The 144,179-nt window shown below is 34.7% G+C and overlaps 1 protein-coding gene and 1 long non-coding RNA gene across 3 annotated transcripts; one reads left to right on the top strand and one right to left on the bottom strand.

The window, feature by feature from the left end:
- The first annotated feature begins 33,077 nt into the window (after positions 1–33,077).
- LOC149579468 (uncharacterized) lies at positions 33,078–140,183 on the top strand. Of its 2 annotated transcripts, XR_016358452.1 has the most exons (3): positions 33,078–33,389; positions 33,584–33,692; positions 140,152–140,183. It is a non-coding gene; the product is annotated as an uncharacterized LOC149579468 (long non-coding RNA). The 2 variants fall into 2 exon arrangements; XR_016358461.1 differs by lacking the exon at positions 140,152–140,183 and having other exon boundaries at positions 33,584–33,804.
- Positions 35,043–36,884, bottom strand: LOC149579469 (putative amino acid permease 7). The gene is made up of 5 exons (XM_089815513.1): positions 36,847–36,884; positions 36,362–36,580; positions 36,095–36,242; positions 35,606–35,824; positions 35,043–35,441 (listed from the first exon to the last, which is right to left on the bottom strand). Exons 1-5 carry the CDS (start codon positions 36,882–36,884, stop codon positions 35,043–35,045), a joined length of 1,023 nt encoding a protein of 340 aa, XP_089671639.1.
- Positions 140,184–144,179: the final 3,996 nt, after the last annotated feature.

Below are 144,179 nucleotides of genomic sequence, written 5' to 3'. Positions count from 1 at the left end.
TCCTTGAGAGGGGTATTGTCCATGCGGGCTAACTTGTAGGCTCCATACCTATAATCAAAAGGTGAAAACATATGGCCCCAGCCAGTTGGGCTGAATTTCCTTCTTTGACTAGGTGACACATTTACATTCATTTGGATTTACAAAGAATGAGATTACCTACCTTAAAGTAATGAGAGTGCTTTCTAATAAGCTCAAAGGCATAGAGTATGTTCATCCAACATTTTTAACTCATGCAAATAATTCAAACTATTAGTGTCATCACCGATCACTCCTTTAAGGGAGACACATAATGATGGTATCTCTAGTTTAGGGGCATAATAGCATTGGCTCTATATACTAGTCTATAAGGAGTAGATCATGTATCTATAGAGACACTAGTACAATAAGCCCAAAAAGCATAGGTTAATTGGGTATGCCAATCTCTCCCATTCTTAGTTACAAATGTTTGCAATATTTTCTCAATGGTCTAGTGAGAGGCTTCTACCTAACTGTTGGATTGAAAATAATAAGGTATAGAGAAGTGATGTAGGACACAAAATATTTCTGTAACTATTTTACCTCATTTAAAAAATATGTCCCATTATTTGAGACAATAGTGGAAGATAAACCAAAATGAAATTAGATATTGTCTAGTATGAATTGATAGATAATTTCAGTGATGGTAGACCTTAATGGGCCACCTTTCACCCACTTACTAAAATACTATGAGGTCGTGATGATAAAAATATGGCCTTTAAATAGTGGCAGAGATATTTTTCCAATTATACCTAAACCCCATGTCTAGAAGGGCCATGGAGAGTTTTGAGCTTAGTGAGTCTATCCAAGAGCTTAAATCAAATTTCTATGTTGTTGGCATTGTGAGTACTCTTGATAAATGAAAAGGAGTCTTTCTCCATCATTTTCTAATAGCATTGAACATGAATTACTTTTGAACGAGGGCCTTACCACCTGAATGAGCCTCTCAAAAAATGAGTGGTATCTCACCCTTGGTTAAGTATCATTAGAGGAGAACATTATAGGATCTCTGATACAAGACATTTGACAAGACAAGATAGCAACCAAAGAGTTTTCTTATCCTAATATAAGCATTTTCATCAACTCTATCAGGGAATTTTTTTCTCTTCAAATACCCATAGATGCCAACAAACCATTATTCTAAGTCTACATGTATGCAAATGGGATTACCAAGGCTTGGTAATTTTGATACTACATGAGATCTCAACACTTGTAGCACAAATTGATATGCATTGGTGATGATTTTAGGTCAGACCAAAGAGGCTACACTAGCCTTTGCATCCGCATCCCAATTTTCTCTCTTTGAAATACTATCTATGGTGTAGTAATAGAATTGATTAAGATCGATGGTAATTCTATATGCTAAGACAACCTAGATTGGTTCCCCTTAAGTTGTTATTGGATTCAATATCAACATATAGTTTCTATGTATATGAAGGCTTTTAATCTCTATAAGAATCATGACATGTACCCACATGATTAGTGCTTTGTACTCAATGATATAATTTGTCTAGTGGAATTCTAGGTAAAAGGAACGAGGAATTAATTTTCCTTCAAGGGATATCAAAATATCAAAATAATTGGATTAAAACAAGTTTATTCATTAAAAAATCATATGATTTTTCTATTAGATCATATTTTTGTTCTGGATTGAGCTATTATCTCTATAAAAAGAATCTCAGACCTATTTGAAATTGACAAGCAATTTTTGCTACATTTTGAATGATCAAATATGAATAGTGTAAAACTTTTAAGTTTTTTTTTTTAGTTCATCTACCACACACAAGAGATGGTTGATGTCAATCAATGGATAATGTTGTAGTAACTTCAGATTTGATGTAAAATCACTAGCCAACAAGCGGCTTCTTATGCACATTAGCATAGCACAACATATGCAGAGTAATATGTCCTGCAGTAATAGAGTAGGCAATGCCCAATCACCAGATAGCCTAAATTTTTTTGCAAAAATGTGATACACCTCAGAAGCATCGACTCAAGCTCTCCAATATGCCAGTATCTTTTATTTCATTATCAAGAAAATTAATAGAGCACATATATTTACTTTATTTAGTTTTTGGGGTATTTGACAGCTTATAACTTTTGTAAAACTCTGATTGAAACTTTGTGTAAATGATTAATAGAAGATTCTTTCTTTTAGATGGAAGACAGAAAAATACCATAGGCCCATAGGGATTGCTTAGAAGTGAGTCCCAAATCCTTAGAATATTAGGGAATCTAAACTCTTGTGTGAAAAGAAGAGTAATCCACCTGAATGCATAAAACTGAGGGTTAACCTACACAATACAAGCAAGAGGAAGCATGCTCCATTAAATCTTTTCCATAAAGTAGTATTTGATAAATGTCTAATGATTTCTCATCTAAAGGATATCTTAACATAGATGAAAGGTTAGGTTTCTACTGTGGGATAAAAGATCACTCTCTTCAAGACACCACCTTTAGCCTCTCTCATATGACTAGTTGGAAATGAAGAATGCAGATCTGTACAAGTCCTAGTCTATGGTGATTTGGGACAATTATGGATAGTCTCTAGAAACATAATTTAAAGAAAAAATATAATGAAAACAACACAAAAATGTAATGTGTATCAAAATAAGATTCATTTTCCTATGACAAAACATTATTGTGTTGTAATGGTAAAAATCAAGCAGAAGATCTTCTCCTTCATGTTCAAAGTTTATGCTCATCTATATTTTAGTCTTGAGGGACCCTTAACTAATGAATCTTGGATAATCATTATTTGATTGTAGGAACATGTATTCATTTTCTTATATGTTTCATCTTAACTTACTTAATGTTCTTAGGATTATTTTGTGTTAAATCTTATTGATACACAATCATTTGGATTGGAATGCTTAGGACTCTGGATGCAATTCTAAAGAGGATTTATTGGAGCTTGCTTTCCTACCTTGAAATCATTCCACATTTAGCTCTTGACATCTTTAAAGTACAAGACAACACCACTTGTCAAACATTTGGGTTTCATATTTCATCTAAAATCCAAATGCTAAGAAGAAAAATCTAATTAAGACATCCTACTTAGATGATTTCTATGAGTATAATATCTATTCTTTAAATACAATTTGTGTTTTGTGGTTTCTAGACAAAATGAGAATTTCAATTAGAACACTTAATCACAAAATTCATTCAGTCTATTTTCTCCTTAAAGAAGATATCTAACAGCTCCTTTCTCATTTCCCACAAAATATTTATCAACACTTACCTTGTTTCTTGTAACAAAATTTTGCATTTCTAAACTCAGATCTACAAGCATTTGAACCCTCCAAATATAATATTCCTTTATAAACTCTAAGTTTAACACTAAATCCATTTGAGTTTAGATATCTTGATCTCTAATTTCTTTTCCAAAATCATCCTCCAAGGTGAAATTCACCAATCTACTCTTCTTATATGCTTATGGAATTGTTTTGGATGTTCCAAAGAATTTCAACATCCAACCTTTATAGATGTTTGAGTCCTAAATTGACGTCCCTTGATGTTAGGCCCAAATGGTCTAAGGATTAAGTTTTTTTTAATTATACAACAACCATGAGTCCAAACTTGCATAAGCTAATTGATTTGTAATTAAGTGAAATCTAAATTCTTCTTTTGACCCTTAGGCCAACCCACTCAGGCCTATTTTTCAAAAATAATCAATTGCAATTATTTCATGGCTGAAATTGTAATGATCTTAGGCTCACAAGTTTTTGAAATTTACCCATCTTTTGAGCTCACATGTTCTTGATTGAAGATTGCATTAATATGTTTTGATCTTTTAGTCATCTTCATTAGTTGATGCATTAATCACATTAGTCATTGCTATCACGATTAGTCATGGCATGCTATTGTTAGCACCTAAGTAACTTTCACCTTGTGACATCTCTTTGAGGCTTTTGGCAAATAACTAAGATACATTGTCTATAAATCCACATTTTGCAAACATCTAGGCCTTCTAGAAATTATAGGATCATTTTAGTTACATTTGAAAATATTAATCAACAATTTCCATACGTCCAGATATAAACATTAACTACAACATGTCCAATTTATTTGTAGATATATTTTCCTATGAAGAAAGACCACACCTGACAATATGAACCAAGAACAAATAATGAGACAATGGCTGCATTGTGGGCTCAGTTCCAAAGAAAACTTAATAAATGTTATTGTCCTTGCAAAAAGTGTAAGGGCTTAAAGAATCAAAGAATTCTAATCACAACAACCCAGAGTCATTGTAGGCAACATGGTCATGTTGAAGGGGTCCACAATTTTCATCCATTGCTGAATGTGGATTTCCTACTGGAGGAACATGGAGGTGTGAATATTGAAGCTGAGGATAACACTCCCATGGAAGAAGATGATAATGTGCTAGAGGACATGATTGAAGAAGATGGTATTGGGGTAGGTGATGAAGAGGCTCACAATGATGGTACTAGTGAATCTGATAATGATGATGAAGATGGTCTTGATATACCTTTACTTGAGAAGGCACACGAGACCTTATATGAAGGCTCCCAAACAACTCTACTCTCGACTATAGTGTTGTTGGTGAACTTAAAGGTTATGAATAGTATATCCAATGTAGCAATGTCACGTATGCTAAGGTATGTCATGATAGTATTAAGTACATTGTAATTATGCACTAATTATTGATATTTGTAAATATATAATCTAAGATGTTTGAAATTGTTCATAGATTGCAGGACACATCCGTGGCTACAAAAGTGAGACTAGAAAAGTTTGGCCAACAAAAACTTGGCTCTAGTGGCTATATGAATCTCTAGTCTTGACTTGTAAGTAGGAGCAATGAAATTTCTTATATATTTTTTAATATAATGTTGCAAATAGTTTTGTTTAATGAAACCATACATGGAAAACTGACGATATTAAGAAAAAAATATAGTGCACAGAATTCAATGTGGAGGTCACAGATGAAGATAGAAAAATTGCCTTGAAGGAAGGCTATAAATTTGTTGCTGCATGCCTATGCAAAGAATCTGTAAGCCTTGCCCAAGAATCTAGTGCACCAAATGATATCTCACAGGTAAATTGGTCAGATGAAAAGTAAATGAAATTGAATAGTTGAGAAGATTCTTTTGTGGTATTAATTTTTAATGTAAATTGACTACATAACAATGTGCATAACATTTTACTGCAGCCTTCATATCCTACCACAAAACTTGCTCATGAGAAAGGCCATGATGTGCATTATAGTGGGGGAGGTATTAATTTGCTATTGGAAATTAATTATGCAATTATGAATACAATTTAATATCTTCAATTGCAATTTGACATGTATCATTTTTTTCAATATTTCAAAGCATGTTGAACATCATGCTGAAGGAGTGGACCATGTTCCAAGTGTTCAACATGTTGACGTGGTGGCAGATCAAAATGTTAATGTACATGATGTAGCATTGTTAGGTAAGAAAAATGCATGTTAAGTTGCACTTGTACTTAATTATAGACTTGTAATAGTTAGAAAAAGAAAAAGAGTATGCCAATTTATCCCATTCACTTGTTCTTGCAACAGAGCCCCCTTTAGTACAGCAGCCTCCTGCTCCTCCAAAGAGAAGGAGCCATCATAATTTGACATTACACATGCCAGAAGAGGAGGAGAATGATGTAGATATGGATGCTCCTATGAGTGCTTTTCTTAAGAGAGCTCAGAAAAACAAAAAAATAAATGATGTTTTAAAAATGTTCTTTGATAAACCTTGTTGGATAATGAAAGAACTTTGTTTTAAGTAATTATGTATGAATGATGTGTATTAATACAAATTTTTATTTTATGTTCATGAATATTGTTATGTGTTAATGATATGTGTTAATGAATTCTTGATAAGTATTGTGTATTAATGAATTTTATATCATATTAATGAATGTTATGTGATTGTATTGATTGAATGTTATAGTTCATAAATGGATGAATGAATGAATGAAGTATGTAACTAGATGATAATGGGTACTTTATATTGATGTTAGGGGGAGGGGGGTGAGGCCAGATGAGCTTCCACTTTCACATGGTTGGCCTTGTTAAGTAGAGAATATTATAGTATTCTTGAAACCAAGTGAAGCTCAAACTAACATAAAATGGATACTTTGCATGTGGTAGGTCTAAAATGATCCATGGCTACTATTGCCCATAACATAGAATGCAAATGTGATATGGGATTTATCTGTGGCTACCTAAAATGTTTGATATTTGATCATTTTGTTCCCTTATATATTTACATTCTCAAGGTAGATTTGGGAAAGTCATTGTGGTCTAGAAATTTTAACTTTTGACTCCTACTAAACTTGTTATTATTGAATATGACTAATAGGTGATAGCTTCCCTAAGAGAATTTGGGCTTGAGTCGTCAAACTTAATTCTTGGAATTGACTTTACCAAGAGTAATGAGTGGACTGGTATCAAAATCCTCTCACATAGAAAGTTTCAAATTTGTTTAGTTTAACTAAACTAGGCATAGAAAGTTTCAGATTTGGTATCAAAATCCTCTCACATAGAAAGTTTCAAATTTGTTTAGTTTAATAGAGCTTCTATTGAAACCTTACATGACCAGAGACTCTTCAACTACTAATTGTCAGAATTTGAAAATAATCAATGGCTGTCCATTCATCTTTTGTCAAGAACTATTGGTTTTGACTTCAACAAAAAACACATCATGTGCTAAACACATTGTGTTTTCAACACCATTGAAAACCATCCAGTGATCCTGTCTTTCCATCATGATGTCACCATATTTCCATGAACAATATTGAAACACACTTTTCACATTGTCTCCATAGTATTATGAACGGATTTGAAACACACAAACATTGCCCAAGAGTTGTCATCCTCATGAGGTGGTATAGCTAGTGAAGGCATTTTGAACATCTCACAAACAACACTCTAAGATAGCACCTTTTGGCATCAATGAAAAACATGCCTAATCTAACAACATCAACATTATATCCAACATTGTTATTTGTTTTGATAAATTGAAAGCCATTGATGTTGCCAAGCACAACCATATTGTGCCAAGTGCCTTTTTATCAAGGACCCTTCATCTATCATATTTGTAAGCTTTTTTTATTGTCCACCAAATGATAAGAAAAGATCATTCTAATATAGATACTCTTTAGGCTACACATCAGCATGGCTTTCTATTCTTCACTCTGACCTCTAGTAGGTCATGCCTCATCTTCAAGGCATCTTCTATTAATAGATTACAAGGGGCTAGAAGCATAGGAGTATGTTGTGAAATTCCATACTCTTCCAATTGCTTGACTTGGCACAGTTAAGGTCTCATTCTCTGTTCCTTGCCTCACAACCAGCTTCTTTGCCACCTTTGCAATATTGAGTGTTAAATCTGTTGATTCAACCACAGTCATGTCTGATGATCTCCTTATTCACAATTTTCCATATAATTATTCCTGCTCTTGAATCATGGGTGGCTTTTACTCAATCAAGTAATACTCAGTGAAAACTAAGGCATCCTAAAAAATTAAGTATAATGATATCATACAATGATGATAATGGAAATTTTAAGTACATCCATCAAGGACATGCACGTTTAACCATCTAGTAATTTTATTGACAGCATTTGTTTTAGATCTGAAAATGTGGAATTTTGTGGTTATATAATCTACATGCAGAGACTCAAGAAATGCAACCAATGCTTGGGAGTTAATAAGAATGTAAACCCTCTCTTATTGTAAATGCCAATGAATTCATTATTGTTTTCTATGCATAATTTTATAGTTGAACAAAATGAAACATCTTCTTTCCTTTCAATCTGTTCACAATAGAATAATTTTGGCTCAGGTACACTGTTATTTTGTATCTTTGAGTACATAAAATCTAGGGCAAGACAATTTTTTTTTTAGCTATGACTGCTGAAAGATTCAATATGTATGAAGAGTTTTTTACTTAAAAACACAAAAGTTATTCTATTTCAATGATTCTCTATATATTACATGAAATGTTTTTGTATTTGACTATGAGCTTGTTTCATAAATAGTCAGGGTTAACTCCATTAACTACCATAATGAATTGATAGCAAAGAAGAGAATTTCTCTTAATATCTTTAAAATGGATCATCAAAATTGATTCAACATTAATTCTCCAACATGATCTTACAGAATGATGCACTGGCAAAGCACAAGATTGCAAAAAAATCTTCAGTAATGTTTTATGTTTCTGTCATTTCCTTTGACACTTGACAAATTATATATCTACAGTGCTTCTAATAATAGCAAGCAACGAATGATGATAACAATAGCAGGCAACTTTTGATGATAATGGAAATTTAAGTGCATCCATCAAGGAGATGCTCGTTTAACCATCTTAGTAAAAATTTAAGTGCATCCATGGGTATTAATTTTTTTATTAGAACTATTTAAGGAAAAATATCATTTAAGAATACTATGGGGGTTGACACATCCTATGGTTTTATATGACAAGTTGCAGATCATCATAGTTTTGACACCAAAACTTTATATCAAAATATTTGCAACTTGGTAGATGAAAAGGCTCTGGATGTAAAGACACTTAACCAATGAGTATTGACCATACCTTCTTAATTATATGTTTTAGTGCACTACATTTTTCTGGTATGATTTCTTTATTGTTAGATCTTGAAAGAGTTTCATGGGTTTAGAAGGGAACATTTATAAATATTAATGGGTGGTACAAGTGAGTGTTGAAAATTTTCAAAGGAATCACAAGGATGAATTACTAGATGTTCTAGAGATTGATATAGATCTTGTATATGAAGACTTATTTTATCTAGTTTTCATGAAAAAGTAAAAGTAGCAAGGATAGTCAGAGTTATTTTGGAGTACTACCTAAATATTTAGGAGCTTATAGTGTCTTGAATGTCTGCTTTGTTGGACCTTTTCTAAATGTTATGTAGATAGTAGATTGAAGAAAAGAAAGAACTTCTTCTAGGGCATACAACCAAGGTAGTAGTAAAGACATCATTGTGCAAGGAGAATGTAAGCATAAGGCTAAGGATAGTAACAATTTCTTGCAGTCCATAACATTTAACTAGACCTTGGTGAATCTGTGGTAGCTCAAAAAGCACCATTAGCCTTCTTTAAAAAAAATTATGCCTAACGAAGAATGGAATTCATCAAGAACAAGAAATAACTATTTTAATGCATGGTCACCAACTTTAAGCCAATGCATTCTATCTTTAACACGAGCACCTCTTCCAACAAATCTGTCCATCACAACTCAGAGCTTGGAGCCCGAGTTGCAATCTTTTCCAAAAACTATCAAATGCCTACAATGCCTCAATAGGCTCCAAACCTGTCTTCTCTTTAACTAGGTGTTTCCTCCACCTTCACACACTTCAAAAAACTTCAACTAACATGTTCCCAAGGTTCCCAAACCTTCAACTCATCATCTGATACAAAAACTCAATTCTAGCCCTTCATTAGGCCTATTTCCCAATTAGCCCTACCTATTCAGTTTTCCAAGGTTTTCTTCCACTTTTTCCCAAAAAAATTAGAAATCTAAGACCATATCTAAATACCCTTTCCCTAGTTACACAACATACTTTAAAGTTTCATACTATTCCTTTGGACCAAATGCCGAAACCATTACTGTTGCTCCACAATTAGCCCTCTATTAGCCCTCCTGTTACAAAGCAACCACTAATAGATCTCATCCCACAAACCTTCTAACTTCAAAAAAAAATTTAATACCATCCCAAACAAAGGATTTTCCCTTTCACATGAGCTTCCATCAAGTTTTTCTTGCCCAATCATCAAACCCTCCTTCCTAGGTGCCTAAGCCTAGGGTTTTGCCAAAATCACCTCTCCAATCACTTCTAGATCCTCCCAATGGATCTAACACCATCTAATGACCATATCTTAACCTTCTATACAATAAAATGTAGCCCTTATGTGGATGGAATCTCCTGACCTTGACTAGTCCAATCACCATGTAACCCCAAGACATCACTTTGTCTCAATTAGAGACCTCCTCATTCAATCTCTTGCATATCCTAAATACAACCTCATTATATAAGTGCATAGACATTATAACACCCTCTCCCATGAGTTACATATCCATCACAATAGTGGGATAGGTGAAAATCTTAAATTATTTTAGATAGTTAACTTCTCTATCACGTGACAGTGACAGTCACTTATTTGTTGTACAAAATCCTTTAACAAATGGCATGTTTCAAATGAAATGAATCTTTAAAATCTTCTAAATCATTTTCAAATTCAAGATAAAGTTTTGAAACAAAATAAATTTTGCTCCAATCCAAAAAACAATGAAAGGAATAGTCACTGTTTTACATCAGTTTGAACATAACAGTGAAACAGAGGTTGTTTTTATTGATTCTTTCAATCCTTTACATGAGATCTTCAACCATAATATCTCTTGAAAACAAAATAAATTGTATTCATTGACTTATTTTCCTCCTTTTAACTGCCCAAACCTCAAAGAACTGACCAAAAAATCCCTAACTATCTCATAACAGTTGCTTGACAATTTATCACTTTTTATTAACAACATTTTACTAATTTGCTCTTCTTTTAACATTTGATAATATGAAACTTTTTAAAACTTCCCTAAATGACTAACTATGCTAAAAAGGACCTAAGGACTTCACTTATCCTCTTGATTCCACTTGGATTGCCATATGTGGCCTATTGTTACCATTTTGACAATTTGACATATCTTGCAATTACATTAAATTGACTACATTTTATATGCACATTATAACTCTTTGACCTCATGTATGCTTCCTAGTACATGCTTGGACTCCCATCCCCTTGACATATTATAAATGACCCCTAGGTACATTCTAACCCTCACAATTCCATTAAGGCTTACATAATTGATCTTAATACAAAATGATCATAAAACATATTTGAAGGACCATTTCATGGTCTTATTACAACCAATGACCCATCATGATCATGTTGACATCTTGTTGCCTCTAGGGTTTTCTTATGCCTTCATCCTTGGCCTTCATGCTACTGCATCACCTTCCTCCAGGAGGATTCAGTTGAACTATTCATCTAGGATTCCACATTTTGCATGCATGTCTACCAGGGTAGTTGCAACTTAAACAAATATGTTCTCTCAATATATCTATTTTGTGCATATCCAGCAACCATGACTTTTGATGACCACATTACATTCAAGAATCTTGTCAAATAGTTCACATGACTTATCTATGCTTCCATTTTTCAAGCATGTTTCCCAAGGCAAATGCTACTACTTCATCTACTCTATCTGACAAAATCCTTTATGCTTTGATGGATGCCTATAGCTTATCCCAAAGCTCTCATTCAGCAGTTATCAGATGATCAATCAAGAGGAAATAGTTGAGAGCTTAGAGTGACACAATTTTCAAATGATCATATGAAATGAAATGGGCATGTGAGTAGAAAGAAACTAGAAAGAGATTGTGTATAGATGAAGGCATCATAGGTTGTTATTTGCAACATCTAGGCCTGTAACACAAGCTCTAGCTAGATCATTTGGGACATAGCCGTCAAAATCGTGCTAGTTGCAATTGAGATGTTCAATTCATTAAATGCATTGTTGAAAGATGGAGGCCTTCTTGCCATGTTGATGTACTATTTTTTTTAATAGGTGAGACATGTGATTCTACAGTCGCATATTCATCCCAAGCATGTAATGAGGAAGACACACAGGCTCCCAATGATAGAGGTACAACATCTTCCTCAAGATCTTAATATGGTAGCTTACTTTAGCTCTAACTGGTCTGTTACATAGCTTCCACCTGGTCGTAGATAGATCTGCAAAACTTTGAGGTAAACTTTCTAATTAGTTTAGATTGGAATAATATAAAATCCTTGACATTTATTTACATGGAACCTATTGGTAGAACATAAACTATTCTCTAGATTATATTTTTTCCACATAGAATAGTTAAAATAAAACTTGATGGTGCAAAGAAAAATGGGAAAAATAGTAAAGAGTTTTTCTTGCTAAACAGATGATTTTAGATGGAAGATGGCCAATTTTAACATTAATCTTATGCAATTTTAATGTGATCAGTATCCTTTTATAAGATGATTGTTGTTCTGATCACTAGCTTTGAGTGAATGTGTTGCACCATATAAAAAACTTTTGCTTGATGTTGCATATAAACTTCACCAATAAGTAAATGTGTTCAACATTTTTCAAGACTCTTGGATTGATGGATTATGATGAGAAATTAACTCATTCATTCACTGCACACCCAAAGATTGATCCAAATATAGGTAGCATAACAAGTTTTGTTTTGATAGTTAAAACTTAATGCAGTTAAGAATGTTCAAGTAAGCTATAGGCTATTTTAGAACAAAAAAGGAGAATCAAATAATTGTAACGCACAGCCAAAGTTTGATCCGATCACAATAGCAGAATACGTTCGGATTTTATAGTTAATTTAATTACTCATAAAGGATGTTTGAGAAAGCTATAGACTACTTTGAAATATAGATTTATGTTCCTGATCACTTTTTCCATTATGTACAGGAGAAATGTTTACATTTGGCTACCAACATACTCCTCCCTATGCTACTTATCGAGTTGTCACGAAGGAGGGAATAATGCTTGATCCAGTTCCCATAATGCTTTCAAAGCTTGTCATGATGCATGACTTTGCAATAACTGATAACTATGCAATTTTCATCGATCTTCCTCTCTATTTTTCCCCAAAGGTATTTTTATTTCAAAGTAGTCCTATATCATTGCCTTGCTATTTGAAGAGTATGAAGAAGTTATTGGAAACTATCTGAACTCAAATAATTCAATTGTATGAATAACGTATTTAAAGATTTAGAACTTTAGATCCTTTTTGTTCTTCATAAAGAAAATATAGGATAGAGGTTGTCTATACATCTCTCCAAAATAAATTAGATTGCTCAATTTTACTTGATGCTATCTCAGGATATGGTGAAGGATGGCAAATTCATTATTTCTTATGATACTATAGTGAAAGCATATTTTGGTATACTGCCTCAATATGCCAAAAATGATCTTTAAATGAGATGGTTTGAGCTACCAAACTGCTAAATCTTTCATAATGGTAATGTTAAGACACAAGCATAATATTTTAGTATTGTCTTGATAACTTATAGACCATTTTGCCTTAATTTTCCTTCAAGACTCATTTTTCCTCGCATAAACCTATATTTTTCTATTTTACAACTAGTAGTGGATTAGTTCATATTACTATTGTTAGTTTTATGATTATCCTACATAGGCTGGTCAATCACGCTAAAAACAAGTTCAGATATCTCTTAGGAGTCTTATATATCTCTGATTTTGTCTATATTTTTGGTCAATCTTATTGCCTTGGATACAAGGTTGATTGGAAAATATCTAATTCTACTTTATGATTGAAAATGGATGTAGAAAATAGTGTTATGTGTATGGTACTACACTAGATTTAGTAACTAAGATCAAGGGACTCGTAAAGTTTGATCTTCAACTAGAACCTGAGGCAAGAAAGTTTTAGATTGAAGTTGGAGGCAATGTTCTAGGGGTTTTTGACTTTGGACCTAGAAGATTTGGTTCTGAGGCAATATTTATACCCAGGGATTTTGGGTTGGATCTAGAGGAGTATGATGGTTACTTGATCTATTTTGTTCATGATGACAACATTGGGTATGGTTCTAGCTTACACTCAATTTTTTTGAGTCCTGAGTTGTCTTATATTTTTCTCTAGAGATGATAAGAAGAAACTTATATTTATGTGAAGACTATTGTCTCTCAAATACATGATGAATAGGTTGTCTAGTACATGCCACTATTTTGAGAGATATAGTATTTAACAAAATGGCTCAAAATAATAACAATACCATAGCCAATACTAAAACTAGGATCAGGATAAATCATAGTATTTACTATTAATCACTATATTAGCAGGTGACATGTCAGGAAAAAATTGATTATGTTAGAGAAATCAGTAGTTATGAGATGATCAATCAAGAGGAAATAGTTGAGAGGTTAGAGTGACACAATTTTTAGATGACCATATGAAATGAAATGGGCGTGCGAGTAGAAAGAAACTAGAAAGACATTGTGTACAGATGAAGGCATGAAATGAATGGTTTTGGAGCACTCAGCACAGACACTCAGCATTCGGTACGTATCATCATTCAAGATCAAATGAGTGTGTGGGATTATATGCACAATGAACAATAAAGGAGGGAATTGAACTACTCACATAGGAAGGGTTCAATTCCCTCCTTTATTGTTCACTGCATGTATAATCCCACATACCCATTTGATCTCGAATGATGATATTTACTGAACGTTGAGTGTCTATGCTGAGTGCTCCAAAACCATCCATTTCATGCCTTCATCTATACACAATGACTTTCTAGTTTCCTTCTACTCACACGCCCATTTCATTTCATATGATCATTTGAAAATTGTGTCACTCTAACCTCTTAACTGTTTCCTCTTGATTGATCATCTCATAACTGTTGATTTCTCTAACATCATCAATTTTTTTCTGACATTTCACCTACTAATATAGTGATTAATAGTAAATGCTATGATTTATCCTAATACTAGTTTCAATATTGGCTATGGTATTGTTATTATTCTGAGCCATTTTGTTAAAAACTATATCTCTCAAAATAGTGGCATGTACTAGACAACCTATTCATCATGTATTTGAGAGACAATAGCCTTCACATAAATATAATTTTCTTCTTATCATCTCTAGAGAAAAATATAAGACAACTCGGGACTCAAAAAAATTGAGTGTAAGCTAGAACCATACCCAATGTTGTCATCATGAACAAAATAGATCAAGTAACCATCGTCCTCCTCCAGATCTAACCCAGAATCCCTGGGTATAAATATTGCCTCAGAACCAATGCGTGAGGGGTTTTCTACCAAGCATTGGTCAAACTTTCGACCAATGCTCTACAAAGAATTGGTCAAAATTTTGACCAATGATGGACACAAACAGACAGGTGTTGGTTGAAATTTTGACCAACATCTGGGTGCAAATTGCACCATGGAAACACATAGTTTTCAACCAACCCATTGGTCAAAATTTTGACTAAATTTTGACCAACCGTGTTTTGGTCAAAATTTTGACGAGAAATTTTTTGACCAATGGGTTTTTCGAATTTGGTCAAAAACTAGGTCGAAAAATGAGCCCAAATGTACTAGTGGTTTAATAAAAAAAAAGTTGTTTTTTGTTTCCTATATATATATATATATATTGAATGGGGAGGTGGGCAGTCACATCCCACCCGCATGCCGCAGGCACTGTCCATGACAATGGATTGTTGGCAACCTTAAAGGCTGCGCGGCAGGCCACTACCGTGGCAAGGCTATGACCTTCCCAATGAAATGGATGGCGTCTGTACCATACAACACCAAATTTAATATGTTTTTTTTTTTAAATCACAGGCACAAAATGTGATAAGGAATTTTATTAAAGGTTGTTTTTAATTTATTAAAATTTTAATTTTAATTCAAGTTTTTAATATATTTACTATGATCTATTTAAAATAGTATTTTGTTAATAAGGTTTTTAAAAGGATTTTTTTTAATTTATAAAGTTAATGAAAGACATTTAATATAGTTATTGAGTTATTTAAAATATATTTTTTAATATTAATTAAATAGGGTTAAATGACCATTAGTTTTTTTAAAATAAAATCTAATTTATTTGATGGGAGTATTAATTACCAAGACAGGGAAACTTTTAAGAGGATTAATTCAACTTTAGTAGAGCTATGATGTTAGAAAACTTGGAATAAATATATTATTTATCCTTTAGTAAATTTACAAAAACTAATTTTCAATTGTGCGGTAAATCCTTATTTTACTTAAACAAATACTTGAGTTAATTATAAGATAATGAAGGATCTATCTTACTTGATTACAACTCTAAAACGAAAACTAAAACCTCATATTTGACTTAACCATGAGATTGTATAAGCAAACCAAAACATGTATATGTATCTTGTTTTCTTTATGCTATTTATGTTGGGGTTTCTGGGGTTGACTAGATTGTTGACCAGTTATAGGACGTCTACCAGAGGCTGGGGGTTTTGTGAGTGTGGTATCATGTTGACTCAATCTCAATCATTATTTCTCAACCATGTGTGTGATGGTATGCTTATGATGAGTATTTTTTTATTGTTGGTTACTGTGTTTCAGTGTCTTTGTGGGATAGCAGGATATATGCTATGAGATACATGATTAACCATTTTGAGTCATTGATTAGTATTCTTGGATTACTTTTCGGTTGCTCGTTGAGAACCGATGGATATTGTGATTTATCTTATTGCTTTCCAGTTGCTCGTAGAGAACTGATGTGATTACTTTGATTATCTTTATGATGCTTCCCATTCACTTGTATAGGACTGAGGTGAATTTGCAATGATTCTGTGATTTGTGATTTCATGAGCTTAGGGTAGGTTATCTATATTTAGTGTCAGGAAGTGGCTTGTAATGGGGGTCGGGGACCCTAAGTGGTCTTGGGGGTAACCCATTGTAAGTTGTTTAATAAGTGATAACTTTACACTTAATACTGACTTAAATGAACCTAATAAGAGATAATTGTATGTTCTCACCCATGAATTGACTGCTAATACGGACTAGGATGGGAGTAGAGAGAACGCTTGGTTATGACCTTGCATTCTGTAGTATGCCTTGTCAATGCAAGAGGATACTAGTGGCTACAGGGATCACTAGGGACCCGAGAGTCCTAAGGGACTACTCGGGTAGCTCCAAACGTGATTTGTGTGATGATACTTTCTCGCTTACATAGTAGATACCTACATGTCTTGTGTGCCTTTGAGTCTAGATGTCAATCTATGTGTTGGAACCTTTGAGTTAGTTTACTTTTAGGATTTCTTGGACTTAGAGGGTTCTTGTGTTATGTGATTTGATATCCTATTTGGGACTTGAGACTATCTCCTCAGCGCGGTGGGAGTGGACCATTTAGGTTCCATGCGGTCGGGTGGTAGTGCTTTTTACTCTTACCATTGAGATCCGTCCGTGGTCACCATGGCTGGAGCATTCTTGTTGGCATTTACCTTCATTCTGTTCATGGATCATTATGATAGATGGTTATATTTTATGATAGATGGTTATATTTTATGATGGATGTTATATCTTTTGATGTATGGATGTATTATGTATGGTGGATGATTTCATTTATTTCATTGCACATGTATCATGGATCTGAAGAGGATGATGTATATCTATTTTTACATATGTATATTCTTTTAAGCCTTTCATACCCTATGACATGTATAGTGGATGAATGAGCATTACGAATTAATTTGCCAAGAGGCATTTGAAAATAATGTATATTAAATGGACATTGGACTTTTCAATATTCTTTCATATGGATGTAGTATTTGGTGGACTTAGTTTTGGATTAGATTTAAATGTAATTCAACATCATGGGACCTTTAAGGAATGTAACCTATTATGTATGTTATTGCTTCCGCTATTATGTATTTGATGTGAATGGTGTATCTTTCATGTTTCAAAAAAAAAATGCTATCAAACTTTGTCAAACTTTAGGTTATTTCTTTTGGATCCCTTGGTGGGGCGTTACATGTGGTATTAGAGCCCGAGTTTCTATAATGGGAGCTTTGGGTATATTGGAACGCCATTAGTAATGAACTAATTGAACTAAAATAGAGCTTAAACTATTAATTGTATATTTTTCATACTTCAACACTTAGACTTCAAACTGAAAATGACACTTTTACTATTTGCAAAACGTGTCTTTTATATAAATGCTTTACAATATTATGCTTTATGGTTGTTATAGTATTCTGTATCTTGGATATTATTGTAGGATGGCATTTGGGATGAGATCTTCTATTAGAGGTCGTGGTAGAGGCCATGGACAAGGTAGAGCTATCAGTGTTCATGAGTCTGTCCATGAGAGCCCCATTCAGGAAGAGAATAGGGAAGAGCATAATAGGGAACATTAGGAAGGGAATAGGGAAGAGTATGTTAGTGAGGATCAAGAAGAGAACCATAGAGAGGAGCATGTTGACTCTGAGGAGGTTAATCTGAGGCAAATGATGTGAACCATCATTGATCACCTACCTCCTGTTCATGATCAAGATAGAGCACATCAGGCAGGACATGAGCATAGACATAGGTCTAGGAGCCCTTAGAGGGATCAACATAGATCCATTGTATCTTCTCAGATGAAGGACCTTTAGAGGTCCAAGATTAAGCCCTTTAATAGGCAAGGTTCTGGATATGTAGCTGAGTAGTGGCTTAATGCCCTTGATAGGATTTTTGCTATGCAAGACTTTGATAGTAATGTCAAAGTGAGGTTTGCTATTACCAACCTAGAGTTATTTGGGGCCACCTGGTGGACTATTGAGGAAAAGAAGTTGTGTATAAACATGAATAGTGTCACTTGGGAGATATTCTTGGAGAGCTTCCATGAGTGATTCTTACCAGAGGAATGGAAGTAGCATAAAGCAGATGAGTTCCATAACTTGAGACAGTACACTATGACCATTGTAGAGTATGAGCACAAGTTCTATGAACTCATGCCCTTTTTGAGATTCAGTGACAACCCAGCACAGTTGGCACAACATTTCATTAGAGGCTTGAACAACCATTTAGTTGGGGATGTTAAGGTATTTTAGCCTAAAACCCTCAAGGATGCGGTACATCGAGCCATCCTTGTAGAGCAGAGTGTCAACCTTGGACATCAAGGTTTTGTGGGAGTGCCTACCACAACAAGATCTAAGGGAAATCACAACTCAGGTGGGAACAAGAATCCTCCTTTCCCTAAGGGGAATCATTCTTAGTAGCAGTCACAGTAGTAGAAGGGATCTTCGCCTCAGGCACAGAGTGGTGGTGGTGGTTCTAACAATAAGAACAATCGCAATGCTCAACATAATAAACGAAATCAGCAACCTCAGCCTACACAAAGTAGCCAATCTTTTGCTAGCAGAGATAGCCACCAATGGTTGAATGCACCACCTATAGGGAGAGGATCTAATAGAGGCACAAGATGTTATTCATGTGGATAGATTGGTCACATTGCAGGTCACTGTCCACAGTGAGCATCTCAGTATTCAAGACCTGGGCCAGCAGCATCTAAGCCTGCAGTCAGAGATGCAAGTAGAGCTCATAGAGTATTTGCGGTGGTGGATCACTGTCAGGCAAACCATCAAAGGATAGTAGTTGAGACTACAAGAGCTATTCAAGGTACAACTCTCTCTATATTGTTTGATTCAGGTGCCACAGATTCTTTTATTTCACCATCTCTAGTTGTTAAGTGTAAGCTGGAAGTGGTTAAGCAAGATCATGGTTGGCAAGTGGAACTAGCCTTAGGCGCTAAAGTTTCCATAGATTTTGTAGTTCATAAGTGTGGGCTTAGCATAGGAGGGTTTGAGACTTCAGTTCACCTTTGAGCTATTCCTCTTGGCTCCTTCAATGTGGTCTTAGATATGGATTGGCTTGGCTCTCATAGAACTAGTATAGACTGCAGAAAGAAGACCATTATGTGTCAGGATGACCAAGGGAAAGTTATAGAGATTGTGGGAATATCGAGACCTATATCTCTATGGATGATTTCTACTATGCAATTGAAGCAGAGCTTTCGTAAGGGATGTCAGGTATTTACTATTATGGTAAATGAGCTAGATGAAGAAGACTCTGCGAGGAAGACTCTAGATCACCCTATTTTATAGGAGTATGTAGATGTCTTTTTGAGTGAGATTATGGGCATGCTCTCGAAGAGAGACATTGATTTTAGCATTAAGCTCATTCCAGGAGTGGAGCCTATCTCTAGAGCTCCTTACCGTATGACCACTCAGGAGTTGAGTGAGTTGCATTTGCAGCTAGAGAAAATTTTGGCCAAGGGTAGTATCTGACCTAGTGTATCACCATGGGGAGCTCCAGTGCTCTTTGTGAAGAAGAAGGATGGTTCTTTGTGCCTTTGCATTGATTATAGATAGTTGAACAAGGTGACAATAAAGAACAAGTATCCTCTACCAAGGATTGATGATTTATTTGATCAGATCAAGGGAGCTACAGTGTTCTCCAAGATTGACCTTAAGTCAGGATACCATTAACTTCACATCAAGGAAGCTAATATTCATAAGATCGCCTTCAGAATTCGCTATGGGCATTATGAGTTCACAATGGTACCCTTTGGGCTGAAAAATGCTCCATCAATTTTCATGAGCTTGATGAATGGAGTGTTTTGTTCCTATTTTGATAGATTTGTACTTGTGTTCCTTGATGATATACTAATATATTCTAAGTCCCAGAAGGAGCATGAGGAACATTTGCATTTGGTTTTGCAGTGCTTGAGAGATAATCAACTTTATACCAATGCAACGAAGTGTGATTTCTCTCAATCAGAGATACAGTATTTAGGACATGTTATCTTAGGTGAGGGTATCTCTCTAGACCCTGCAAAGATCTAAGCAATAGTAGATTGGCCTGCACCCACTACTATGTTGGAGATTCGTAGTTTCATGGGTCTAGCTAGTTATTATCGTAGATTCGTTGAAAACTTCTCTAGAATAGCACATCCTATTACCTCCCTTCAGAGGAAAGGAAAGAAGTTTCTATGGACGAAAAAATGTGCGAAAGCATTCCAGAAGCTCAAGGAGCTTTTGACCAATGCACCAATTTTAGCAGTACCTGATCCAGTAGGTGATTTCATGGTGTGTACAAATGCTTCCCTTGAGGGGATTGGAGCAGTTCTGATGCAGAATGGATAGGTGATTGCATATGAATCATGCAAACTCAAGGATCACAAGTTGAATTATCCTACACATGATCTTGAGTTAGCAGCAGTAGTTTATGCCTTAGTGAGATGGAGACATTTCTTGTTGAGGCACAGATTTGAACTACATAGCGATCAATGTATTCTTCAATACATATTCACACAACCTAATCTGAATGCTAGGCAGCGGTGTTGGATGGAGTTTTTATGTGAGTATGACTTCGAGGTGAAGTATATCCAGGGGAAGGAGAATGTAATAGCTGATGCTTTGAGTCACAAGAAACATGTGATATCATCTATGACTCTTAGTGTTGATTTGAGGAGTCAGATACTTCAGGAACTCCCTACCGATTCTTAGTATCAAGAGGTGTTCAAAGAGATAGATTGAGGGAGACCTTTGGAGGGTAAGTTTTCAGACTATGTCGTAGAGTCAGATGGCCTTTTGAGACATTCAGGAAGGATCTATGTGCCACTATTGGATGAGCTTCGCATATTGATCCTATCAAAGGCCCATCGTGCAACTTACTTGGCACATCCAGGTGTCAAGAAGATGCATGCAAACTTGCGACGTCTATTCTATTGGTCTAGGATGAAGCTCAACATTGCTGATTTTGAGGCTAGATGTATTGAGTGTTAGAGAGTCAAGGCAGAACACCAGCATTCGACAAGACTTTTGCAGCCGAATCTCATTCCTTTATGGAAGTGGGACATCATCTCTATGGACTTCATAGTAGGATTACCTATGACTTCTCATCGTCATGATGCTATCATGGTCACCGTTGATCGATTGACTAAGGTGGCACATTTTTCACCAATCAGGTCTTCCTACATTGCACCTTTTGTAGCTAATGTCTTCATGCATGACATTGTGAGACCACATGGTATTCCCTGAAAGATCATTTTAGATAGGGATCCTATTTTCACTTCCGCATTTTGGACATCACTATAGCATGATCTTGGAGCGTAGTTGAATTTCAGTTTGACATATCACCTAGAGATAGATGGACAGATAGAGAGAGTGAATCATGTTCTGGAGGATACGCTGAGGATGTATGTGATGGATAGGTAGACTCATTGGGAGGACTATCTCTACCTAGTGGAGTTCGCTTACAACAATGGGTATCATAGTTCTATTAGCATGGCACCTTTCCAATCCTTATACAGACATCCTTGTCGTACAATTTTGAGTTGGGATAGTCTGTTGGGTCCTGATATGCTTTGTGATATGGAGCAACAAGTTGTGCATATTTGAGAACACTTGACTACAACACAGGATAGGCAGAAAAAGTATGCTAATGCACATAGGAAAGATAAGCAGTTTGTTGTGGGAGAGAAGGTTTTCTTGAGAGTGCGACTATGGAAGAGTCTAATCCATTATGAAAAGGGCTCGAAGCTAGCACCTCGCTTTGTGGAACCATTCAAGATTCTTGAGAGGATTGGTCCAGTTGCCTATCGTCTTGCTTTACCACCCAGCCTAGCTCACATTCATGATGTTTTCCATGTTTCAGTACTTAGACAATATATTCCTGATGTTGTACATATTCTTGATTGGAATGCGTTGTAGGTAGAGGATGGGTAGCTAGCTTTGGAGCCAGTTTGCATTTTGGAGTAGCAAGAGTTGACCCTCAGGGGTCGAACCATAAAGCAAGTAAAGGTCCAATGGGACCCTATTGATGACTCTTCAGCTACATGGGAGGATGCATCTAGATTACGGGATTTATATCCCTACTTGTTTATAGGCTTCTAGGAGTAAGCCTAATCCTAGGGGGGTGGATGTAGTGCCTACCCCTAGTCTACATTTTCCTAGTTTACATTTTTGCTATTATTGCCAAACACTTTTTGGCTAGTTTTATGTTTGATGATTAGTAGCATTATCTTGAGATTGTTAGATATTGTTTCAGACTCAATGGATATATATGATGAGATTACTTGGTACTCTATACTTCATGTGTACATGATAATTATTACAATGCTGTTAAATTATTGATGATGTTTAGTTAGATGGATTATCATATGTGTTATCTTATGGATACTTACTCCATACTACATGTGTATGGTGTGCGTGTTTGTTTTCTTTATGTATGGTGTTTATGATGTGGTTAAGGAAGGGAGTCATAGTTACCTGCTAGTCAAGATCTACATGATGCACCACTTCCTACCATTGCATATTTAGCTTAGTATATATTGTGTATGTACATGCGTGGATTTTATGTAGGTTGTAGGTACTGGGTATCGACTTTCCTGAATTGCCAAGATGAGCATACCCTATCGCATTATCTCAATGGTAAGAGAGGGGAGATAAATTCTTAAGTCCAAATCCTAAACCTTTGAGCCATTTGTCCTAATTGACATTTAGGATAAGTATCTGAGTCGTGTACCTTTTCAATGCGTGAGATGATGTTAATTCGTGATTTTAAACCTTTAGTTGATTTTGTATGTGTTTTACTATGATGGGTTTTTTGTATTTTACTTTATGAGTTTTTGGTAAATTTTCTATTAATTAAGTCTAATTAAAATATCTAATTAATGATTTAATTTATTGAAAAATTATATGTTATGTTAACGTTTTATTTAATTAATTGAGAAATTAATTAAATAAAAAGAATTAATTTGAGGATAAATTTATAAGTTTAATTTTGGAATATGATAATATTTAGTTAGTTTAATAATATATATATATATATATATATATATATATTTGGAGTGCATTTTTAAATAAATGCTAAATAATATTATTATTTAAACTAATAGATAGTTATCAAAATTAATGTTCAAAAATAAATTTAAAAGTGGAAAAAGAAATTAATTTATTAAAAGTTTCATGATTGCATAATACGTGCATGAGACTAAATTAAATAAATCAATTTAAAAGAGGTCAAGTAAAAAATTAAATAAAGTAATTTAATGGATTATTGTATGTGCATGGAAAAGATAAAAGAAAGAAAAATAAAAGTTAATAAAGAGTTAAAAGGTGGTGAGCAAAGAGTTCTCGGGGATGAACGCACAATTAGTGCCCCAATTTTAGCGAGAGAACTCCTTGTCACAATTTGGAGGTTCATTTCAAGGGGCTAGGAAATTTTGGAGAAGGAAGAAGTTTTCAAAGAAGGAGAAAGTTCTGAAAGGGGAATTGTTCTCCACAGATTTCTAGAGCATAGCAAATTAGCATCAGTGTCTAGGTAGATGCTTATGAAAATTTGCATAATTTAAATATGTTCTTTTAATTCTTGTCTTCTTCATGTTTGTTAGATGATTTTCTGGATAATTCTGGTGAATAATATATATCATGTTGTGGTTTCTGGATATTGGGAAATTATTCTGTACATGGAATGTTTTAATTGTTCAATATAATTTCTCTCCAGTAGATTTTAGATTGAGAAAACTTACCAAGAAGGGTTGGATTTTATTGGAAAATCTTCTTTAAATTTTTTTTTAAAAAAATATGTATATAATAATAAAGAAATCAAGAATGAGCACCTTGTATTCGTCTATCAGATTTATTTCTGAGTTTAGATAAATAAAAAAAATATACAAATAAATATATTTCCATTTAAAATAAATTTGGTTTTAAACCAAATTTCATTATTCCAAAATTATTAATGAGATGAATTTATATTTGCAAGGGAAACGTTTAATCAAAAAAAAAAGTTTTTTTGTTTTTGTTTCTTAGATATATATATATATATATATATATATATATATATATATATATATATTTGAATGGGGAGGTGGGCAGTCACATCACACCCCCCTCCCATAGGCACTGTCTACGACAGTGGACTGCTAGTAGCCTTAAAGGCTATGCGACAAACCATTGTCATGGTTGGGTCGTGGCCTTCCCTATGAAAGGGACGACGTCTGTACCATACAGCGCCAAATTTAATATGTTTTAAAAAAAAATCGCAGGCACAAAATACGATAAGGAATTTTATTAAAGGTTGTTTTTAATTTATTAAAATTTTAATTTTAATTCAAGTTTTTAATATATTTACTATGATCTATTTAAAATAGTATTTTGTTAATAAGGTTTTTAAAAGTTTTTTTTTTTTTAATTTATAAAGTTAGTGAAAGACATTTAATATAGTTATTGAGTTATTTAAAATATATTTTTAAATATTAATTAAATATGGTAAAATGACCATTAGTTTTTTTAAAATAAAATCTAATTTATTTGATGGGAGTATTAATTAGCAAGATAGGGAAACTTTTAAGAGGATTAATTAGACTTTAGTAGAGCTATGATGTTAGCAAACCTGGAATAAATATAATATATATCCTTTAGTAAATTTAGAAAAAATAATTTTCAACTGTGGGGTAAACCCTTATTTTACTTAAACAAATACTTGAGTTAATTATAAGATAATGGAGGATCTATCTTACTTGATTACAACTCTAAAACAAAAACTAAAACCTCATATTTGACTTAACCATGAGATCGTATAAGCAAACCAAAACATGTATATGTATCTTGTTTTTTTTATGCTATTTATGTTGGGGTTTTTAGGGTTGACTAGATTGTTGACTAGTTATAAGATGTCTACCAGAGGCTAGGGGGTTTTGTGAGTGTAGTATCATGTTGACTCGATCTCAATCATTATTGCTCAACCATGTATGTGATGGTATGCTTATGATGAGTATGTTTTTATTGTTGGTTACTGTGTTTTAGTATCTTTGTGAGATAGCGGGATATATGCTATGAGATACCCGATTAACCATTTTGAGTCATTGATCAGTATTGTTGGATTACTTTCCGGTTGCTCGTTGAGAACTGATGGATATTGTGATTTATCTTATTGTTTTCCAGTTGCTCGTAGAGAACTGATGTGATTACTATGATTATCTTTATGATGCTTCCCAGTCACTTGTATAGGACTGAGGTGAATTTACTATGATTCTGTGATTTGTGATTTCATGAGCTTAGGGTAGGTTATCTATATGCAGTGTCAGGAAGTGGCTTGTAATGGGGGCCGGTGACCCTAAGTGGTCCTGAGGGTAACCCATTGTAAGTTGTTTAATAAGTGATAACTTTTGTAGTGCCTACCCCTGGTTCACATTTTGTTATCGTTGCTGAACTCTTTTAGAACTAGTTTTATGTTGTTGGTTAGCAACATTCTTTTGAAATTATCAGATATTGTGCTATGGATTCAGTTTATTATGTGATGAGATTACTTAGACTCTACATTTCATTTATGTATGATGATTATTTTTAGTGTTCACAATTATTGATGATGATTATTATATTGCTTTCAATTATTAATGATGATTAGTAAGATGATTTATTATCATATGTGCTTTCTTATGGATACTTACCCCATACTTGCATGTGTATGGTGTGCGTGTTTTCCTTGCGTGTTTGCTTTTGTATGGCGTGTCTGATGTGGTTAAGGAAGGGAGTCATAGTCACCTGCTATTCGGGATCTACACGATGCACCACTTCCTACCACTGTCTGTTTAGTTTAGTATATATTGTGTTTGTACATGCATAATTTTTATGCAGGTTGTAGGTACCGAGTATCGACTTTTTTGAATTGCCAAGATGAGCGTACCCTATCACATTATCTCAATGATAAGAGAGGGGAGATAAATTCTCAAGTCCAAATCCCAACCCTTTAAGCCATTTGTCCTAATTGGAAAATTAAGACAAGTATCTGAATTGAATACCCACCGAATATATGTCGGATGACATATTTTATGATTTTTAACCCTTTAGATTTATTATGTATGATTTGTTCTATGATGGATTTTCATATTTTATCTTGGAGGTCTATGGTGAATTTTTCATTAATTAAGTCTTAATAAATAGATTTAATTAATAAATTATTTATTTGAAAAAATTAATAAAATATTATGATCTTTGACATTTTGATTGTAATTAATTAAATGTGAATTATTGGGGAAAAGGAATTAAATAAAAGAAAATTAGAAATTAAAATTAATAATAAATAAAATAATAATAATAAAAGTTATAAAATTTAAATAGAGATTATTTAAAAAGTAAATTGGAGTTATAAGCTTGCATGGGAATTAACATGTGTCAACAACACGGGGGTTAGTGCATTAATTAAGCACAAAGTGTCTACAATTCTATGACTCATCAAAAAAAGAATTGGAAAAGACCCATGCTTAGTTGGTGACACCTTTCAGCGGTTTCAAAAAGCATTCCAAAGGTTTCTTGAGAGCTCTTGATATTCAAGCATTCATAGAAGCTTAAATGAAAAGCTTAATGGAAGCTACAAGCTTAATGGAAGTCTCGAGCTACAAGCTAAAAAAAAAGAAGCTTCAAAGCTTGCATGCATGGGAGAAGATTCATATGCTCATATATTTTCTACTTGCTTCTATGCTCCTTCTAGCACTTCTAATCACTTGGAGGATTTGATCGGCTTGGATTATTGGAAGAATTGTGAATGATGGAGAAGGAAGAGATTTTCTATGGACTTCTTAGGCATGGCAAATTAGCATCAGTGTCCAAGTGCACTCGTGATATTCTCATATTCTCTTTACACTATTTCTCTTCTTGTCTTCATCATATCTGTTTTATGTGTCTGAATACTCTCTGTATTTAAAATTGAAATCTAGATATTTTATTTGGATGAGAAGAAAACAATAGAAAAATCTTAGATCCAATTAAGGAGAAATAATTAGATTTTAATCGGGTTTGTGTTCGAATTTATATTAAATTAGAAACACAAGATTTGGAATTAAAATAGAAATTTTATGGTAAAAATTCGAATGATTAGATGTAATCTTTCTATCAATTATATTTTTAGATGCATATGAACAAACCCTTTTTTGGGTAAATTTAGAGAACAATTACATTTTAGGAGGAAATTCTTAATTCATCACAGATTGTCCTGTCGCTGCCCCTTGGATAGACCCGAACTCAGTCATTCATAACTTTTTATCGGGATCGAATTTATTCGATCGCTCTGGTCAGAATTGGCGCAACTTGGCTCTCTCCAACATATTTAAATTTCAGCCCGATCCAACAGTTCATTAGAGAGATATGGCCGTCGTACTGAGACTGTTTTATTCAAAGACAAATATTTTTCCATTTTCCATAACCAAGAGTTCTTTATGCTTAAACTTCACAAAATAATATATATCAAAGCATGGAATGAATTAAGATAGTATTGAAATATTCCCTTATTAGAATCTTATTAATATGCATTAGTTTTATATGGTTTATTATCTAATCTAATTAAATCAAATTTAATTAAGATTAATTAATAGTGGAAGAAGTGTAATTAATTACTAGTCAATCTAAGTAAATGGATGAGAGAAAATTAAAAGAAAAGAGATACTAATGATTTAGTTGTTATTCATTGATTGGTTTGAATATCAATCATTATAATTGAATATTGAAATTATTAGTGAGTTATTATTTATTAATAATTGTTAAGTTTAACAAATTATTAATGAAAAATAGTATATATAAGTTTATATAATTATTAATTGATTCAATTAAGTTCAATCTAATTGAGATTAGTTAATAATTGAAGTATAGTATTAAGAATTTAGTTGAGATCAAATACAATGGAAATGAATTCATGTTATCATGAATGAAATTGTGATTAATGAAGTTGGTGATCATTATACTTAGAATCATCAAAGATTATTTTGGACAAATGATTACCTATTGATTATTGATAAATCTTATCCGGGGAACGATTCTTAAAGAAGTTATATTTAATTTACTAGTGACATCATTGTTAGCAAAAATAATAAAGAATTTGTTATCGTAGATTTATTTTAACTTGTTATTAGTTATTAAACTATTACTAATCCTAATGTTAATGAAATGGAATATAGTTGATTGATAATTAGTTGAATCAAATTAGGTTTAACTAAATGATTATCAATAATACGGGTTTGTCAAAGAAAAGTTAGTTTTCATTGATAGAATGGCGAAGGTGGTCATTATAGATTTATTAATAAGATTTCCAACATAGCTTGTTATTAACAAGTTATTGAACTATTAATATGAATATTTGGATTGTAGATGATTTTTTACGTACAAACTATTGTTATTTATTAGTCAACTAGATTTGTAATTATTAATTGAATTAATTAGAGTTAATTAGATTTAATTAATAATCAAGTTATGTAATAGAGTTTTAATTGATATGCTAATATCGATTCTTCTAGCAAAGTTGTGAAGTATTTACATCAAAGTTGATAAGTCGTACTCTCATGACTTGAATAACGACCTTAGATGTTTTAATGGTGAGATGTAGTAATACTGAATTGAAAACTATTAAATGACAAAAGTCATGGAATCATGTACCTATGTTAATTGGTAAATTAAATTGATCATTTTAATTAAGTTATAATCTTCTTAATCGAAGATTGATAATTGGTTCTTTTATGAATGAATAATGATCCTTTTATTATATTGAAATGTAGAAGTAACATTAAGAAAAGGTTAATCAATTAGAATATGGATCATGGTTAAATATAAAAGACAATTTAATTAAGGTCAATGATGATCAGTTTAGTGAATATTTATCCTTAAGTTATTCTTAGAATGTAATTCTTAATAATGGAAGGGTAATGCTATCGGGGAACAATTGAGTTGACTTGTAGGTCAAATGATGAAACTTAAAACACTTGAAGTATACTTGCAAACAGAAAACTGAAAACCCTTACACATTATTCAACTATGTGAATTTAGTAAACCAAAACATGTGTTTGCATCGTGTATTCTATATGCTTCTTGTTTTGGGTTGACTAGTGTTGATCAGTTCTAGGTTGTTACCAGAGGCTCGAGGGTTATGAGATGTGATGGCATGTTGATCTTATTTGGTCTTGATCTTTATAAGCCCAACCATGGTTATGTGATCGTATGCTCTATGAAATGTTTGTATTTGTTCTTCAACCTTCATGTGTGAACCTGAGATGTATATATATCTGAGACACTTGAGCTAATCATTTTTGAGTTATCGATCAGTTATCCTTGGATTATTTTCTAGTCGCTATGATAGGACTGAAATATGAATTTATTTCTTGATGATGTCATGTTGTGACATGTAGTGATAACATTTACACACTAAATGAGGATTAAATGAACCTAAAAAGATAATTTTTTTGATGTTCTCGCCCATGCCTTGAGTGCTTGTACAGGCTAGGATGGGAGTAGTGAGAACGCATGGTTGCGACCATGCATTCTGTAGTATGCCTTGTCAGTATGAGAGGATACTAGTGGCCGCATGAGATCAGTATGGACCCGTGGAGTTTAGCTAACTGTCAGGGTAACTTGTACGTGATAATTGCGATGACACTTTCCCACTTGCAGAGTAGGTTTCCTACATGTCATTGTGTGCCTCTGGGAATTAGATGTCGATTTTTTGTGTGTTGGAACCTTTGAGTTAGTATACTTTTAGGATTCCTAAACTTGTAGAGATTTGTGCTTCGTGAATTGATATTCTGTTTGAGATTTGAGATTATCTTCTCAGCACGGTGGGAGTGGACCACTTAGGTTTCACGCAATCGGGTGGTAGTGTATTTTCACTCTTATCATTTGAGATCCGTCCGAGACACCGTAGCTAGAGTATCCTTGGTTGGTATTTATTCTTCATTATGTTCTTGGAGCATTATGATAGATAATATACCTTATGATGGATGTATTTACTGGTATGTTTCTTATATTGATGATTTGCTTTACTTTGCATGTTAGTAGGATGTTTTAGGAGTGACATTCCTACTATGTTAATACCGATGATCTCTTCGGTGCTTTGGAATGTTACGCACGGAGGGATGGCTAGGATCCACTATGGTCTAAGGATGCTATTTACAGTTGGGAGGAACTGTGCACTTATTTATGTTTGTGATATATGGTTATCTTTTATGATGGATGTTTATATCTTTTGTGATGATGTATCATGTATGATGTGTGGTTTCATTTATGTTATTGCATCATGGATTAATATTAGATGATGATGATGTACTTTATTTACTTGGATGTTTATTCTTTTAAACTTTTCATACCTTGTGATATGTACAGTGGATGATTGAGCTAAACTAAAATATAATTACAAAAGGACACTTGTATATTGTTTAAGTACATTGGATGTATCATTGTTATTTCATAAGGATGGTATGTTAGATGAATAGTTAATTTAGATGTGATACAACGTTAAGGGATCTTTAAAGAATGTAGCCTGTTATGTATATATGTTATGTTTATTTTTATTTGAATTGTTGCTATTGCTTTCACAAATGTTATGAATGGTTTTATCTTTCATGTTTTAAAAAAAAAAAAAAAAAATTGTTTGGCAAACTTAGTAAAATTCTTTGGATCCCTTGGCGAGGCATTACAACTTTGCACTTAATACTAACTTAAATGAACCTGATAAGAGACAATTGTATGTTCTCACCCATGCCTTGACTGCTAATATAGACGAGGATGGGAGTAGAGAGAACACTTGGTTATGACCTTGCATTCTGTAGTATGCCTTGTCAGTGCGAGAGGATACTAGTGGCCGCAGGATCACTAGGGACTCGAGAGTCCTAAGGGACTGCTTGGGTAACTCCAAACGTGATTTGTGTGATGACACTTCCCCACTTACATAGTAGATACATATTTGTCTTGTGTGCCTCTGGGTCTAGATGTCGATCTATGTGTTGGAACCTTTGAGTTAGTTTACTTTTAGGATTTCCTAGACTTAGAGAGTTTTTGTGTTATGTGATTTGATATCCTGTTTGGGACTTGAGACTATCTCCTCAGCGCGGTGGGAGTGGACCATTTAGGTTCCATGCCGTCGGGTGGTAGTGCTTTTTACTCTCACCATTGAGATCCATCCCTGGTCACTATGACTGGAGCATTCTTGTTGGCATTTACCTTCATTCTGTTTATGGATCATTATGATAGATGGTTATATTTTATGATGGATGTTATATCTTTTGATGCATGGATGTATTATGTATGGTGGATGATTTCATTTATTTTATTGCACGTGTATCATGGATCCGAAGAGGATGATGTATATCTATTTTTACATATGTATTTTCTTTTAAGCCTTTCATACCCTGTGACATGTACAGTGGATGAATGAGCATACCAAATTAATTTGCCAAGAGACATTCAGAAACAATGTATATTAAATGGACATTGGACATTTCATTATTCTTTCATATGGATGTAGTATTTGGTGGACTTAGTTTTGGATTAGATTTAAATGTGATTCAACGTCATGGGATCTTTAAGAAATGTAACATGTTATGTATGTTATTGCTTCTGCTATTATGTGTTTGATGTGAATGGTGTATCTTTCATGTTTCAAAAAAAAAATGCTATCAAACTTTGTCAAACTTTAGGTTATTTCGTTTGGATCCCTTGGCGGGGCGTTACACATATCACATCTACAATCATTGCTATCACCTTCTCTATGTTTCCTTTGTGTTTTCTCATTGTGCATAACATATCATATTATTTCTTAGGACGATATTGAATGATATTTATGTTATATTGCAAGTGAAAGGATGACCTCCATCATCTTGACTGGATTTATGTTTAGTTCAACATACAATAATTAGATAGTATCTATGTCATATATGATGTTTGTGCACATCTTGAATACTCATGATGATATACGTTTGATGTGTTGAATTAAAAATAAATTATTGATGATGTTAACTGCCTTTCTACAACTAAATTGAATCAAAATGGTATTGATAAGAAAACCTATGTTTTTTCTCAAATTGGTGATCTAAATGAAATCAAATCGTAAGTGATGTAGAATGCAATATTGTATAGAAAGTTTTGATAATTGCCCATTTAACATATAAATTGATATTAATTAAAAATATATTTATTGCGTCAATTATACAATTATATTATTTGATTTAATTTGTCAACTCAATTATACTTTTGTTGAAATTTAGACTTAATTTTTCCGTTAAATTCAAAATTTATGAATAATTTAGATTTTACAATCTTAACCAATAAAAATATATATTAAATCTTCCACCCTTTCTTTCTCAAAATTTTTCCTAAATTCTTCTATTTCTAAATTATCTTACAATAAATTAATTTGATCATTTTGTATAAAATATTTAAATTGATTTCAACCTATTTTTTAAAAAAGTTTTAATATTTGAATAGATGAAAGAATAATTTAAAAATATAAATTTTAAGTTATTATTATTATTATTTTATATTTAGTGATCAAAAAAGCAATCCATATTAGTCTATTAAAAAAAGGCATTCCTATTTTCTCAAAAAAAAAAATCAGAAAAAAATATTGTACCGTTGAATTTAAAATCATGTTACCGTTGGAGACGCTCCATTTTTCAACAGTTTTACATGGGCATTGATGATTTTTAATTGTCAATTGTAATTTGTTTCTGAAGCTCTGTGGATAACAATTTCGATGTAACTTGTTGGAGATCGAAAATATGAGATTGCACGCTGGAAATCTCATGGCTGTGTTGATTGTTGGAGGACCATAACTGTAGGTGATTGATTTGGGCAGCGGCAATGGATCTGGCAGATTTGCTGAAAGTTTTAATGTTTTGATTGATTGGAGTTATGGCGAGAATGGTTAATTTCTGGAGAAGTTGCTGGTCATGGGTGGTGGTACTATTTCTCTCTACATTCCTGAGCTTCAAAAATGAGGTTTAATGGTGGATCCAGAGGTTGGGCATTTTCTGTACATTTCGATTACATTTGCTAAAAGTTTAACAATATGATTGATTGTTAATGCATGTTGAATGTGTACCATTTTAACGTGTAGTGGTAGAATTGATGTATTTTAATGGGTTGAGTAATGGAGAAGCTGTGAACAAGTGCTCTGTTTCATTCTGAATGGGTTTCAAATGTATGTTTCCAGAGGAGTGATCAAATACTACGGAAAAGGAAGAATGAAAATTGCTTTTACAGGGAAATTGGGTGAGTGGAGCAAGGAGAAGGAGGACTGAGAGATTCAATCATAGTGGCGGGTATGTATCTAATACTTATAGTAATGATTTAGTTCTGCATCTACTGTTAAATTCAAATGTACTCGATTAGAAATATGGGTTTATAAAATAAATTCGCTGCATTATGCCTTTATTCTTGAAATCGATACTTTATTTGACTCTTGAACTCCCTTTTAAGATTCTTGATATGACTTGTTAATAGCGTCATTCGAACATATTGAGTATGAATTCAGGTTAAAATCTTTAGTAAATTTGGTACGCTTGCTTGATTATTATGAAAACCGAGTTACAAATCTATGCATGTCAATAAGCAATGAAGGAGAACAGTGCTCTGAATAGGTTGCAATGACATAGGACGTGAAAAGTAGATTCATGAACCAACAAGATTCATTTATTTTTCTATGATTGCATGGACCAATTGCTGCACACTGTACAAGATATCCTCATTGCAATCCAAGCAACGACAAATACATCTGCAATCAATTACCACCCTGGTCCTCGGAAAATCATCTTGATCTCCACATTAATCCTCTTTTGGTCAATCCCCTTTTGAGAAAATGCTTAAGTGGACACTACTATTGAAATTCTGATAAGTGAAAATGGGGTAGCAAGCTAAGATGTCTTAATCGTGGAGGAAGCTCCGTGGTGAAGTATAGTTGAGTTGGGATGGGTGATCTTTTGAAAAGGTCTAATGTTTCTTTTATGGAAGCATCACCTAGATGTAGCGAGTGCTAAGTGTTCCATTTATTCTCATGAGACATGAACTCTTGTAAACCACTATTCATTATACATAGATCAATTACTTTGACCGTCAAATTAAACAGTTGAATTCTGATAACAATATTACAATTTGACTTGTATAAAATAGCTCCTATTCATCAGATGAAAATATCACTAAAGCAAAGAGATTGGATAGATGGTTCTAGATTTTAGAGACAGTTTTTCATTGGAGTGAAGTTTAGCATGCACCACCTGAAAAAACTGAAGTTGTGCTGGAGAATGAATTGAAAAAAGTACAAGAATAAGGCTGTCCACATGTAGAAAAACTTTACAAGGGTTATGAATAGCATGAACCCTTTGTATATGTTACAAGAGAGAGATGTTTTATAACACAAAACTTCAGGAAATTACTGAAGAAAAAAAAGTTTACCCGGGCGGTTGTTTATTATGCCTTATCAAAGTCACACATGCATGGATATTTCTGCATTTTCCGTGTAACCGGAGTTGCATCTGTTTGAGTTTTAAGAGAACTGACCAGATTCAATTCATTGTTAATATAATACATATTTTTTATAGTTAGAATAAATCATCTTGGAAGGAGTGTGTTATATACACGAATCTGCATTCATAATGGTGGCTGCAAACTGTCTGTCAACCTTTCACAAGGCCTTCCATGGATCCAACAGCACATGCCAGTGAGATGAGAAGACAAACAATGCTGAAAGCTTGCAAAAGAAGCCAGTCCAGTGACCACTGCTGGACTTTGTTGTGTACAATGTACATCCCTATTGGAAAGTACACCGCCAGTGGCCAAAAATTGATAGCACCCAAAAGTCCAAGAACCTGATTGAAGAATGGAAATAAAATGGCAATAACAGTAGTTGTGACCACAAATGCTGTTCTCCACAACAACCTGAGCAATTTTGCATTATACAACCCAAGCAGGGGAATGGGTATGTCCCATTCATAATGGAGGATTGCATTATTTGGCCACTTGTTCAAAAACCAATCTTCAGGGTGAAATGTTTTGATTAATAAAATGGGATAAGGCTCAAACCCATAAAATAAATAAAGAAATAACAAGATAAAAAAAGTAACATCATGTCTAAATGACAGGGGAGTATGTCAACTGATACTTTTTTTTGTTATGGATGGAACTGTGACAATTATAAGATTTGGTAACTGCGAGTTGACAAAGGAGGAAAAGTGCTTACTTGATATGCACCCATCAGATGAACCACAATACATACAATAGCAAAGTCAACAAGCCAATAAGGCTCATAGAAACCAAAACCTGTCAAGAGGTTTCCAGGCGTATCCTCCCCAAAGGCTGCATACCCAAAGAAACTACAGAGCCTGTAGAATAAAGTAGCTGCAGTTAGGGATGCTTTCTTCATAGTTTTGTTTTCTGGAGGTTTTGATTTCAAAGTGTCCTGCACAAGAAGTGTATTCATCCTCATTTACTTGGGTCAATTGAATTTCAATTAGAGCTATTAGATTTCCACAATCCATCATTCTGGGTTCAATTGTGTAAGAATTTTTATCATCAACATTTCTCTTGCATCTTGCTTGCATTCTTATGATGGATTACAGAATGTGTGATCTGAAACATTGATGATAAAAATTCTTACACAATTGAACTCAAAAAAGAAGCTAATAAATTTTAAATTTATCATATACATGAATACAACTTTTGTTAATACCTCAATTTCTATGACAAGCACAGAGTATGGATATGAAAATGCAATATCACCAATGGCTTGGAGGACTAGCCAAAATTTTCGTGATGTGGATGTTGTAGGACTTGTGCTAATTCCACCAATAATCCCCTTAAACTTTCCGGTTTCTACAGTTTAAAACAAAAGAGAGAAATCTTATTAGTTCAATGCGATTTTTTATTCGCATGGGGAAGCTCAAGGGTTACAGAGCATGACAAACATTTTGAACAATCCGATCCAAGCATATGGGATGTAACAACATAAGGACACCCAAGCGAAAAAATGTTATAAATATGAAAGAGAATAGATACAAGAGTACCAACTTCAGATAAACCCCAAACATTATGGAAGTTTGGATTTTGAGACAAGATGATTTGGGTCAATCCAAAAAGGATCATGATGGTGCTCTCTGAGAAGTGGCAGTGATAGGCATGTCCATTTTTGCGATAGTAATCTGATTGCTTGATTGTTCTGCAATATTACAATCCATCGATCCCAGGTCAGGTGTAGAGAGTGTTGGGTGTATATGTGAAGTGCAATAGTCTTTCTTTTATTATGCACATTTTATTATTATTTCTTTCTAATTGTTCGTCTTTTCATTTCCTTTGAGACTCTATAAATATGTATTGGAGGTTTATTATTTAGCATTGTATTCAAAGAGTTGAAGTTACAGCTGTGATGTAAAGTTCAGACATTTACATTAATAGAGATCTTCCTTGTAGTGTGGAGGTAGCCACAATTTGTGGTGAACCACGATAAAACCGTGTGCTTGCATTTTTTGTTTCTCTTTTCTGTTCTGTTCTTTCCAATGTGCACTTTCAGCGAACTTCACAATTGGTATCAAAGCTTGGTGTAGTAGCTAGAATCGGTTTCAGTATTTGAAAATCCAGAGTCATGGAAGATTTGCGAGTGCAGAAATTCTCAAGACAGAATTTCAGTTTCTGGAAAGTTTAGATGTGTTCGTTGCTAGTCAAGCAAGACTTGGCGGTAGCAATTGATGGAAAAGCAAAGAAACCGGCTGCAATGAAGGATGAAGATTGGGTTAAAATTGATGATAAAGCAAAGGCAACAATATTTCTTTCTTTATTACAGAATGTTTTATTCAATGTTCATAATGAATCTTCGACCAAGGAAGTTTGGGACAAACTTCAAAGTATGTATGAAACGGCCTTGGCTGCAAATAAAATATTTATTATGAAGAAGCTCAACAAGCTGAAAATGAAGGATGGGACTGCGATGTCAAATCACATAAATGATTTGAACACATTATTATGTCAAGCAACCTCAGTTGGCATGACACAAGATGATGAATCTAAAGCTATCATCTTGTTGTGTTCATTATCTAACAGCTGCGATCCCATTGTTACAGCAGTTAGTACCTCTAACTCCTAAAAGAGCAAGTTGGTCTATGATGAAGTAATGGCAACTCTACTTAGTGAGGATATGCAGAGAAGCAACAAGGAATCCTCATCTAGTGAAGCCTTGACAGTAGTCAACATCGAAAATAGAGGAAAGAACAATCATCATAGAAGATCAAAATCAGCTAAGTGCTCAAAGTCAAGGGAAAGGAAAGGAGGAGATTGCTAGTTTTGTGGCAAAAGTGGTCACGTGAAAGAGATTGTAAAGGTTATAAGAAAGCACATGAATGAGTGCAGGAAAGTCAAGCCAACACCATCTATGAAAAAGAGGATAGTGTGCTGATTTTATCTACAACCGAGACTACTTTAGCCTCATGGTTTTTGGATTTCGGTGCATCATTTCACGCCACTTCATGTACGGAATACTTCTTAAATTATCAAGAAGATAAGTTCGGTGAAGTATACTTGGGTGATAATAAGGCATGTGAAATAGTAGGAAAATGAGATATTTTATTATCTTTGAAAGGAGGCATTAAATGGCTATTAAAAAATGTGTCATGTTCCAAAATTAAAGAGAAATTTGATTTTCGTAAGTCAACTATTTGCACAAGGTTTTGTCATTTCTCTAACTGATTCATGGAAAGTCACAAAAGGATCCATATTAGTTGCAAAAGGAGACAAGATTGGGAGCTTGTATATTGTAAAAAAATATTGGTGAAGTGGGGGCTGCCATGTTAGTTGAAGATAACAATTCAGAATTATGGCATCAAAGGTTCAGTCACATGAACAAAAAGGGCCTTGTTGTTATGCATAAAAGGGAGCAATTACCAAGGCTGAAATTAGTTGACTTACAATTTTGTGAACATTGTCTCTATGGAAAATAGAAGTGGGTGAACTTCTTGAGGACTGAACATGAAAATAAAGGTACTCCTTTGGCTCTTGTTTATTCAGGTGTGTTCGGACCCACCGAGGAAAGCTCTATTGGAAGAGCAAACTTCTTTGTCACCTTCCTTGATGATTGTACAAGAAAGGTATGGATTTACATATTGCATAAGAAATCTGATGTTTTTAGCAAGTTTAAAATCTTTAAGGCTTTAGTTGAGAATCAGATTGGCCACAAAATAAAGTGCTTGCAAATGAACAATGGTGGAGAGTTTTGCTCAATTGGAGTTTGATTCATTTTGTGCGACAATGGCATGTGCAGAATTAAGATTGTTCCATTCACCCCACAAGAAAATGGAGCTTTGGAGAGGATGAATAGAACAATCCTTGAGAAATCTCTTTGTATGCGCTTTCTAATGTCGATTTAGGCAAGGAGTTTTGGTCAGAAGTATGTAATCTAGTGGTATATTTAATCAACCGAAGTCCCTCTTCTTGGTTGGACTTTGGCATACTAGAGGAAGAGTGGTTGGAAAAGAAAATCTCATATTCTCACATTTGGGTGTTTGGATGCGAAGCTTATGTACATGTTCCAAAGGAGAAAAGACAAAAGCTTCATCCAAAATCACAAAAAGACATTTTTGTGGGCTATGGTGAAGACCAGTTCAGTTTCAGAATATGGGATCTAGTTGGGAAGAAAATCATCAGAAGTAGAGATGTCATCTTCAATGAGAAGGTATTTCCAACATTACACAAGGAAGAAAATATGGTATGTGAATATGTCCCTTTCTCCATTTTTGATAATGATAATGCTGGTAGAAATCAAAATCTTGTTTCTCCAAATGAATTATCTCCTACCTCACTGTTAGCCCCTACCCCTCTTTCCTCTGTGTCTACTAGTATGTGGAATCAACATGATGAACAAAATTCAGATTATCAAAGTCAGAGTGATAACACCTCTTTCTCAAACCTAAATCAGAATAGAGAACATAAATCTCTATTTGAGTACAGAGACATTGGAAAACATATTGATCAAGTTACTCTCCCTACCGATGCTCCTAGTCATAAGCATGATAAAATAGAGCACATGTCACTCATGGGTGAGGTGGACTCCACACAGGAGCCTCACCCATGGTCTTCCCTACACCACACTAAGCATGGGGTTCAAACTGTCACAAACCATGATAGGCTGAGCTCTTGGCGTTAGGTGACTATAGAAAGCCTCGAGCATGATTCTATCTTTCAACATGTTGCACACAATATTGAAGTGTCTCCAGCTAAAACCATAGTGGATCAAGAGCATGGTTTTACCACTCTAGCCTACAGTCAGCAACTCACTCATGAACTTGGGCTGACAGCAGTAGAGAAACCATCCCGTAAGGAGTCCACCTGCCACTCATGACACTTTGAGGTGACTCGTCAGACAAGCCATGTAGGAAACGTGTAGACCGCTGCCAATCAACATTCCTGAGATGTTTTTAAACTACACCGAGCTACAGATGGAGACACACGGTATCACCATGGAAATGGACAACAATGGCTACCCAGGGAGTAATTTTGACTCCCTAGATGCCTCCATCCCACCGCCCCCCATACCATACCCCCATCATGCCATCCATCAGTGATCCAACAACTATTGGTGCGGTTCGGTTGCTGATGATGACCCAGTTAGCCTCAGTCCTTCGATTCCTCTTTCCGTGCCATTCTTTTTTTCCCACCTGCACTTATAGTTTGATTTTGTAATTCTTCCCTTCATGCCATTAGATGTTGGAGGGCACAAATATTTTAAATATTTTAGCTTTTTAAATATTTGCATGCCATAATTGTTGTTGTTTTTGTTTCTTTTATTTCTTTTAGCAAAGTGGTATTTGTATTCAATCTTTTAGCTTTTTAAATATTCGTATTACATAATTATTTTTAAGAAATCATTTAAATTAAAAAGATTTTAATCTAATAAATAAAGATCAATATTTGAATAACTATATACGATCAATAAATATATAATTATTCAAATATATATATATATATATATATATATATATATATATATATATATATATATATATATATATATATATATATAATTTAAAAATATAAATATTATTACTTTATTTAATGAATGTTCAAAAATAGTCTTACAAAATTTAAAATTGATTAATAAATTGCTTATGTAATTTTAGTTATGAATGTAACAGAAAGATTTAAAATATATATATATAATGCCTTTTAGAAAAGATTAAAACAAAATATTATTCTTAGAAATATATTTAACTACTTAATTGAAATTAGAAGGAAAACAATAAATTTATATAATATAATTTACTCTTTGATTGAAATTGAATTGAAGTTAAATAAAATAATGAAATAAAACAAATTTTAAAAATAACTTTCAACCATAACAAATTTAAGATTGACATGATAGTAAGATTTTAAAATAAACAATAAACAATCTTGTTAATTAATTAATTTAGATGTATTTTATGAAATGTTTATCTTTGTGCCCTAAATGGTGTAAATATCACATGCCAAGTAGTATCACATTTTGAGTAGTATCACTAAAATGAGTGTAGTGACTATTAAGTGTACTTCAGGTCTTGTTTGTTATTAAGGAGAATTCGTAAACCTATTCTTGATAAAAATTGAGCATTTTGACCAATGCGATTGCATGCTTCAAAAGAAAGCATTTGATAATTCATTGTATTGCAAAGTTTTGTCCTAGTAATTTCTCTAGTAAACATAGAATCCAACCCCAAATAAAATTCACTTTATAAATAATAGGGGATTGTAGGTTGATGAAAACATAGCTTATTTCAAGGTCATTCATATTAATTCAACAAAAAATTTAAAAACCTTTTACAAATGCATTTTAAATTGAGAACTTAGTGTTATAGATTCTAAAACAATTAACAAAACCCCGTTAAGTTTCATAGTATGTAACAATTCATTCTCAATGTGAACATATTTTTTATTTAGATCATTTCAAGTTCTATTTCATATTAGTCTAGATAGAACATAAATTTCTCTCTTTTGAACATGCTTTCAAAATTTTAGATGTATTGGGTGGGGTATGATCAATGCAATTATATACCAATTCACTTTTGATTCATGCCATTCAATGAACTTATAAATAATGTTTAAGAGTTTATGTAGGACCTATCTACACCATTCTTGAGAATATCCATAGATTTGGTAAAGGATTGATCTATCTAAAATTAAAAGTTTCACTTGTGAGAACATATGTTTGCTATGTGCAATCTTAGTATAAGTGGTGTCTTTGTTCAAGAGAGGATACAATATCTTTGGTGGTTTATTATGACTTGGTATGGTCATAAAACACTCATCAACATGACTTGAAATATTATTAATGTTCTCTGAAAGCAATAGTAACATGATAAGATAATATAAGAGAAGATAACTTTATTAATGTCCAATAGGAGACCGACGAGGGATCATTTGAATATCATAAAATATTAACAAAAATAGAATATCTTAAAATATTATACTCAATAAATTGATTTAAAAAAAGCTCTTGAGGGAAAGAACCAGAAAGAAAACCCTCATTCGTTACTCATAATATATAAGATGTACAAAGTGTAGTCCCTAAACTAAAATTGTTGACAAACCCAAAAGACTTGTCTTATATCCTCTAGATATTCAAACTCTAACCACATATTGGAACATTATGTGAGGCTTTATAAAATAGCCATATAAATTGCCTTTACAATTCAATTATTTAAAGTTTGATAAATTATAATGATTATCTCAAGATTTATTGGTCATAATCCTCCATATAGATATCATAATACCTACAGAACGAATGAGTTTGTTATAAAATTGGTTTAAAAACAAACTCTTAGAACATTGAATATCATTTCATTATTTTCTTACTATCTCCACATATTGTTGATTATTTTGTTGATCATTTAATACAACAAAGCACATTTAAAATATCCATTTAGATAAAATTAATTTACAAACATTACCTCCAAGAGTTTGTTGAAATGGATGGGGAGGAATTACATTGAGCATTGATAGTTGATCCCCACAAGTTGCATCTTGATTATTTGATCAAGCATAAAAGGTAGTTAGAAATGTGGACTATGTAATCAACTTACTAACAATAGTTAATGGTGAGTAAATTACCATCTAGTACTTGTGTGTCATCTATTATTATTTGGTTCAAATCAATAGAGAATGACAATCGATGACATCGAGCATTTTCTTGATCAATCAAATCTATATTGACACATGTTGAAGATATGAAATAAAATTAATAAGTAAAAAACTATATGTTAAAAATAATAAAAATAACTTTATATAAATGTACTCACCTTGTGATAGAATAACTCTTTCTCCTTGTATTGCTATGCTTGAACGATTAATAACTTTTTTTTTCTTTTTCTTTTTAGAGCATACAGATGGAAATTGAAATCTTTCATGCTCATCAACTCTTTCGCTTAAGTTTTGAGACATAACATTTTATTTTTTATGAATAGATCGATGCTTATGCATTTTGCTTGGACTAAACCATGGTGTCTTTCACCTCATAGGCATGTTCTCTAAGCCAAGAATTGATTCCAACTTAGAATTTGAAGAAATAGATGTATGTATATCATTTCTAAATCTACCAACATGCTGAATAATTTTTTTTTCTCATATTCTTCTCTAGTTGATAGATTTTGGATAAATGAATTTATATAATCAATGCAATTTTGAAGTTCATCATGAGAAGTATTAGATGATCTCACACCATCTATAATAAAAAATAAAAATTATTAAGTCAAAGTACTATTTTAAAACAATAAATAACTTTGGTATTAAAATTTACCAATTCTCTTAGCTTCACCAATGATGAGTCCAAGCACATCTCGATCTTCAACAAATATGCAACCATCTACAATGGAAAAAAAAAATAACCTTTTTATCTTTAAAATAATTTAATATTCACTTGTAACTAAATATTCTTATATAAATATTAAAATTAACTCTCAAATGAAACTTACCAGCCACTTGACCAAGTTGCGTGTTCATATTGGCTCTCTTTAGTAGATCTAAAAATTTTAGCATATGTTTGCATCTGTTTCCTCTTTTTTTCCACTCACAATCACAAACTTGCAAATTTAGTCCAAATTTTCTCACAAGATAGCACTTGGTTTAAACAGTTTGACTTCTAACTTTAAATGTATTAGAAAGGTCATATGGATAGCAATATGTATCTGCTATTCTTTTTTATCTCTCTAAAGAAGTTATGTAGTATCTCTCTTTTTTGAAGTTTGTCAAAAACTTAGATAACTGCAAAACATCTCTTATTTTTTTAGTATGGTTGTACCCTATGAAGAAGAATATGAATAAGCCAATCCATTCTCCTTATGCATTTTTTAGAACAGTCAATTAAGTAGTGACTCTTGATGTGCATGTAGCATGACCCTATAGAAGCATTAGTTTCTTGATTCACGTGAGAGAAACCTCTAAAGTTGTTGGCTCACATTTCTATGAAAAAGAAGTATGATAATGTCTTAACATGAATACACACAAACACACACCAAAAGATCTAAGAAATACAAATAAAAATTCAATGTAATTAATAATGTATATGATCTTACCAATGCATCTCATCTCATAACACTAAGTCTTTTGAAAGTAATTAATAAATTTTTTTCTTCTTTGAAATCATTCATAAATTTATTTATGAGGTGAGTAGTAACATCTCCATCTTCACTTATGGCATATATTATCTCACCTAGTCTAGTGAATATATTTGTACCAACATCTTTATTGCTTACAAACTTAGAAAATAAAACATAATATCAAGTTGTGATGTTAACAAATACAACTTTACATGTATTTTAAGTAAAAATGACTCACATGTATACATTCTTCAACCATGCCCTATGTACATGTCAAATACATAGAAGAACTTGACAATTGAATGATAATCTACAAGTTACATTACAAGCATTAATAAGTTTCATTCAAACAAAATCAATTAGTAAACTAAAATTATATATGTTTGCATTTAATGAAATGAATAGCTTTGCAACCAATATATTAAATATAATTGGAAGATAATCAAATCTGATTGCTTCAATCTCAAAACTAGCATCATCTGTCATTAATGCATTGACTTACCAATCTTCTTTGTATTGTTTTCTTTTTTTATAAACTTTTGCCAACCACCCATATATATCCTCAACTTTATTTCTTGAAGATATGGTCCATGCAATACGTACACTGGCCTCTTGATTATCAAATACAAGCAATGAATATAACTCATACTGCACATAAGAAAAAATATTATAAATTAAGAGTTTGAATATATAAAGATGAACTAGACTAAAATATATTAATATAGTTGACATTGATATACTCAGAGCATATTTATTTATTAAAAATGTGGAGTCCATTGCTATAATTGAGTTGTGTGAATATCTTACCATTATCTCTTGCATCCATGGCATTTGAATGCCTATCATAAATGGAATGTTTTCTCCACTATTGGGTGTTTTATATAGTAGAAAAAATTGTCATTCCCCTCTACATGTCATAAACTTACACTTTTGGCATCATTTTTATTTTTCTATGATCGAAGGGAACACACTCTTTTCCAAGCATTCAATACATCTTTTCTTAGCAAATATTTGTCCCTCTTATTCATCAAATTTGTAAGAGATGGATCTAGATAATGTTGTTCACATATTGTAGAAACCCCCACACCTATCAGTATCAATGACTCAATATAAGATTTATATTCATTTGACAATCTTGGTGCACATACTCCTTGGATCACCAAAAAGATCATCATTTCCATGACAAAATTCACCATTAGCATCATGATGACTAAACTCATTATAATTAATGATGGCAATATTTGATCTTCTATACATTACTCTAACACAAAAGTGAGTTCTACAATCCCTTGTCTTTGCCAACTTCGATAACCTTTGCATATCTATTTGGGGTTTCTCTCTATTATCATCAAGTCCCAAAGAAAAGGGGTTGTAGAACTCACTTTTGTGTTAGAGTAATATAAAAAAGAACAAATATTGCCATCATTAATTATAATGAGTTTAGTCATCAAGATGCTAACGTTGAATTTTGTCATGGAAATGATGATCTTTCTGATGATCCAAGGAGTATGGTTGCACCAAGATTGTCAAATGAATATAAATCTTATATTGAGTCATTGATATTGATAGGTGTAGGAGTTTTCACAATATGTGAACAACATTATCTAGATCTATCTCTTACAAATTTGATGAATAAGAGGGACAAATATTTGCTAAAAAAAGATGTATTGAATGTTTGGAAAAGAGTGTGTTCCCTTCGATCATAAAAAAATGAAAATGATGCCAAAAGTGTAAGTTTATGACATGTAGAGCGGAATGACAATTTTTTCTACTATATAAAACATCCAATACTGGAGAAAACATTTCATTTATGATAGGGATTCAAACGTCATGGATGCAAGAGATAATGGTGAGATATTCACATAACTCAATTATAGCAATGGACTCCACATTTTTAATAAATAAATATGTTGTGAGTATATCAATGTCAACTATATTAATATATTTTAGTCTAGTTCATCTTTATATATTCAAACTCTTAATTTATAATGATTTTTTTTATGTGCAGTATGAGTTATATTCATTGCTTGTATTTGATAATCAAGATTCTAGTGTACCTGTTGCATGGGCCATATCCTCAAGAAATAAAGTTAAGGATATATATGGGCGGTTGATAAAAGTTTATAAAAGAGGAAAACAATGCAAAGAAGATTGACAAGTCAATGCATTCATGACAGATGATGCTAGTGTTAAGATTGAAGCAATTAAGATTGATTACCTCCAATTATATTTAATATATTGGTTGTAAAGCTATACATTTTATTAAATGTAAACATATATAATTTTAGTTTACTAATTGATTTTGTTTGAATGAAACTTATTAATGCTTCTTATGTAACTTATAGATTATCATTCAATTACGTAGGGCATGGTTGAAGAATGTATACAGGCAAGTCATTTTTACTTAAAATATATGTAAAGTTATATTTGTTAACATCACAACTTGATATTATATTTCATTTTTTAGGTTTGTAAGCAATAAAGATGTTGGTACAAACATATTCACTAGATTAGGAGATAATGTATGCCATAAGTAAAGATGGAGATGTTACTACTCACCTCATAAATAAATTTATGGATGAATTTAAAAAAAAAAAAAGAATTTATTAATTACTTTCAAAAGACTTGGTGTCATGATGAGAGACACATTGGTAAGATCATATACATTATTAATTACATTATATTTTTATTTGTATTTATTAGATCTTTTGGTATATATATATATATACATATATACATATACATACATGCTAAGACATTATCATACTTCATTTTTATAAATATGTGGGCCAACAACTTTAGAGGTTTTTTTCACATGAATCAAAAAATTAAAACTAATGCTTCCATAGGGTCATACCACATGCACATCAAGAGTCACTACTTAGTTGACTGTTCTAAAAAATACAAAAGGAGAATGGATTGGCTTATTCATATTCTTCTTCATAGGGTAGAGCCATACTACAAAATAAGAGATGCTTGTAGTTATATAGATTTTTGACAAACTTCAAAAAAGAGAGATACTAGATAAATTCTTTAGAGAGATAAAAAAGAATAGCAGATACAAATTACTATCCATATGACTTTCCTAATACATTTAAAGTTAGAAGTCAAACTGTTTCAACCAGTGATATTTCGTGAGAAAATTTGGACCAAATTTGCAAGTTTGTGATTGTGAGTGGGCAAAAAGAGGAAACACATGCAAACATGTGCTAAAGATTTTAGATCTACAAAAGAGAGCCAATATGAACACGCAACTTGGTCAAGTGGTTGGTAAGTTTCATATGAGAGTTAATTTTAATATTTATATAAGAATATTTAGTTACAAGTGAATATTAAATTATTTTATGGATAAAAAAGTTAATTCTTTTTTTCCCTATTGTAAATGGTTGCATACCTATAGAAGATCGAGATGTGCTTGGAGTCATCATTGGTGAAGCTAAGAGAATTGATAAATTTTAATACCAACATTTTTTTTAAGAATTATTAATAGTTTTGAAATAGTACTTTGACTTAATAATTTATATTTTTTATTACAGATGATATGAGATCATCTGATACTTCTTATGATGAACTTTGAAATTGCATTGATTATGTAAATTTATTTATCCAAAATCTATTAACTAGAGAAGAATGTGAAAAAAAAAAATCATTCAGCATGTTGGTAGATTTAGAAATGATATATATGCATCTCTTTCTTCAGGTTCCAAATTAGAATCAATTCCTCGCTCAGAGAACATGCCTATGAGGCGAAAGGCACCATGGTTTAGTTTAAAAAAAATGCATAAGCATCAATCTATTCATGAAACACAAAATGTCATGTCTCAAAACTTAAGTGAAAGAGTTGATGAGCATGAAGGCTTTCAATTTCCATCTATATGCTCTAAAAAAAAAAAGGAAAAAAAAGTTATTAATTGTTCAGACATAGGAATACAAGGAGAAAGAGTTATTCTATCACAAGGTGAGTACATTTATACAAAGTTGTTTTTATTATTTTCAACATATAGTTTTTTACTTGTTAATTTTATTTGATATGTTCAACATGTGTTAATATAGATTTGGTTGATCAAGAAAATGCTCGACGTCGTCGATTGCCTTTCTCTATTGATTTGAACCAAACAATAATAGATGACACATAAGTACTAGATGGTAATTTACTCACTATTGAATATTGTTAGTAAGTTGATTACATAGTCCACATTTCTAACTACCTTTTATGCTTGATCAAATAATCACGATATAGCTTGTGGGGATCAACCATCAATGCTCAATGTAATTCCTCTCCATCCATTTCAACAAACTCTTGGAGGTAATGTTTGTAAATTAATTTTATCTAAATGGATGTTTTAAATGTGCTTTGTTGTATTAAATGATCAACAAAATAATCACCAATATGTGGAGATAGTAAAGAAATAATGAAATGATATTCAATGTTCTAAGAGTTTATTTTTAAAACCAATTTTATAACTAACTCATTTGTTCTATAGGTATTGGTGATATCTTTATGGAGGATTATGACCAATAAACCTTGAGATATTCATTATAGTTTATCAAACTTTAAATAACTGAATTGTATGGGCACTTTATATGGCTATTTTATAAAGCCTCACATAGTGTTTCAATATGTGGTTAGATTCTGAATATCTAAAGGATATAAGGCAAGCTTTTTAAGTTTTTCAACAATTTTAGTTTAGGGATTACACTTTGTACATCTTGTATATTATAGTAATGAATGAGGGTTTTCTTTCTAGTTCTTTCCCTTAAAAGCTTTTTTTGAATCAATTTATTTAGTATAATATTTTAAAATATTCTACTTTTGTTAATATTTTATGATGTTCAAATGATCCCTTGTTGGTCTCCTAGTGGACATTAATAAAGTTATGTTATCTTCTCTTATATTATTTTATCATGTTATTATCACTTTCAGAGAACATTAATAATACTTCAAGTCATGTTGTTGAGTGTATTATGACCATACCAAGTCATAATAAAGCACCAAAGATATTATATCCTCTCTTGAATAAAGACACCACTTATACTAAGATTGCACATAGCAAACATATGTTCTCACAAATGAAAGTTTTAATTTTAGATAGATCAATCATTTACCAAATCTATGGATATTCTCAAGAATGGTGTAAATAGGTCCTACATAAACTCTTAAACATTATTTATAAGTTCATTGAATGACATGAATCAAAAGTGAATTAGTATATAATTGCATTGATCATACCCCACCCAATACATCTAAAATTTTGAAAACATGCTCAAAAGAGAGAAAATTATGTTTTGTCTAGACTAATATGAAATAGAACTTGAAATGATCTAAATAAAAAATGTGTTCACATTGAGAATGAATTATTATATACTGTAAAACTTAACGGGGTTTTGTTAATTGTTTTAGAATTTATAACAATAAGTTCTTAATTTAGAATGCATTTGTAAAAAAAATTTGAATTTTTTGTTGAATTAATATGAATGACCTTGAAATAAGCTATGTTTTCATCAACCTACGATCCCCTATTATTCATAAAGTGGATTTTATTTGGGGTTGGATTTTATGCTTACTAGAGAAATTATCAGGACAAAACTTTGCCATACAATGAATTATCAAATGCTTTCTTTTGAAGCATGCAATCGCATTGGTCAAAATGCTCAATTTTCATCAAGAATAAGTTTACAAATTCTTCTTAATGACAAGCAAGACTTAAAGTACACTTAATAGTCACTACACTCATTTTAGTGATACTACTCAAAATGTGATACTACTTAGCATGTGATATTTACACCATTTAGGGCACAAACATAAACATTTCATAAAATACATCTAAATTAATTAATTAACAAGATTGTTTATTGTTTATTTTAAAAACTTATTATCATGTCAATCTTAAATTTTTTATGGTTGAAAGTTATTTTTAAAATTTATTTTATTTCAGTATTTTATTTAACTTCAATTCAATTTCAATCAAAGAGTAAATTATATTATATAAATTTATTATTTTCCTTCTAATTTCAATTAAGTGGTTAAATATATTTCTATGAATAATATTTTGTTTTAATCTTTTTAAGAGGCATTATATATTTATATTTTTAAATCTTTTTGTTATATTCATAAATAACTAAAACTATATTAGCAATTTATTAATCAATTTTAAGTTTTGTAAGACTATTTTTGAACATTCATTAAATAAAGTAATAATATTTATATTTTTAAATAATAGATATATATTTGAATAGTTATATATTTATTGATCGTATATACTTATTCAAATATTGATCTTTATTAATTAGATTAAAATCTCTTTAATTAAACAATTTCTTTAAAATAATTATGTAATTCAAATATTTAAAAAGCTAAAATATTTAAAATATTTGTGCTCTTCAATATCTAATGGCATGAAGGGAAGAATTACAAAACAAAACTATAAGTGCAGGTGGGAAAAGAAAATGGCATGAAAAGAGGAATGGAGGGTCCGACGCTGACTGGGTCGTCATTGGCAATCGAACTATACCAATAGTTATCAGATCATTGATGGATGGCATGATGAGGGTATGGTATGCGGGGTGGTGGGATGGAGGCATCTAGGGAGTCGAAATAATTCCTCGGGTAGCCATTTTTGAAATGGACAGCCTGCATACATTCACTTGCAGGTTCACTGGTCTCCTATGCACACAAAAGAAGTGCAATTCGACAAACATGAAAATGAGATTCTGCCTTGGGTCCCATCTCATGCTAAAATAGGTTGCACATATCAACATGGTCTCCACACAGAGCCTAATACTGATGCACATATTTCAAATCACATGAGAACTTCTTTTGACAAAGACAATGTCATTCCTAATGAACATGGTCACCGACAAGAACATGATGTGGCTCCAAACAATCAGATGAATTCGGGTAATAGAAACAAGGGGTTAAATTCAAAATTTATATATGATCAGAATTCACAAAACTCTCGTAAGGACAATAGGATTGAAAGTAATATTCATTTCAATCCCAATGTGGAGAAAATTCAAAATATTAGTATAAATCACACTAAAGTACAGAAGAATCATTACATGTCTTCTAAAGGCAGTGATTATGAGTCAATAGGAAAAATTTCTCGTGACATTGACAAGGGATGTGCTGATGATAGTATACAAAATAGTGATAATATTCAGGGGTTGAGAAAATCAACAAGACAAAGAAGGCTTCCTATCCGATTCTTTGATTATGAACCCTTGTACTTCAAAGAAGTAGAGCCAAAACTTTTTCTTTCAGACCAAGTTGAACCAACAAGCTTCAAAGAAGCTCACAAAGCATCAGATTCTCACAAATGGGAGGTAGCGATGCAAGAAGAGATGGATTCTCTATTGCAAAATAAAACTTTGTATTTGGTTCCTTTGCCACCAAATCATAAAGCACTTAAAAATTGATGGATTTATTGGTTGAAAGATGAAGGCAAAAATCAGAACCGGTATAAAGCCGGGCTAGTTGTTAAAGGTTTAATTAGCAAAAGGGAATAGATTTCAATGAATTCTTCTCTCTCATGGTCAAGATGACTATAATTTGGGCTATTCTTGGTTTAGTTGTTTCTCATGATCTTGAACTTGAGTGGCTGGATGTGAAAACAACATTTCTCCATGGTGATTTGAATGAAGAAATCTACATGATGTAGCCTAAGGGATTTATCAAACATGGTAAAGAAAACTTATATTGCAGATTGAGGAAGAGCTTGTATGGTCTCAAGCAAGCTTTGAGGTAGTGTACCTCAAGTTCGATCGATTCATGACTAAACATAATTTTATTTAGTGTGAATCTGATCCATGTGCCTACTACAAGTAGTTACCTAATGGTTCCTTTATTCTTTTATTGCTCTATGTTGATGACATGCTTATCACTAGCTCATCAATGAAGCTGATTTTAGAATTAAAAGAAAAGATGCCAGAAAGGTTTGCTATTAAAGACATAGGGGTAGAAAAATAGATACTTGGCATGGACATTATCCATGATAGACACAAGATGGAAATAAAGCTTTCTCAAGAACACTAAGTTCTCAAGGTACTAGAAAGATTTGGCATGGTGGATGCCAAAATGGTCAGCACACCTCTCGCTGATCATTTTAGATTATTTTTAGCCATGTGTCCCAAGACACAAGAAGAACAAGACTACATGAAGAACATCCCATGTTCTTCAGCAGTGGGTAGTCTTATGTATGCAATGTTTTGCACTCATTCAGATATTACCCAAGTAGTGGGGGTTGTCAGCAAGTTCATGAGCAATCTGAGTAAACAACATTTGGATGCAATTAAGTAGATCTTAAGATATCTTAAGGGCATTCTTGATTTTGTATTCTATTTTGGTGGCAAAGAAATTTCACTCAAAGGTTATATTGATTCTGATATAGCTAGAAATCTAGACAATAGAAGATCTACTATTGGTTATGTTTTTACATTTGCTAGAGTAGTAATCAGTTAGGCATCGAAGTTGCAACAAGTAGTCTCACTTTCTACTATTGAGGCTGAATACATTGCTCTCATTGAAGGAGCAAAAGAGTTGATTTGGTTGCAATGTCTATTTGGTAATTTTGATTGTCCTCAACAAGGATTAGCCTTGTTTTATGATAGCAAAAGTGTCATTGACTTAGCCAAAAATGTAGTGTTTCATAGTAGGACTAAGAAAATTGAGGTACGGTATCATTTCATTTGAAGTAAACTTGATGAGGGAAAACTTTGGGTCTTGAAGATTAACACCAAGGAGAATCTAGCTAATGCATTAACAAAGGTTATTCCACAAGAGAAGTTTGAGTTCTTTTGAGCTTCTCTTGGCATAGTAAAGAAATAACAATAGGGGAATTTAGGGGAGACTCGTACATTACGGTAGTTGGACTTCAAGTGGGGGTTTGTTGGGTGTATATGTGAAGCCCAACAATCTTTCTTTTATTATGCACATTTTGTTATTGTTTCCCTCCAATTATTCATCTCTTCATTTCCCTCGAGACTCTATAAATATGTATTGGAAGTTTATTATTTAGCATTGTATTTGAAGAGCTGAAGCTATAGTTGTGATGTAGAGTTCAGACATATACATTAATAGAGATCTTCCTTGCAGTGTGGACATAGCCACAATTTTTGGTGAACCATGATAAAATTGTGTGCTTTCATTTTCTATTTCTCTTTTCTATTCTATTCTTTCCAGTGTGCACTTTCAGCAAACTTCATAGAAAGCATGTAAACTTTGGTAAGATAAAATTCTTAAGTACCACTGAAGGCAAACTTAAGGTGCTAAAGTTGCAGACCTTTTCCCATTTTTTAGAATTTGTAAAAACAAAAAATGGTATGGTATTTTAACAATGAGCATCAATTAATAGTTATAATTTAGATCCATTTATTTTGGAGAAACTAGGAGGAAGCACTTAGACAAATACATGATTTCAAATGTTTTTTTTCCTTCACAATATCAAAGGATAGATGAGGTTTCAGTGTAAAATATGGTATAAGTAAAATCTTTCAAGTGAAAATAGAAGTTTTAAGAGTGATAATTGTGTTGAACCAGCCATTATTTCTAGAAAATTTCTAATTGTTTATTTTAATATACTGGATCTCCTATCTTAGTATTTAGGACATTATATCTCAATTAGTAGAGATCATATAATGACATTCAAATTAAATCTAGTTAACATGACACTAATTTTTACCAAAGTAATTTGGAGTAATATGGAGTAACATGAAAATATGATTCATTTATTAGCTTATCTTAGAACTACTAATTGAGGCCTTCAAAATGAGATTGTTGTTTGTTATGTTTTTTACATTTTTATTGATTCTTCTAGTTCAATTAGTATAGAATCTTAAATTCTCTACCAGGACCTTGTTGAACCAATGGAATGTTTGGTGGGTTAGAGAAAGGCTTGAGTGGTTGGTTATGAATTAATGGTAGCATGCTAAGTGATAGTAAAAAGGACAATAGGTTGTTTATTTATTTTTCTTTGACAAGGAAGATCTTAATTAATTAAATACTTCTAAATCTATTATGTTTCCTTCAGTTGGTTACCACTTTAATGAATGAATTTATGTTGCTACCTATACCACATGTTTAATAGTGTTTAGATTTATTTTTTCAAACCTATGATGTATATAGTGACCTTGTGTATATTAAAGCAGGCCTCAAATTGTTGATTGTATTTGATCATTGCATTTTGGATGAGGGTTCAATATAAATTACATGTCCTACTAAAATTTTAATGCAAAGATGAAAAGAAATTTCTATTATTTGGATCCATTGAAACGTTTAACCATTTTAAAATTCACTGTAATAAATGATATAGTGAAGAGTGTAGATCCCAAGAGACCTTTCACTCTGAAAATTCATGACATAAAGAACACCCACCATTAAACAACATGAAAAAAACATGGAAGGGGGTTCAAATAACCATAGAAAGAGAGGGAAAGAGAAGTAAAATGCCTTGAGTTCTAATGACTAGAAGTAGTGATGCAAGAGCACCTAGGGGTAAAGGTGAAACCCTAACTCATTTTTGGTTTGTAAATGGTCTAACCAACCATTGAGTGATTAAGGACTCAATATAAGGTTCTAAGATAGGTTTAGGAGGTGTGGTTAAGTAGGAGTTGAGTGTGAAGACCAATTGAGTCCTGGTAGGCAAAAATTGCTCAAAATTGCTCAATAAGGCAAACATGGAAAAATGCCTAAAAGGGGCAAGAAGTGTTCAAAAGAGTTCATTAGGTCTCTTAGGTTATTTTCATGAGGTTTGAAAACAAACTGGTCAAGTTTGAAGGCTTAATTTGCAAAATTGCAAAAGTTGTAAAAATTCCTCATTGACAACTTGGCAATTTTTGCGAAATTGCAATAGAAACTTTTACACAGTTTTGGAAAAGGGGCAACATGGGTAGTTATGGCTTAAACCAAAGGACAAGATGGAGGAGGGAACCTATTTAAACACCTTCCAACTCATTTCCAAGGGTTGGACATGCACCTATACGGACAACACCTGTATGTGGAGCATTTTGTGATCGAAAAATGCAATTTGAAGGATTCAGTAAAGAAGTTGGATTGAATAATTTACTATTTTGGATCATATGTTGATTATGTGCATACTTGTTTTGGTCTCAAGCATTCATTTTATAGGGTTTTAAAAATTAGTTAAGTTTTGTGTTCTTGTTGTCCAGTTTTGAACAACTAGTACTAAAATGGATATAGCTTAAACTTACACAATCAAAACACTATGGCCCTTGGAAATAAAGGAATATCCCTTATATACATTGTAAGTAAGGATTTTGGAGTTTGTGGTAGTCGAGAAGCTATTTTTACAAGCAAGCCTAGGCAAGTAAGGAAGGCTTGGCAACATGCAATGAAAGCTTGTAATTAAATTCTAATGAGAGCAGGGGATTGAAATGTGTCAATCTTGGATGGACAATGGTGGAGTAGGGTGTTAGGTGTCCTTAGGATAGAGGAGAAGGTTTGATACAAAGTTTTGAGCATTTGGTAAGAGTTTGGTTGCAATTGCCCACAAAACCCTCCAAATAGGGGCAAACTAGAATCATATAGTACAGACACCATGGGAGCCTAAGACCTAGAAAATCTTCAATTTTAGGTCACTAGGAATCAAAGTCTTGAAGACATCAACATGCCTTATTAAGATTTTTTGTGAGTAAATGAGGGTTCCTTATTTCTAGGAGGGCTAATAGTAGGGGCTCCTAGGGCTACAAGGGCAAACAGGGCAAGGTAGGCTTGTGGGTGTGTGAAACTTAATAGGATGATGCAGAATGGTATAAAATGTGTCAAGAACCTCAAAAGGGTATTCTAAACTTGGTTTTGACCTAATGGTGGCACTTGGGAAAGATTTGGCATATTGAGCCAAAAGTTGAACAGTTGGTGACTTGGAGTCAAAGGATGGAAATTTGAATTGATTGGAGAGTTTGTTGGTGAAAAGGGATTGGAAAGAAGTCCTCTAGGTTTGGTTTTGGGATAGCAACCCTAGGGAGGCTAGGAGTAGCCTTGGTAGAGCAAGAAATCTCTAGAGTGAAGAAGCTCCCCATCAAAGTGGTATCAAAGCCATAAGATTGTGGCTTATGGTGGTATTTTGTATTCCATTGAGTCAAGTAGATATTCAAGGATGGTTACCAATGCAGAGTTAGAAAAGGAGGTAGATGAGAAAAAGAAGATCATGGAAGAGAACATCAGGCTTCTTGATGAGGCCATAGAGAAAATGAAAGATAAGTTAAAAGAGATGGAAGATGCAGCCTAGGTGAAAGAAGATGAAGACTTCAGCAGTGGTAAAGAGAAGATGAGTTTGGAGGATGAAATACCTAAACCAGATCCTCCACTTGGTACAAAGAACCATTCCTCAAAGCCCTCAAAGAATTTGGAGGGAAGAATTTTGAAAATGTGTCATTATTTTATGACAAGATGGGGATGTAGAGGTGGTCCTAGAATGGATTGAGAGTATTAAAAACTACTTTGAATGTGAAGGGACAATAGAGGCTCAGAAAGTGAGATTTGCAAAGTCAAGATTGAAGGGACAAGTATTGACATGGTGGAAGTTTGTACAAGAGGAAAGAGAGAGTGAAGGGAAAAAACCAATAGCCAATTGGAAGGCTATGGTAGCAAAGATAAAGGAGACCTATTTGCCAGAGGATTATGAGATTTAGATTCACAAGTAGAGACAAAACCTCAAGTAGAAGGATCTTGATGTGGCTACCTATACTAAGGAGTTTCAAAAGTTGGCTCTAAGGTCAAGGGTACAAGAGGCAAAGAACATCAAGGTGACAAGGTACTTAAATGGCCTTAAGTGGTCTATTCAAGATGAGTTGAGCTTGTTTAGTCTCACCACATTGTAGAGCTATTTTCAAATGGCTAGGAAAGTGGAAGATAAATTGAGAATGAAAGGGAACTCAAGTTCCAAAGGTAGAGGCAAAGGTAAAGGCTTCAGGGGTGGCTCAAGAGGAGGTTCTAGTGGAAGGACCAATGAGTAGAGAGGCTATGAAGATTCCAAATGGAATGAGCATGCTAGTGAGACCAGTCAAAGGGGAGGCTCTAGTAGAGGAAGAGGATCCAATAATGGTGGCAGAGGTAGAAATGTAAATAGTAGCAAAGGCTCACACTTCAGCAATATGAAGTGTTACAACTGTGGCAAGTTAGGGCATCCTGCCTACAAATTTTTAGAGAAGGCATCATCATCTTATCGAGAGAAAAATGATCACTTATGTACAAGAGGAGGATAATAAAAAAGGAGAAGTGGACCTTGACATAGAGAAGGGTGAAAATATCATGTTAAGGAGAGTCTTGGTTAAGGAGACAATAAAGGAGGAACCCAAGTAGAGAAGAACACTATTCAGAACTACCTATAAGATACTAGGTAAGGTATGCAAGGTAATCATAGACTCAGGGTCTACTGACAATGAAGTAGTACAAAAGATTGGTTTAACAAGAATTTCCCATGCATGTCCTTGTAGGGTAACTTGGTTGAACAAGGAGCAAAATATACTAGTGAATGAACATGTATGTGTAGACATCACTATTGGTAAGTATCAAGACAAGATCCTATGCGATGTGCTTCCCATGGATGCTTGTCATCTGCTATTAGGAAGGCCTTGGCAATATGACAGGGAGGCATTACATCATGGGAAGGAGAACAAGTACTATTTCAAGAAGGATGGAGTCACCTATAGGATATAGTCCATAGTGGAAGAAGATAAGGAGGAGAAGGCTACTACTAAGACATTTTTGATGAGTGGGAAAGAGTTTCATAAGGACTTGAAGGAAGGTGAAAGAGTAGGATATGCCAACATGGTGAAGCCCAAGGAGGAAAGACATCTATACAAGCACCTATATCTACAAAGGTACAAAATTTGTTGGATCAGTTCAAAGATATAATTTGTGATGGAGCACCACCAAAATTCCCCCAAAGAGAGCCATAAGTCATTAAATTGACTTCATACTAGGAGCATCACTACCAAACAAAGTTGCATACAAGATGACTCCAAAGTAGAACAAGAAGATTGCAAGACAAGTCCAAGAGTTGCTTGATTAGGGCCTGATTAGGAAGAGTATTAGTTCATGTGTAGTACCAGTTGTCTTGATACCTAAAAAGGGAGGTAAGTGGAGAATGTGTAGAGATTTTGGGACAATTAATAGAATCACAATTAGGTATAGATTTCCTATTCCTAGGATAGAGGATCTAATGGACTATCTAGGTGGAGCTAGGTACTTTTCCAAAACTAATCTCAAGAGTGGCTATTATCAAATTAGGATGAAGGAGGGTGATGAATGTAAGTCTGCATTTAAGACTATTGAGGGTCTCTATCAGTGGTTAGTAATGTCATTTGACCTTACCAATGCACCAAGCACCTTCATGAGAGTCATGAATGAGGTCTTGAAAGACTACATAGGAGTGCTTTTTGTTGTGTATCTAGATGACATGCTCATCTTCAACAAGACAAAGGAGGAGCATATGGAGCATCTAGAAATGGTGTTGAGGATGCTTCAAGATGAAAAGTTGACTAGTAAACCTTGAGAAGAGTGAGTTCATGAAGGAGGGGCTAGTGTATTTGGGTTTTGTAGTATACTAAGGGAATCTTAAAATGGATAAGGGTAAGGTAGAAGCCATCTTAATTTGGCCTACTCCTAGATCTACTACTGAGGTGAAAAGTTTTCATGGCCTAGCACAGTTCTATAGGAAGTTTGCGAGGAGGTTTAGTGAGGTTTGTGCACCAATAAATGACACCATAAAAGGAGGCATGAAGACCAAGTTCACATGGACCAAGGAAATAGATGAAATTTTTGAGAGGTTAAAGAAGGAAGTGGCAACTCAACTAGTATTGGTTTAGCCTAGTTTTGAGAAGCCATCTATGGTGGAGTGTGATGCTAGTAACATAGCAGTTGGGGTGGTTTTAAGCCAAGAGGGTAGGCTAGTAGTATTTTTTAGTGAGAGGCTTAACGAAGCCAAGACAAGGTATTAAACATATGACTTAGAGCTCTGTGCACTTGTTCAAGCCCTCAAGAAGTGGAGACATGATCTATTGCCTAAGGAGTGTGTTGTCTTCATAGACAACCAAGCCCTAAGCTTTATCAACTCATAGGAGAAAATAAGTTTGAGGCACATCAAATGGATGGAGTTCTTGCAATCCTACACTTTCACCATCAAGCATAAGAAGGGCACCAATAAGAAGGTGGAAGATGCTCTGAGCAGGAGGTTGCTGACAGTAAAAGAGGTTAAGTTGTAGAGCATATGATTGGATGGATTCAAAGACCTATATAAGGAGAACATTGATTTTTAAGAGGCCTACAAGGTATGTACTAACTTTGAAAACCATTTCCATAGTGATTTTTCTAAATATACCTTGCCAAATGGGTTATTGTTCAAGGGGCAATAGTTGTGCATCCTAAGGGAATCTATGAGGGAAAATCACATAGATGAGAAGTAAAATGGGAGCATGAGTGGGCACTTTGGCCTTATTAAGACCTTAGATCTTGTGGAAAGGTTTTACTACTAGCCCAAGATGCAAAGGGGTGTAAGGAGGTATGTGGAATAGTGTAGCATATGTTAGAAGGTAAAGGACACTTGATCCACTGCAGGACTCTACCAACCTCTACCTATTCCTCTACCTATTCCTAATAGGCTTTGGGAATGCATCAACATGGATTTCATAGTGGGATTGCCAAGGACTAGGACAGGGTTAGATAGTGTGTTTGTGGTGGTAGATAGGTTCAACAAGATGAACCATTTCATCCCATGTAAAAAAATACATGATGCAAGCAACATAACCAATATTTTTGTTAAGGAAGTGGTCAGAATACATGGGTTGCCAAGGAGCATAGATGTTGACAAAGATGTCAAATTTATGGGGCACTTTTGGAAGACCCTATGGAAGAGGTTGGGAATGAACCTAGCTCATAGTTCTGCCTACCATTACCAAATAGATGGGCAGATAGAGGCCATCAACAGGGTCCCAGGAAACCTCTTAAGGTGTCTTACCAAGGAGTATGGACAGAGTTGGGAACAAGTCATACCTTAGGCAGAATTTGCCTACAATGGTAGTAAGAATAGGATAATAGGGTTAAGCCCTTTTCAAGTAGTGTATGGCACTCATACAAGGGGCATAATGGAGCTAAGAGACCTACCAATACATGATAACATCAGTGGGTAGGCTGATGTCTTTGTTCAGTCTATGAAGGAAGTGCATGATCAGGTTAAGAAAACCTTGATGGAAGCAAATCAGAAATTGAAGGAGAAGAAGGATGAGGGGAGAAGAAAACTACAATTTCAAGTCAAAGACTTGGTGATGGTCTATTTAAACAAAGCTAGGCTACAAAAGGGCATCCCTAGTAAGTTGCAAATGAGGAGGATTGGGCCATGCAAGGTACTTGAGAAGTATGGACCCAATGCCTACAAAATAGACTTACCCAAAGACATGGCTATCTCCCCCTTCTTTAATGTCAAAGACCTAATAGCTTACAAAGGTCCAAAGGTACATGAAGTAGAGTATCAGGAAGAGCTAAGTAAGGATATCTTAGACCTATAGGTACCTGAAAGGAAGCAACCACTGGTGGAGAGGATTTTGGATTCTAGAGTGAAAAAGAGTACAAGGAATAAGGTTTATAAAGAACACCTAGTGAAGTGGTTAAATACACCTGAAGCTGAGGCAATTTGGATTACTGAGAAAGATTTCAAGAAACATGTTGTCAGCATAGAGTTCTTTTCTCCACAAGTACCTTAGGCTTCTTCTTGTTAGGGGACAATGGTGCAAGAGCATCTATGGGGTAAAGGTGAAACCCTAACTCATTTTTGGTTTGTAAATGGTCTAACCAATAATTGAGTGAATAAGGACTCAATACAAGGTCCTGAGATAGGTTTAGGAGGTGTTGTTAAGTAGGAGTTGAGTGTGAAGACCAATTAGGTCTTGATAGGCAAAAAAATTTCAAAATTGCTTACTAAGGAAAAACATGGAAAATGCCTAAAAATGGGCAAGAAGTGTTCAAAATATGTCATTAGGTGTTTTAGTTTTTTTTTATGAGGTTTGAAAACAAATTGGTCAAGTTTGAAGACTTAACTTGCAAAATTGCAAAAGTTGTAAAAATTGCTCATCGACAACTTTGGAAATTTTCCAAAATTGCAATAGCAACTTTTGCATAGTTTTGGAAAAGGGGCAACATGGCTTGAACCAAAAACCAAGATGGAGGAGGGAACCTATTTAAACACCTTCCAACTCATTTCCAAGGGTTCGAGATGCATCTATACAAACAAGACCTATATGTGGAGCATTTTATGATCAGAAATTGTAGTTTGAAGGATTAAGTAATGAAGTTGTATTGAATAACTTACTATTTTTGTTGGAAGAGTGTCTTGGGATCATGTGTTGATTCTGTGCATACTTTTTTTGGTCTCAAACATTCATTTTATATGGTTTTAAAAATTAGTTAAGTTTTTTGTTCCTGTTGTCTAGTTTTGAACAACCAGTACGAAAATGGCTATAGCTTGAACTTCCATGGTCAAAATTCTATTTCCCTTGCAAATAAAGAAATAGCCCCTATATACTACGTAAATAAGGATTTTGGACTTTATGGTAGTCAAGAAACTATTGTTACAAGTGAGCCCTAGGTAAGCAAGGAAGGCTTGGCAAGGTGCAGTGAAAGCTTGTAATTAAATTCTAATGAGAGTAAGGGATTGACACATGCCAATCTTGGATGGATAATGGTAGAGTAGGGTGTTTGGTGTCCTTAGGCTAGAGGAGAAGGTCTAATAAATTTTTTTTGAGCATTTGGTAAGAGTTTGGTTGCCACTGTCCACAAAACCCTTCAAATAGGGGCAAATTGGAATCATATAGTACATACACCATGGGATCCTAAGACCTAGAAAATATTCAATTTTAAGTCATTAAGAATCAAAGTCCTAAAGATGTTAACATGACTTATTAAGTCTTTTTGTGAGTTAATGAGGGTTCCTTGTTTCTAGGAGGGCTAATAGGGGCTCCTAGGGCTACAAGGGAAAACATGACAAGATAGGCTTGTGTGTGTGTGAAACTTAATAGGATGATGCAAAATGGTATGAAATGTGTCAAGAACCTTATACGAGTAGTCCAAACTTGGTTTTGACCTAATGGTGGCACTTGGGGAAGATTTGACATATTGAGCCCAAAGTTGCACAGTTGGTGACTTGGAGTCAGAGGATGGAAATTTGAATTGATTGGAGAGTTTCTTGGTGAAAGGGGATTGGAAAGAAGTCCTCTAGGTTGGGGTTTTGGATAAAAATCCTAGGTAGGCTAGGATTAGCCTTAGTAGAGCAATAAATCTCTAGAGTGAAGAAGCTCCCCATCAATTAGCTTCCTTTGTCCAATGCTTTACTCACAAAATGAATCAAGGTGTGTTGGCAAATACTTATCCTTCAGCACATTTGTCAAAAAAATCACATTGCTTTAGTAATGTATTGACTAAACATTGCACACAATGTTATCAAGAAACATATGAGGATGGTGAAGTACTTTATAGAAGAGCCAATCCTGCTATGATCATTGTATATAAGGGAATCTATTGTACTAGACCCTTTTGTACTATTCACTAGCATACCATAATGAGCTCAGTGTGATGGTTATGAGTAGAGGCCATTATGTTGTTTCACAATATCTGAACAATGAGCACTCCATTCATAATTCCATCCTAAAGGTAACAAAGACCACAATGATGATTAGAGATGACATTAATTTTAATCAAGGTCAATGGGTTATCAACAGATATGACTAAAATGATTCTTGTGTAAGTTAGATTAATAAGACACTTTTCAAGACCAGAAAATAGATAACGAAGGCTTTTTTTCTAGCAAAACTCTTTGATTTTACCTTGGCCCAAGTCTAGGGTAGGTCACTGGAGGGGCCTCCTCCACAATCAACAAATTTAATTAATAAGCTACTTATTGAACTTAGAAGCCACTTATTGTAACTAATTCAACTTAGAAGCCACTTATAGCTCATATCAACTTAGAAGCTATAGTTGAAATCTAAGAGCAACCACTGTAAATTCCAACACTAGGTATTACTTTGGAAATTTGAGTATGGACCTCCATCTTTAAAAAATTCTTATACAATAGTTATATTACAAGATAGCTTTATGAGGGTAAAAGAATAGACAGGGTTGCAGGAGTATTGGAAGTTGGAAAACTAGTTGAGAAGCTTCTTGGGTGATAAGATAAGATAAGATAAAGTTATTAATATCCAATAGGAGACTAAAAAGGGTCTAAGGGACTAGAAACAATACAAAGGGAAAACAATAGTAGGGGGGAGCACCAAACAATGTCTACATAAAGAACATGAAAGCAAAACAACAAAAGAACCATGAAAAGGAATAACATAAACTAAGAACTCTTCATAGGTGAGAAGTAGTCCAAAATAGAAAGGTCACCTCTGAGGTCTACTAGAGGGATGCTACTAAGTGTGATCTTTGCGGGGTTTCATAGATTTTGTGTGAGCTAAGATAGGGTAGAGAGGCCACTTCAATCCTTGAGCAGGGACCATAGGACTGAATAAAGAGGTGATGAGTTGTGTAGGGGTTGATGTCAAGCAAAGCTAGAGCTTTATAGTTTTCTCACAAAGTCACATGGTCTCCTAAAGGTAGAGTATAGACAATACTGGTCAATAAATTTGAAAAATGAGGGAAGAGACCGACGCTCTCTAAAAAAATGATAGAATCTCCCTTAGATCTCATAGTAAATGGAACAACAAAAAATAAAGTGAGACTCGGTCTCAACCTCCATGAGGTGACAAAGTGGATAGATCTTGTCCCCCCTACCAATCTAGTGATGAATCTAAATATGTAGCTAGTGAGATCTCACTCTTAAAGATCCCAAGGAGATGTGAAGAGTGTGAGTCCAATGATGAGTGAGGTACCAATGGTGTAAGATGATCATGTCCTAGATATCAAGGGTGTGCTCAGCATAGAAGGCCATACATGAATGGAGCCCACTTGGGGGATTCCTCCAGGTCATGATAACATACTATCTATAGATGTCAAGTCTAACATGCTCATTCAACTCTCACTAAGGTGGAAGAAGATGGGATGGAGTGTCTAGAGAAAACTAAAAGGAGGGAAGATGATCCAAACTAATACCAATCGAGCCCAAGAGGGAAAAGACCTAGGTGTACTAGCAATGAGACCTATGACCAGAGTCCAAACCCACAACCTCCATAGAGGAATAGTAAGACAAGTAGGAATATTGTTGGAATTACAATAGGAAAGGTAAACTTCTGAGTAGGGGGTGAATCAATAGTTTAAACTTGGACCCATAAAACTTTCACCACACATCCATCTCATACATTCAATGTGTAAACTAAAATAACATGTATAGCACATACATCTAAAACATGTAATCAAGTAAACATTCACACACATATGACACCAGATATGATTACACAGAAACCCTCCAAGTGAGAAGGTAAAACTAGGGTGGGGATGACACCCACAAATCTTCACTACTGTAGTAATAAAGTGTATCTAATGAAGGTTACAATGTTTTGATCATGAGACATGATCTACCCTATGAAAAATTTGTCTTGATAAAGGCTTACAAAGACTGTTAGGTCTCAGCTTGTTAGAGGATTTCAACACCCTGTTAGAAGTGTGCCTTGCTAAAGGACTTTAACTCACAACTAAGTAAGCACCCTATTAAAGGATTTCAATATAGCCTATTAGGACTAGTCTGATAAGAGATTTTGACTGAAATCACCTGTTAGAATGTCTTAGCATTGATCCTTTGATTCAAACTTGATTGCTTGATAAAAAATCACCTCTAAACTGATGTCTTCTTGATCCTTCTTGATCAAATGTCTCTTTGTTGTATACTCTTCTCTTTCCTCTTTTTTTCTCTCACTAATTCTGTAATGTAGTCTCACTTCATAACTCCTTCGTCACCATGAATTCTCTATTTGCACATGCAAACTTCTCTCTTTAGTCCTTCAACATTCATAGAAAGTTTAGGGTTTTCCCTCCTTAAGAAGACTTTGGCCACTTAGGGTTAGGTATGAATCTACAACTGAGATTCATCCATTTAACCACTTAATCCTTCCCATTTTTTGATTGGCTACATGTAATTGCATTGGGAATCCAACTTAAGATTTGTCCTTATCTCCAAAGTATCGTAATTCATCCTTAAGTCAGCTAAAAAATGGTTTACATAGTTGTTTGTGCCATTACAAAAAAATATGTCAAAACTTTCTCACTCAACACCTAAAGTCTCTAATGCTTGACATATACTAATCTTTCTATTGTGACTCAGCATCTATATCATTTGGCATCCACTATTCACTTAGCTCCTAAATCACTCAACATACACTGTCTACTCGACACTTGAGTGACTCAACATGCTCTATGTTTTTCTCAGCATATGTTACTTGTTCAACATGAACTAAGTAAATAACTTAAGTGTGTTGATAGTCACTTGTGAAAACCAATCTGAGATCAACAATCTCCCCCTTTGACATGAGTGTCAAAAACACTTCAGTATGCAATAATATCCTTAATCTCATGAGCATATCTACAACTTGGCTTATATCCAAAAATTCAAAATTTCAAAATTTTGTAACAACTTGTATACCTCAAAATTTCATAACTCCCTTTGAGTTAATATGTCTATTCTATAGCCAAAATTTTGTACTCCTATTGAGTAAATATGCCTCAACTAATACTCTTTGACTTCATGCTATTTTGTGCTTGCTCCCCCTTAGCTTGATCTAATTTTTCTTTGTCTTTGTTTCTTCTTCTCCATCTTTATTTGTCACTCTCCTTATATTGCCCCAAAATTCTTATTCTTTGCCAAATTAGTTCTCCCCCATTTTCTTATTTTCCCCCTTTTTGACACTTATGTCAATGGGCTGTACACTTATAATGTGTTTGTTCAAAAAAGATTTATGGACATCCAATATCATCTTGAGAGTTGGATCCCAGTTCTCACATGCTACATCTGATGACTTGATTTGGATAGTAAGCTCGACAACAAGGTGGACTAGACCATCTAGTGTAGAAAGATTTGGGTCTTTCTTCATTAGGGTTTTAGCATAGCCTAGTTCCTTGTGCAAAATTTCCATATGAGGGGTCAGAGTAGTCTCAATTTGGCCCATATGTTGGCCTCATCTACTAACAATGCAACTAAATATCTCTGGATTTGAAGTAATGTACTAAAGTACTTCTTACTTTGAGCTGGATTCATAGGTAGTTTGGCAGTTGATGAGATGTGACTTTTAGTCTCTTGGGTGAAGAGTGATGGATTGCACAATTTAGTGTACAATGAGAATATGTTCTCAAGTACCTTCTTCACATCCTCAACCTTAGTTGACAATGCAACTTGTGTTAGTGCTATGTCACCTAATATCTTTTCATTTACTTTATTTTGGAACTTCTTTTCTAACCATTCTACCAATTTAGTATTTGTATCTAGGTTTTCATTACTAACCTTCTCTACTATGTCTATTAGCTATTCCATTAGTGGCTTGGTCTCATCTAGAGTTGGTAGACTAAATGCATCCAAAAATATGTCTTTTATGTCTTGTAGTGCCTATGCTTCTTCCTTGCTAGGGCTTGTTGGAGCATTCCCATTTGTTCCATGGTCATTGTATCATAGTCATATAGAACAATTTCTTCATCAAGGCTCACATCTCCATATTGTATGACTTCTTCCACCTTTGATGAACTTAGGCTCAACATTGAGATCTGTAGTGGTGTTGCATCTATGCTTGACTTTTGAAGAGTTTGAGTGGAAGGAGTGCTAGATACTGGTAAGGCTACTAGGGCTTGAATGGAATCTTACTCCTTCACCTTAGGTGTTATTTTTTTCTCTTCAAGCTTGCCCTTGACTTCCACAATGACTTGACTTGCACCTTGATCTTGTGATGTAGGTGCATATAACTCTATCTGACCTATTTCTTGTTGTCTTTCAGTAGTGACTTGTGTTTTGATTGTACTCTTCTCTACTATATCAAACTTAGCAATTGTATCTCTTGGTATTTAGACCAAAGGTTGTACATGAGTGACTTAAGGGATGATAGAAGGTGGTTCTTGTAGATTCATCTTTTCCTTTGTTGTTTCAGTCACTAATTTATGTAGTTCATCCACACTAACCAATATAGGATTATCACAAAGTTTTTCTTGTGATGTGGACTAATCTAGGATCTTCTTGAGATCTTCCTCTATAAGGGGATTGATGTTTTGTGCTGTTACATTAGAAATATCCTTAATAGTTACTATTTAAATATTCTCATTTTTGACATGTTGAGGACTGACACTAGGCAATTGTGTTTCTTGCACACTCTATTCTTCTGGTTGCTCTAGCTTAGCTATTGCCTTGTCATCTATATGCATTTCTAGTTCTCCCTCAATAGTACCTTCATTCTTATCATCTTCTTCATCATCCTTCACTTCAATGGGTTCTTCCTCACCTTCCTTGACTAACCCATATGTTACTTTCCACATTTGAATTGTCTTCTTAACTACATCCTCAATGTTATTTTGCAAAATGCTAAAGGCTCTATATTTAGGTACAAACCTAAATGCATATTTCTTTATAGCCTTAGCAATCTGTGTCTTTTTAAGTTCAGGCATCACTTGTGCTAGTGAGGATTCTCTTATTTATCTCTCCAAGTTTAGACAATAGTGTCATTTCTGCTCAACTCTGTCATATAAACTCTTTGGCATAGAGTTGGTAAGTTCTAGTGGGGTAGTTTTGAACTTTTCCATCACAGTGTATATGGCTTCCTCCACTTGATTCTTCTCAAGTTTACCCAAATTATCAAAATCAACATGTGTTAATCCTGATAAATCTACACTATTCTTAACATTTTCACATAATTTTTCAAGATTTGATAGAGGATTGTTACTCACCACCTTAAATTGGCTATTGTCATCTGACCCTATTTTATCCTCATCAGATTTTGCTTGTGCCACATATTTCCTTCTTGGCTTTTTCTGCACTTGACCTCCTTGTTTTGTTGGTTTGGTCTTTTCCTTAGCCTTTTGTGCTATTACAAGTGTACAATCCCTTGTAGTAGGTGTTGTTGGTTTGGGTTGACTCAACTTAGCTACCTTCTTAGGTTTAGTTACTGGTTGGGCTTTATCCTTCCTCTTCTTTGACTTGGTAGGAGTAGGTGCTTCCTCGACTTCTTCTCCCTTGACACCTTCCATAACTTTAGTTTCCTTCTCTTCTTAGTCTTCTCTCGTACCTTGAGTTAGTGCAAGAGGTGCTTGTGCCTAAGAGTCTTCTTCCTCTTCATCCTCCTCTTCTTCTTCTTACTCCTACTTGGCTCCTTCACCAAATTTGGCCTTTAGTTTCTTCACCAGCCTATCTTTCTTCTTGATAAATGAGGCAATCATTAGTTCCATGTTGATTTTGGACTTTTCCATTTCATAATTTCCAAATGCCTTAGCATTTTTATCCACCTCTTCTGCAAGTAATGAAGTTATAGCTGCAAAGGCTTCATCTACATTTATTTCATAACCTAAGGGTCTTAACCATCTTACCCTTGGTGTAGCAGCTTCTACAAAAGTATAGTCAACATCCATTAGAAAAAATACATCATCATAGTGTTTCTCTACTAGTGACACTAGTATACTCAGTCTCTTCTTCATTGGCTACTTGAAGTCTTCAAAATAACTTGTCATCAAAGATTCAAAATTCTCACCTAATTGATCAATATATTCACCAATCTATACTACCACTGACCTGTTGGTTTTCCATCCCATAGTGCTAAATGAAGGGAATGTGTTATGCACATAAAAGAATATGCATACCAAAATAGAACCAAATTTATGTTGTGTACTCTTAGTTTTCCTTTTTGCTCCAAGGTTCTCCATTAGTTGTTGTAATTATAACTCTACTAGATCATATGTGTGATCTTTCTTAACAATTTTATATCCCACATCCACAACCATATAGGGCACACTATTTAATCTACTATATTGATAGAACTTGTGTGATATAACCCTTACAACAAAGTCTATCAGAGGATCAATGATTGCGTCAATTGTCATGCCTCTCTTGTTCCATATAGCTCCAATGTTTTTCTCAATCACATCCTTTGAATCACTTCTCAGTGTCTTGGGACGATCTAGGGTTGGGTAACCAATAACCCTATGGATTATCCTTCTAGTAATTTTGATAGGTCAATTGTCTAGCATTAATGAACCATCATGAATTTGGCTAAGCACTGTCCTAATCCATTCTATCCTGAATACATTTGGGAAATCTAGGGCATGATTTAACCCTTTCCTCTCAACAATTTTGAATTCTTCTTTCAATACACCATTATCAAAGAGTTTTTTGTATGCTTCCCTGATCTCCCTATCACCAATGCAACCAATTTTATAGTTATAGAATTTTCTCACATCTTGCACCATTAAAACATTTGGTGGAATCATGGATAATGCACTAGAAGGGTCTTGCTTGTAAGAAATATCAGGAATGACTTTGAATATCTGTTGCTTAACTTCATTACTTACTAATTGGACATTCAAAAATTCCTTTCCCTCTACATTCTTTGAACTTGATGCCATAATGTAAAACTAGGGTTTACGAAAAATTAAACTGCATAGCTCGGCTCTTGATAGATACCTTATAAGATCTGATGAAATGATGTAGAATCTCTAGTAAAATCTTGTGCAACTACTTTCAATGGATTTCTACATCACCTTCTGCTCTCCTATCTCTTTCTCAAATTTGAAATGATGTGAAATGAGCTAAAATTGATCAAATACCCTTTGAAAACCCTACAATAAATGTTGAGTGCTTACACAGCTGTAAGCTTGGCATCAACCAATTTTAGGCCTACTTGGCATCCATTAACACTTCAACCACTTGGCAACCATTATGAGCTCGACATCAACTAGCTAGTCTGTTAGCTTGACATCCTCTTGCATTCCACTCAACACATATAGGAAACTTTTCATGTTTGGCAATAACATGAAAAAATTTAAAGATTTATCTTTGATTCCTAATGACATTTTGCATCTTTATTCATGCTAACTATAATCTTTTTAGTACTAAGTCCTTTTGGAACTGATGTATGATATAAATTTTAATTATCAATCCCACATACCTCTTGATTTCCTAGTTTGATGAGGTGTGATCACTTGACCTATTGGGTGAAGTGATCCCTTCTCTATTTGATGTGCTGCAATAATCTTTCTTCTTCCATGTCTTGTTCATTTCATTTCTAACATTTTCAACATCTTCCTCACCTTTGCCTTTATCAACTCACAACTTGGTGCTTTTGACCTTATTGGGCAATACCTACTGATGTGACCAGTCTTCAAACAACTAAAACATGTTATTTTGACTCAACCACCTCTTGTAGTCACCTCTGAAGTATGTCTTAATACAATTCTTAGGAACATGTCCATATTCTTGACAATAATGATAGCTATATCTTGTATTATAATCCTAGTTATAAAGTTTTCCATTGTTCCTTTCCTTTGTTTGTCTATTTGATGACCACATGGGTTTGGACATGCATTCAAAAGCTTTGTCTCCATACTTTTGATAGTTGTAGAAATATCTTTCAAATCTTTATGTGTGCATGGTCTTGGTTTTGCATTCATGTGCCTAATGACCTTGTTTATTGCACTTATGACAATGAACCATGCTCTTATGATTGACATTCTGATTTGTAGTCCTGCTTCTGCACACATTAGCAGTATGTCCTTTCTTACCACAATTATGACAAGTAGGTTTGGAGTTCTTACCTTTATTTCTCCTTTCTTCTACACTTTTGGATGATTCTCCTTCTTCAGTACTTGTGTATCCCAATCCTAATGTGTCATTATTAGATTTAGGGGATCTCAATAATTTCTTGAAGTATTTGATGGCTTCACCTAGTTTATTGAAATGTTCAGCAAATTCTTTTTCCCTTTTTAGGTCACTCTACGATTGCTCATTCTACAACTTCAATGTTGTTATCTCAATGTCCTTGACATTCAACTCATAGTTGTCATTCATCATTTGACTTAGAGTATCCAATTGCATGTTGGAAATCTTGGTTAGTTCTAATGATTTCTCTTCTAGTCTATTGGCCAAAACTCTTTTGTCTTCTTTAATCATAGCTTTGTCTTCCACATATTTCTTCTTCTATTCAGTCACTTCACATAGTAGTATGGCTTGTGATTCTTGCTCTAACTTAAGATTTATGATTTCCTCAGCTTGGATTCTATTCTTTCCATTAGATCTACAATAGTTGCATGAAATTCATTGGATTCTCCATCACCAAATAGCTTAGTAGTGTCTATATCTCTGTATTGTGTGTCATTCAGTACAATAGCAATTTCCTTCCTTCTCTTCAAGGATTTATTTAGTTCCTCTCTTGCTTCATTTAGTTGATTTAGAATGAGATGTCTTTCAATCTCTTGATTCTCAATAGTCTTTCCCTACTTGTAAACTTCCATTTCAAGATCTTTCCTCAAAGTTGTAAAGTTTCTCTTTTTTAGAACAAGGCTATGATACCAATTGTTGGAAGTACAATAGGAAGGGTAAAATTTTGAGGTGGGTGGGGTGAATCAACAGTTTAAACTTGGACCCATAAAACTTTCACCACACATCCATCTCATACATTTAATGTGTAATTGAAATAACATGTAAATAACATACATCTAAACAATGAAATCAAGTAAACATTCACACACATATGACACCAGATATGATTACCTAGAAACCCTCCAAGTGAGAAGGTAAAATTGGGGTGTGGATGACACCCACAAATCTTGATTACTACAATAATAAAGTGAATCCAATGAAGGTTACAATGTTTTGATCATGAGATGTGATCTACCCTATGAAAGGTCTGCCCTATTAAAGGCTTACAAAGACTATTAGGTCTCACCTTGTTAGAGGATTTTGACAACCTGTTAGAAGTGTGCCTTGCTAAAGGACTTTAACTCACAACTAAGTAAGCACCCTGTTAAAGGATTTCAATATAGCCTATTAGGACTATTGTGTTAAGAGATTTTGACTGAAATCACCCATTAGAATGTCTCAACATTGATCCTTCAGTTAGCACTTGATTTCTTGATAATAGATCACCTCTAAACTGATGTCTTCTTGATCCTTCTTGATTAGATGTCTCTTTGATATATACTCTTCTCTTTCCTTTGTTTTGCTCTAACTAATTCTACAATGTAGTCTCACTTCATAACCTCTTAGTCACCATGAATGTTCTATTTGCACATGTAAACTTCTCTCTTCACTCATTCAACATTCATAGAAAGTTTAGGGTTTGTCCTTCTTAAGAAGACTTTGGTGACTTACGGTTAGGTATGAATCTACACTTGAGATTCATCCATTTTTTTGCTTAATCCTTCCCACTTTTTGATTGGCTACATGTAATTGCATTGGGAATCCAACTTAAAATTTTTCCTTATCCCCAAAATATCACAATTCATCCTTAAGTCAACTTTAAAATGGTTCACACAGTTGTTTGTGCCATTACAAACAAATATGTCAAAACTGTCTCACTCGGCACTTGAAGTCTCTGATGCTCGACATACACTAATCTTTTTGTTGTGACTCCACATCTGCATCACTTGGCATCCACTATTCACTTGGCTCCTACATCACTTAGGATACATTGTGTGCTTGACACTTGAGTGACTCAACACACTCTATGTTTTTCTCAACATATGTTACTTGTTTGGCATGAACTAAAGAATAATTTAAGTTTGTTGACACTCACTTGTCAAAACTAATCTAAGATCAGTAAATATTTGTAATGATCATTAGAGGAATTAGTGAAGCTTTGGAGCTATTGAAGAAGCCAAACTAAATCAAAGATGGCCCCCAATCTGAAAGGGTGAGCACCAAACTCTACCAGAATGATGTTGCGTGGTGTGGACCAGCGACATCTGATAATGCACTAAAGGAAAAGAGTTTGGACTCTCTCAACAATGGCCCATTTAGATTCCAAAAGGGAGGAGCCCCAAATAGTAGAGTCGTAGAGGATAGTTGACTTGACTAGGGAGTCAAGAAGGGACATCTTAGTCATGGTGTCAAAAGCATTGTCGCTCAATAATAGCAAGGGATCTTAAGCCCCTTGCTGACTTTGGGCTACATGGATGGTCTCAGGCTAAACCAAGGTCCAAAAAATTTAACCCCCAAGTAAATATGTGAAGATGCAATCTTGATCTTGGTACCTTGGAAGTAAAAATGAAGGTGTGATATCCTCAAACAATTGAAGACCATAACTCAAGTCTTGCCCATATTTACAACTAGCTTACATGAGTCACAGAAAGAGGCCAAGCCATCAAGGAGCCATTGAAGACCAGCAGGGGAAGATGCTAGGAGAATCACATCATCAACAAATAGGAGAATAGAGATAAACACTTGATGTATGTAATAACCATCACTAGGGAGCAAGCAATCATGAATAAATGCTCCAAGCATGTCGATGTAGATATCAAAGAGAGTGGGGGAGAGAGGGTAGTCCTATTTCACCCTAATAGTGCTCTGGATAGGGTCAAAGAAGCCCTATGGAGTCCTGAATCTACCCATAATGCACTCATATAACCTCATAATAGTTGTAAGGAGAATATCTGAGATCTCATTGTCCCTAAGACAATTAAAGAGAGCCACCCAAGGAACATAGTTGAAGGCTTTGCAAAAGTCAACAAAATAGTAGTAAACTTTCACTGAGTAGCGGCAAGCCTCCTCAATGATGGCCCATAAGGTCAAAATATGCTCAGTGGTATGAAAATCCATGCAAAACCTAGCCTTCTCTCTAGCTTGATAATGTTGTTGTATGAAGAAATGCCCCAAGCTCGTCGATGTAGATGCCAAAGAGAGTGGGGGAGAGAGGGTAGTCCTATTTCACCCTGATAATGCTCTAGATAGGGTTAGAGAAGCCTTGTGGAAGTCTTAAATCTGCCCATAATGCACTTGTATAACCTCATAATAGCTATATGGAGAATCTCTAAGATCCCAATGTCCATAAGACGCTGAAAGAGAGCCACCTGAGGAACAGAGTTGAAGGCTTTTTGAAAGTCAACAAAACAATAGTAAAATTTCACTGAGTGGTGGTGAGCCTCCTCAACGATGGCCCATAAGGTCAAAATGTGATTAGTGGTATAAAAAATTTTGTGAAACCTAGCTTGACCTCTAGGCCAACAATGTTGCTGATCAAGCTCTCTGGACAAGATACTGTTCAACACAATTGCATAGAGTTTGGAAAAGGTATGCTCAACCATGATGGTCCTATAGTTCCTAGGGTTAGAAGCTGGCCTAGATTTATGGATCGGATAGGTAATATGTCATGACCAAGAGTCAAGAAAGATGACACAAACCACATGATTCAAGGGCATTGGAAGAAAGGGACCCAGGATAGAGATACCCTACTTGAAGAATTCAGCTTGGAATCCTTCCTCATCTAGAGTTCTTCTATTTTTCATAACTCTAACTTCCTCACTAATGTGGGAAAAGGAGAAGAGGTTGTTAGAAATAGGGATTAATAGGGGGAGTAAATTAATAATCTACAAACTCTAGTCACCAAATGGATATTATTACTTACTTTAAACCATGCATAACAAAGCAATAAAAGTAATGCTAAACAATAGTAGTAACAATGCACAAAGATAACTCATAACACCATATTTTGTTAACTAAGGAAACCCTGGCCAAGGGAAAACCTCGGTGGGGATGATACCACACTAGATAATTAAAGGATGGACCTTATTAGGAATTAATGAGAAAATTTAGTGTAACAATCCCTGTTAGGAGACTTTGAATCCTTGTGAGGAGATTCCATCCCTATTAGGAGTTTGTAGAGTAATGTATGCAAGATGAGCCCACTACCCAAACATGCAATTTCAATTAGAAGAAGAGACCACTACTCATACAAGTAATCTATCCTTATTTGCATTCCTTGTCTTATCTTTGATCTTCAGCTCAATCTCAGATCACTTTCACAAAAGTTTTCTTACTTCACAATCTTACTTGATAGCACTTCAATATAAGCACTACACTCTTCTTATCACAAGGAGTCCTTTACATAAATACCATGTCTTTACATAAAATACTATTGGGTTAGCTAAGACCACAATACCCTTTTCCAAGTTAGAGAAAACATCTAGGATGTCGGCCCTAATTGTACAAGTAATTATTTTGCAACCAAAACAATTATTTCTTTCAATTTCACTATCTTGCTTCATCAAAACATGATTAACTTAGTTTTGTACAATTCGTATAAAATTTTGAGGTTATATAAATCATCACCAACATGTATACTATCTCCATGTAACTTCACTTGCCACAATACAAAAACAAACATTACATTTATTACAACTTTACAAATTTACATATATGCTCCCCCTTACAATATACTTCATACTAAACAAGTATTTCTCCCAAAAATCTCATGTATACAATTTTCTTTGCTACTATGGTGCAGGGCAACTAAGGCTCTTAGGCATGAATTCATGGTGTTTAGTACGTTAGAGTTGTTAGGAATGAAGTTTGGTCCATATTCGTAATGAAGACTCAATTGTAAGGTACAATGGCACATTGGTGTGGTTATAAGCCAAGTGACCATTTGTAACCAAGGAGTCATTATTTATGAATTCTTGAGTATTTTACTATTTTTAGGATGTTTTAGGTGAATTTGAGTCATTAGGACACGTTTGAATTGAAGGTGTGTAAAAAAAAATGCAAAGGTGCAAAAAGTTGCAAAATGCAAAAAGTTGCTAAAGAGCAATTTTTGCAAATTTGTTGTCAAACTTAAAAAAGGAAGTTGTATGGTCTTCCAACCATCCAAATGGAAGTTATAACTGTTAGAAGACACTTATTTAAGGTCTCCACATGTGGGGAAGGCCATGGTACGGACGGGTGGACAGCATTTGGTGAATAAAACTCAGAAATTCTGCAATTTTCTCTATTTTTTCAATTCTGTACAGTCTGTACAGATTTTTAGTGGTACAAATCTTATATTTTTGGAAAGAGGACTGAGTCAGAATTCTAATGCAATTGGTTTGAAGTATTTATCTATTCTAGGTTAAAAGTTATACCTGTTTTAGTAGAGGTAGGTCTGAAATTGCTGCACATTGAGGGTTTCAACAAGATGGCCTCCTAACTTGCAAACCCACCGTGGGATTTCAATGCCACTTTGTGGAATGCAAGTTAGGAGAGGTGACTTAAATATGGAATAGTTTCAGGGCTGTAGGAGTTGGGCACCTATTTTTACCAGCAAGCCCTAGGCTGAACATAGTCTTATGTCTAGTCTAGTTTTGAAGGAAAACGAAGGATCGCGCTCCCAAGTTGATTGATTTGACCCAAGTGAAGGGTGTAGAAGGAAAAATAAAAGGTGTAGAAGAGATCCAAGGGGTTGAACCAAGTCTTTGAACCCATTTATTTATGCTTTCCTTGTAACCCAGCCTAAACTGGCCATTTAGGACTGTGACACAAAGCGGGCATAACTTGATGCTGGAGTAGAGTTGGTAATTGATCTTTTGGAATCTCATAGGAGTTGTTGAAGGGTGTTTGGTGATGTGAAAATATTGTATGGTTCTTTGTATTTTTTGGGAGTTTGACCATTGAAACTAGGAATTGTTCTAATAAAAGTGCTGGTAACAATTTGTAATTTTCAGTGTTGGGTGTTGAGAAACTTCAAAGTGGGGGTTTTTCTTGTTGTTTTGAGTTAGTAAGAACCATTTCTATCATAGGAATGGAGTTCTAACCCAATCTAAGAAATATTTTCTATTTTAAACCTATTTGGTGTTAGGGAATCCGTAATAGGTGTGATTGTCCCAAGTTGTTTGTGAACCCTAGGTTTGAGGGTTGGGCTTGTGAAGTGGAGTCCACTTTGAGGTAGAGTCTACCAATGTTAGAAGCCATTGGGTCAGTCATTAACCTTGGAAGAAGGCCTAGTTGCTGTTTGGAGGTTGGAAGCAAGTTAAGGTGCTGATCGGAGTTGGAAGAAGAGTTGGTGCTTTTGCTGCATACTCTGCATCAGAGTGGTATCAGAGCCACTAAGAGCCTGATTAGAGAGAAAAGATGTCAGATAATGAGGAAAGAGAGAGGGAGATACCTCTTAGGATCACAAATGTGGAATTGGCCAAGTTGGTCAAAGAACAAATGGCAGAAAGTAGAGCAGTAAGGGAAGAAAATAGAAGCATGAAAAGAGAATTGGAAAAATTGAAGGGCAAGATGGCTAGAGGAGTCATGGAAGACTCTGAAGGAGAAGAAGAAAGGATTGAAGTTAGAGAGCCTAGGCAGGTTAGAGATGAAATGCCTGCAGATCAAAGAGCCATGTTGGAGGCCCTCGAAAGGGTAGGAAGAAAGGATCAAAGATCAGACCTACCTATGTTCAGTAGTAAGTTGAATCCAGAAGAATGCATGGAGTGGATTGAAGCACTTGAAAATCACTTTGAATGTGATAATGTGCTGGAAAACCAAAAGATAAAGGTGGCTAAGTCTAAGATGAAAGGATCTACCCTTAGTTGGTGGAATTTTCTTCAAAATGAGAGAATAGAGGAAGAGAAGGCACCCATAGCCACGTGGAAGAGAATGAAATCAGAGATCAAGAAATAGTTTGTACCAGAGGACTATGAGGTCCTAATGCATCAAAAGTTGCAAAGTCTCAGGCAAAAGGACTTGGATGTAGGAGCATATACAAAGGAGTTTCATAAACTCACTCTAAGGGCTCAAGTTCCTGAAAGTGAAAAGCAAAAGTTGGCAAGATACTTGAATGGGCTCAAGTACTCCATCAAGGATGAACTAGTTTTGTTCAATCCTAAGACCATCCACCAATGTTATCAAATGGACCTCAAGATTGAGGAGAAACTCAAGAGGAGAAGTGATTCCCATGGAAGAGGGAGAGGAGGAAATAACAGAGGTGGAGGAAGATTTGGGGGCAGAGGTTCATCTAATAGATCTCAAGGTGAACCTAGCAGCAGTCAAGAAAAATCAGATGGAGAATCCAATCCTAGAGGAGGATTTAGAGGTAGGAGACCTAATGGGAGAGGAATATTTGGAGGAAGGACTCCAGGGGTATTCACTGGAAGGTGTTTTACCTGCAATCAAACAGGGCATAGATCCTCTAGGTGTCCAGAGAAAGGGGGCAGCAGCAGTCAAGAAGGAGATAGAAGAATCCACTTGGCTCAAGAAGAGGATGCACAAAGTGACCAAGGAGCAAGAGGGAATGCTGATCCAGAGCGAGGGGAATCTTTAATGTTCAATAGAACCCTGCTGAAGACAGTTGCAGAACAAGAACCTCCCCAAAGGAAGACCTTATTTAAGACCTTGTGCAAGGTAAAAGGTAAAGTGTGTAAGGTAATTGTTGATTCTGGTTCAACTGATAATATTGCATCAATAGAGATGGTAAATAAGCTTGGATTGAAGAGGTCACCTCATCCTAACCCTTACAAAGTTTCATGGTTAAGTAAGGAGCAGCAAGTTGTTAATGAACAAGTTAATGTTGAATTTCAAATTGGGGAGTACAAGGACAAAATTGTTTGTGATGTTGTAGATATGGATGCTTGTCATTTGTTGTTAGGTAGGCCATGGCAGTATGATGTCAATTCCAAGCATGATGGGAGGAACAATGTCTACATCATCACCAAAAATGGGAAGGAGTACACTATGACACCATTGCTAGAAGATGGAAAGGAGACCCAACATGCATCTAGTGTAATGATGGTTGGGGAGAAGAAGTTTTTGAAGACTCTCAAGGTGAAGAACACCCCATGCTTTGCCATTGTAGTAAAGCCAAGACAAGAGGATAAAAAGGAGGAAGGCAGATTAGGAATAAGGAATGTGGAACCCAAGGAAGTGAGGCAGCTTTTGGATAGATACAAGGAAGTTATTTCAGACCCTGCTACTGATACCTTGCCACCATTTAGAGAGGTAAGTCATTGTATTGACTTTATTCTAGGTTCTTCATTGCCTAATAAGCCTGCCTATAGGTTGACACCAGAACAAAACAAGGAATTAGCAAGACAAGTTGAGGAGTTGCTTGAAAAAGGGTTCATAAGAAAGAGCATCAACCCTTGTGCAGGCCCTGCTTTGTTGGCACCCAAAAAGGAGGGTACATGGAGGTTGTGTATGGACTCAAGAGCCATAAACAAGATAACCATCAGATATAGGTTCCCAATGCCTAGGATGGAGGATTTGATGGATCACCTAGGAGGGGCAAGGTACTATTCCAAGATTGATTTGAAAAGCGGTTACCACCAAATCAGAATAAGGGAAGGAGATGAATGGAAAACTGCCTTCAAAACTAATGAGGGACTTTATGAATGGATGGTGATGCCCTTTGGCCTTTCTAATGCCCCTAGTACATTCATGAGACTCATGAATGAAGTTTTGGAACCTTTCATCAATCATTTTGTTGTTGTATATCTTGATGATATATTGATTTTTATCAATCTTTGTCATTTTGACCTTAGATAATTCTTTCTTCATAATTGACTCAACCTTCTTGTGAGATGCCTCTTCCAAAGTTGCTTGATGAGCATGCTGTGTGATCTCATCAAATGTGCCAAATCTATATTCTGCCTTATCTATCTCAAAATTCAATAATAGATCAATGCAGCCAACTAAAACATCATCACTCAATTCATAGCTCAAAGGATCCAAAAATGTTTCCTAAGGTTCCACTGCTTGAATGTATGTATAGTCAGTATCAACTAGAATACATATGTCCTCTTTGAACCTATCCACAATTGTAGGTGATATCCTAAATCTCTATCTCATCTCATTTTGGAATTTTCTCATAATCAAATTTCCACTATCTAATGCCTTGTCTATAGGGTGTCTTTTGCATACCTCTAATATCTTTTTCATAGTGCATCTATCACTACTCATTATATCAGTTACTGACAAGTAGGGAAATCTCTTCAGCACATGAAAGAATATGTGGTTAATCAATGATTGGATTCTAGATACACCATTCTTAGTTCTTTTAATCTTCTCAAGGTTTTCCAAGAGTTGCATTCTTAGAATTTCACTCAAATTCACATGTTCTTTCTCAACACAAATCTTGTAAGCTACATATATAAATCCAGCTAAAATTTCATCAATCTTAGAACTTGAACACACTAAATAAGCTATTATTCTGCTAAGAAATGTCACATCATCCTACTTGATGGAGCTAATTACCATATCCTTCCCATTGTAAACTACCTTAGTATAGCTTTCTACTTTCTTCTTAACCAGTTTCTCTCCTATGGGTACACTGCCTTATTTTTTAAGGCCAATTACCTCATGTATAAGGTTAGTAGAAATATCTACTACATTATCTTGCATCAATAACTTTCCATCATGTATTCTACTTAATACAATTTATGTCCATTCATCTATATCTAATTCATGGTAAAATTGATACTTGAATAAGTCCAATTCACTTAAATGTTCAAATCTGGGCTTCACTGTCATGTCATGGTTAAAGACCAATTCCATATCCTTATTCATATATTCATTGCCAATAGACTCAAACTTGCAATTCAAATAGTTTTCTACATATTCCAAATAGAGTATGTTGTTTGAGGTGATAGACAATGCAAAATAAGGGTTTTCATCACTAATTTTTATGGAAACTACCTTAAACTTAGGTCTATCCTCATTCTCAACACTATGAACAACTTACATATCCATAACTCTTATCAACAATATCCTTTATTGAACAAATATTGCAAAAAAATGATCAAATACCTCTTTCCAAAAATAGGGCTTGCTTCAAAATTGCTAAGACAAGTTGCTTCAGAATGCATTTTTCTTTGAATGAGTTTGCAATGAAGCAAAATCAATTCTATACTCCATTTATGCATCCATTTATGCATCAACTTGAAACTGCATTACTCACATACTTCACAAACATGAAAAAGCTATCATTTTTGTTCAACAATTAGATAACTATGTAGAATCATCTATCTGATCTTCAAATATCACATGAGATTTACTATAGCCTACTTCTATCATGAAAATCATCCTCAAAACTTTGTATCACAAAATTCTCTACAAAAATGTACTTTTCATCTTTTGTTATAGAATTACTCTTTACTATAATACCCGTAACTCTAAAATTCATCATAACTTGTCTAGATGTGCTCCAAATCACAAGTGAGCTTAGCTACCATTTAAACACAACTGAATACATCTTTTTTGAACTTTGCTACCTCTAATTTGGTCTCTACCCAAAATTCTCAAATTCTGATGCTATGAACAAGCTTAATTCAACTTAATTGAATCAAACTCAACAATTGACTTCGATTTTTCTATTTCATCATCATCTAACTTTTCTTTTGAGATATCTCTACCTTTCATGAATGTTTCATTAATTTCTTCTTGAAGTTCGCTCACAATGTTTCTTTGTTCTTCATTGATAGATCCTGAGTTCCTTTTATGGTTCCTTCTATCATTCCTTTTGTTTCCAAAATTTCTTCCATTGTTCCTTCTATCTCTAAGGTTTTTGTCCATGCTACAGTACTTCATTGTGTGTTTAAAGTTATTGCATAATTGACATATAGGTGTTTTGCTTCTAGGATTCTAGTGATCATTAGGTGCATGACAATTTCAAGCAATGTGTCTTAAGTTATTACACTTATAACACACAATCTATCTTCTATCATCATAAGATCTTCTTTCTCTTGATGTCCTTTCATTAGATCTTCTTCTATCTACAAGGTTAGTGTCTCTAGACATTCTACCATTTCTTCTATCATTAACATACTTAGATTTCCTACAATTAATTGCATTATGACCCATACCATGACAATTATGACAATAAAAGTCCTTAACATGATTGAATGACTTATTAGTACAATGTCTTTTCTTATGACCTATTTCATTACATAATAAGTACTTACCTCTAAACTCATACCTGGTTTCCTAGAGAGTCTCCACTTGCTTTGGTTCATACAAGATTTCAACTTCTTTGATTTGTTCAACTTCTTTAGGTTTCTCAAAAGATTGACTGGATTCAATATTATCATCAAATTTGTCTTTTTCTTTTGGATCTAATCTAATCTTAGGTTTCTTTATAGATATGTTAATCAAATAACCAAAACTAGTCTTATCATAAGAAGGTCTCTGTATAGACATAGAATCATCAAGTTTTTCTCTACCAAAATAGAGCTTCTCAAACTATTGTTTGCATTGTGTCAATTCACCTTTAACAATAGTGTTGTACTTATGGAGTTCTTCATGATCTTCTTTCAATGTTTCAAACTCAGATGTTTTCTTTGCTAAGCTTGCTCTCAAATCTGCATTTTTAGTCTTAAAATTAGATTCAATTTTGCTAGGATCACTCCTCAAAGTCAACTTCAAATTTGTAATCTTTAATTCATGCTTCAAGATCTTGTACTTAGTGTTCAACTTTGAATAGTCATCATTAGTAGTTCCAGATTCAGTAAATTTAGGTTTTGATTTCAAATGATTAATCTTTTCCAGTGTATACTTTGGAGTCTTCATATCTATCCTTTAGCTTATCTCTTTCTTCAGTAAGGAGATCGATTTTTTCAAGAGCTTCTTCTAGGTTAAGCTATTAAGCCTTCTCAAAATAATTGTGCTTTGATGCCAATTGTTAGAAATAGGGATTACTTGGTGGGGGGAGGGGGGCGGAGGGTGAATCAATAATCTACAAAGTTTAGTCACCAACTGGATATTATTACTTACTTTAAACCATGTATAATAAAGTAATAAAGTAATGCTAAATAGTAATAGTAACAATGCACAAAGATAACTCACAACACCATCTTTTGTTAACTAGGAAAACTCTAGCTAATGGAGAACCCTAGTGGGGATGACACTCACTATATTGATATATACATTCCTTGTGAGAGGATGGACCCTATTAAGAGTTAATGAGAAAATTCAGTATAACAATCCCTATTAGGAGTTTGTAGAGAAATGTATGTAAGATGAGCCCACTGCTCAAACATGCAATTTCAATTACAAGAAGAGCTCACTATTGCTAAAAGTAATCTACTATGATTTTCCTTCCTTGTCTAATCTCTAATCTTCAACTTGATCTTGAATCACCAGATAGTTCATGCAAAACTTTGCATATATCACTTTCACAAAAGTTCACTTACTTTCCAATCTCACTTGATAGCACTTCAAAATAAGCATTACACTCTTCTTATCGCAAGAAGTCCTTTGCATAAATACCATGCCTTTACATAAAATATTGTTGGGTCATCTAAGACCACAATTCACTTTTCCAAGTTAGAGTAAACATCTAGGATGTCAACCCTGATTGGACAAGTAAATGTTTTGCAACCAAAATAACTCTTTACTTCAATTCTGCTATCCTACTTCATAAAAACATGATTAGGTTAGTTCTGTATAGTCTATACAAACTTCCAATGTTATAAACATCATCACAAACATGTATACTATCTCCATGTAACTTTTCTTGGCATAATATGATGTTTGCAACATATTATAAACAAAATAATACACTACTGTAAACCAAATTATATACTTAGACAATTTTTTGATAACCAAACACTAAGTATCTTTATCTTCAAGGTTTCCTATTAGCATGTACATCATGTGTTTCCATTAATGAAAAAAATTACATATCACAATTAGCCAATTGTCAATAGAGGTGACAACAAGCAAGGGGAGGATGAGATGGAGAGGGGGTTGGCTAGGAATATCATAGAGGGCGGGGGTGTGGGAGGCAAGGGAGTGAAGGTCTAGAGTGGGGGGGGGGGGGGGGGAGGGTGGTGAGGAAACAAGGTGTGCCAAAAGAGCTTTGGAGTCTAGAAGAACATGGCACAAAGAGATCTAGACTGTAGCAAAGTGAACTCCCATTTCTTATGGCGAAGAAAGTGGCAGTAGTTGAGCATCAATTGAGAGGAAGAGGAGGAAGAAGTGGGAGGAGTAGAGTGAAGCAAGTACTGAAAGGATTTTTATTCCTCATTGAACCACTTGTTCATGGGGCAAGACCTAGGAGTAGGGTGAGGGGTGAGTGAGGAGGTGCAGTAGGTAATTGAGAGAAGGGAATACTCCCACAAGGTGGATGCAAGTGAGTGGAACATGGAGGTGACATCCCCGGAGTTGGAGAAGGGGTCCTAGGCAAGAAGTTGTTTGAGATGATGGATGAAGAGTTTTGCATCACCATCAGTGAAGTGAAAAGAAGTACAAGCATGGGCAGGAGAAGGGTTAGGTTGCTAGAAGATGAGGTGCAAGAAGAAGCATATAATTAATGAAGAGGAGGGTGTTAGGGGTCCCCAAAGGGTGATGCTAAGGAGGGCATGGTCAGCTAGAGGAAGGTGAGAGATGGTAAAGTGGAAAATGAGAGGGATGAAGGAGGTAGTAGAGAGAATATAGTTTGCAACACTAGCACTAGCACCATGTGGCTAACAAGTGAAGAGTTCAGAGCTAGGAAAGTAAGAGAGCCCATTCAAGATCACTAAGTTAGATGATTCACAAAGTTGTAGTAAATTTTGACCATACCTAGTGAAGGGCCACTGACGATCCTTAGAGAGTCAATGTAGACACATAGAACTAGAATTAGAAGTATTTTTACACATGGGATCAGCCCTACAATCATGAAGGGGAGGTCGTAGGTCTCTAGCTTGCATGTTAAAGTCTCCCAAAATGATGACATCCCCCATGGCAGAGAATCTAGTAATGTGCTCAAGAAGGTCCTCATAGGGGTCCCCATCCTTGGTGCTATGAACTACATTATACAAAGATGTTGGTAGGAAGTAATAGATAGTGATATAGGTATCTCTATAGAGTGAGGTCCCTTGATCAATACACATGCACATGAACTTGGCATAGCTGTTAGAGTGAACCAAGTAAATAGTACTGAAAAGGTGGTCCCAAATAAAATAGGTGACCACACCAGAACCTTTGACCCCACTAGAGCACCTGACCTTGTCTCTAAAAGAGGAGATCCACTAATAGCCAAAAATATTGGGAAGAGGACACATGGGGCTCTCATGTGTCTCTGTAATAAAAAGAAGGTCAGCAAAACCAATAGCATCATTAAGTAAGCAAGCATAGACTAGAGGATACCATTACCATTCTATTAGTTGAGGAACATAGAGCCTATTGTCAACTACTATTGAGCCCATCATTTGGCCTTAGAGGCTACCCTCAAAACCTAGCCTATAGGAAAGGTGTCATGGATTATTGCTTTAAGATTTATGATGACTGCATACTTACCTTCTTGTCTGACTACCACAATGAGGGCATGAGGTTGCTTGAACTCTACCACCCGTGATTAGGTGAGGTCCTCATCTAGGTAGATCTTAGGGGAAAGAGATAATAACTTTCTCTTTGCCCTAAGAACCTACAACTTGTCGGAGAGGGAGAGGAACCAGATGAAAAGAGTGCCATTTGGGCCTAACCAACACCTATCAAGAGCAATGTCTGAAATGTCCAGTTGATCCTTGAGGAAAGAGTATCTAGCAATTGAGGGATAATCAATGGAGGAGACACCACAAACTCATAGGTTTAGTTCATGGGTCTACCTAACTTTCTCATCGTCCATCTTCCCTTGTACTAAATTCTCAATGCATGAGCCTTAGCTGTACAGCTGCATAAAGAAGTCCAAGACTTCACCTTCAATTCAGTCTTTGTTAATAGTAAAGAATGCCTATCCATGATCTCTAATTATTTTTCTTTGATAGTGTCTAACTCCTTGAGCTACAGGGTAGTAGAGTCGGGATTAGCCTTGAGGCTTTTATTTTTTGTGATTAGAGATTGCACAATATCTTGTAGAGTGTGGTTCTTGGATTCCAATAAAGCCATATGTTCTAAAAGTTTAATATAGAGTGAAGTTGACTGAGAAAAAATAGTTTGCAGGACAACATTAGTGGACTTCACTATAGTCAACCAATCAGTGAACTACTAGAGTGTAATTGGATCAGATAAGGGTGCTATGGAGGTATGCCCACAAAATGAAGGTGCCCTTGAAAACTCATGTAACACCCCGCCAAGGGATCAAAAAGAATTAACCTAAAGTTTTACTAGGTTTTCCAAACATTTTTTTTTTAAAACAAGAAAGATAAATCATTCACATCAATCACATAGTGGCGAAAGTAATAAAATACAATCAACTGTAAACATACATAATAGGTTACATTCCTTAAGGATCCCAAGATGTTGAGTCACATTTAAATTTAATTAATTCTAAGTCTAACAACTACCATTTCCACATGAAAGAATAATGAAAATTCCAACATCCATATTATACATTTGTTCCGAATGCCTCTTGGCAAATTAATTTGGAATGCTCAATCATCCACTGTACATGTCATAGGGTATGAAAGGCTAAAAGAATACACATATGAAGAAATATAAATACAATGTCCTTCTTGGATCCATGATACAAGTACAATAAAATAAATGAAACTAAACACCATACATGATACATCCATCCATCATTAAAGTTATAAACATCCAACATGAAATACAACTATCCATCATAAAACATAACTAACTAAATGCGCAGTTCCTGCCAACCATTAATAGCAGCATTAGACCATCATAGGCCCTAGCCATCCCCCATGCACAACATCCCAAGCCACCAAAGAGATCATCGATACTATCATAATAGGGATGTCACACCTAAACATGCTACAACATATGCATAAAGAAATCTAACATGCTACAACATACGCATAAAGAAATCTAACATGCAAGAATAAAGCATAAGATAATCCTACAAAGTAGATAACATCATCTGTCACATGCTAATCAATATAAAGAAATGCATTAGTAAATAACATCATCTAAACATGATAAACAAGCATACCAAGAAGTTCAAGCCACGATATCTGCGGATGGATCTCAAATGGTAAGAATGAAAAAGCACTACCGCCTGACCGCATGGAACCTAAATGGTCCACTCCCACCACACTAAGGAGATAGTCTCAAATCCCAAATAAGATATCAAATCACAACAAAAAATACTCTCTAAGTCTAAGAAATCCTAATAGTATACTAACTCAAGGTTTCCAACACATAGATCGACATCTAGACCCAGAGGCACACAAGACACGTAGGAAACCTACTATGCAAGCAGGAAAGTGTCATCACACAAATCATGTTGGAAGTTACCCAAGCAATCCCTTAGGAATCCTAGGTCTCCAGTGATCCTGCGGCTACCAGTATCCTCTCGTACTAATGAGGCATAGTATGGAATGCAAGGTCGTAACCAAGCATTCTCTCAACTCCCATCCTAGTCTATACTAACACTCGAGGCATGGGTGAGAATATACAATTAATCTTATTAGGTTCATTTAAGTCAGTATTTAGTGTAATGTTATCACTTATTTAAAAAAACAACTTACAATGAGTCATCCCCAGAGTCTCTTAGGGCCCTCATCCCCCATTGCAAGTCACTTCCCAACACTACACATAGATAATCTACCCTAGGCTCATGAAATCATAAATCGCAAAATCACCTCAGCCCTATACAAGTGACTGTGAAGCATCAAAAGATAAGCCACAATAATCACATCAGTTCTCCATGAGCAACTGAAAAGGATCAAATGATAATCATAATGATCACAACAGTTCTCTATCAGCAACTGAAGACATCCATGATAAATCACAATATCCATCGGTTCTTAACAAGCAATCGAGAAAATATCCCAAAATAAATCACAATCTTGATCGAAGACTCCAAAATGGTCAAGTCAAAACATGTCACAACATGACATCATCAAGAACAAATCACTCAAAACACCTTAGTCATCTCAAGCAACTAGAAAGAAAATCAAATATAATTGATCAATGACTCAAAAATGGTTAAGTCAGGTATCTCATAAACATACACCTCAACTTCACACAAGGAAATTGGAAAGCAATAACAACTAGTAAAAACATCCAATCATAGAGCATACTAATCACATTACCATTTCTGGGTTAAAAAGATTGAGAACAAAACATAATAACATCACAATTGCATAACCCCCGAGCCTCTGGTAACAACCTAAGACTGGTCAACACTAATCAACCCCAAAACATAAACAATATATAGAAAACACGTCACAGTCTCACAATCTAGTTTGATTTTCAAAATACACAATAGGGTTAAAAGTAAAGTTTCAGTGTATGCTTCAATGTACGTTTCAAGTGTATAGGATTCTCAGTATTACCCTTATAATTTAACCTGATCATTTATTCAATCCATAAATATAAAGTTACCCTTCATGTTAAAAGTCAAATTTCCTAACAGAATAAATGTAAGGATAATCTTTTTATTTTATTAAGTTAAAAATAACTGTTAATGATTTTAAATAAAATAATTACGATTTTATTAAAAATCAATAATTAAATCTTCAAAAATAACTTCCATTATTAATAAATATTATTTAAATCATATTCAAATAAATAAATTAATATTTTATTATATTTATTATTATTATAAAATATTAATTAAGTTTAATAATAAAATTATTAATAAATAATATCATAATTTTAATATAATTAAAGTTTAATAAAAATTAAATACAAATTTATACTATTAAAACTATACCACAAAATAAAGTTGAATCATAGTCATTTAAAAAGTGCATGTATTAGTTTAGTTTTTAAAAAGAATATAAACTAAGTGATTATTAATCGCTATCCTGTGATAAATTGCAGTGCAGGGGTTGTTGTCGCAATCATCCTATGTCAGTAGGTATGACTACATACAACAGTCGCCTGCTATTGTTATTAATACAAGGGTAGGGGGTGGTTAAGCTTCCCCTCCCCAATTTCATTTTGTATTAAAAAAAAATTATGTAAAAATATTTTACGAAATGTTCCTTTTATATAAATAGATTTATTTATTTAATAAAAAATTATAATTATATAAAATTTATTAAATAACTTATATATATATATATATATATATATATATATATATATATATATATATATATATATTTAATTTAATTTCCACATTACTCTGATAGAGGAAATACTAGTAACCATCCGAATTTTTATTCTAGAATTTTCATTTTTAAATTCAAACCCTTCCCAAATTTAATCCTACTTTCTTTAATCTAGAAAACGAGGGTTTTTTATTTATTACTTTTTTATTCCCCATGTATACAGAAGTTATTGACAAGCAATTAATAATTTACAATATTGAAATGTTTAAGCTTTCATCACAGAGAATTTAGATTTACAATCCATAGGCATGAAGAAGATAGGAAAAGATAATTGTGTAATTAATCAGTGACCAAAACATAAGACCCTACTTGAGCTTGATGCTAATACACAATCCCTAAAACATTGTGAGAGAATTTGCTCCTCTTCAAGAACCTTTCTCTAAATTTGTTTCCTAGAATTCTCCTTTTGAAATTCGCTTCCAAAATTCATCTCCAAAATCTGTGTTTTTCCAAAATGAACCTTCTAACTGTGATAAAGAGCCCTCTCCTTACATCGGGGCACTAATTGTGCATTCACCCGAGAGAACTTCTTGCTCACAACCCTTAACTCAAACTCTAAATTAATCTTTCTTTATCTTTTGTTTTATCTTTTTATGCACATTAAGTGAATTATTAAATTATTTTATTTAATCTCCACTTGACTTCTTTTTAATTAATTAATTAAATTTAATCTCATGCACGCACTATGTGATCTAAAATCTTTTTTAATAATTTAATATCTTTTCACTTTTAAATTTATTTTTGAGCGTTTAATTTGGTAAAATATTTATTAACTTAAATAACAATAATATTTAACATTTGTTTAAAAATAAACTCTGAATATATTATTATTAAATTAAATAAATATTATCACGTTCTAAATTTATACTTATAACTTTTATCTCCAAATTTAATTCTTTTTATTTAATTAATTTCTCAATTAATTAAATATAATTAACTATTAAAATGTCATAATAATTTCTATTAAATTAAATCATTAATTTAATCCTTTTAATTAGACTTAATTAATAGAAAATACACCAAAGACTCATAAAGCAACATACGAAAACCCATCGTAGCAAAACACATATTAAATCAAACAAAAGGTTATAATCATGAATTAATGTCATTCAACGCATTTGGAGGGTTCTCAATTCAGATACTTGTCTTAATTTTCAATTAGGACAAATGGCTCAAGGATTTAGGATTTGGACTTAAGAATTTATCTCCCCTCTCTTACCATTGAGATAATGTGATAGGGTACACTCATCTTGACAATTCAAAAAAGTCGATACCCAATATCTACAACCTACATAAAATCCATGCATGTACAAACACAATATTCTAAGATAACAAGCAATGGCAGGAAGTGTTGCATCATGTACATCCTGACTAGTAGGTTACTATGACTCCCTTCCTTAACCACATCAGAATTGCCATCCATAAAAAAAACAAACACGCACAGCATACACATGCAGTATGGAGTAAGTATCCATACGAAAACACATATGATAATAAACCATCTAACTAATCATCATCAATAACTAAAATCAATTGAATAATCATCATACATACACGAAATATAGAGTATCAAGTAATCTCCTCATATAATAAATTGAATTTGAAACAATATCTAATAATCTCAAAACAATGCCACTAATCATAAAACGTAAAACTAGCCTAAAGAGTTTGGCAATGATAATTGAAATGTGACTTAGGGGTAGGCATTACAACTCACAGCTTTACCATAGACTAAGCATGCTATTAAACAATTTATGGGTAGCTAACTATTCTAGTAGTTTAGTGTGTCATGTGTCATGAGTCTATAATAGATTTTTTGGATTCCACCAAATGCCTCCACACAGCAGTGAGGTCAAGTCAAGAGAATGGAAGCAAGAAAAAAATTTGATACCAGATGTGATGCACAATTTGTTGAATAGTTGGCACCCAAAAACCTATTTGAAGATGTTAGCACCAAACTAGTCTTTGGAAATTTTCCTATGGTAAAATCTATTAATAGAAGATGTGGAAGAAGTGAGAAGTGGAGTATAGCAATAGCATCAGCTCCTAAGTAGACCATAGCTAGGGCAAGCAGAGTGCAGTAGACACCAATAGTTCCTGTGTGATAGAAGTCTCGATAGAAGAAGATAGCAGTGGTAGATGGTACATGCCTATTCACAAGAAGGGAAATGGTCCATAAGTAGGTAGCAAGAGGTCATAGTGGAAAAATGCAATGATGATAGAGGTGGCTCGGCTCAGCTCATGGGCTTACAGGCTCATGGGCTCATGGGCTCTCGAAGAGGATTCTATATAGGTAAGTGAATATACTTGGAGTTTTAGAGGCTTTTAGAAATCACTACATTCCTATAGTGTTTGGTACTCCTATATAGAATCCTCTTTGAGAGCCTATGAGCCCATGAGTCAAGCCAAACTACCTCTGTTGCTACTGTATTTTGCTCTCATGAGTGGGCCCATGCAATATGCCACCACTGTCTTCTGCTGCCAAGAATTCTACTACTCAAGAATTGTTGGTGTCTGTTGTGCTCTACTCTCCCTAGTCGTGGTTTGCTTGGGAGCTGCCACTATTGCTCTGCTCCACTTCTCACTCCTTCCATGTCTTCTATTAAGAGACTTTACCACAGGAAAATTGCCAAGGACTAGTTTGGTGCAACATCTTCAAACGGGTTTTTGGGTGCCACTGTTCAACAAATTGTGCATCACATCTAGTTCTAAATTATTTTCTTGCTACTATTCTCTTACTTGACCTCACTATTGTGGTGATGCATTTGTTAGAATCCAACACATCTATTATAGACTCATGGTACATGACATGCTAAACTCTTGGAATGGTTAGCTATCTATAAATGATTTGACAAAATGCCTGGTCTATGGTAAAGCTATGAATTTTTAGGGGGACCTTCATTTTGTGGGTGTACCTCCATGGCACCCTTATCTAATCCAATTACACTCTAGCAGCTTGCTAATTGCTTGACTACAATGGAGTCTACTAATGTTGTCCTACAAAGTGTTGTTGCTTAGTCAACTTCACTCTATATTAAACTCACAAAATGGTTGGCTTTGTTGGAATCCAAGAACCACACTCTATGAGATACTATACAATCTCTAGTTGCTAAAAATATAGGCCTCGAGGCTAATCTAGACTCTACTACCTTGTAGCTTAGGGAGTTAGACACTATCAAAGAGAAACAATTAGACATCGTAGATAGGCATTCTTCACCATTAACAAAGACTGAATTAAAGGTGAAGTCTTGGGCTTCTTTATTCAGCTCTATGGATGACGATCCCCTTTCAAGCATTGAGAAGTTAGTACAAGGGAAGATGGAAATGAGTGGGTTAGGTGGACCTATGAACTAAACCTACGAGTGTCTAGTCTCTCCTCCATTGATGATCCCTTGATTGCTAGATACTCTTTCATCAAGGATCAGCTGGACATTTCACACATCACTCTTGACAGATTTTGGTTAGACCTAGATGGCACTCTCTTCATCCAATTCCTCTCCTTCTTTGTCAGGTTGTGGGTTCTCAGGGAAAATAGAAATTTATTCTCTCTTTCCCCTAAGATCTACCTAGATGAGGACCTCACCTGATCACAGGTGGCAGAACTCAAGCAAGCTTGTGCCCTCATTGTGGTAGCCATACAAGAGAGTAAATATGTAGTCATCAAAAATCTTAAAGTAGTAATCTTTGACACCTTTCCTATAGGCTAGGTTTTGAGGGCAACCTCTAAGGCCAAATGATGTGCTCAATGATAGTTGAGCATATACTCTTTGTGCCTCAACTGCTAGAATGGTAATGGTATCCTCTAGCCTATTCCTAGCCTACTTAATGATGCTATTGGTTCTATTGACCTTATTTTTATAACAAAGACACATGAGATCCCCATGCATCCTCTTCCCAGTATTTCTAGCTATCAATGGTTCTCCTCTTTTAGAGACCAAGTCAGGTGCTCTATTGGGGTCAGAGGTTCTGGTGGGGTCGCCTATCATTTTTGGGACCATTATTTTAGTAGTATTTCCTTGGTTCACTCTGATAGCTATGTTAGGTTCATGTGGATTCACATCAATCGAGGGACCTCACTCTATAAAGATACCCATATGGTTGTCTGGTACTTCCTGCCATCATCTTTGTACTATGCAATTCACAACATTGAGGGTGGAGAGCCCTATGAGGATCTTCTTGAACACGTTACCAGATTATCTTCCATGAGGGACATCATTATTTTAGGAGACTTTAATGCACAGACCAAAGACCTACAACCTCCCCTCCATGATCATAGGGCTGATCCCATGTGTAGGATTGCTTCTAATCTTGGTCCCGTGGGTCTACATCGGCTCTCCGAGGATCATCAGGGGCCCTTTACTAGGTATGGTCAAAATTTTCTATAACTTTGTAAATCATCTAACTTAATGATCTTGAATTAGCTCTCTTTCTTTCCTATCTTTGAACTCTTCACTTGTTGGCCACATGGTGGTGGTGCTAGTGTTGTGGACTATGTTCTCTCTATTGCCTCCTTCATCCCTCTCATTTACCACTTTACCATCTTTGGCCTTCCTCTGGCTGACCATTCCCTCCTTAGCATCACCCTTTAGGGACCCCTAACACCTCCTCTCCCTTTCTTATCTACTTCTTCTTGCCCCTCATCTTCTAGAAGCCTCCCCCCTCTCCCCCACCCCATGCTCACACTTCTTTTCAATTCATTGCTGGCAATGCAGAGCTCTTCATCTATCACCTCAAATGAATTCTCCCCTAGGACCCCTTCTCTAACTTTGGAGATGTCACCTCCATGTTCCACTCACTTGCATCTACCTTGTGGTAGTTTTCCCTTCCCTCTATTCCCCACTGCACCTCCTTGCTCACCCCTCACCCCACTCACAGGTCTTGCCCCATGAACTAATGGTTTGATGAGGAATGCAAATTGTTTGACCACTTGCTTCACTTTGCTCCACCCACTTGTTCCTCCTCTTCCTCTTAGTTGAGGCTTGACTACCACTACTTTCTTTACCATAACAAATAGAAGTTCACTTTTTTGCAATGTAGATCTCTTTGTACTACATTCTTCTAGTCTCCAAAGCTCTTTTGGCACACCCTATTTCCTTGCCACCCCCTCCCTCCACTCTAGACCTTCACTCCCTTGCCTCCCACACCTCCACCCTCTATGATATTCCTAGCAAGCCCCCTCTCCATCTCATCCTCCCCCCCACCCGTTGTCACCTCTTCTCCTTTTCTCACATTAGTGAGGCAGTTAGAGTTATGAACATCAACTAAACTCTAGATAAGGAAGGATTCCAAGTTGAATCCTTCAAGCTAGGTATTTTTTTCCTGGGTCCCTTTTTGATAATGCTCTTTAATCATGTGGTTTGTGTCAGCTTTTTTGACTCTTGGTCATGACATATTATCTATCCAATTGATAAATCTGGGCCAACTTCTGACCCTGGGAACTACATGACCATCATGGATGGGCATACCTTCGCCAAATTCTATGTAACTATGTTGAACAATATCCTATCCAGAGAGCTCAATTAGCAACATTGTTAGGCTAGAGGTTAGGCTACATTTCACACAAATTTTTAGACCCATGATCACATTTTGACCTTATGGACCATCATTGAGTAGGCTCACCACCGTTTGGTGACAGTTTACTATTGTTTTATTGACTTTCATAAAGCCTTTGACTCTATTCCTTGGGTGGCTCTCTTTCAGTGTCTTAGGGACATTGGGATCTCAAAGATTCTCCTTAAAACTATTATGAGGTTATATGAGTGTGTTATGGGAAAATTCAAGACTCCATATGGATTCTCTAACCCTATCTAGAGCACTATTGAGGTGAAATAGGGCTGCCCTCTCTCCCCCACTCTCTTTGGCATCTACATTGATGAGCTTGAAGCATTTTTATGTGAATGCTGACTCCTTGGTGATGGTTGTTACTTACATCAGGTGTTGATCTCTATTCTCCTATTTTCTAATGATGTGATTCTCCTAGCATCTTCCCTTGATGGTCTTCAGTGGCTCCTTGATGGCTTGGCCTCTTTTTGTGACTCGAGGGAGCTAGTTGTAAATCTAGGCAAGACTCAGGTTATGCTCTTCAATTATTTGAGGACATCACACCTCCATTTTTACTTCCAGGGTATCGAGATCGAGATTGCATCTTCATATACTTACTTGGGGGTTAAGTTTTTTGGACCTTAGTTTAGCCTTAGACCAACCACGTAGTCTAGAGTCAATAAGGGGCTCAAATCCCTTGCTATTATTGAGAGATGATGCTTTCAAAACCACTTCTAGGACAACATGACTTAGATGTCAGGTAAAAGCACAGATCTGTGTCACCATTTGTGATACAAAAACCTATTTTGGTCAAATCTCATTTCTCTATCAAAACTCATTTTTTTTCAAAAACTAAAAATACCCTTTTATAGATCTCAGATTCAATATCATCATTATATAATTTTTTGAGTGTTTTGATTAGTTATAATATGTTATAATCTCAAAATATTATAAGTCGATATTTTAAAATTTCAAGATGCTCTCTAAAAAAAATTAAAAAAATAGTAAATCATATCAAAAAAATAAAAAAAATATATTTATCACTAGAGGAGAGAATCCTCTTCATGAATATGTAATTCTTTTTCAAGAAGGTATAGATTTGATAGGGAAGTTTTGACGGGAGGAAAAATCTGTTGGATTCTGACAAGGTCAAACTTGAGTACTTATAACAAATAAAATATACATCAAAAATAATTATTTCTTTTTTTGTTCACTAGCTATACATGTCATCTATAAAATATTTTTGAATCAAAACAAAAAAGATGATTTGCACATGTTTGACGAGAGCTACATCCTATATTTTTTACAGTTAAAAAAGGGACTTCAAAATAAAATAAAATGATTAAATTCTTAGTCAAAAAAATTATAAAAATTATAGGCATAAAATTCATACAATTCTACACATTTTATCAGTTTACATCATCTTCATATTTTAAACACAAATACCATTTTTTTTGTCATTAATGTTAAACTGTCACATTCTGATATCACATTTCTTTATAAAAGGTGGCACAGGTTTGTTCTTTTACCCTGTCCCTTCTTGACTCCATGGTCAAGTCAACTGTTCTCTATGGCTCTACTATTTGTGGCCCCTCTTTTGGAATCTAAGTGGGCCTTTGTTGAGATAGTCTAAACTCTTTTCCTTTGGTGCATTATCAGATGTCATGGGTCCACACCTCAAAACATCATTTTTGTAGAGTTTGGTGCTCACCCTTTTAGATTGGCGACCATCTTTGATTTAGTTTGGCCTCTTCACTAGCTCTAGAACTTTGTTGATTCCTCTGATGGTTGTCACAGATATTCCTACTTGGTTTACTATTCCTCTATGGAGGTTGCGAGTTTAGACTCTAGTCACAGGTCTCATTGTTGGTACACCCAGGTCTATGCCCTCTTGGGCTTGATTGGTATTAGTTTGGATCATCTTCCCCCCTTTCAATTTTCTCTGGATGCTCCCACCCATCTTCTTCCACCTTAGCGAGAGTTGAGTGAGCATGTTAGACTTGACATCTACAAGCAGTATGTTATCATGACCTGGAGGAATCTCCTAGGTGGGCTCCATCCATGTATGGCCTTCTATGTTGAGCACTTGCTTGATATCTAGGATGAGATCATCTTACACCCTTGGTACCTCACTCATCATTGGATTCATGCTCTTTGTATTTCCTTGGGATCTTTTAGAGTGGGATCTCACCAGTTACATATTTAGACTGATCACCAGATTGGTAGGGAGGATAGGATCTATCAACTTTGTCACCTTAGGGAGGTTGAGACTGAGTCTCACTTTATTTTTCATTGTCCCATTTACTATGAGATCTAAGAGAGATTCTACTATTTGTTTAGAGAGTGTTAGTCTCTTCCCTCATTCTTTAGATATACTGACTAGCATTGTCTTGCACTCTACCTTTAGGAGACCATGTGGCCTCACAAGCACACTATATAGGTCCAAATTTTCTTGACATCGACCCCTATGCAGCTCATTACCTCTTTCTTTAGTCCTATTGTCCTTGCTCAAGGATTGAAGTGGTGCCTCTACCCTATCTAGGCTTGCACCAGGTCTGTGAGACCTTGCAAAGATCACACTTGGTAGCGTCCCTCTAGTAGACCTTAGAGGCAACCTTCTAGAGTACCTAAGTGCTCTAGTGCCCACCTTTCCATTTTGGACTACTTCTCTCCTATGAGGAGTTCTTAGCTATTGTTATTCCTTTTCTTGGTTCTTTTGTTGTTTTTCTTTCTTGTTCTTTATGTAGACACCATTTGGTGCTCCTCCCTGCTAGCATTTTCCCTTTGTACTATTTCTAGTCACTTAGACCCTCATTGGTCTCTTGTTGGACATTAATAAATTTATCTTATCTTATCTTATCTTATCTTTTCTCTACACTACATAGAATGTTGTTTAAGCAAGATTTTATAGGGGTTTTAGAAAAGGTGTTAGCTAACATCAGTGAAGACCACTCCATACCCCAACCTTGTTTGTAATTATGATATCAATTTGTTTGATGGTCAGATTATTCCTTTATGTCCCATTCTATTCTCTCTAAATCCTTGTAGACTTGAGAAATGGCTTCATATTATTAGAAGAGATTTGGACTATTTATTCCATTTCTTGCATGTTAGATATGCCCCTTCTATTGATTGGATCGATTGATTCATGGTAGCAGATCAGGTGGGTATCTTGGAAGATGAAGAAAACATTAGCATAGAATTGTTTGAACCCTACAATCCTTTTGATGATAATTTTGAATCTGTTGTAGCTATTTCTTCATAATGCAGTTGTCAAATTAAATCTATATTCTTGTTCCTTATGCCTTGTTTTCAAATATCATATGATATTCACATATCTATTTGGAATTCAAGTTTTAAAACTAGTTAAGCTTCTTTTAATCATTAATTGATGGTCTTATTTATTTCTCATGGGAATAAGATATACTTTAATAAACAACTTTCATATCTTCTTTCTTATGCAAATAGTTAGATTTTCTTGACATCATTAGAAACTATAAATACCATAACAATTCAAAATTATAAAAAAAATATAAAAGTTCATTTTAATTTTCTATCCATATTTAATACGATAAGTAAGTTTTAGAATTTATTGTGAACCTTCAAGGTCAATTTACTTAGCTAATAAATTCGTTATGCATATAGGTAAGAAAAATATTAAATCAAGAATTCTTTATTAACTAATGAAATGAACATAGTCTTTAATAATGGGTATGAATTTAGTGTCCACTAATTTCTCCTCCAAGAGGTTTATCATTGATTGTGCAGAAAAAGATGTGTCCGAAAATCAATAAGAATTTCCACAAATATCATTAAACATATGGAAAGAAAATAACCTCTCAATAATATATGCTCTTTTTGTAACAATCTTAAATTATGACTTAATTTTTATGGTCACACCACAGGCATTTTACTATGTTGATCCTTTGGAGAATGTTAAATGGAAGTGCATATGTATCATTTAATTTAATAGGGCTTTGACCTTTTATGGATCAAAAAATAAGATGTCTTTTCCTTTTCAATAATTAGATCTGTTGAAGGTGATTATTAAAAAGGTTATCAAAGGAAGTAGAAAAAAAGGTCTGAGAAATAGGGGCATACTATACATAACTCAAGACCTTCACATCATTAGTTTGTAGGGAGCACCCTTGACCCAAAGAAACTACCGAGATATCCTTTTGGGAGGATAGTCCTTATGAAAATTATAAGGAAATATGTTGATACCTATGGTTAGATAGTACACAAGAAGAAATACTTTTGAGATTTTCCAATCTCCATTAGATCCTACCTAGTGCAAGATATTAAAGTCTACAAGTTCATCAAGATGGAATGGGATGAGTACCCCTTGTGAGAATATGGACTCATCGGAATTTTTTCATTGGTCCATTAGGAGGTTCTTCATTTTTATTAGATGAGCATTTAATGTATGTAGAAACCCTAGTTAGATTTTTTTGAGTAAATATGGGCCATTGGTTTCAAATTAATCTAGGCCATTCATTATATTTGAGGTTGCTATATAAACCCCACTTCTCTCATTTGTAAGGGAGTTTTTGGAGAAATTTTATTGAGTTACTACTATAATTGAATCAAATCATTGAATTGAGGTGATTGGATGAAAATTGTGAAGCTTTTTTGTTGTTCTTTGATCTTACAATCAAGAATAAAAGCTAATTTTAAGTACTTAATTTTATAATTTATATTGAGTAGTTTAGTTGAATGGAAGTAATTGTGGATGCATGTTTGTTGAATCTTTCTTAGTCCATACCACAAGTTACTTGTTGATTTTAAGTTTGTCTTGGATGATCAAGTAACATATCTATGAACATTCACATAACATTCTCAAAATTCTAGTCATGGTGCATGACGAGGGAGTGGTTGTCAAAGAAAGAATTGGAGAGATAGGAAATTTGAATTCAGCCTCGAGCAGCTCTATCCAAGATGGAGCAGAGAAGGGCTTAGGAGCCTACCAGGAGGAGGAAGACCATGGGAATATTATTCCCTTAGGGCCTAGGGAAGGAGGCTTTGAAATCTAGTTAGACAATGTCGGGCCTGCACACTACTCAGAAGGTCCCTAACTTGTGTTTGAAAGGTTGATGGTCTTCTCTCTTTGTGATAATGCCTATAGGTAAGGCTTCCTTCTTGGAGATAAAAGACATCTTAGACAAAGAAAAGGGTATGTTTGCTATTGAAATCCCTGATGAGCTTGTAGCTCATAACATTGCATCTATGGCATGCTCTCTGGTTGGGAAGTTCATTATCCCTAGGCTGAATATAGACATTATGAGGACCCAAGTGAGAAACAAATGGGACCTAAAAGGGCATGTAAAGATACTGGCTATGGCAAAGGGCTTCGTCTCCTTTGAGTTCTCTTTTATGGAGGATCTCATGAGGGTTCTGTGTGCTTGACCTTGGTCCTTTCGATGTTCGATGCTAGCCTTGTAGAAATGGACTTCAAAGCTAGATCTCAATGATACTTTCTTTGTTCAAGTACCTATATGAGTCTATCTTCTTGAACTTTGAATGGAGTTTTGGTATGAGGGTTTTTTTAATGGTATAGCTAAATCATTGGGGGAGCTCTTATCCGTAGACCCTATCACAATGTCGAGGAGCTGGTTAACTTATGCTAGAATATGCATTGGAGTTAGTGAGGGAAGAGATATGCTAGAGGTGGTGTACCTTCACTCTAAGCTAGGTACCCATATTCAAAAGATGGATTTTGAAAGTGTTCCCTTTACTTGTTTTCATTGCAAGAATGTGGGCCATGTGGCTAAGCTTTGTCATAGGGTCTTGAAGGAGAAAGCCAGGAAACAAAATTAGAATAATAATAAGGCCAAGGGAATAACAAGAGACAAAATCGATAGATCCAAGGAGGGAGAGAAAGTTTGTAAACTAGAGGAAATAACTAACAAGGAATCAACTCTAGAATAGCAGTAGGAGAAAGTAAATGTTGCTCCTACTTTGGCAGTCGAGGGAGTCCTAGGGACAAAACTTGCTAGAACTAAAACTTATTGTGAGGAATCATAAAGGCATGTCGTTGAGGAGTAGAGGTTAGTGTCTGAGCTAGATGCTCTAGAAAACTTGATGCAATCATGTCTTATCGGGGAATTGATCCAAGAGGATCTTCTTGGGAAAGTGAGACCTAACCTAGAAAAATGCAATGATATATCTTATGTCCCCATGACCCATGTTTGGGGTGAGAGTGAGGAGATAGCTCTCTCAGGTGGGTCAATCCTCATGGGAGGTGGTAATCTCAATATGGGGATTGCCTCTCCTAGGAAGATCTCAATAGTGGTGGACATGGTAAGATCCTCTTCGCCAAGGCAACTTACTCAAATGGAGGCTCTATTTTTGACCTATATTGATGAATGTTAGGGGAAATGGACATCTATAACAAAGAAAAAGAAGAGCCAAGACCCTTCCCTAATCTCCCTAACTACAACAAGAAGTAACACAAAGGCTGATGTTAGAGAAAAATCTAAGACTCTTTGAAGAAATAGTCAGTTAGAATAGGAAAGAGGAGACTAGAAGGAATCTAACTGATGGGAGCCAAAGGACCATCCAAGAGGCTTGCCTATCAAATAAGAAATGAAGGTCATATCCTAGAACATTCATGGGTTAAATAGAGCCCACAAACAAGAGGTAATAAGCAATTTGATTAGGGATCATAGACTAGATTTCATCCTTATACAAGAAACCAAAATGAGAAAGGAGGTGGTGGAAAGAATTTCTTTTAGTAGAAGTTTGGAGGGCTTTGCTAAGAATTTAGATGGGGCTTCAGGAGGTTTTCTTACTCTCTATAGCTCAAATATTTTCAAGTCTCATGTTTTATTCAGTGAAGGAAATATTCTCCTCATTCAAGTTGATAATATTAAAAATAAAGAATCTTGGTTTCTTTTGAATGTGTATGCTCCCAACACTAAGAATAGCAGGAGGAACTATTGGGTAAAAATTAAGAATGTTTTATCTAGATTCCAAGTGGGAATGTGTATTATCATGGGGGACTTCAAAAAACTTTTAAGGGATGATGAAAAATAAGGAGGTCTGCCTATCAAATAAGAAATGATAGTAGGCTAGACCTTTCTGGCTTTATAAATGATTTAAGGCTTTTCTAGATGTTGACCTTTAGGGAGGTCTCTTCACTTGGTGTAATAGAAAAGTGGGTAGAGACTGCATTCAGGTTTGTTTGGAGAGGGCTCTCATATCTTTAGACTGGATGACTTCATACAATTGCAATCTTTCTTTAATGGCCAAGACTAGATCAGATCACTTGACCATTTCTCTCACTTTAGACCCCATTGATATCAAATGAGACTTCTGCTTTATATTTGAGAAAATGTGGACCTCCCACCTAGATATTTCTCTCTATATCTTGGATTGGTGGAATATCCACATAGAGGGTTCTGCTATATTGAAGGTGGCTAAGAAACTGATAAATGTTAAGTTGAATATTAGAAAGTGGAACAAGTTTGATTTTGGTAATATCTTTCACTCCAAAGCTCAGATCTTAGGGGACCTTGGCATCATTCAAGATGTTATTCAGAAGGAGGGGTATAATAAAGAGAGGTTAGAGGTGGAAAAATCTATCCTTTCTAAGCTTCACAATGTTAGTAGTCAAGAGGAGGCCTATTAGAAATAGAGATCAAGGGTTGTCTAGTTGAAAGAGGGGGACCAAAATACTAGGTTCTTCCACACCTCTACTCTAAAACACAAAGTTCATAATAGAATTAGCAACATCAAGAAGGGGGATTTTGTTCTGGAAGAAGAAAATGAAATAGTTGTTGAGGCTATTTCTTTCTCCACTAATTTTCTTTCAAAAGATCCAAATCTAGTGGATCAAGATTAGTTGGAAATCTTATCAAATATTCTAGCTCTAATCCAACCCGAGGAGAATGTGATGATTGGGGCTATTCCTTCCCCTTAGGAAGTTAAGTAGGCTATCTTTTCTCTTGCAGTTGACAAGTCTGCAGGTTCAGATGGTTTCCTGTATTTTTTCTTTCAAATGTTCTGGAATGTGGTTCAACAGGATGTCACCAAAGTGGTGCAAGAGTTCTTTGGGGCTAGAAGTCTATTCAAGGAGGTTAATGCCACTTTCCTAGTGCTTATCCCAAAAGTGGTTGGGGCAGATTCTATGGACCAATTTAGACCTATCAGCCCATGTAACTCTTTTTATAAGATTAACTCTAAAGTGTTGGCTTCAAGGATCATCAAGGTTCTCCCTTCCATTATAGTGCCTCAGCAATCTAGATTTGTCCCGAGGTGATAAATCCTGGATTCTATTTTGAATATTCACAAAGTTATCCACTCTTTGGAAGAAGCTAAGAGAGAAGGTTTCCTCCTCAAGCTTGACATGTTAAAGGCTTATGATCATGTGGATTGGGCCTTTCTTTTCAAAGTTCTTACAGTCTTTGAATTTAATTATAGGGTCATCAAACTTATTAGCAAGTTGGTGATTACTACCTCCTTGGCTATGATGGTCAATGGTTCCCCTTGACTTTTTTAAAACCTTTCAGAGGTCTAAGGCAAGGATACTCGATCTCTCCTATTCTTTTCATTATTTCAGTTGAATGTCTTGGAAGGATGGTTTCTGATAATAGAATTTTAGGAGCTCTTTTTGGAATCATACCTTCTTCTAGTCCCCTGGTTTTCTCCCACCAACAATTTTTTGATGATACTATAATGGGTGGGAAAGCCACCATTGGTGAGGCTAGGGTAGTGAAAAAGATCTTCAACTCTTACTCTAGGGGTTTGGGGCAACTTATCAACTGGAACAAGAGCTCTATTTTCTTCATAAATACTCCAATTGAGCATCAAAGGAATATTTCTACTATTCTAGGCTATGAAATGCGAAGCCTACCATCTATATATTTGGGTCTCCCCATGGGAATGAGACCCCCTAACTCCTTCTATATTAACCTAATAGACAGGTTTAATAAAAAATTGGTTGGATAAAAAGGAGTCACTCTTAGCCAAGTTGGCAAGATTCAATTGGTCAAATCTACCCTTCAAAATCTTCCAACTTATGTGATGAGTCTCTTTGGGATTCCAAGCATGTAGATATCTTGGAGAAGATCCAACAAAACTTTCTTTGGTTGAGATTAGAAGAAAACAAGCACTTTCCCTTGGTGGCATGGGATAATGTGTTCCTCCCAAAATAGAATGGAGGACTAGGGATAAGGAAACTATGACCTTTCAACAAAGCCCTCCAAGCTAAACAGATTCAAAGAATCTTTTCCAGCAAGGGGGACTAGAGGGTCATCTTGGAATAAAAATACTTTCAAAGACCTTCAATTAGAAACTTGCTCTTTGGGGAGTCCATTCCCAAAGGATCTAATATATGGGATGGTATTCTTGGCACTAGAGAGGTTGCTAATAGTAGGGGAAAATAGAGTATTGGAAATGGAGAGGACACCCTTTTCTAGTAGGACAATTGGCCAATTCAGGGGCCTCTTATCTTCATTCATGATTTTGAAAGATGGGCTTGCATTTGCATCCAGAGGTTTGGCATATTTGTTAGTGATTATAGATAAGACTAGGATTGGAGGGATCTTGCTTCAATATCTAAGCACCTAAAACATCTAATGGAAACTCTTCACTCAGTGGCTTTGAATGAGGATTAGGACCATCTTGTTTGGGAGAATACTTCAGATAGTACCTATTCGGTGGCCTCAGGATACCAGGCTATTATGAGACAATATTTGAGACTAGACTAGGAAAAAGCCTAGTTCCTAGTCTTATCCCTAAAATCAATATTTTCTTCTGTCTTTTACTCTAGAATAGGTTCCTAAAATTTGACAACTTGAGTAAAAGGGGTCTTCCTATTCCTAATAGATGTGTCCTTTGCAAAAACTAGACTAATATTGTGGATCACTTGTTTATACATTGCTCCTTCACTAGAGAGGTTTGGTCTTTTTCAGTCAAGCTTTTGGGTTGAGATGGTGTGCTCCTAACTTGACAATTGAATTCTTTAGGTAGTGGGATAACTCTTGGCAGGGATCTGGGCTTCAACCTATAAGTAAATGGGCCTTGCCTCATTTTGGATAGGATATTTGGAAGGAATGCAATAATCGTATCTTTAGGGATGCTAGCCTTCTTGTTAAAATTATGTTTGGTAAAATTCAAAATGTCTTCATTGAAAACTATATGCTTATTAAAAGATCTAACGCTTTCGCAGGTGAAACTAGAAGTAGTATTGATACTTAGACAAGAAGAAAGGAGTGTCATTGGTCTTTACCCCTAGAAGGTGGCACAAAGCCAACTTTGATGGAGCAACCAAAGGCAACTCAAGAGTGGTAAGATGTGGCGGGGTGATCAAAAACAATCATGGGTGTCAAATTGCAGTGGTTACTTCCCCATGGGACACCAAACAAATCATTATGCAGAGGCTTGTGCAGCCCCTCAAACAACTAAATTGGCTAAAGAGGTAGGGTTCAAATGCCTATGGTTGGAGGGGGATTCGAATAATATTATTGAATGCCTAAGGGGAGAACACCCTCTATCATGGAGTGTTAAGACTATGATGAAGGAAATGAAAAATATCTTACTTTCCTTTGAAAGGGTCTTTGTGTCACATGTTTATTGTAAGGGAAATGTGGTTGTTGATTGGATGAATAATCAGGTAGTAAGGAGGGACATGTCACATAGATGGCCAAATGGAGAGGGATTTTTGATGATTGCTAAAAGTTTAATTGAGTTGGAGAGAATCTAGGGGAGGACGGGCAACATAAAGTGTAATTATGGTAATTAATATTGTCAATCAAAGTTATAAAGTGATGAAATTTTGGCATGAGCCAATAAGAGGCATCACAATTGGGGGGATTTGTGGCACATTTTATGGACAATTGGTAATTACTATTACTATTGCTTTACTGAGGTTGGAGGCAAGTACAAGTTTTGTGAGAAAAACTAGTGTTCATCTCACGATGCTTGGAGAACACATAGTTTTTCTTTTTCTTTCTGCAACATTGGGAGAGGCATTATAGAGAGCCAGAGGGAGAAGTAGAGAAGTGGAAGAGGTGATTAAAGGTGTGGGATAAGTTGAGGGAAGGTGGAATCTCTTCCTTCATTGAAAAACTTTATGGTTGGGATCCAAAGATAATTGACCTTATGGTGAAGTCATCGAGAGATGGGAAGATAAAGATTAATGGGATCAACTTCCATGTCAATGAAGGGGTCATTGTCAAGGTCATTAACTCTCCCAATCAGGGCATAAAATTCTATAAGGATAAGAAAATATCCCTTAATGTGGTGAAAGACTTTGCAAAGGACACGAAGGAGATGGAGGATCTAGTGAAGACTAGTGCCTACTATGAGCCTGCATCTATTAAGAAACCATGGAGACTTTTCTTAAGGGAAATTATATTGTACATTACGCTTGACACAAGGTTTGACAGGATTCAAACCCACCATTTCTTTATCCTAAGCCATTTCAGGTATGCAACAAAAATTTTCATCCCCTTCTACCTATTTTTCTATGAAAATAAGAGTATTATGGATTTTAAGAAGGACGCATATGCTAATCTTGCCTTCCATGAGGATTTTTTATTACTCATATATGAGCATTTTAAAGCTCAAACTCATGGAAGGGCTATTGCCCATAAGGAAGATTCTTCTAAGGAGTCAGAGAGCTCTTACCTCCCTTCAAATACAGAGGATAGTGCTGGTTTGCACTCAAATGATGAAGAGGAGGTGGCTAAAATCATGAAGGATGTGGGTAGGAAGAAGAAAAAGAAGCCAGGGAAAGGAATAGAGAGAAGGATAAAGCAGGAGGAAAACTCAAAGGAGGATTATAATGATGAGGAAGAGGGGATGGACATGGATAAGGAGGGCAATGTGAGAGAGGAGGGAACCAATAAGGCTCATGTAAGCAGGAAGGATGATAACTCAGTCAAAAGAAAAAGGGGTGGAGAGAAGGATATTGAGAAGGCACTTGGTAAGGGTAAGGAGAGAACTATCAAAGCTCTAGAATAGAGAAAAGAGGAAGAGGGCTTGGCTAAAACCACTGTTACTCTTGATGCCAAGGGAAGGAAAACTGAATGGAGGAACTTTCATGCTAACACTGGGAAAATGGGTCTAGTTAGAGAACATATGCACCCAAAGGTTTTGGAGGGAAGGGATGGCAAAATTTAGTAAGAAGAGCTCATTGACCCGACTTTGGTGATTCTTAGTGACAACGTGCAAGAAATGGGGATGAACCTCCTTAACAATGCCCGCAATGGTTTGGTGGACAATTTTTGGTCCATTAAATGGATCTTCCATGAAATTGAAGAGATTACGTCCAAGATGCAGGGGTAGGAAAGACCGAAAGGCGGGGACAGGAACGTCAGAATTAGCAAGTTGGATGCAAGGGTTTTTGAGTTGAAAAAAGAGTGCAAAGGATGGAGAGCTCTCTCCATAGCTCAGCTAACCAGAGCGTCAACATAATAAAAGGCCTTAATGATAACATCATTCAACTACACACAATGATGGAGGAAAGCAAAAAGGGGAAGGAGGAAGAGGACAAAGAGGAAACTAGGGTAGCTAATGAGGATGATTCTTTGTAGGGTGAGAGCTTGAGCAAAAGAAGGAGAGTGGAAAAGAGGAAGAGGGAAGAGGAGGTCTCTTTGGACAATAGGCAATTGAAGACCGATGAAACTGACACCATGGGAGAGATGGAGCTCAAGAAAGTGGAGCTGGCTAAAGAATTGGTGCCCTAATAGTTGCTTTTGGTTTTTGTCTGTACCTTAGCTTTTGGCCATATGTCTTTTTTTATGTCTGATGGTTGGGTATGGCCTATTGTTTTTTCTATTGCTTGGTTGTTAGACCTAAACCTTTAGTAGTTTTTTGTAGTTAACTAGTGGGTTTTAGGAACCCCTATAAAAAACCCATTTTACTTAATCAAAAACATATCTATCAACTTAACATCAATTATCACTCACACATCAATATGCATTGGTGGATGGTTTTATTATACCAATGGTAGTTTGAATATATTTCATTTACCCTACAAGATTTCACTATTTTCATAGAGTTAACGACAAGGTCAAGCCTAATATAGTTACAAGGATAATCACTATCTCTTGCATCCTATAATAGAAGTAGTTATGATCCTCAAATCAAGTTCATTTATATTTGATTTCACAAGTTGGAAGTCAAAAATGATTAATTGAACTCAATTTTCATAAAAATTATAAGTCAACTTGATAAGCCTTAGTGGACTTGTGTAAGTCCCTTTGTAATACTAGCTAACCACAATAATACAATATAATAAGTATCCACAAGAACCTTGGATTCACCTTGGATTATCCATAAGTATCCTTAAGCAATTCATTTGATCTTCATTAATTTGTAGCTTAGATTCATTCTCTTTCCTGCCTATGTGTTAGACTTTTACAAAAGTATGCAAATTAAATAATGATGATGGATGAATGATGACACAAAGCATGCACAAAGTAGATACACTAATGCATGAATGCACAATGCAAACACAGAGTAGACACATGAATGCATGAAAACATGAAGAAGAAATGATGCAAACACATTAATGCATAAAGACACGATGTAAACACAAAGTATACATGTTACGATTTAAAATGAGAAAATCTTAAGAAAATGTTTTACCAACTTTGAGTGTGTATTGTGCTCCTTTCCCCTGTCTATAAATCAAGATTTCTTGAAGATGTGATTTTTAACAAATTTATTTTAATTAGTTCTACAATAGGGTGCCTAATTTTGTACTGAATGGTAGATTTACTATTGCTCGAGTTTGGATATGCTCAACTTGGAGCTCCTTTAGTTTGTTTTTAATCTATATTGGGATTATTTGCTCCAACATAACCAATTTACTCTTCCTCTCATGCACACTCCCTACCCACTTGATATGTGTGTAATTTAGTAGTGGATGGTAGATTTACTACTGCTTGAGTTTGGACATGCTTAGCTTGGGGCTCCCACAGATCTTTATCCATATTGGGATTCTTTTGCCCCAACTTGACCAATTTACTCCTCCCCCTGTGCACACTCCTTATCCATCATGAATGTATAATGATTTTGAATAATGTCCCCTTCGAGACCTTTCTTTAAAATTCCAATTTTTTTATCATATACTTCTCAATGTTTAATTTTAAACATAAGAAATAATTGCTCTTCCAATCATGCCCAATGTTAACATCATTTGAATTGTGAATCAAGAAATATAAACATTATTAATCTGATCACAAATATATATCGTCTAATTGTATATCATAAACAACTATATAAGATAACTTTTCATATTTTAGATAATAAAAGTGGAATAACATAATACTTTATAATAATTAAGATATGATCATACTTTAAAACTTACCTCTCCATATTCCATGATGAAGTCACTTTATATTAAATTTACATCCTTAAAACCTACTTAGTGAGCAATGAATCCTTTTGTACTCTCTCGTCTTCCATCATTCCTTCTAAACTTATTATAAATCACTTCCATGAGAGGGTTGTGATTCTTAAGATATAGCCATAATGGATCACACCCTTTGTCTTTCTTTATAATTCATTATATTCATTTATTACTTACAATCAAGACATTTTTACTTTATTCATTGACTATTACTCCTCACATATATATTTGTTTCATGCCTCCACTGCTTGATGATTTTGGAGATTAGATTCCCATCAATTTTTTTTTATGATAGGTGATATTCATATTTGACATGGATAATAGCTTTCTACACACTAAGTTGAAAAATTTTGATCAGGAAGTCCCTCTAAAAATTATTGCAAGGCATGAATTTTTCAGTTCAATGCCTTAGCCAAATCTTGAGAGGTCAAAGCATAGTAGGCTTGCTATCACCAAGCCTATCCCGATCCAAAATTTGAGGCAGGAAATAAAAATCTTGCCCCATGTTGTAAGAAATGAGCACCCATTATTTGAAATTAGCCAAATGTTGAGAGGTCAAGGCATAGTAGGCTTGGTCTCACTAAGCCTATCCTAATCCAAAATCTGAGGCAAGAAAAAAAAATCCCACCTTGTGTTCTAAGAAATAGGCACCCGTTATTTGAAATTCAAAAAATGGGTACCCATTTAGAAAAATTAAAAGTGACATTGAAAATCCCCTCAAATATATATATACATTTATATTGAAATAGGTACCCATTTTTTACTTTTAAAAAATGGGTACCCATTTGTAAAAAAAATATTTTTTTTGTTTTCTCAAAAATGGGTACTCGTTTTTTGAAAATAAAAAATGGGTACCCAATTTTTGAAAATAAAAAATGGGTATCTGATTTTTAAAAAAATGGGTGCCCATTTTTTAAATTTAGGATTGGGTACTTGAGCCAAAAATGGGTGCACATTTTTAAAAATCGAGTGCCCGTTTCATAAAAAGACTCATTCCATGGAATTGACTTCCGTGAAATTGTGACCTAGCTTTGTACATTCACTCATATATTTGTTTCATGTCTCTATTGCTTGATGATTTTGGAGATTAGATTCCCATCAAAAAATTTTATGATAGGTGATATTCATATTTGACATGGATAATAGCTTTCTACACACTAAGTTGAAAAAAAGAGTTTGGCCTTCCTTATTGCACTATTCTCTGATCTTTGCCACTCCACTAGACTAGAGTATTGATATTGTATTCTTCCAAGATGCTATTATGGAATCACTATATTTATCCCTACAATTGTTGACTATCTCTATTTAAATTGATAATATTTAAACTCATTGTAGTACATTTTTCTCCATATCATGTTTGTAGGTGTAGTTTTTTTAACATAGTCTTCACTTGATTTTCATTTCCATGTCAATCTAAAAGTTTTGTGAGTAACAAAGAAAATTAAAAGTCGGCTCTACGCTGATTGTTTTGTTGTTCAGTGCTGATTTTTAATTTCAAAACCTCATTATTTTAGATTATCTGATCTTGTAATGAGTGTGCAATCTATAGAGACAAATCTTGCATCAAGTGTATGGTCTATAATTCAAATTAAACTCTCTTAAGATTAAAATTATTATATACATGAAAGATATATACAATATCATTATGGTTTGTTTATATGAAAATAATCAATGCTTGTGTGTACGATGACTTAAACATCACACACTAAGACTTGATTCCTAGACTAAAAGTGTTAAATAGTCAAAGTTGATTTATTTTTCCAAACTTATTTTTTCCTTTAGTGTGTGATGTTTCAAGCTGACCTTGTTTAACCAACATTTTGTATTCTTTTTATTCCCTCTAGAGCTCGATATGTTGTCAATGCTCAAAACTATTCAAAATGACTTTTTGTAATGTACTCATGTTAGTGTCTATTCTTTAGGGTTCACAATTAACCAATGATTATTCTGAGTATATAATTCCTTCTAATTATGAATTGGCAGTCATATTAACTAGTTCAAATCTATCTTTGTATTCATAGCATATATAAGAAAAAAACTTGATATTAGTTTCCAATGTCTTTAATAGGTTATGATAATAATCTTCCTCTATGCTATCATGCTTGATACCATTTGTGATGACCCTTATGTATATCCTCTCAATTTCTCTTGAAAAAAATTATATGTCCTTTAAGGGTGCATTTGGAATTCTGTATATACTTAGCATACATGAAGGGATGTGACTCTTCCAAAGTCCCTATGTTAATTTTAATTATGATTTAGCAATGGTCAAAACTATTATGTAGAATTAATTTATATTATCATTTCCAATATAATATTATTTTTTATATTCTAAGATTATCATCATAATAATTATTATAAGCTAATAAAATTTGATGCACTATTATCAATATACATATATTATATCATATCATACTTTATTAAAATATTATATTTATTTACTATTTTATATTAAGTTTAACATATATTGATCTGCAAGTTGTGGAATGGCGAGTGAGAGTCGAGGGAGCGATGTTTTTCAAAATTTGAATCCAGGTAGGGGCAAGATTTTGTAGGAATGTTGGGATTGGATCCCTGGTCTGGAACATGGGTCATAGGCGAGGGATGGTTAGGCATCTTCTGGCACTAGGGACCAGTTAGAGATTGTGGATGGGGACCTAGTTATCACCCCCAAGGAGGTGGTCAAGATTCCTCCCCTTCCCAAAGTAGACCTGCCAACAAAATGGTCTTCTCTATTTGCAGTCAAACCTTTAGGTAAGCCATCTTTCTCACTTGTTAATACTCTTCCTAAATCTGAGAAAGGTACCTATGCTATCGCCATCCCAAACGAAATTGTGGATCATAGCATTTAATCCATGGCCTCTACTTTGGTTGGCAAATTTCTAGGGCCAAGAACTAACATAGATGATGTAAGGTCCTTCATCAAGAAGAAATGGGCTTTAAAAGGTCAAGTCTTAGTCACGGCAATGGCGAAGGGTTTGCTTTTTCATGCATGGAAGATTTCTCTAGCATCCTCTGTGAGGGATAGTGGGTTATTGATCACTCCACCCTAGTGCTTCAGAAGTGGACCTCCAATCTAAACTTGAATGACTCTTTTTTTGTCCAATCCCCTATTTGGGTTAGATTACCCGAGTTGCCTTTAGAATTTTGGAATGAAGATGTTTTTGTGGGGCTTGCAAGGACTTTTGGTGAACTCCTATCAATGGATCTGACCACTGCCTCAACTATGCTTGCATCTATATAGGAGTCAAGGAAGGCACATACATGCCTACGTCTTTGGCCTTTCATTCTAAACTTGGAGTGCACATTCAGAAACTGATTAATGAAACTATTCCTTTCAACTGCTTTCTCTGTCTGAAGGTAGGTCACAAGGCCAACCAGTGCCCTAAGGTGGTCAAGTAGAAGACGATGGTCCCTGTTACCTCAGAAAATTCTAAGAAGCTTCCTCCTCCCCCTTGCCCAATAGCCAAGGGGAAGAAGAAACTAATCTAGAGGTATAAACCCTCTAGGTCTTTAGAGATGCGAATTAGCAAGGAAGTTAAGCAGAATACCCCCAGGCAGATTGATACCATTTTGGAGGATCAAGCCCACATTGAATCCCTCAATGTTGATCCTATTGTGGAATCCCTTGATGTAGAGGAAGGTCCTAAGGTGGTAGGGCTAGAGAAAAATGGCCAGAGGTAGGAGACACCCTTCTCTAAAGAGAACAATGGTTAGAGGACTGAGTCCCCCTGTTGAAATGGTAGGCTGGACTCTCCTCAAAAGATCTCCCCAAGGCCCAAGATCCCCCTGACCTTACCTCTGAGTCTAGGTTTTAATCAGGCAAAGACTATTCCAGCTCTTAAAGGCTTGGAGGAAAAGCTCTTCAACTTATCAATAAGCCTTCCCTTGACCAGGTTGCTCATTGGGAAGAGTGGATAGACAATTGCTCTTTGGACAGTCTAGATGGCTGGTGTATGAAAAATAATATATCATAAGAAGCACCAACCTCGTGACCTCCCCCCTTTGTCCCCAGCGACAACCAGGAGCAAGGTAAAGGTTGATGTTGGGATGACTCCCAAGCAACCTGGTAGGAAGAAATCCAACCAGCTATTGCAAGAAGAAACCAAAAGAAACTTGGCAGACGGGAGCCAAAGAACCATCAAGGAATTCTTAGGAAGTAAGAAATGAAGGTCATTTCTTGGAACATTAGGGGCCTCAACGAGGCTCATAAATAAGAACTTATCAAAAATTTGATTAGAGATCAAAGACCTAATTTTTTGCTGATCTAGGAAACTAAGATGAAAAGGGATTTGGTAAACAAGATTTCTTTTAGTAAATCCATGAATAGTGAAGCCATAGATTCGGAAGGAGCCTTGGGAGGGGTGATGATTCTTTATAACAGTAGGGCATTCGAGACATCCCCCATTTCTTTTTGTAGAGAATACTCTCCTTTGCAAGGTGTCTCATATCCGTAGTGATGACTCTTAGTTCATTTTAAACATGTATGCCCCTAATACAAAAAGGGAAAGGAAAGCTTTCTGGGACAAGATCTCAGTGTTCTTTGCCAACTTCAAAATTAACAAAGGGATAATTATGGGAGATTTTAATTCTCCTCTCACAGACGGCAAAAGAAGTGGAGGTCTTGCCCTAGATCAGGACAGCAAGCTCAACCTCTCCAACTTCATCCTCAACTTGGCTTTCATGGATCTGGACCTCTTGGGGGGGAAATTCACTTGGTATAATCAAAGAGTTGGTGGGGAATGCATCCAAGTCCATCTTGACAAAGCTCTCATCTCTCCTTGGTGACTACAGATTCACTGTTGAAGACTCTCCCTTCTCCCAAAGTTGGCTTTGACCACTCTCCTATTTCTCTCTCTGTTAGCCCCTTGGCTGTCAAAAGGACTTTCCCCTTCTATTTTGAGAAAATGTGGATTTCCCACCTAGATTTGGAATCTAAGATAATTTCCTGGTGGAATATTGAGGTTGAAGGCATCACAATGTTTAGGGTTGCCTAGAAACTAAAGAATGTGAAAAGAAACATTAAAGTTTGGAACAAGTTTGACTTTGGTCACATTTTCTAGGATAAAGACAAAAAGATAGACCAGATCTGTATCATTCAGGAAGAAATTCAACACAATGGATATAATGACAAGAATAGGTAGGAAGAACAGGCCATCCTCTCTAACCTCCACAACATAATATCTAAGGAAGAACATTATTTGAAACAAACATCTAGAGTCAACTGGTTGAAAGAAGATGACTAGAACTCTCATTTCTTCCATTTGATCATGCTCAAACATTGTGCCAACAACAATTTGCAAGCATTAAGAAAGGCCACTACCTTCTATCCAAGGAAGATGAGATTGCAGATGAAGTTGTTCAATTCTTCTCATCCCTCCTTTCCAAGGATCCCTCTCTATCGGTGATTGATCACGCTGACATTCTGTTGGCAATCCCTTCCTTGCTACAACTGCACCACAATTCTATGTTAAAAGCTATCCCCTCTTAGGAGGAAATCTTCTAGGCTCTCAACTCTCTTTCAAGGGACAGAAATCCTAGCCCAGACAGTTTCCCAACTTTCTTTTTTTAGACCTACTGGGAGGTGGTCAAAAGGGATGTTACTAAGGCTATCCAAGAATTCTTTGGAGCCAAAAATCTTTTGAAAGAGCTCAATGCCACTTTCCTAGATCTCATTCCTAAGATTCTAGGGGTTGATATGCTGGACAAGTTTAGGCCTATTAGTCTATGCAATTCTTTTTACAAAATAATCTCTAAGGTTTTTACCACTAGAATCCTTAGCATTCTCCCCTTGATTATCTCCCCTCAACAGACTGGTTTTGTCCCTGGCAGGTAGATTCTCAACTCTATTGTCATGGTTCACGAGGTCATCCACTCTCTGGAAGCTAGCAAGAAGGAAGACTTTCTACTTAAGTTGGATATGTCTAAAGCCTATGATAGGGTGGATTAGAATTTTCTCATGGTGGTCCTTCAGGTGTTTTCTTTTGATGCTTAGGTATGCAAGATTATCTCTCAACTTGTCTCCTCTTCATCTCTATTTATTTTGGTTAATGGTGTTAGAGTAAATAATTAATTTACTAATTATTTATTCTATTTAATTAAGCTTACTTAAGTAAATGCATTCATTAATTACTTGTAGTCTAGGAGTTTGTTATAAGTTGTTGACAATATGGGAGTTTGTTCTCTCCTAAGTCATACTTATCCTTTCACATTGTTTGAGGACTTTCCACCTTATGTGGATGTATGCTTAGTTGTCACACTTATCTCCTAGCATCTTCTAGCTTGTTCTGAAAGATTCTTGGAGCTCTTTATATTCGAGCTCCCTCATTGTATTTTCATATCAAGTCATATTGTAAATACATATTCTTCTTGTGTTTGCATAATGTCTCTCATGTTTGTTTAGGGTTTTTCCCTTGCTCCACGCTCTTCTCCCCTTAGCTTCCCTTTGACAGGTTTTCACATGCAGGTGATCTTGGGCATCTTTAGAGTTAGATTTCATCAACTCCAACATGGTATCAGAACCTCCCTATTGCTACTTCATTGAAGAATTTTTGAAGCCGTGATTTGGAGTCACAAACCCTAGTTTGTTTGTGCATTTTTTCTTCAAATCGGGGGATCAACAATTTTTTGGAGCACTTTCAGCCCAAACAGATGCTGCCATTGGATTCGAAAGGCCGTTTGCAATCAAGATTCATATAAAACTTGTTGATTTTGGAGACAGAGATCTGGGAGGCAAAAAAAATTTAGCTCTGGAGGCCGTACGGACAATTTTCAAGTCATTAATTATGATTTTATTTAAAAATTTGTAGCACCACCCTCACACAGCCCATAGCGGCCACAGTAAGCAGTGCCGCCTAAACCTGTGCCTGCACTCAATTCTTTCGACAGTGACACCATCGGAGTTCCTCAACCACAGAGCTCCACCAGCGGCTCATCCTTTTTCCTATGCCACCATTCTGCCATTCTGCAAGTGGTGATATGCCCAAATTTGTCACCTCCTCCCAAATTTGCCACCTCCTCCAAGGCTCCGCCAGTGGTTTTTCCTAGTTCTCAGCCCTATTTCACAGCTCCGACAGTGCAGCATCACTCTACTTTCAATCCCACCACTCCACTGACATTGCAAACTCAACCGCCCATGGACACATCAATAGCCCAGTCAGCACGTTTGAGCTCTTGACACAAGGTAGTCTACCACGTGGTACTTTTCCATGTGGCCCTACCATGTCATCTGTACTTGCCACATGGCATCCACGTGGTAGTTGTGGCTTCTTTTTTGCACCAACGGCTGACAAGCCTTCAAATTTAATTGCATGAAATGCTGACATCAGCATGATGTCAGCATTGCATCATCCCTCATTTGCACATCTCCTATGTTCTTTTTGACCTACCTTCAATTTTTTGGCCATAACTTGAGCATATAGAGGTATTTTTTCGATCCAAAAGAAGTGTCGAAAAGCTGGTTTTGAGACGAAGACATTGTTATAGGTATTTTTAGGTTTTGATGCATTTTTACTGTCTATTTTGTTAGTTAAAGTCCAAATTTGTGTTTTTGACTCCAACAAGCATATCTTTTGCGTCCCATGTCAATTTTTTGAAAACTTTATATTTCTGGAAATCTGGTTCTGTCACCTTTTCAAAAATGTGATCCTTTTTCTTAGTTTTTGGCCCATGCTCTTTCTATCATGTTTTTAGTATTTTTTCTATATGGTGGATATCTTGAGTGTTTTAGGCCCAAGGATCATTTTCCTGCCATAGTTTCCTTTGTTTTAGGTTGGACTTTTTTTTATTGCAACTTGCTTTCGATTTTAATCATTGTAGCTATCATTTTGAAGCACTTTTATGTATCGCATTGAGATACAGTGCCACTTTTGCATTTTGGGGATCATGAATGTTGTTTTGAGTCAATTTTACATGCACTATTTTTATAAAGCACCATGGGGGGATAGTTGTTTGTTGTTTTAGGCATTCTCTCTTTGTCAAGTGAGTGTCCCTTCCACAACATTAGCCCCCTATAGTGTTAGTGTGATTGTGTCTTTATAGGTGTATGTACCTCTTCCTTTCTCATTGTTCTTGGTTCATTTGCAGGAGACTTTAGCCCACCTTCTCAGTTGCCTATCATCTCACCCCATCTGCATTAAGGGGGGGTTATGTTGTTATTCTAATGCATCCATGGATCGATGGTTTGATAGTGTGAACTATGTATTTAGTGGTTGATCCTATATACAAGGTGATTGCAATGGATAGCTACCTATGCAGTTTGGTAAGATGGATCATCTACCATATAGACATGCTCAATTCATGCCTTCTTCTTCCATGGAGGATCTTTAGATCAATAGTTTTTTTCTTGATTTCAAAATTTGTAGCTTCTTCATGCTTCAGTGATGCTTCTTCATGATCACTCCTTGTTCCTATTTTAGGGGACATTTCCCTAGTTGGAGGCTTCTTTAGTTCTTACCTCTTTTTGGGGGAGGGTTTTTCCCACAAGATTTTCTCTCTTTCCCTATTTTACAAAGGTTGCTCTTTGTTGCATTATTCATGGGTACCTAACATGGCCTCATTGCTGGCACCCATTCTACATTTTGCATTTCTTAGTTTTGTGAGCTTAAGGCATTTCCCTAAGTTGCACTTAAGAGGGGTATTAGAGTAAATAATTAATTTACTAATTATTTATTCTATTTACTTAAGCTTACTTACGTAAATGCATTCATTAATTAGTTTTAGTTTAGGAGTTTGTTATAATTTGTTGATAGTATGAGAGTTTGTTCTCTCCTAACTTATACTTATCCTATCACATTGTTCGAGGACTTTTCACCTTATGTGGATGTATGCTTAGTTGTCACACTTATCTCCTAGCATCTTCTAGCTTATTTTGGAAGATTCCTTGAGCTCTTTATATTCAAGCTCCCTCATTGTATTTTCATATCAAGGTATATTGCAAATACATATTCTTCTTGTGTTTGCATGTTGTCTCTCAAGTCTGTTTAGGGTTTTTTTCCTTGCTCCATGCTCTCTCTCCTTAGCTTCCCTTTGATAGGTTTTTGCATGCAGGTGATCTTGGGTGTCTTCAGAGTTGGATTTCATCAACTCCAACAAATGGCTCCCCTCTCATTTCTTCTTCCCCTTGAGAGGACTAAGGTAGGGTGACCCCATCTCCCCTGTTCTCTTTATCATTTTGGCTAAATGCCTAGGAAGACTCATCCAGAGGAAATGTTAGGACAGGAGTCTATAGGGTCTCAAGCCCTCTTCGAGCTACTCAACCTTCTCTCACCAACAATTCATGGATGACACCATCTTGGGGGGAGAAGCTACTATCTGTAAAGCCTGAGCTTTCAAGGGCATTTTGAACACCTACACTAGGGGTTCAAGCCAAGCTATTAACTAGGAGAAGAGCTCAATTTCTTCATCAACACCCCTTTGGAGAGATAGAGGAAAATTGCTCAAATTTTGGGAAGTGGCATTGGATCCTTGCTAGCCAACTATTTTGGCCTACCCTTGGGCTCCAGACCCTCGGACTCCTTCTGCAATAGCATCATTGATAGATTCAATATGAAACTTGTTGGATGGAAAGGGGCCACCCTTAGCCAAGCTGGCAAGTGTACTGTGGTGAAATCCATTTTCTAGAACATCCCCACTTATGCTTTAAGCCTCTTTGAAATCCCTGCTAAACATGTGAATAGAATGGAGAAGATTTAGAGGGACTTCCTCTAGTGAGGGGCTGATGGCCATAAGAGATATCGCCTTGTCACCTAGGACCTTGTCTATCTCCCAAAATGCTATGGAGGTCTAGGCATCAGAAAGATTAAACACCTCAACAATGCCCTTTTGGCCAAACAGTTATGTCATATCTTTCAAAGCATAGGTGTTTGGAGGGATATCCTAACTGAGAAATATCTGAGAAGACAATCCTTTAACTTCCTGATAAAAGAGACTGAGATTCCCTAGGGGTCCTATATCTAGAATGGGATCTCAAAGGCTATATCACTGGCCAAGTCAAAGGCCAAATGGAAAGTTGGCAAAGGGGATAATATCTTATTTTGGCAGGACAACTGGACTAGTTAGGAACCTCTTATCAACCACCCCATTTATGGAAGATGGGTAGAACAGTGCATTCAAAGTTACGGTATGCAATTTAATGATTACACAACTGGTCAAGGTTGGCAAGACCTCTCTGAGCTATCCTCGAACCTTATCCCTCTGATGATTTTGCTAAATGCCACCCCCATCAACAACAATAGGGACTCTATCATTTGGGGTGATAACTCGGATGGGCTTTTCTCTATTGCCTCTGGCTATTTCTCTTTATAGGCCAGAATGGAGAAGCCATTGTGGGCTAATGCCTAGATTTTTGGCCTCACTCCCAAAATTAATATCCTTTTATGGCTGCTACTGCAAGAAAAAATTCTTATCCTAGACAATTTAGCCAAGAAAGGCTAATTTATCCCCAATAGGTGTAGCTTTTGCAAGCTTAACCTGGAATCAATAAATCACCTATTCATCCTCTGCCCCTATTCCTATAAGGTATGGAATCTTTTGACCATGGATCTTGGTTTCAGCTGGTGCCCCCCTGCCAACACCTAGGACTTCTTCTACCAATGGAGACACCACCACTCTATTTTGGATACTCTGCTTTTCAGCTCCTAGATTCTCCCACCATTATTTTGTGGAATTTGGAAAGAGCACAACAACCGAATCTTTAGAGACAAAGAGGCTCTTGAGTTCATAATTGCAAAGAAAATTGAAGGTCTAACTATGGAGAACTTTTCCATTACAAAGGGAGGAAACATCAAGGAAGGAGGGAATAGTAAAGCTAGGAAGAAAGACAGGGACCAGAGAAGATAGGAAGCAAGATGGTCCTTCCCCCCTGAGGACTCGCATAAAGCCAAGTTTGATGGGGTGGCTAAGTAGAATCTTGGACTAGTCGGTAGTAATGGCATCATTAGAAATTGTTTGGGAGGAGGAATTGCGACTATTTCTTTCCCTCTTGGTCACTAGATGATTCACTTTGCTAAAGCCAGTGTAGCTAGATAGATTGTTAAGCTGGCCCTAGCTTCTAAGATCGAGAGCCTATGGCTTGAGGGTGACTCCCTAAACATTATCAATTGTATCAAAGGATGTACCTTGCCCTCTTGGATGATTGCTAACATCATTGAGGACCTTAGATCTGACTTGGGAAAGTTCAAAAGGACTTTCATTAGCCACACTTATCAAGAAGCCAACTCAGTTGTTGATTGGTTCACCAATGATGTTGTTACCAGAAACTCAGTGATGACATGGACGAACAGAGATGAAATCTTGGCAATGACGATTGAGTTACTTCAGCAAGATCAAACCCAGGGTACTAATATCACCCCTTTTTAATTATGGAAAGATACACCATATCGCACATTGGAAGGGGTGTAATTAGAAGTCATGCAGAGCTCTTTTCAAGTCATAATCACGTGTATGGATGGCACACTTTGAGGGCTGGCGTGAATAGAACCACCAAAAATCATAATTACATTTTTGTTTTTAGCATCTCAAGGAAAATTGAGCTTAGCATTTCTGCTAGAGGAATAGGGTTTACAGAGCTGAAGTCTTCCATGGTAGAGGAAAGGATTAGAAGAGAGCCTTGGGGGTGAATGGAGAAGTGGAAGGGGAAGGAGAAGGTTTGGCACGAGCTCGAAAAAGGGGGTATAACCAAGTTCATGAAGAAGCTTCATGGCTTCGATGCTGGGGTTACTAAAGGGATGGTGGATACATGGAACAATAGGAAAATCAAAATAGATGGTGTCACCACCAAATTACTGAGGGCTTGATAGCAGAGGTGACAGAAATCTCTCAGGTTGGCATAAACTTCTTTAGGGATAAAAAGATGTCGGCCAATTTTATTAGTGAATTTGCCAAGGATGATTTGAGAGGAACAAAATTATCAAGATTGACACTTACTATGAGATGGAATCCATCAAAAAATTATGGAGGTATGTTCATAGGATACTCATTGAGTATATAACTCTTGACTCCAGGTTCGACAAGATAAGAACAAATCATTTTGTGTTGCTAAACCACTTTAGGCATGCTATTAAAATTTCCTTTCCTTTCTTTCTTTTCACCTCCATGTCTAAGAATATTGAGGGTTTCAAGAGAAAACCCATCACTAATCCTGCCCTCCACGAAGGCCTTCTCCTCTTGGTTTATGAGTTTCTGAAAGCTCAAACTAGGGGAAAATCCCTCAATGACCTAGGTAATGCTTTGGAGGACACTACCAATTCAGACTCTGAGGATGTTCAAGTTGTTAAATTTGAGGACAAGGATTATTCCACCAAAGCCATCTCTGCTGCCCACAACCCTCGCTTTCCCAACAAAAAGAGCCCTAGAGGTCTCCCCCCCATTCTTTCTAAGCCTAAGCCCCACGAGGAGAAAGAAGACAGTGAAGAAGAAGAGGAGACTAAGATTGTGTCTAAGGATGAGGACACGACGAAGGGGAAGGACACTGTGAAGAATGAGGAAAATGGGTGGGAGAGAGATAGGGAGGAAGCAAACCTCAATATCCTTGATGCTCCCTCGGATAACCCCAAAAAATGAAAAGTGGACCAAGCCCTACTTTAGGAAGACCCCATTGCCCTAACCTTCGAGACCCCTGCTCCTATCTTGCCCTCTTCCCTACATGAAGAGAAGACTGTGGAAAAAAGTGGGGAGGTGATAAGAAAGGACAAGAGGAGGGCTTGGAGGAATTTTAACATGGATACTACTAGGTTGGGAATTGTTAGAGAGCCAATGAACATCCAAGTTTTGGAGGACCTCGACAGTAGAACTCATTATGATGAGCTTATCGACCCTGCTCTTTTGGTCTTGTCTGATAACACGCGAGAATCTAGCTTTGACCTTTTGAACAACATGAAGAATGGCTTGATAGATAACTTTCGATCTATGAAATGGTTGTTTCAAGAAATTGAGGCTCTTAAGGAAAAGACTATCCAGGATCGTAGCCAGAGCCCTCATAGAGTCTAGGAGAATGCTGGAAGGATGAATGACTAGGATAACAACCAGAAGCACTACAGCAGCCAGGACTCCAAAAATGATTAGAAGGATAGATTTTTCCTGGTTGAACAGAAAGTCTAGAGGTTAGACAAAATCATCCAGATTCTAACTAATCAAATTGTGGACACTCTACACACTTTGAATTAGAACATTGTCAACCTGGGGGATACTCTTATGAGAGTTGGCATCGGGGGGAACATGGGGAAGCTGACCATCTAGAACATTAGCGAGGAAGAGGCTGATCTTAATGCTAGTAGGGACTAGGTGGATCATTTGGACTAGGAGGAAGGCTAGAATATTAACCAAGAAGGAGCGAACAACCAGAAGGATAATGAAGCTACAGAAACTATATAGGATCTGGATAAGGAGAACCATTAGGTTTGGTTTTCCTTGTCAATCTAGCAGTTTGCTTTTGCCTCCTAGCCTCTAGCCTTTTGTTTCTTTTTGGTTGTTGGTTGTTGTTTCATGTTTTGCTGGACTTTAATGTCTTAACTTTTATGCTGTAAAACTTTCGGGTTTCAGGTCCCTATAAAACTTGTTTTTCTTAATCAAAAACATATATTGATCTGCCAAAGGAGAACTCCAAAATGTTGTTTGACTTCCTTGTAGAAGATTGGGCTAATATCCTCCTAGGGAGGAAGGAGGCCAAGAAGCTTTAAGGGCTCTCTCCCTTTGGTTTTTCATGTTGTTTTTCTGCTAGTTGTTGAACTTGGCTAGGTTTAAGGTGGTTATGCCTTTGTTTTTATATTTCCTTAGCTTTTTTAGTTCTAATAGATGCAATATTTATGTTGTGCTTGTTGAAACTCTTTTAGTTAAGTTCCTGAACTATGTTTTTGTGTTTTAAGTGGTAGGGGGTAATTTTGGATGGTGGTAATCTACTAGTGGTTCACCAGTTTGACTATTTAATGGGCCAGCCCCTAGTTTTGGCTACTTTTAATTCAAAAACATATATTAAGATTATTTAATATCATTTATTTATCTCTCTTAGGATAACACTATAATTAGGGTTCTAAGTGGGGTCCATGACATAAGGCCTATTATAAAGTTAATAAAACTATCACTACTTCACAATATATTAAGAAGAAAACATCAAAACTAAAAGACTAAAATTTTCTTTAAATTGGAATTGAGAGATTACGTATCGCAGATTTTAACCTAATCTCTACCCAACAACAACCAAAAATGAAAGTGTCTCAAATATTTGGTTGGATACAACAATAGATTTTAAACTCAAATATCCTTATTTATTGAATCATCCATGGAATGTAGACTGAGTACAATCTTAAGAATAATTCACTTCCCTAATATCATTCATTGTGAAGCTAAGGATTTGTGGGAAATTAATAGAAGGAAGAAGATGAATATCAAACTAGCAACCACATATTTCTTCATGTCGCAACTACTCTTGTCAAATAATGTTTATAGTTTGAAAAACTTTCAAGATAAATATATAGAGAAAAAGCCAACCTAAATATTAATAACATTGCAATTGGTCCAAATTCTAGTTCTAAGGATACTATTGTCATTATATCTTGATCAAGATTTAATGTCATTTATCACATTTAAGGAAAAACACCAAGGACATATTTCTAATGACTTCCAGTTGATTCTTGTGTTGATGAAGTGAGGGACAAGTTCACAGGTTCTAAATAGTTTTTCCATTCACTTTGTTCACTTATAAAGTTAATATTGATAAGTGAAATTTGAACAAGGTATGTGGCAATTGACCAAAGAGCATATTAGTATTTTTTCAATCTTCACTAGGGAAAAAAATGGCATCTAAAGAGAAATTTGGATGTCTCTACCAAGTCACCAAATACAGCTATGCCTATACTAGAACCCTAAAATCTTGTTCCCATGAGAAAAAAGAGGGAATCTTAACAATTGAATTTTAAATTTAAAATGCTCAAAGATTAGCAAGAATCACAGTAATTATGATATGACACTAGTTCACAAAATATTAAGGAAGAAAATAGGGAAAACATAAATGACGAATGCCATTTTTTACTTTCCTTTTATGTTTGCCAAGTATCACAAACTTCAACAATTTTATGGAAGCACGAAAGAAATTTAGTGAAAGAAAAGTTAAACAATATAAAATTTGTTGTTAGTGCAAAATAAAAATTTCCTACAACATATGCATTATGCTATTTTATTTTCTATTCATCAATAGTTTGAGACTTGCAAAATATCAAGTGAAGAAATAAAAACCTCATGTGCATATTGTCTGTGTCTCTTGTAGGAACAACACTTATTTTGGCTTCCATTATCATTACCTTTCCTTTCATTAGTGTAAGAGAACACCCATTCCCACTTTTAAATGCCATTTTTGAGAGGAAATTATCTAAAAATTAATCACTTTATGATGAATAGATACAATTTCTAGAGAATGTAGTCTTCTTGCTTATTTTCATAGACTGGTATGAAGTATCATAACAACCAAGAAATTGAAATTTCGAGGGGGTGATTGACATGTCATGCAAAATGCCACACACCTTCCTACTATTGAAATATAAATTAAATATGTAAAATGAAAAAAAAATTTGCCACATTTATGCACTAGTACATTTGGGGGTCTTTTTTTGACCAAAATTTTGATGGTAGGCCAATTTGGCTTGTCAAATTCATTTTTTTAAAAATATGATCCTGATAACATCAAAATTTTGATAGTAATTAAGTTTAGTGTTGAAATTTTGATGTTGTCAGGGATATAACCAAAAAAGAAAAGAAAAGTAAAACTTGATTTATTCATGCGGCAAAGTGTGGGCAGGAGGGAGGCTTCACAAAGATTTTTAGAACATTGTTGAAGTTAAGGGTTTTTGAAAAAAAAATGCAAGTCTTATCTTGTTTTAAACCAAGTTCATTTTTTCTCCATCTAGCACTCTTCTATTTTCTTAAGTGCATTCATCACATTATCTAGGAGGAAATTAGTATTTCATGTTTCATACTATTTGTAAGCCCAAATTAAAGGTTCTATCCTTCATATCTTATTTACCTAGCTATAAGTTGTGCCTAGCTTCTCAAAAATTAGATTTTCCCACAGACTAAAAATCCCATCAAAAGGTCTATTGAGTGAAATCGCACTTGATAAGGAACCAGATTTATATTGTTTCTCCACATCTTTGGTGTCTTTATAGGCCTCGAATGAAATACCCTCGTCTTTACAAACTGGTCATTAGAGGAACTTGATTCATTCACATAGCAACAATCTCTACAGACTAGTCATTAGAGATACCCTTGAACAAGATCGAACCTCTTTGGCATGTAAATATTGTTAGAATACATTAAAATTCCTATAGTAATTGATTAGGGTTTTGAGATTAATAATAAAACTAATGATGGTTCACCAAACTTTAGGGATTGGTTATAAACTTGCATGATATTTACATGAATGAAAAAATCTAATAAGCATGCAGTTGGCAAAATCTGTTGGACCATGAAATTTATAGGAGACCATGAAATTTGTTAGACCCAAGACTAGAAAAGACATAAATTTCCTTAAAAAAATTGACCTTGAGGCTTGAAATATAAACTTACCCTAAAACTTGAAATTTGATTAAACAAATGGAATGAGACACTATTGTACCCTTAATGTGGATAAAATGTTCTTCCAAGACTACTCAACAGAGCATTCCAAGCAATGAGCAGACAGAGAAAACTCATCAAAAGGATTCATGAATTTCACTAAGGCAAAAATAAGTAATATTTTCCCACATAGGACCATTTTGGCTAAAGAATAGCAATCCAAGCATATTTGATTAAAAAAATGATGAAATCATATATGTTGCCCATGATTGATTAGGAAAAGTAAAGTCTTTCTTGCATAAATTGTCAGTAGTCAATACCTTATTTTTAAAGAACAACTAATAAAATATATTTATTTTAGGAATTAGAGAGTTAATCCAAGCTTTAGACCAAAATGAACTCACAAAGCCTTTAAAGTTCATAGATAAAATAGAGGAAACAAAGAACCTTCTATCAAAATTGTGATTGCAAAACATATTATCATTAAGACTTAGTCTAGTAAAATCGAAATTTGGATTTTAGTTAATAGGAGGAAGAGCAAGATTCACATCCTTAAGTATAATTCATTCATTATTTCTCTAGTAGTTTCTAACTTCAATCCCTAGTAAATTCTTGCATTTTTATGCATGTTGGAAGAAGATAAGATCTTCAAAAATAGGATTATCCATAATCCAACTGTCATCCTTAAACTTGATCCTCCTTCCATTACCAAGATTCCATCTTTTTCCTTGCTTAATATGTTCTTATCTTTATGGATACTATTCTAGATCTAGTAACCATTAATCCAAACATCTAAATAGAGGTAATCCTCAAGGTTAGGAGCTGCAAAGACATATTTTTTCTTAATTAGAGAGTTCCATTCTTTTTCCTCTTCAAATATTCTTTAAATTTGTTCAGAGAGAAGAAATTTGTTAATCATTCTTATAGTGTTGATGCCAATACATCCCTTCTTAATTGGTTTGCAAGCATTTTCCTAAGACACTAACAAAAATGAACCTTCTCCTCTATGCCCATCCAAATAAACTTCCCCTAGATTTTTTAGTTATATTAGCATACTTGACAAGAATAGATAAAAAGCTTAATGCATATACATGCATATTTTAGTGAATAGATTTCAAAAGTTGGATTTTCCTAGCTTGACTTAAAAGGGCTCCTTTCTAACTAGTCAACTTGCTATTAATTTTGTCAATAATGGAATTCCAAAAAGAATTAAAAGGCTTGATCCCTAACAAGAGACCAAGATAGGAAAAAGGAAGAAAAATCAATCTTACAATCAAGGATTTTAGATATTCTTTTTTGTTTTTCTTCTAGATTATTGATAAAGAAAATGGAACTTTTGGTCCAATTGATAAATTGGCCCATAGAATTAAGTATAGGAAGAAAGAGAAATCTTAATTTTTTTTGCCTCTTTGACAAAATCCATTCGCATCATGATAGTGTCATCAAGAAATTGCTCGTAGGAATAAGGAGAAAAATTAGAAAAATGTTGGAGACCCTAAATCTTTCCATCTTGAACAAATCTTCCAATATGTCTATCCAAAGGTTCCACCATGATATAAAAAAAGATAGGAGAAATGGTGTCACCTTTTTTGATACTACATGAAGCTTTGAAGAAATTAGAAGACATGTCATTCACCAACACAATAGAAGATGAAGTAGAAAAAAACAATTTAATGAATTTATGACTGAAACCAAAAACCTTTAAAACTTTGCACAAAAATCCCCAATCAAATCTATCATATGTTTTGACAGATCCAATTTCATTATAAAAACCTTATTTGTTTGAGACTTCCAGTGAGTGGATGTTCTCATGGATAGTAATGATTGAATCCCAAAATTTTCTTCTAATAACAAAACCTATTTGTTGGACATAGATAATTTTAGGGAGAAGGGCCAAAAACTCAAAGTTAGGACTTTAGAAATAATATTCTATAACAAGTTGCAAAGGATAATTGTGTTAAATCCATCCACAAAATTTTCTCTTGGTTTATTCTAAATAAGGGAAATAAATTTACAATTGATTTCCTCTAGTGGAGATTGAGTTCCAAAGAATTCTTTGACAAAATTGGAGCCTTTCTTAGAAAAAATATGCGAAAACTTATGGAAAAAGAGCATAGGAAAACCACCCAACCTAGGGGACTTCTCTCCTTCAAATGATAAGGTTGTTTCCTTAATTACTTTGGAGAATAGGATAGAACTAAGCTAATTATTCAAAATATCATCAATTTTAGAATGAATAGAAATGATAAGATCATTTTTATCAAGAGAGTTTAAATTATTGTCAATCAATAGAAGATTAGAGAAATACCCCACCATTTCTTCCTCGATATCTTGATCCTTATCTAACTTTTCTCTGTCACACTAAATACTATTATTCTATTTGTTACCTTATGCTTAAGAGCTATCATATGGAAATATTCAATATTGCTATCTTTGGCCTTCAACCATAAGTCTATCAATCTTTTCCTTTAGAATATTTACTATTTAGATGTTATATTGTGGTACTTGACTAGAATGTCATTCTCAAAATTTATTAGATGTTCAGTATAGACCTCTTCTTAAATTTTATCCTACATAATTTTAAGATCATTTTGGGTTTCCACTTTCATTTAGAATATGTCTCCAAAGACTTCCTTATTTCAATTTTTTATCCTTTCTTTTACATGTCCATGTTGCTTTTCCACTTTGAACATAGTTGTGCCTTCAACTTTAATGCTTCACCATTCGTGTATGCATTTTTCAAGATTCAGATGAGCCAACCACATTATTCCAAACTTGAAGGGGTAGTTAACCTTTCCAAACAAAGGTTTTTCTGCAAAGGTTAGAGGAAAGTGATATGAACCAATACAAGCACAAAAAAAAGAAGAAGGAACATTTATAATATCTCTGAGCACATGATACACTAAGCCTTCAAGATAAATAATTTTTACAAGTAAATAGGACATTGCTAAAAATATTTCACTTGGATGACTCCAACAAAAGAGAATACTGACATGCATCAGCCATTAAACCAATCTAGTACGTTGTTTATAAGAAATGCACGTGTAAGAGACCTTTATAAAACTTAAAGAGCATTAAATGGAAGAAGCAAAATAGTGTTATCAACTCCCTGAAATGGAAAGTCACAAACTATTAAAATATTGTATTGAAATGTGGCCTATTTAGGCACAAAATCTAGAGAGACAGAGGCTACCATTATTTACAATATGAGATGACATAGGAAATATAGAACCCATATCTTGGAAATTGGGTGTCTAATGGTGAAGAGAACATAACATTCTAAAAAATAGTTTTGTGAGATTACAAAACAACCTTATTTGTGACATTTATTCTGATTTTTGTAAAAATAGTTTTGATCATGAGGTAGCATCCATTTCACATGAACTCAATAACATGGTTGAGTCTTCCTATGTTCTTACTCAAGTTGATAGTTGTGCACGTGAGATACATATTGTGGACTTGAGGCATACAGGTCATGATTTTGTTCAACACACTGTCAAAGATTTTAAAAGGACACAAGATATGTGTATGGGTGGTCACAAAAAGCTGAGAAGGCAAAATTGCTTATTGCCCAAGCAACAAAACACTTACAAGAGATCAAGGAAAGATGCAATAAGCTATACAATACATTTGGACCTATTTTTGAGAATATGGAGAGTTAACTTATCAAAATGTATAAACCTAAATAGATTTTTATAGGTTGTAGACTTTACATTCACAACGTTAGATCCCTACAATTGGCATTTTAATTAACATATTCCATCGACAGGTATAATTATTGTGCTATCTTGACACTATTTTGAGATTTTATGGGTAGGTGATATTTTTTGTGTAGGTTGGTTGAAGCCCCTGACCACTCTTGGGTGTTTCCCTACACACATGATTAATGCTATCTACTCATATTGGTCACCATAGTGTAGATTTGTAGCCACCTCAATTTTGTAGTGTGATTTTTTTGTGCATAATGGAACTATTTATTTTTTGGAGCCATATCTTGAATATACGAAATTGTATTTTTGCATATGTGTAGGCATTGGAAAGCTAGTTCCACACATTATACAACCATATTAGTTTAATTTAAAGTCTTTTTTTTTTTTGAATTCTACTTTTAATGTAAGTAATGGGTGTAATAACACTTTTTGGGCTTCTAAGCCTTCAAACCTGAGACCCACATCACAAATGTTTCTTCCATCACCAAGGGAATCCTTCCACATTGCTAGTCACCCAATCTCAAGTACCCATGATCTATTCTTTGTCTTCTACAATGTTATTTCAAACTGCCAGCATGCCAAGCATACCAATTGCTTAGCCTCAAATGTTGCCAGAATATCCCTAGCAAGTGGGTGGCAATAAAACAAGAACCAAAATGGACATCTCCATCTTAATACCCTTCTACAAACCAATAATTAGGGATTTCCACCATGGGAATTAGGAGGAAGGAGACATTTCAGTTAAAACCCTAATTGTAGTCTAGGTTAACCAACAGACCCAAATAAATAAAAATCAAACACAAACTAATTCTATTCGATATAAACTTATTAGTACACTGAAAAATGATAAAAAAACACAACTTTTCACCATAAACATAGGTACATACTAAACACTATAAGGAGATCTTAGATTTGTACTAGTTGTCTACACATCTCTTTCCCACCAAAACACTTGTTTATTTGATTTAAATTCCATAGAACACATTCCAACCCTTTCCTAGGTTGAAGATATTCATTTATAGGTCAAACATCTTGACCTTACAGATTCATTCCTACATGTCTGATCAAAACAATAAAGTGACTGTTGATCTTCCATTTTTACAAGAAAAGTTGCATGACAACTATTTTTTGCATTTTTTTTTGTAATTTTCCAATAGTTCAAAAAAATGAATTTAAATGCCTACCAAACTATAAAAAATCATGCAAGAATACTAAAAAACATGAAAATGAAGATTTTTGGTCAACTCACAGTATTGACCAATGTTGACCAACCTTTGACTTGCCTATATGCCTTATTACAACATGCAAGAAATTTGTCTAAATGCATTCTAGGGATACTTTGAAATTGCCTAGATTTCTTGTGTCATCTTGGACACTTATTAACCTCCTAATCTATCCAACATTGGTGTTTGACCACCTTATTTAGGACCTTGGGCCCCTGCACCAACTTTGGACATTTTGCAAAATATGGGCCCACATTTACACTATAGGGGTTCTAATATTACATGTTTTCATTTCATGTTTTGAGACATTTGTGTAATATTTGAGAAGAGTTTAGAGGCATCATACATTATGATTTTCTTCCCACATTTTACTATTTGGCATGCAAAAAAACCTTGCATACATATTCAATATTTCTTATTCCCAACAAGAGGAACATTGTTTAACATTCTTAATTTTCATCATTGTTTGTTGAACATCCAACATTGATTTATTTGATTATACATTGTGAGCTTGCATACATTCTCTTGTTCTCTCCAATGGGTGGTGTTGTGGTTTCACAATGCACACCCCATTTCTCCTTGAAATGGGGACCTACTAGTAAAAAATTTATTTCCTAGACCCTTAGTCTAGGGCTTGGGTCATTTTGGGAACTCCACCTAGATTCTAGGTCAAGCCTTGGTCCTCTAATTGAGAAACCTAGAGGTCAAAACTGGAGAATTCGAGTGTTAAAGGGTGATTTTTAATGGGCAAAAAACTAGCTAATTGGGGAAAAATTATCTATTTTCACTAGTGTTTACCCAATTTTGTCAATCTGAGTCTTGGGGAGTTCTCGTTTGAGTCTTCTAACATGAGCTAATTAATGTTTTCTTCTTTGTGCAGATAATGGGGAGTCCTTAACTTGTCAGGGTCATAACTTTTGACCTAGAGTTCGAAATTCAAAATTGTTTACACTGTTGGAAAGAAGAACTAAAAATCTAATTTCAACCCCTAAAATAGTGAGCCTTTGGCTACCCAATTTTAGGGACCGATGATAGTTTCAACTTGGAATTTTGAGTAGAAGACCTCTAATAAAGCTAGTTAAAAAGATATAGGAAAGTTTCAAACATTTGATCATTTTGGATAATCTGGATCACTTGGTCTCTGACCCAGAAGGACTGGGTAGTTGGAGAGAAGAAGAGATCAAAGATACAGAGGTTAGACACATGAAGTAGAATAGGTTCCTCATGTTATGCAACTATTAATGACAAGATTCAACACAGGTGCCTTAGAATTTTAGGTAGAAGAAGCAGGAGTTCAAGTTTATGAAAGTGGATCAAAGTAACTACAAAAAAAGTGATCCTAGATCTCATCTAAGAAAAACCTAGAAATCATTTTCAAAATAGAGAACTTTAATTTTTTGGCTAATTGAGCTTCTAAGCTTTCGAGTTGCACTTCTTATGAAAGTGTTTTGCTATAAAGAGGGTATAAATCATCAAAAGGGGCAAAGTTCGTTCAAAAAAAGTGATCCTAGACCTCTTTTGAGAAAAAACCTAGAAACCATTTTCAAAACAAAGAATTTTAATTTTTGGCAAATTGAGCATCTGAGCTTCCGAGGTGTGCTTCTTATGAAATTTTTTGGCTATAAAGAGGGTATAAATCATCAAAAAGGGGCAAAGTAAGTGGAAAAAAGTGATCCCAAACCTCATCTGAGAAAAACCTCGAAACCATTTTCAAAACAAAGAACTTTGATTTTTTGGCGAGTTGAGCTTCCGAGCTTCCAAGGTGCACTTCTTATGAAAGTGGTTGGCTATAAAGAGGGTATAAATTATCAAAAAGGGGAAAAGAAAGTAGACAAAAAGTGATCCCAAACCTCATCTAAGAAAAACCCAAAAACCATTTTCAAAATTGAGAACTTTGATTTTTTGGTGAATTGAGCTTCCGACGTGCATAGGTGTACCAAGTGCCTTGCTTCTGAGGTGCGCTGGAAGCTTTTTGAAGAATTTAGAGGTGCATTAATAGTTAACTACTAGTTCCAAATTTAGAGCTTTCCATGCACCAAAAATGCATTCTGACGACAGTTTAACTCCTACAAACATCCAGAGAAGGTTAAGCTTCTATTTTTGGCACCTCGAGAGACTTCTACATTGTCTAATAGATTTATTCTTCTTATTTTCTCATGTTTTCTTTTTTTTAAGACATGCAAAGGCTCATACATTCATTAAATGATATAAATAAGGATGGAGTCCTACTTAGCACCTGTTAGAGAGTCAATTTGTACATAAATAGATTTTTTTTATTAGTTTGGAAGCATATATTTGCATAAAGAGATCTCTCACTCTCAACACAAATTGAGGAGATGATTTCCTATAAATTCAAGAATGTAATATGTATTCTAGGTAATTTTTATTTTGATGCAATAATATATGCTTTTGGTGCTCAAATTTGGAGTGTAGTGATTCTTGTCGAAGTGTGTTATATTTTGTGAATGCATGTTCATGGACTGTAATTGAGCCGATAGTTTTATCGCATTATTTTGATTGTTCGATCTTTTAGTTCTAGTGTTTTCTATGGTTTTACAAATTCCATTGACATACGTAGTTCGAGAAGAGATCACCATATTGTTCCTGCATAGCTTTTTGTCTTGCATGAGCGCACTTTCTGTGGCCTTGCAATTTGATGAAAAGTGAAATATCCTACGGTTATTGAATTCCCATCGGCGATTGCATTAGTGGAATTAAGGAAGTGCTAGTCCTATTTTCATTAGTTACCTACCAATATTTTCAAAAGCTTAACTTGTAGATGAGTTGTTTCTATAGCTTATGTCCATTAGTATTTTACTTTTCATGTTATTTGCTTAAACTTCTTGTTATCCTATCTTCATTATTTGCTTTTATAAACACTTGGTTAAATTAGGAATTCATTTAGCTGCATTGTTAGATTGCATTCATTAAAAAATAAAAAAAATACATTTAAATATATTTCTTTTGTGTGTTTTATTCTTTTGAGGAAGCAAGAAAATTCTACATCTTATATAAATTATTCGAACCAAAAAAAGCCTCCTCGTGAACATTCACATTTATCTTCAACTGAGAAGATTCCAATAGGTTGTAAGATCACCCAGAACCTTGGAGTTGATCCTTAGATTAGCTTTTTGAGAGAGGAGTTTGAAAGGATTCCTGTCATTAAGAACCATGCAAAATGACAACTCAATAGATGGGAACAATGACTGTACATTGGTGATGGTTCCTTGCAAGTTCCTCCTTCCTTTTTCACTTGTACATTTTTTCTTCATCTTCTTTCTCTTTTGGAGGGGCTTTTTTCCCATGGGTTTTTCTCCTTTATGATGTTTGTGAAAGATTCCTTTATACATAGGTACCTCACATAGTCTTGTAGCAATGACATATCTTGCATGTTCTTTCATTCTCCCTTAAGTTGCACTCAAAGTGATCATAGGCTAAAGTTACTCTAGGAAGAACCTTAGAATCTCTAGCCCCATTCTCAACAACAATCTTAGCGGATGCCAAGTTTTATTTTATGCCTTAATGAATGGAAGTTAATTGAAAGGACATGGCCTGAGGAGGGTAGATCTTACCTCATAAAAACTCATGGCTTGCATGAAAGGGCCATGGTAGTAACTGAGATGCTCAAGTTTCACAAACTCCATTAGTAGTTTAGAAATGTAATCTAGAATTTAGAGGCATATGAGTTCCTTAAATGGTTTATGACATCCACATTGAATGTTATTTGTGATCCATCTTCAGAAGATAACACTCTTAAGGAATTTCTCATACACTTGAGATGGTAGTCCTTAATTTCAATTGGAGGCTACTCATTTCTTCTACAAAAATGGATGCCTTTTAAGTTTTTGAGTTTTTGAACACAAGTAAACTATATATCACATTGTGATTGCATATAAAAAATGTATTTTTGATGAAATTAATAGAATGACATACCTCTTCTTCTTTTAAAAAATCTAATAAAATCTAATAACTTTTATTCACACCCCCTCACCCCCACCCCCCAATGTTTCTTGATCCTAAACTAAGCTTGCCAAAAAAATCCATACCTTTACTCACATTTGTTGTAGAAAAATATTTTGAGTGGCAGCATACATAAATGAATAATTTTTGTTCGAAATCAATGCCAATATTTATATTGTATAATTCATTTGATTTGTTTAGATGCCATCTTTACTGAAGAGATAGTAGTATTTAATTATTATTGATTATATACAAGATACCACTAATGTTTGTATGTTTATATTTGATATAATTTTATAGCCTAAATATTTGCTTCTAAAGAAAGTCCATGCCTAACAATATGAACCTAGAAAAAAATAAGGTGATATTTGCTAGATTGTAGTCTCAGTTCAAAAGAAATGGTGATGGAAAATGTCATTGTCCTTGCAAAAAATGCAAGGGCTTAAAGAATTGAAGAATTCTAATCACAACAACTCAGACACATTGTACACAACGTGATCACATTGAACGGGGAAAGGACTTTTGTCCTTTGGTGAATGTGGATTTTGAACTGGTGGAACATGGAGATATGAATATTGAAGTAGAAGGTAATGCTCCCATGGAAGAAGATGATCTTGAGGCAGAGAACACAATTAAAGATGTTGGTATTGGTGCAACTGATAATGTGCCAGAGAACATGATTGAAGAAGATGTTATTGGTGCAACTGATGAAGATGATGAAGACAATAATAGTCACACATCTAATGATGATGATGAAGAGAACCTTGATATACCTGTAATTGAAAAGGCATACGAGCCCTTGTACCAAGGCTCCCAAATAACACTTCTCTATATTGTATTATTGTTGGTAAACTTCAAGGTTATGAATGGTATGTCCAATGTAGATATCTCATGTATGCTAAGTTATAGTGTCATTTTTTTCATCTTCTATGTTAGTGTACCATTAATGTTCTTTATATTAACAATTTTTTTCCATAGGCTGATAGGATAGTGTTTGTTACCACCATCAAATATTCTACCTCGCTCTTATCGAGAATTATAGACCATTATGAAAGATATTGAAATGGAGTATCAAACAATACATGCATGTCCCAATGATCATATTATATATCATAAACAACATGAATTTGCAACAAAACTCCCTAATTGTCACATTAGTAGATATTGATCAGCTCAAATAACAAAAAAGGTGCATTGCAAGGTTCTTCGATACATTCCCATTATTCCACATCTATAATGATTATTGAGGTGTACTAGCTTGGCACAATTTATGGATTACCATGCATGCAATAGAAGTTAAGATAACATTATGTGAATGCATGTGAATGGTTCTGCATTTAAGGACATAGAAGATAGGTGGCCAGTATTTAAAGAAGAACCTCATAATCTAAAGCTTTCATTAACAACAAAAGGTGTCAATCCATTTGGAGAGATGAGATATGTTTACTCAATTGGCCTATTTTTTTATTAACAATAGCATTCCTCCTTGGATGTCCATAAAGAGGGAGCACATAATGTTGGCAATGATTATACCAGATATTTTTCCATTTAATAGTCATCTAAATTAATTTTTAAACACAGTATCAAAATGGCCATAATAATTATGTTTTGTTTATGTTCATTCAACTAGGTAAGTACCAAGTGAAAGATATGAATGCATATATTGAGCCCTTGATTGTTGAGTTGTTGGAGTTATAGAATGGGGTCACTGTGTACAACATCTCTAGACCAATTGGTGAAAGGCAATTAAAATTCTATGTAATGCTTGTATGGACAATACATGATGCCCCTAGACTAAAATGTTTTTGTGGTATGTAAAACTAATAACACAAATTTGTTGGTATGTAATAGTGATAACACATTTTCATTGTATGTTTAAGTTGCGTGTGATAATTGTAAATATGAATCTTATAGTACACATGTCATCCAATTATACACGATCTTGTAAGTCTTCACACCAAGGGAAAATTTTCCTGTCCAATTTGCCAAAGATGAAATCTCATCATTCAAAAATTTTAGGAAAGCATGTGTTTGATGAGCATAGACACTTTGTCCAAAAAAAGCATAAGTATCAAATTGCTAAAAAACATCTTTTCAATGGGAAAGAAGAGACAACATCAAAGCCACAAAGAATGACACCTCACATGTGGATGTTGGAATACGATATAATGAATCATCGAGGTAATTTCATTCCATCTAATGCAAGTTTTCATATGAAATTTAAATTTGGATACTGTCTTTTGTTTACTAATGACATAATTGATGTGCGTGAAGGTCATCAAGGCATTGATGAGAAACTTCCAAAAGGACTTAGAAGCTATCCTAAACAATTTAGTAGGTTTTCATAATACAAGCACCTCCCGATCATACATTTGTTTGATGCTATGCATATTGAAAAGAATGTAATAGAGACACTATGAAAAATATTGGATGGAAGGCATGACAAAGGAAAATTGGTCAAAATATTCAATGACATTGATGAATCCAATCATGCATTGAAGTTTTTTCTTGAATCAAATAACAATAGAAACTGAATTAATATGAGTGTCATTCCTTGGTTATTAACGCAACAAAAAACTGATGCCATATGTGAAGCCATAAAAAAAACTAAAATTTTCATAGGATTTGCTACAAACATAAGCAATCTCATATTAGAGAAAGGTGATTTTGGGTCAGGCTTGAAAACACATGATTAACATACCTTTATCAATGTAAGTCATGTTCTTCTCTATTTACAATAAATTTGTAAAACATCATGTACTTTGGATTGTTTTATTTTATAATATACTAAAAAGATCATTTTACTATTATTGTAGTATGTTCTACCTCTATCTTTCCCACACAACTTTGACAACATGAGTGGTAAACACATTATATATGATTTTGGAAAATACATGAGTTTATAATTGTTATTTGTTAGATTTGTTGTATAGAAGTGTTATTAGTCTCGTTAATATATTTTTGTGTGATGAATATCTTCTAAGTGGTTGTCATCTAAACAAATTGATAAAAAAGAGATAAAGCAATGGAAGAGAAAAATTTCTCATCTTTTGTGTGAGATGCAAAAGTGTCTAACGTCAATTTTTTTCAATGTACAAGAACACCACCTCATACAACTAGTTGAGGAGATTGAATTGTGTGGACTTGTACCAACTAGGTCAATGTGGATGGTCGAGAGGCACTTGAAATTTTTGAAGGTCTTGATTTGATAGAGAGCATGTTTTGAGGGTTCCATGGTCGAGGGATATATGGTCTACCAGACCATGATATACATTAGTGAATATCTTCTCAAGTTTGCATCAAAGATCCATTTAGATTTGAAGGGAAGCATTTGATGGGGAAAGGTAGATTAAGGAGAGTGAGAGATAATTATAAGATGTTATTGTAGTTAATTAATTCTTGTCTATCATCAATATAAGTTCTTTCTAACTAGTCTATTCATTTTATACAGTTGCTCATGAGTGGAACACTTCATTTGTATATTGCAAACAATCTTGATAGGATGATGGTATGGATTGAGTGATCTCAACAAAATGGTCACTCATTAACATGGGGAGGTGTTACTTTATTGGTTAAAGAAGCCCATCATAATGGAGATCCCAATGTTATGCCAATAGTAATTGATATAGAAAATGGTTTAAGAGGTGGAAAGGTATGTATAAGTCAATCTATCATGACCCATTTATTTTAATATCAACTCAAGGATGGATGCATAATTTTGACATGTTTGAAAAATAATGGGTAAAGCACCATAGAGCTATGTACTACAATGGCAAAAAAAAATTCATAAAAAGGTAGACAAGACTAAGGGAACTTGTGATTCTGGGATAACTACAGTCTTTGAGGTCACCAATATTTGGTCTAGAAATGACATGCATCCTCAACAATCTAAAAATAGATACTATGGCATTTTGGATGCTATAATTGAGTGCGACTTTAATTCCTTCAAACAAGTTCTATTTAGTGTCAAATGGTATAGGCTACGACTAAATCAAAATGATCTTGATAGAACTGTTATTGAACATGATAATGGATTTACAATGATTAATACAAGGTCATTTGAGCCAATAAAAAATGAGCCCTATTTTCTTCCAAGCCAGTGTGAGCAAGTGTTTTACTTTGGTGTTCCAAATAAACCAAGTTGGTCATTTATTATTATACACGATCCAAGAGGAAGAATGATAAAGTATAATGTGATTGAAGAAGAAGATACCGAAGAAGTGGAAGATGAAGTAGATGATGATGATGGTGAAGATGAACAAGGAGATGATGATGTTGATACACATGATGATGTTGATGATGGAAAAAATGAAGAAGTAGATGATGATGATGACAATGAAGATGTTCATGCTGATGGCATTGATGATGATTATTATAATGATGATGATGATGATGATGATGATGGTGGTGGTGGTGAAGATGATGATGGTGGTGATGGTGATGGTGATGATGATGACGACGATGATGATGATGATGATGGTCATAATGATGATCATGATGTTGACAATGGCCATTCTGATGATTTGGATGATGATGGTGATAGTGATGATGTTCATGATGATGAGATGGATGAAGATGATTAGTGGAAATGTATCAGGTGATGATTACTTATAATATGTTTTTTTGTAGAGGTAACTAATTAAAAATTATACTATGTTATTTTTTTTTTAATGTATGCATATTGTTCATGTTATATTCTATGTAATTTGTCACATAAGTATCATGTAATTTGTAACTAACTTAAGACAAATGATTTACATATGCAAAAACCTATACCCCTTTAACAAGGATCATATAATGAGATGGATGAGGATATGACTATGGACATTACCTTTAGCAACTTGGATCAAATAGGTTAAAAGAAGTAGGAGCATATGGCTAAGGAGATTCAGATAGCCTATGAAGCAAAAAAAATGATGCAAGAGCTTGAAAGAAAGATAGAGGAGTAATAGAGGTTTTTCATTACTTGTCCTTTGGACTGTTTGGCTTTTTTAGTTTTTGGTTTTTGGTTTTTTTCCTGTCTATCATCCTGGCCTTTTGGTTGGTTGTAGTATTGTGGCTAGGCTTTTGTTTCTTATTTTCAGCCTTTTGATATGTATTAACTTTTGGGTTTCAGGATCCCTGTAAAACCTATTTTTCTTATTAAAAAAATGAGGATCATACAAAGTGACATAGATTGGGAGGTATAAGTTCATTACATGTTTGCTTTCTCTTTACCTTCAATATTAACTTTAAACAAACTTCATCAATATTAGGCTCATTTTATAGCAAAATATTTCGCTCCTTCAACTATATCTCTCATTTAATGGGCTTCAAGAACCACCAAATAGTTATATGTTAGATTTGTCTTTCTCAAGTGAGAGAAATGTAGGAATAAAAGAGGATAGTGAGACATGTAGTAGGTCTACAAAAGAGAGAGAAACTAGAGGAAATAAGATTAGAATAAAATTCAATAAACACATGCATTTTTTCCTTGCTCAAGGGGGGTCATGTTCTTATGATGATGAGAAAAAGGGTGTAATCAAGGTTCCCTTGAGGTACACACATCTTGAGAAAGAATGGGTACCCAAGGAATTACCTCCAATTAACATTTGATGTTTGTGTTAATGAGAGGATATATTGCATAGTTTCATCATCATTACATGGTTTGGGCCTATTTGCCATGGATGGCATAAAGGTTAGTTATAAAAAAGTTTTTGAATTGATGGAGTATGTAGGACCTTGTTACAATTACAAAACTGGATGTAGATAGTTCAATATAAAAAAAGTATGTGTAATTATACACTATCAGCAAATTATCTAGAATGGAAAGAAAATTATCAAAGTAAAAGACTTTCTATGTACATTGATGGAAGCCAAAAAGCAACAGAAAACATTGCAAGTTTTATAAATAGTACATGTCCTGGGTCAACTAATAAGCGACCCAATTGCATTTTTGCTAAGTCGACTATTCCTTTCATTATGTTGATGTTTTTATATATATTCTTTGTCATAGGGTGACATGGCTGATCCATTGGATAGAAAAGGTAGGGATGTTGCTCCCACCCCTTCTATAGTGTAGGTAAGCCTTCTGTATAAAAAATTATGCAATTGTAATTTTACAAAATGTCATATTATTATGTTACTTTCATTAAGGTTTTGGACTTGTTTTGATTATTTTACTGATGTTTTTTGTTACAATTTGATCCTTACAAAAAGGGAAAAGAACGTATTACACAAGAGAAATTACTTGCTAATATGGAGGTCATAGTGTTATGCGATGATGGCATCACATATTGCAGCGACCCTATAACCTTGTGTAAAAAGACCCTAAAGAGCATCAATCTACAAATTCTTGGGCTTGTGATGGATCCAAAACCATTAGAAGACAAACATGCCATAAGAAATGAATTATGTCATAGAGCACGTTGTCTAGAAGTAAGCAACAATGAGTCTTTTGCTAGGACAATAGTTCAATAACGCTATATATTTTATACTAATTTATGGATCATGAACCACAATATGTATGTTTTGTTATAGGATTTTTTGAGATCACATTGAGTTGTTCCACTTAATGAGGGTACCAGTGTAGGTCCTACAAGTATGTGATTTTAGTTCTCAATCATCAAAAGGGACATTTTTTTTTCATGATTATTATTGACAATTTTATATTACTTGTCATGTTTTTGCAATCTATATTTTAAAAAGATAATACATTGTGTGTGTGCATGTGTATACATACATGCATACATGTATGTATGTATGTATATACATATATGATTATTTTTCAGGTGCTAATGATTTCCATATGCCTACTTCCATGAGGCTAGTCAAAACTCCGAGATTGCCGACTGTAGGATCAGCAACAAGGAGCATGCAAACATCCACACCTACTACAACAAGAGATGATAAATCCTTATTTTCCTACATTTTTTTATGTGTTAAATATGATTTGATTTGTACTTTCTTGTTCATTTGAGTATAGAATGACATTGATTAACTTTCTGTAGGGATAGGTACACCTTCTCATGGTGATAGAACTAATACCAATAATAGTGATAATTTACCAACCTTTCCTAGAGAAACCTATGTTACTTGTACTAGATCTTTGGAGGCATAATTATTGATGGCTGAAAAAGATATGATTTCCTTAAAATTGCCTAAGCTTCTGGGTACTTTAAAATTGTAATTATTTAGAGTGTAATTGTAGTTTACTTATTCATAACTCATTTTCAACTAATGATCTCATGATGATTTTGCAAGAAACGATATTTTTTTATGAAACTTTTTATGATTTAACATTGAAGATATTTGGGCCCACATTATGTAAAAAGAACGTAGCCTGATATAATTGGTTGCTACAATTTTCCGTTCATCCATTTGTTGAAATGTATTCAACATTCATAGCTTGAACTAATTTTTTTATCTAGCAATTTTGTTTTCTGTTAAAAGGTGGAATGAGCAAGCCCCTAAATTAAAAGATCAACTCGTAAAAACTATGGAGTTCTTTGGTCAAAATATTTTGAACGGAGCCCAAATTCTAAAAGAAGCTTGCAAACATCTAAAGTTTGTGAGAAACTAGTATAGAAGTGCTCTAAAGCTCAACCCAAATTATGAGAATCCTCCTATGGTGCCACAACTAGAGTGGAATGAAATCATTGAAGATGCAAAAGAGATGAGACTAAGAGATAAAGGAATTAACCCACCACCCAACAAAAATAGGTATGTGGTAGTATTAATATAATTATGCACAAATTAATGATCTCTACTTATTCATTAAAATGCTTGACTTGATTATAATAACTATATGATCATTGTTTAAATTCACCTCTTAACAGTTGAAAAGATTATCCATTTGAATTTGATTGAATCAACAAGTAAAATTTCTTTGTTTTCAACTTTCATTGTTTTTATGTAGTATCAAACTATTATGGGTTGTTGAATGTGCAAAACAGTGTCTTCTCCTTAGCACAATTGCTACACTACACACTCTACTTTTGGCAACCCTTCTTATTATGCTCTTGCAGAACCCTCCCTTTTCCCCCAAATATCTCAACCTTTTGCATCTCCTTGGCCCTTGAATCAGATCTATGAGATCTAAGTTCTTGCAGGAGCTCAAGAGTTGGATTTAAGTGGACATGGTTTTTTTCATCTGATCTTTTATTGTGTGGCTATGATGTGACCAGATCTAGAATTTGGAACTTCTCTACTATTTATGAAAGTTAAACCTCCAAAAAATTGTTGTATTTTTAAATTATTTATGTAAGATTCATTCTCTTATTCAAATATTATGACATATTTCACTATATTTTTAAGATGAGTAGAATATGTTGTAGTGCACTGGCACTCTTGTAAGGAATTCTTGTGTTTTTCTTCCTATTTAAGCTTTTGAGTGTTCTTGGCTCTTTTATATCCTAGATTTGGTAATGTTCATCTTTTGCATTTAGATAGAACTACATAAGGAAGTGTGTAAACATGTCTATCTAATTTTTGGGGTGTGTTTTTCTTATGGGATGTGCAATCTAGTAGTGATGAATGTTTGAGTATGAATCAATAATTACGTTATTTGTTTTGTACACGTTTGATCATTTTGAGATTTGATTTTTTTTTTTTGTTGCTATTGAAATTCATTGTGGCAAAATTCTAAAGCCCTTTTACAACTATATGGATAAATCAATTTTAGAAGAACTTCACATTTGTTCTACATAGGCATCACTTTCTTTATTTAAAAGATTCTTCTTTATTTAAATCAATACTTTGTATTTTTTTGATAAGTCAAAGAGGTTAACCAACACGATAGAATTTAGTATCAATGCAAACAAATAAAATCAAGTATAGATCCCAATCTCTTCTTTCTTCTTGTCACAGCTTCTCTATTGATTTTGTGTATTTTGATCTCGGATAGCATGGTAAATTTATCAATTTACAACTTCATTTTGGTGTTCGATGTAGGGGGTTGATGCATTTTCTACTTTTACCATTGATTGCAATTTTCTTATAGATTTCCTTGTATGCTTTGGATAGATCTAAGTAATGTATTGATTAAATATCTTATAATAATTTGCATACCAAAAGCATTTCCCCCTTTCTATGGCACCATCCCAAAAAATCAAAGAGATTATGGTGTGTAAATTTACCATTTATAATCATTTCTAATTCATACACTTTCTTCCCTTGATTGGAATCTAGGTTCATACTCCTAGTTTGTACTTGGAAGGAACAAAGTTGGAATAAGTTACCCATCTAAAGTGTGATTGGCTCACAGTAACTTGTATTGCATTTCTAGAAATGGATGCATCTTATGACAACTCAATTTTTGTTTTCAAGGTGGGGGGATTAAAGCTAATGGGGATTGCATCGAAGTTGTAATAGAAAGAAGAAGAACTAATTTAGAAGAAGAAAAGAAATTTGAACATCATCTCAGCCATTAGATAACTTGCAACAAGAGACTCTATGAATTAGTACTCTTAGCAGACCATAGGACCACAAGGTAACAATTAAGTAGTTTTGTATGAATGAGTACTTTAGAAAACAATAGGGCTACATGATAACATTAATGTAGTTTTGTATGAATGAGTATTGTGTATCACACCATAATAGTAAGATAGTTTTGTGTACGTGTATCTTTCTAGAGATGTTGAAAATGTGTCTGAGAGATCCCCATTTTCTAAAATAAGTTTTCATCGTAGAATTTTCTTCTTTGGCTATAAGGAGAAATACTAGCAATTTAGTTTTAAAAAATTGTGATTTTACAAAAATACAAAATGTGCATGTTTACAAAAGTAGCTCAATAAGGGACATACACATAAAAAGGCTAAAAGTTGTTGATATTATAAATTCTTATGTAAATGTGCCTTACATTTTCTTTAATTGTCAAAATTACATCCAAGAAAAATGCTAAAATGTACTTCCACATGTATATCCATCAAGTAGTTGTACAGTTGTTTTTCTCTATGATGTTTTGCAATATCAATAAACTTACAACTACTTTCTTATGGGTAAATGCATATGGTATCTATTATACATATCTTTCAAATTAAATTT

This window comes from Cupressus sempervirens, chromosome 1, assembly GCF_028749045.1.
Source record: "Cupressus sempervirens isolate cs-2001-9-10 chromosome 1, ASM2874904v1, whole genome shotgun sequence".
Classification (NCBI taxonomy): domain Eukaryota; kingdom Viridiplantae; phylum Streptophyta; class Pinopsida; order Cupressales; family Cupressaceae; genus Cupressus; species Cupressus sempervirens.
This window is presented reverse-complemented; position numbering and strand designations above follow the sequence as displayed.

What these genes read in the sequence shown, in the direction of transcription:
- LOC149579469 (XM_089815513.1), bottom strand. Translation starts at nt 36,884, where the DNA reads ATGCAAGCACACGGTTTTATCGTGGTTCACCACAAATT. An exon ending in ATCGTGGTTCACCACAAATT is followed by an intron (nt 36,581 to 36,846) that starts GTGGCTACCTCC and finishes GTAATATTGCAG; the next exon opens with AACAATCAAGCAATCAGATT. An exon ending in ATCTGATGGGTGCATATCAA is followed by an intron (nt 35,442 to 35,605) that starts GTAAGCACTTTT and finishes TATGGGTTTGAG; the next exon opens with CCTTATCCCATTTTATTAAT.